The 121,896-nt window shown below is 45.6% G+C and overlaps 1 protein-coding gene across 5 annotated transcripts; it reads left to right on the top strand.

The window, feature by feature from the left end:
• Positions 1-2,389: 2,389 nt before the first annotated feature.
• Positions 2,390-116,327, top strand: IGSF11 (immunoglobulin superfamily member 11). Of its 5 annotated transcripts, none has more exons than XM_033051240.2 (8): positions 2,439-2,454; positions 60,614-60,766; positions 108,529-108,692; positions 109,874-110,081; positions 111,794-111,949; positions 112,934-113,056; positions 113,287-113,437; positions 114,115-116,327. In XM_033051240.2, exons 2-8 carry the CDS (start codon positions 60,643-60,645, stop codon positions 114,563-114,565), a joined length of 1,377 nt encoding a protein of 458 aa, XP_032907131.1. In that variant the 5' UTR covers positions 2,439-2,454; positions 60,614-60,642; the 3' UTR covers positions 114,566-116,327. The 5 variants fall into 5 exon arrangements, with proteins under 5 accessions (XP_032907134.1, XP_032907131.1, XP_042634915.1 ...); XM_042778981.1 differs by lacking the exon at positions 2,439-2,454 and adding an exon at positions 11,933-11,970; XM_033051242.2 differs by lacking the exons at positions 2,439-2,454; positions 60,614-60,766 and adding exons at positions 61,093-61,125; positions 62,053-62,095.
• Positions 116,328-121,896: the final 5,569 nt, after the last annotated feature.

The raw sequence follows: 121,896 nt of genomic DNA, 5'->3' as shown, positions 1-121,896 counted from the left end.
CACTGTGTCCTTATACTAAAAACACATTTATTTCCATTGGGTCAAGACAGCTTCCAAGTCTTGGCAGACCAGGAAGGCAGTGTGGTAGTCCTAGGGAGAATATGCAATTTTTCTTATTTTCACTTGGTTTGTCTTTGCATCTTTTCATTCTTGGAAGTGATCTGCAGGAGTAAGGGCACTGGCAGACCACTGTGCCCAACATGCTCTGTGCTCTCTGCCCTTGACTTTGGTGAAGGAGGTTATGCTTGGCAAGAAACATTCATGGGCCCTCATTGTAGGGGAATGTCTGGACATACCCATTGTATTTCTCCAGGTGGTCACTGTGTGTATGCACAAGAATGGGGGTTTCCTGGAACTTCTTCTGATCATAAAATCATCATATTCCTTTGTCCTTTTGCTTGGTGAAAAATGCAGCAAGTCAGCTGGAGGGAAAAGGAGCTGTCTGAGAGAGTCTGAGAAAACTTCAGTTCCCATATTGCCACAGAACGGCTGGGTTATGACTCTCCCTTCAATGCTTTTCTGAAGCGCTATGCTTGAGCTGCTCAAGCCTTTGCCAAGAGCAAAACCCTCTTTAATGGAGCAAAACTCTCTTTTAGCCTGCCTGCCCATGGCAGGGCTGGGATGGAAGGTGCTTTGCAAGAGCTCTTAAACTGTCAGAACTCCTGTAACATCAGGTTTCATGTTGGAGAACATGCAGCAGGCAGCAGACCAACCTGGAAGGAGACTGGAGATCCCCCAAGACGCCATGTGGTGCCTTCTTGCCTTTCTGAGCCTCTACTTGCTGAATGTAATCCCAGCCCATGTGGCAGTGAGCAATTTTGCTACCTGATAAGGGTAGGTCAACCATTGCTTCTTGTAAACAGAGTTAATAGTTCTATCTCAAACCAAGATAACTGAAAAACCTGCACTGCTGGGGAAATATTTTTACCTAGTCCGCTGAAAGAAGTTTGCTAAAACTTGATGCTGGACAAGGCAAAACTTAACCTAGGCTGGTGAGATGGTAATTAGCTTTATCACTGGCACCACCTTGCTTTTTTTCATGGTGCTTAAAGCAATTGCTGTTTTTCTACCCCTGAGATTTTTCCTTCCATCTTTGCTTTGGGTGCAGCTCTCCCTCATCCCACTTAACTGGGGTACTGCAGCCATGTAAAGGGGTCAGAGCACCTTTTGACACAACTGAGGAGGCAGAAACCTGAACAGTGCAGAGCAACAGGGTAGTATGGGCAAAGGTGTGATCCCAGGGACTGCGACTGCAAAGGAGGTAGGGAGAAGCATGACAAGGTGGATTCGCTGCCTGCAGGATGTAGAGGCTGCATAGTTGTGTGTTGGTGGGGAGGAATCTTTGGGTGGGGGAATGAAGCAATTGGACATTTGACAGAATTGTTAGAGGGTTTTTCTTGTCAAATTGCTTATTTTCACAAAGCAAAACCACCGTGATCAGACTTGGACAGGGAGCTGGATGTGCATGAGGAGTCACTCTGTGCAAGCTTTCTGCTTTGATCCTTCCCCCAGAAGATCACCCTAAATTCATAAAGGGCTCCTTTCATCCCTTTCTACTCTCTACATAGATACTTGTGTGCTGTTTTTCAACTGATTATTTTTTCTGTGCAGCATTAAGAACTGCACTAATTTAATGACTTAAGTTTGTGACACAACTTGTTGGCGATCCCTGTGTTACATAGCATTGTAGTTCCCCAACTCCAAGAAATGCCTCTCATCCTTTAGAGATACCTTGGTCGGTTTTATAGGAGAGTGGAATGCTCGTGCTTCCCAGGCTCCTAAATGGCGGAGTTAGGGTGGTTCATACCTTTGCAGTGTTTATAGTGTGTGCTGCAGCGGTGACCAGTCTCATGCAGACCATCCCAAATATTTCGCTGTGTGCTGCCGCTGTCGTCTTCAATGCAGCTGTAGGCAGGCTCTGGAAAGAAGCCCCCATGCTGCCGCGATGATCCGGAGGAGCGGTGGGGGTGCGGTCTCCAGCCCTACACTGGACTGTACCTTCTCACCCCGGCTCGTGTAGCATCCCTACGGATGCAGCGGAGCCAGGTTGGCGGAGAAGGGAAGGAGGGGGAAACACTCAATTTGTGCCGAGAGAGGAGGAGGGTGGTGGGACGTGCCGCTGCGCGCCGGGACGGTGCCGCGCGGGGGGTGACAGCCGCAGCCCGGCGGGTTGCGGGGCCGGCTCGGGGCCGCCAGGCTGCGCTCTCGGTCCGGCCACCGCGCCTGCCGCCCTGCCCGGGCGACTGGGGCTTGGGGCACGGCAGAACCTCGCCGCGAGCGGGCGGTCCCGGGACGGCGGCGGCACCACCGGCGGCGGCACCTACGGCGGTGGAGAAAGGCAGGGCTCGGCGGCCCGCTCCGCGCCCCTCGCCCGGCCCGGCATGACGCGGCGGCGCCCCGGCGGCGGCGGGAGGTGGGTGCCGGCAGCTCTGGCCGCGCTCCTGGCCCTGAGAGGTAAGTGCTGCTGCACGGGCGGAGCGGGGCGCGGCACCCGCGCACGGGACATCGCACTGGAGCTGTGGGGTCGCCGCCGCCGGTGTCACGGCGGCGCCCCGCGCGTGGGGAAGTTTTGATTGCGATCCCTCCGGTGATGCTCGGGAATGCGGCGGCGGGCGAGTGCTTTTGCAGGCAGGCGTGGGGAAGGAGCGCTGCTCTGCTCAGCTCCTTCTGTTGCCTCCAGTGCACCATCCTTCCTACTACTTTAATATATACGTTATCTATCTGTCTGTCTATCTATCTATCTATCTATCTATCTATCTATCTATCTATCTATCTATCTATCTATCTATTTAACCGTGCTGCAAAACTTGCTTTAAACTGGGCTTCACCTTAGGCTCAGTTTTCTGGGCCTAGCCCCTTGGGTAAGCTCACCTTTGTGGAATACTCCGGTCTAGCCCTCAGGCCCTGAGACAGCAGGGAACTTTCCACAGAGATGGTGACAGGCTGCTCGGAGCCCCCTGTGTCCCTCCTGGCTCCCATCCTCTCCTCTGCCTCCTCCTTCCGGGCACACGACGCACCGCTTCAGCTCTAAGATATGTGCCTGCCCCCGAGGACATGGAGACTCCACCACTTCCCACTCCCTATAGCCCTTCCAAAATAAGGTGTGTTCCCTGGTCTCTGTGCGGAGAGGAAACAAATTGCATATGACAGATGCTACATCACTTAGTGCATTGCTGGGGAGCACCAGGAGGTGCTGCATTAAGGGCAGAAGAAGAAACCAAGTGCAAGATGTTCAGACTCATCTGTTGATCAGGGGGCAATGTCTCCTTTCAAGGAATGCTACACTTTAGAGCAGCCTGCTCAGTTACGGTTTACAGAGGTCCACATGGCAATTTTCTTAAGGTCTGCCCTCTAATGCAGAGACTCGATAAGCAGTTTTACAAGAGCTCTGCTCAGTAGTGAGCAGCTCATGGCTTTGAGATGGCTGGGCCACCTTCACTGCTGGGAACCTGGGAAACCTGCTCCAAGAGGTCCCTGAGACAGTGAGAGGACAGTAAGAAATGACAGGATCTCCCATGAGAAGACCAGAGATGTCTCAGCAAGGTCTAGATGAAACCTCCTCACAGTTGGGGTCTGGGTGGTCTGCTGCTTGGGTAGCTGTGCCTAGCTGTCACCGCCCTGCAGGGCAAAGCAGGCTTTCCCCTCTACCTGGGATCTGTTTAGAAACAAATCTTGTGACGGATAAATGAACTTTTCACAAATACCTCAGCCTCAAATGCACCCTGCATTCCTGTCCTCAGAAAATGTTTGGGAATCTGAGTCTCATACATTAACTGGAAATTGCACCTGCTGGCTTCAGATGAAGTCAGAGATGAATTATGGGAAAAAAAAAGTTTACTAGTATTGAGTTGAAAGAAACAGTCTCAGATTTCATACTTCACACCATTAATTTGCTTTTTGTCCTTTTCCCAATTTGGAAAGCAAGTTCAATTATTTTCAGATACTCAATGCTAGAGGTTTTTTTTGTCTGCAGACATGGCAAAGGTGCAAATATCTATAGAGTTACTGGGCTTGCTCCAGTTAGAGGCATGTAAGTGGTGAAGTGCTTCTGTTGTAGTGATATCACTGCAAAAACATACAATAATCAGATATAAGGTTAAAATTAAAGGGTTATTTAATTATCCTTTTAAGCAGAAAGATTGGCTCAATATTTGCTTTTCTTTTTTTGGTTGAGGGCACGTGGGGACAATGACATTGGAGACAACTAAGTGTGGAAGCACACTTTTCTGTGAAATATTTATCTGCAATAGTATAATGGTTTTTCTTACATTTTCCTTTAAGACTTCATGATTACCTCAATGAAACACCTGTGTCTCAAGCTTGGCTTTTTTCATTTTGTCTTAGGAAAAGTCTTTAGAAGATGGTGGTAGATTAAAATAGCTGTGGTACACAGTTATTTCTGTGTTATGCAGCATGGCCGTATTTTCAGTGGTTTTTGAGTTTGAAAAGAAAACACTGTAAGGGATAAGGAACAGACATATACTCAGGAAAGCTGAAATTAAATTGGGAGAGTTTTTTTTTCTAAACAACATTTGCAGAAGGTTAGAAAGTGTGTTTTTGCTCTGGGATACCAAGTATAGTTAGGAAGAGTGATTTTTAATTTTTTTCCCCTTTTTGAGATTTTAGACTAGTTTAGAAGGTAGAAGAAAAATGAGGGGTCAAATGCAAAGTAATACCTAAATTAAAAGTAAGATTTAAAAGTAAAAGGATCTGAAACTCTAAGAGTGTATAATCAGGCAAAATATTTAATGCCAAAAAAATGAAAGTTTTTTGGGGGAAAAACACCTTGGAGGTAATTTCATCATTCTCATACTTTATACCCACAATAAAATAAAATTAGACTTCATAGTGATATTTAAGTCAATTATTATAGTGCCATTTTCTTATGTTATTTTGCAATTTGTAGAATAACAATGATTCTTTATTACTGGTGCTAGTTGCCCATTTTCTGGGTCTATTACATCCATGCTAATGGTCTTGGGCCAAGAGCAGCATCTATGTTTTCCTTCTAAAGCCTAATAAGCCTAATAAGTTTTTTGTGGAAATAATATTTTCCCAGGAGAAATTTAGGGAAAGATAGGAGGGAATACTCTTTAGAGTTTTGAAACCAAACCTGGGATTGCTAATCAATCCTTCTATGTTTCTAGAAATAGCATCCTGCTAATTGTAAAATGTGGTAGAAATCACACATTAGTTACAGACAGAGTGCAGAACTGACATGGTTTTTAATTGCATGGTGTTTGGATCCTGTGACACAGAATCAAAACAGGTGATATTTCAGTGTGTTATAGTCCACTGCAGATGGATCTTGCAAGGCCAGGAGGTAAGGGTGCCTGGCTGTGGTGGATTAATGCAACAGCAGGTCTACAACTCCTTTCATTACTTGGAATTGCCCTCCTGTCAGTCCGAGGTTGTCACAGCTGAAAGTCTTTTTGGCCTTGCAGCACCCTTTTCCTACTCACCTGTGCTTCCCAGCCCTGCTCCAGGTCCTTAGCCCTAGAAAGGGAGTACTGTGTCAGTCCCTTGGCCTTCTATGCTTTTGTAGTTTGTTTTTGAAACAGATTGCCATTTGTGTCAAGCTGTGTGGTTTTGTGACATGTAGATAAATCATTTTGCTCGTGACCTGACCTTGGTCCCCAGCGGTAGGCACAGATGCATTAACCACTTCTTTCTGAAATGGGCATCGTTCGTTTTTATTAGGAAACTGATTCTTTATCTCTGTTTCTTCAGTGTTGCCTAAACTGTAATTTTCTTTTTATAAGATTCCGTTCTCAAGGGATCTCAGTGTTCCTCACAAGCAGCTATATTTAGGTGATTGGTAGTAATATGGTTATACAAAGTATGGTATAAACTACTCTTTAACTTAAGAAACTTAGGAATTATATTTTTCTTGCGTTCATGCGGGAGTAGTGTTTTTCTTCTTGTACCAACAGTACAGATGGAGAAAGCAAGACTCAGAGAAACCTTATGACCCACTGAAGGTCAGTGGATGTTGGTAGTATTCTTGAGTATCTTGAAGCAAACTGTAACCACAGGAGAATGCTTAAATTTATGCAGCAGGTTAAGCAATAATGTAATGGTCCTCTTTAGGGATGTTCACTACTAAATTGTGGTGAGTCATCTATATTTAGCAGAATGCTACTACCATCGTGCTTTTTAAGTAAAGTGCTTTTAACAGAGTTTATTTCAAGGAAAAGTGCATGCACTGAAAATCTGTTCTTTGTAGTTTCCTCCTTGTGGAACATTAATGCTGCCTTCCCTTTTTTAAGTGTTCAGAGATAAATTTTGCTCCTGGTTGTTTAACAGACAGTGGTGTAACAAGGACAGTTCTCTGGTTATTACTACCTTGTGTTTGCACAGTTATTTATGAACATTACCTAATTGACAGTCTCCAAACTTACTTTGTGAGGACAGTCAGTTTGATTTATAGCATGGAAAACTGATGTGTGCAGAGATTAAATTATTTTCTTGCTGTCAAGTAGGATATTTGTCCAGCCTCTCCTTCTCTGCTTTAGAGAAGTCACAATTACCGTGCTTCTGCTCATATACCTCCCTACTTTATTCTTGCAACTGTTTAATGCCTTGTGCCCCAGGGAGATAGTACAACATTTTTAACTGTGCACAGTGAAATTTTAAGCCTATTTTTGTTGTTGTTTTCCTGTTATGTTTTCATGTCCTTGGTTTTGGAGGTCTCTTGTGTTCTGGCTTCTGTCTTTTTATTCACTGCTTGAGCTGGGCTGCTCTATTTCATCCAGATTGAGGAATTTGGCTTCATTCTAAATGGAAGTAGAAGTCAAGTGCTTTGATGGTTTTGAAAGGAAATTTTTGAGAGAAATTCCATCTTAGGACATTGGTATTTTGTCTCTTTGTGGAGTTGTATTTTTATAATATAAGGAAGTACCCTAAGGAAAAAGTATTTTGATGTGAAAAGTCAAAATTTTTCTTTGGTTAAGAAAAATGCTTAAGTTGTTTAAGTTGGGTGTTTCTGTATTTTTGACTCTTTTCCTCCCTTTTTTCTTTTGAAACACAGTTATGATTTTACAAAACATCCCATGATTGATAAGTTTTGGTTTAGTGGAAGTAACTGCAGTTACTTGCTGCTTTTTATTTTTTACAGGGCATTTAAAAAGAACAGTGACAAAACCCAGCTTGCAGAAATTGGTGATACCTGTGCACAGTCTCTGCCAACTATTTTTGCCATCTTGACACACGTATGCAAACACCATATACATATGTGTGTGGCTCTGCTCTTGTCTCTTCCTTTGCTGTAGAGCATTGTACTGAAAGAGTCAAGTTTTTATTTAAGAAATACAGCAAATATTTGTTAATATTTGTTTCCCCTTCTGGAACAGCCACTGGAGAAATCAGAACCTGAGAAGGCTGAGCTCAGTCCCTTAATGTTAGTGCATGTGCAGAACCACAGCTCTCCTCCCGGCAGCATAGCAGCACTTGTACATTTGCCTCTCTGCGTGAAGATAGTTTCAAGTGTAATTTTGTAATTGGGCTGATCAGATCACTTACTTAGGGACAGAAACTTGTGGATTTATTTTCTCATACTCTCATGAACCAACCTAGCTATGAGAAAGCCAGTGTCTGAACTCCATTTAGTTACCTCTGGGCTTTGATTTTACCAGGAATGCTGAAGCCAGGAGTGTTGTTTGTGGGGAGACAATGACACCCTGTTTGCAGTCTGTGGTGCATTTCTGCAGCAGCCTGTCTAAGCAGTCCTGGGCCAGGTCAGCCATGTCTCTTCTGCCATGGCTAAATCTGGATGCTCCAATGGGAGGTACCAAAACTTCCTCGGTGAGAAATTGGTGCCAAACATTTAGCAAAGAGGAGTCTGGTGTCATGTCTGTGCTACAGGATGGCCTAGGAGTAGGCTGGTGTACGTATTGCTCTGGACTTCAGTGCCTTCACAAGCCAGTTTTCTCTTAATTTTAGGGTATGTCTACACTTCCTTGCCATAAAATGAATTAAGTCATATGTATTCCTTATACCAATGCAGAGCGAATAAAGCATCCACCTCCCCCCACTTCCTCAGGCAAAACCCCCCCCTTGCAAAGCAGCAGACATGAAACTTCCCCCTTGCCAGGGCCCAGGTTCAGCTGGGCTAACCCAGCCCCTGATGCAGTGTCCTCAGTTGGTGTCCAGCAGGGTGGGTGTGCAATGGCCCTGGACACCAGGGCCCAAGTGAAGGGGCTGTGGGTGGGCTGCAGGCTCAGCTCTCCCTGTGCTCAGAGGGAGCAAGTGGATTGGCACACCCTCTTTGCAGGCCCACTGGGGAGATTACTTCTTAAACCCCACTAATTAGAATTTGGCTAATGCCTGGAAGCATGAGGGTATAGTGATGTTATGCTTTTTCCATTCTATTTTTTTGAGTTTTTTTGTTCTACCTGACATATCTGTGGATGTTCCCAGTATCCTTATAAATGCATGGGCCTCTGTGATTTCTGCTGAGCTCTTAACTATAACATGGGCTAATCATTCCTGATAGTTAATTATTGGCTGTGTTTAGAAGAAACAGAAAAAGTAAAAACAGAAAGGAAAATGGCAATATTTTCTTTATGTCTGGTCATGTTTCCTGCTCTTCAGTTATGCTGAACAACCTTTTTTATTTTCTCTTGAAACAAACAAACAAACACAAAAAGCCCATAAACAAACAAAACCCACAGAGAAGTACCTGTTTCGCTTCTTCCTTCCCATTTGATATTTTCTTTCTATTTAACTCATTTCCAAGTTAAATTGTCCCAATTTTTAGAGTGCTTGACCAGTGTCTTTGACTGGTGAATGATGAAACCTTTCTCTGCCTTTTGCACTTTCAAATGTGCCATACAGAAGTAACCAGAGCAATTCCAGCTGAGGGTGCACTTTCAGTGTTCATGGTAGTATTAGAATACTTTCAGCATCCTTTTTTAATTTCTGCTTTTAGATACCCTGACAGCTTGCTTGCTTCTTTGACCACCATTGTATGTTGAACAGATGTTTTCATTGAGCCGTTCACAGTGATACCAAGATATTTTTCTCAAGCGATTACATTTGAATTAGAGCCCCGTGGTATATGAGTAGTTCAGATTATTCTCTCAAGTTCTTATTGCTGTTTGGTAATGTTGAATTTCATCCTGCTTTATACTGTCCACTTGCTCAGCTTTGTCAGATCCCTTGGAAGTCTGTCTCAATCTTCTTTTGTCTCAGCCAGCCCAAATCACTTTGCCAGCTTCCTGTCTCTCCTCCAGATATTAAGGAATAGATTAAACCACCCCAGAACTGGTTAGAAACCTGGGGGTAATCCCTTGTAATCAGGGCCAGAGGGAAAACGGGGGAGAGGGGCTCCCATGCCTCTGAGCCTGGGCACTTAAGAGTGGGGCAGCAGCTCTGGACTCAGCCTGACCTCAGCTGGCCTGAACCCCACTGGGGGCAAGGCAAGGGGGGAGTTCCCATGCCAGGTGAACAGGGGACAGGACCGGCACTGAGCTGGCATCCTGCCCAGAACAGTTTAGCAGGTGCACTTTGAAGTGACAGAAAATTAATTACTTAGTCATGTCCTTTTTCTTCCAAGATTAGAGTGGATTACAGGGCCACAAGTTCCCCAGAGCAGAGATCAAACTGGTTTGTCTCCTATTGTGTGCTTTTATGGGCTTAGTGGACTGGACTGGTTTAACCAAGCTGTGCTGCCACTTCCAGGTTAGCCTGTAACCTCTCTTATGAAGAGCACTAACTTCAAGAACTAACTGACCTAGCAAGAGTTTGCTTGTCTTTGCTAGTTATAGCTGCTTCAGAAATTTCTTTTTTCAACTGCTCTGCACTTCTGGACTTGTCCCTTAAGTGTACTGAAATGTTTGGATTTTGACTTTTGCAGTTGGTCTTCAACTTTGCTCTCAGTTCTAGCTACCATTTTATGAAGCAACTGTTTAGACTGAATCACTTCTTATTCCTTTTGTTTGGTCATACAATGTGCTCTTTTGCTTCTCAGCTGTTACTGTTTAGGGCACCGAGTACTTTTTCAGTGATGGTGCTGAAACTGCTTAAACACACCACCATACAGTGTAACAGCTTTAGCTCTTCTGCTTTTGGATTTAGCAAATTTTGTTTTGACTGTTTCTGCTTTTTGTTGTTTGCTTTTTGTTTTGTTTGTTTATTTGTTTTTTCTAACATTTAAGAGGCAAATTTCTCACAGGGATGTTAACTTTGATTATGTAGCGGTCATTATTACTTTGTATCTTTGTATCAATTGTGGGGTTTTCTCTTCTAAGTGCGCTGGGCCAGGTTGTTCCAAGTCCTACCTATGCTCTTTTAGATGCTGCAAAATTGTAACCTGCTGTGATTCTTAGCTAATTCCTGCCCATGTTGCTGAAGTCAGTATTTTTTTTCTGTTTTCTTTGACTTTGTTCCTTTGCTCGCACTCCACACCATGCAGTAGATATTTCTTACCTGATCAGGAGGCCATTGGGAAATATAGATTGCTTTAGTGAGATTTGTTTTTTAGTGAACTTTTCTCCCGCTTCAGCCTTGGCTATCTAGGTGAGATTTGTGTATCACCCATCTTGCAATTTGATTTCTCTGCCTCTTTAACCACACTGGATTTCAGGCAGTGCATGAGTCTGTGATGAATTCTGCAGCTGTGGGCATAGACTGCAAGTTGGACACTGTTGGTTGCTGTGACTGTATAAAGAGATTGTTGCATCATGTTGTGGGGGCTGGTTCACTGCATCAAACCTGAAGTGCTTCTTGGAGTTTTTTGCTCCAGCTCCACACCACCTGCTCTACACCTACTCCTCTGTAGTCTACCAGCATTAGCTGCACTCTGAAATGTTTGGTTTAGAGGTGATATCTCAGCAAATACAGCTATGCTTCTTGGTTAAATGGTCCCTGGGAGCTCCTACAAGGCATGCATCACTCACTTTTCTGCCTCTCCCTGCCTGTATCAGTGAAGGAGGCCTGGAGTTCCCATGACCCTTTGGGAAGGAGAGAGGGATGGATGGAAGATGGATGTTTTAGTAAAGCAGAAGGTGATAGAGGGCTTCTGTAGGGCTTCTGTAGGGCACTGTTGAGCTTGTGTGATTTCTGGGCTGCTTCCATAACTAACTGTGTGGTTGATCTTCACTGTTTGATTGCGTTTGCTGTCTGAACATCTCCATGGGTTGTGGAGCTGCTCATGCACAGATCTGCTTAGCTTTCTGGCTGTGTGAGCTAGTGACTCAGAGAGGCTGGGAGAACCTTGGCTATTTGGCAGAGGAACAGAATGGCCTCAGTCTGTCTGCAGAATCGTCATGTCCTTGGCTGTTCAAATGGCAACCCTTCCTTTAGCCCCTGAAACAGCTGGTGCACCCTGAGCCCTCATGATGGGACTCATCTGCAATCAGTACCTCCCTCTTCTGTGCTGGAAATGCCTCGGACAGAGAGAGCAGGCTCGTGTTTCTCAGCTGCATGGAGTTGTAGCAAGGCTGTGCTTTGCTTGTTATTTGGGGAATGCTCTGTGCTAGCTCTACAGTGGCTTTTTGGCATAGTTTCTTCTGTTCTTGCTGCTCCCATATTCCCACTGGCTGTTTTTCCCATTTTTTTTTTTTTTTTTTTTTTTTTCAAGCCTGCTGCCACATTGCCAGCAGTTGTCTGTTTATGCACAGAATAGGTAAAGCGCAGGCAGGCTTTTCCCACCCTCTTGGTCCCATCCTCCAGCCCTCCTGTACTACGTGCCTTGTCCTCCACAGCTACACCCTCGCTGGGAGCTCCAGCCCTGAGCCAGAGTGCTCACAGCGAGGAGACCGCTGCAGGGGAAGGGGGGCAGTTGAGGCATCCCACCGCCATCGGCTTGTATATCGTCCTAATTGCGAATAACCCTTCCGGCGTCAGCAGTTTGGGGGAATAATTGACAGGAGGTGCCGGCGAGGTGCTGAGTCAGTCAGAGCGAGGTGTGCTTGCCAAGTCACTGCAGCAGGAGTCGGATCGCCTCGTGTGGAGGGAAGCCAATGGACGGTGGGTTTCCTAGCTGCCTTTTGAGCCTCTTTCTTTCCTTTCTCTGAGACTGCAATTCAGCAGCAGTGAAGCAGTGATGGTGTGCATTTAAGGGAAAAATCAGGAATCCGGGGAGCTTTTTTTTTTTTTTTTTTTCCTGTGAGCACTAGGATTAGGGGATGTTGTCTCTATTCCCACCTGCTGTCACTGGGTTTCTGTGATGTCATTTCTGTGCTCCAAGCAAGCAGGAGTAGCAAACACATCTTGGGGGGAGTAGTGTCGAGAGAGAGGCCCTAGTGATGAATCGATGTCTCCTGGGAGAGGAAAAGCAGCATGTGACATCCTCAGCTGGTCAAGGGGGATAGCTATGCAAGTCAAAAAGGTTGCAAAATAAAATGACTGAAAAGATGTTCTGTCTTGTTCTTCCTGAGGGTTGTTTCTGCTGCAGTGTCCTACCATTTATTTAGGGGTTTGAAATTATTTGTTTGACATGCAGGAAGATGAGTACTTGTCCTATGTACATCTAGCATCTGATGGACCTCAAGGTCAGGCTCTTGAGAGCTTTGTCGTTTGTTCCTGACCTTCTTGAATATGGCTAACATCAGTGTTTATACCACAGCTGAATCTGTCCAGAGGTCTGGATTCTTTCCTTTTCCTTACTTCAGGGTGACTTCAGTTGTCTTTGTCCTTCCCCCTGGTAGCACAGTGTACCTTTTTCCTACTTTGGACAGAAGTTGGTATTTGTTTCACAGTGATCTAAATATATGTGTCTGCTGTGTGCCGCCTTTATAGGGAGAGCCTTCTATTTTTGCTTTTGGTAACCACTTTGTGGAAAGAGATGAGGAGCATGAAGAGAGAGGCCCATGTATTTTTCAGAACCTTTCATATCTAGGCTGTGCTCTGCCCACCCACTTTTTTAATGCTAATTCTTGTATAATCTTTCTCTTCACTGACTCAGGTAACAGCCATGGCCATGTTATCTAGATCACCACACAGCTGATTGGGAAAACTGAGGCCCAGAGTTGGGAAGTGCCTTTGCTATGGTCATGCAGGATTCCCATGGCAAACCTGGGGTTAGAGCGTGCATCTCCTGACTGTCAGCCCATGCCTCCTCCACTGGACAATGCTGCCTGTCCACTGATTTAATCAGTGGCCTGCTGAATACTTTTCATCCTGAGTTTTTGTGGCAGTGGCTTATGAGTGGTTATCAATTCTGAGTCTTTGGAGAAAATATGCAGTGATTAAATCAAATGTGATTCTTCCCTCATCCTTGTCTTGACCACCTTCATGATGAATCTTATGCATGGGACCCACAAAGGGGTGACTCCTGGTGAGGTGACTGTGTGTGCAAGGTATCCATTCTCTTTGCCTCCAGTTTGCTGCCTGTTCACATGCTGGATGCAGTCTGTGACACTGGTGGCAGTCTTAAACAATCTGTGCCTTGAGGACACTTTGGAGGAAAACTTTCCCCCCTGGGTTCTGCTGCAAGATCAGCCAGGACTGATCAGGATCAGATCAGGGTTGGTGTGGGAGGCTCAGGATGGTCTGCTACATGACTGGTCTGCCTTCAAGTTGTGCTTCTGTGTGAGTTTTGCACTGCATGGTGGAGTGCTAGGCAGGGTGCTCCTATAGAGAAGAGTGAGTCTGGTCCTCAGGCATTATGAAATATTTTCTTCATTGCTTAATGGAACCTTGGTCTCCATCTGCCTAATGTAGCCCTTTGTCCTTTTCCACTCTTTACCCATGGTGTGGCTTCACCCTGAAAATAGAAAAAAAAATAGTTCATTGCCTGTTGCAATCAGGATTTTATAAGATACCTATGAGAATTAAGTACACAATTCTGTCAGGTTCCTTTAAAACAACCTAGCTGATGTGAATTTTTGTTGGCAATAAATAAGAGTGGAAGCAGTCCTGTCAGCAGAGCCACAGCTATTCTCCCTGTGTTTGATGCAGAAACTGTTGCGGTAAAGCTTATTTAGCTTTGAGGTCTGTATGTCAGGACCTGGGACCAGAGTCTTCAAGAGAAGTGATGTGAGTGGACCCCATGCTCTTGCCTCCTCTGGGGGTCTCTTCAAGCACCCAGAAGTTCTGGAAATACCAATGTGTAGTTACACTGTGTGTAGGGCCTCTGTGCTATGCTGGGCTGGACAAATGCACCTGGCATCTACTGGGCCAAGGACTGAGCCTGGTATGAGTCAGTCCAGGATGATGAAACTCTGCCAAACCAACTCTTCTTTCCTTTCCAAGGGGTGAAAATGTGCATGAATTATGAATAGTAGATTATGAATTTAATTGTAACTCGCTGCAATAGAATTTGATTTGAAGATAATTGAGAGATTCTTCTGACAACTGCAAGAATAATTTTTTATTATTTTTCTTCATAACCAAAGAATGATAATTTGTAACAGTTTTCCACAAATGGGGAAATTCAGTGACAATCATTGTATTTCTAATTAAAAGTAAACAGTTATGATATCAAATAATAAAACAACCGCTGAAGACCAAACAAGTAGTGGAATATAGCTGTCACTTAGAACAAATCAGGACACAAACAAGAAGAAATAGCTACCTTCATCCTTGGTTATGAGTGAGAAACCTTTCTGGGATTTTTCTTTCATGGCTAAAATTAATTTCATAGTGTATTTTAGGTTTCTTTTTGGAATTTATTCCTCTAGCCATATAACCAGGGCACAGCTGGCAGCTTCTCTTGCAGCTGCAGGAGGGGAAAAGTGATTCAGGTGGGGATGCTTTTGACATTGTGATCTAGTGCAGAGCCGGTGGGTCCCAGAAGGCCACTGTTGTCTCCTGTCAGTGACCTGCTTCCAGTTTCCCCTCACCCCTTTCTCCTTTATGCAAATGCTCACTGTGTGGCTTGATGGACGCAAAGGAATGTCCTCCTCTCATTGTGAATGTGAAATGGGCCCAAGTTGTGGAAATCTCATTAAATTAACAAACTGTGTAAGGCTTCTATTCCTTTTGGCTTTGGTTACAGTACAGCTTGGATTATTCCCTCAGATTTGAAGGGTTATTCAGCCTTGGAGCTCAAAATCAACATACAGGCTAAGGTCAGACTAGGTCTCCTTAGCTTAGCTTTAAAAACAAAAATGTATTACACTCAAACTCCATTAAAACCAAAAGACTGTCTTAATGTGTGTGTGTGTGTGTGTGTATATATATATATAATATATATAACAATGCACATATAACTGTACAGTCAAAATAAAGCAGCACTGGGATGTATCCTGTATCATTTATGGCATGAATCCCGTATCTTTTATGGCATGAATTTTGTAGTCTAAGTAGTAGTAAGATTAGAGATAGGTGAATAATTTATAGCAAATAATTTATTTAATGAATTCCTCTTCCATCTCTATTTGAAAATTGTTTGTGAACATCCTGTGATTTCTTTGCATTTTACTTATTTGAAATTACTTACTGAATAGCTTCTACAAATAATATTGACACGCCACATGCACATAAGAAGGTTTGTTGTTTTTTTTAAACTGTTTCCTAAGAGGGGGAGTGGCATTTCAACTCCAGGTTTTGTTGCTCAGCAATGATACAAAGTGAAAGTTCATGCCATAGTATTTCACTATCCTGATAGCTCAAAGTAACTGCTGGAATTAAGCAGTTTCTGAAGGATATCACGAAAGGTAGCTATTAAGTTTCAATAATTTTTCAGATTGTTGTGGATAGGCAAGTTCGAAACTCACTTTTGCCAGTGAGTGCTAAAATTGCTCAAAATGTGTTACTTCCTGGTACATTTACATCACTAAATTAGAATAGCTGAATAATATAATTCTAATAAATTAGAATAGCCTGACTTCAGGCATATTCCTGAGTAGATGCATAAGTTGTAGAGTGGCAAATTATGAACTTCAGCCAATGTTTAAGTGGTTTTCTGAATTGGGGACCAAAATAGAGAACAAAGCAAATTTATCTGTCATGAAAGTGAACATACAAAAGAATTTTGTTTCCTCATCTGCAATTACAGGGCACTACATCTTTCAGATGTGGAGTGTGGGGGAGTAATGATATAAATGTTTAATTAAGTTGCAGTTTTTCATCAAATACAAGGCAGTTTATCTGAAGTTTCTTATACATGCCTGTCCTGGTTTGGAGGACAGGTGTCTGCTAAGAAAGGTAGAAGACTTTCTTTGAAATGGAGAATGTAAACCCTCTCCCTCCGAATTATTATAATTTTGAAATTAAGGGGCTCTCAGGCAAAGATATGGGAATTAGGAATAACAGGTTTTTATTAGGAAAATTAAAATAAAAATACAGTATTCAAAGAACAAACCCAAAATGCTGACAGAGTCAGAATACAACCTGACACCCCGTCAGTCAGGATGTTGGTAGCAGTCTGATTAAATGGTGGCTGCAGTCCCTTTGGAGTGATAGATGTGGTTTAATTGATGCAGTGGTCCTGTAGAAGGGTGCAGTTTTCCTCCAAAGGTCCAGTGACGATGTGGAAAGACCCAGTTTTCATCTGGAATGCAGCGGAAAAGGCTGCCTTTGTGTTCAAAATCTCAGTTTTTATCTAGGTACGAAAGGCTTGGCAGAAGATGGGAGGCTGCCTTCTTAAAGCTGACTTTTATAGAAGTCTAACATGTGTCTTGTCTTGTGCCTTTCTGTGTTGTTCTGTCTTCAGTCTTATAAACATAGATTAATTTATAGTATTAATAAAAATATAATACAATAACAACAACAATAATAAACATAATTATTTACTATTTTACACTCCCATGGAAAAGGCCCTTGTTATGCCAAGTCGTTCTGCTGTGACTCCAATGGGTTGGTGCACAGTTGCAGACCTAAATGGCTGTGGCCATAGATCACGCTCTCTGTGTCTCTCTCACAGTTAGTCAGGACAAGTCAAAACAGGCAAAAGGAAAGAAAATAGACAAATTTCTGCATCCATAGCAGCTGGAGTGAAAGCCAAACAGATGGGCTCTTCCACCCTGATTATCCTAACCTTCTAAATATAGAAATATAGGCTTTTCCCCCCTCCTTCTTTTATTTTTTTTTTTTTTAATAAATTTAAATTACCCGAGGGGGTGGTGTTAGCTCACGCTAGGGCAGTGCTAATGAGTGCAAATAGAAGCCGTCTGCTGACAGTCAGATTGTGGCTTCTGCTTGTGACTATCCCCCCCACCCTGCCCACACACATTTTTTCCGTTGGAAGTGTGGGGAATGATGGGGCTGAAGCTGTACTCTCTGTAGGGTGGGGAAATACGAATGTGTTCATGAAAAGGCTTTTATTTCAAATTCTGTTGGTACTTATGCAAATACACAGAGTAAATAAGCACCAAAGAGTATGGTTAAGAACTACAGTAATTTCACGAATACGAGCCGCACCATTTTGACTAAGATTTGGCTCCCAAACTGGAAACGCGGCTAATATTCAGGAGCGGCTAATATGTGAATAATTTTCTGACATTTACAACCTCAGAAGTGCCAGGCAGAGTGCCGAGCCGAGCTGAGCAGCTGCAAAGCCAGCATTTCGCGATTGTTACAAATTGCTACTCTGTTGCACCACGGGTGGAGCCTGGCTGCCTGCAGGCAGCACAGGGGGCGGGGAGAGAGGCGGGAGAGCTCCCTCCTTCCCTCCTCTGCCGCAGCCCGGAGGAGAGACGGGGGGGTCCTGCGCCGCCTTTGCTGCGGCTCGGGGAGGAGGCGGGGTGCTCCATCCCCGCCCGCCGCAGCAGGAGCAGGCAGGTTCCATCCTGGCCCGCCGCGGCAGGAGCGGGGAAACTCCGTCCCCGCCCGCCGCCATGGGTGCGGGAAAGCTCCGTCCCCGCCCGCCGCCGCTGCTGTAGGAGCGGGGGAAGCTCCATCCCTGCCTGCCACCACGGGGCAGCGCCGGGCCGGGGTGACCGAGCCCAGTGGCAGCGGCGGCCAGCCCCGAGTGGCGGTGCCGAGCGGCCCCGCCGAGTGGCAGCGCCGGGCTGGGCCACCTGGCCCCGTCAGCAGCCGCGAGTGGCCTGAGCCTGCACAGCCTTAGCTCAGCCAGTAAACCCCGCCCTCCCGTGGTTCTGTTACTAATTGGCAACTTTGTTGCACGCGGGTCCTCGCTGCGAACGACAGAGCGGCTTATACTCCGGTGCGGCTTATTTATGGACAAAAACCGAAATGTTTGCCAACACCCAGAGATGCGGCTTATACTCAGTGCGGCTTGTATTCGTGAATTTACTGTACACATTCTTGCCTCCTCCTGCAGATGGTTTGCTGAATAGATGGAGTCGCAGTACTTCGAGTCACTGGAGGATTTCACAGCTATTTTGATTATCATTGCACAAGAATACTGAGAGATATGGGCTAGAAAGGTGAAGAGTCTGCTTTTTATCATGTACCAACTTGTGTTTTTTTGCAGCATGCAGAGAGATTGGGGGAATGTCTTCTGGCAGTGGGCTGGTTGTGCCTGAACAACCTCATCCTTTTTGTTCTGCAGTAGTTGACATTAGCAAAGGAGCAGCAGGGCGGTGCTTTATGTGATTTTTTGGGACTTCTTTTGCTGTACTGAGGACTTGGATAGGAAAATTCAGATTTTTTTTTTTTTCCGGTGGGGAAACACCACCTCACCAATGCCGTGTTTTCCATTCATCTTTCAGATTACTTTGCTCTTTCTTACCCCAGGGTCTGCATTTTGCTCCTGTTATCAGTTTCCTGACCAGTCTTGGAGAGCAGGTGACAGGAGGAATTGCTGCCTGCACAACATAGCAGAGGAATGTGAGGCTGATCCCTACCCTGTTCTACACTTGCACGGTGGGGAGTGCACCCACCTGGGTCTTGCTTTCCCCACCTCTGGGAAGGGAATGAATGACAAGGTCTTGTTTCTGGATGTTTCAAGATGCTGTCAGGGAAAAACATTGTATTGGTGCTGTATTACTGTTATCACTGTAACCATGAACCAAGACATATAATGAGGATAAAGGTTAGGAGCAAAACTGCCCTGACTAGGGGCCCAGCCAAGCCGAATTGTATGTACAAGGGTGTGTTGTGCTCTGTGGATGTATCTGTGCTACCATCAGTGCAGATATACAAATGGACCATGTGTAAGACTTCAGAGACTCTGTGAAGAGGTTCTTTATGTTATGGGCTACTCTCCATGTAAGGCTAGCACGTAGTTTATTAAAGCTCCCAGGACTCATTTTGCTCGTGTGCTCAGGCTCTCCTGCAAAAACTCAAGTAGTTGCAACCTTAACCCCAGGTGCCAGAGTGCCATACATACAGCTGGGTTCTGTAGGATCTTCATCTTCCTTGGAGGTCTCCCCCATCCAGGAGAGATCAACAGCTTTTGGAGGAGCTGGCTGGGGAAAGCACAGAGTTTGCACAATTGAAAAAGGCCTCTAAGAGTAAACTCATTCTGCAGCTGGCAGGATGAAAGGACTGCAGGAGATCCTGCCTTGGGGCAGAAGGATGAAGCTGGTGATTTCCTGAGGTTCCAGTGCAGGGAATTGTTACCCCATGTCTTTTCAGGGTAGAGTGCTTCTGTTGTTACTCTGAGGTCTTGCAGAGTGGCTTATCTGGACTGTGAAGCACACAGATGTTGTAGATACTGGGTAGTGAGATGAAAGCAAATAAATACACCTGGAAGCTTCCCTGTAAAGAGTTTGTTTTTAACATGATGGGGGCCATTCCACTGATAATAAGCTGGGGCTGTGCTCAATATTTGCACTGTGTCCCCTAGAGCCTGGGTCAGAAAAGTGCTTTGCAGCCTGGGTGCAGTGGCAGACCTATGCTAGCTTCCACGCATTAGCTTACTACTCGGAGTAAGCTCTCACAGATACTGCATATAAGGGATCACAGTGAGAGGCACCTAATTGGTTTTGCAGGAGAGGAACTTTGGCACTGTTTCTTCACTCTGATTCACGAGTGGCTGTATCAAACCTGGCTGGCACAGCATAGGGTCACTCGAGCATCTCCATGCTGAGCACTTTCGTCCTCTTGACCAGCAGCAGCTCAGGGATGCAGGCACACCCGTGCTGGCTCTGCACACTGCCTGCTTGGCAGAGCTGTCTCACTTGGGCTTCCACCCACTGCAGCCTGGTTCTGTCCTTCACAGTGGCTGTGCCCCGTTCATGCTGCTGGAGCCAGGGCCCTTTGGGCTGTGCTAACCCTGACAGAGCCTCCACTGTACTTCGGCACCCAGGGCATGGCTAATCCACAGCCACCTTGGATTGTCTATAGGACATGCAAAAAAAAAATAATACAAACAGTATTTTTAGGATTTGAAAAATAATGGTACTGCAATCAGAGGCTTGTTTTGATGTTTGCGTTTGAGGATGCCTGGTTATTTTTAGTTATGCTTTTCACCTTTTCTTGCCTCAGTTTCACTCTTGATAAATGTTGTTACAAGTTCCTCTGGTTACAGTTATTGTCCCCGACTAGTTGTGATTTTTATGATTGTTACTCTGTCTATGCTTTGAGTCACTTTACTATCTCACCAGCATGGAAAAAGATTGCCTGGAACTTTCTTATCCCCTGGATTCTAGCTCAGACTGACTTTGAACGGAACATTTTACCCTCCTTTCTCCTATTTTTCAGAATAAGTTTGGGGGGGAGAATGGGTTCCTGCATACATGAAAAGGGAAGTGTTTTCTTTTGAATGCTGCCTTTCCATTATGTTGTGCAGCCAGGTCTCGAAATGCAGCAGGAGGGTGATCTGTGTGCTTTTAGTCATCTTTGAGACAATCTACATGAATTACAGGAATTTCACGACCATAAGGCGCACCGGACTATAAGGCGCACCTCCCGGGAGTCGGCAAATTTCGCAACTTTGTAGATCATATAAGGCACCGGACTATAAGGTGCTCTTTTTTTTTTGCAGCGAAGATCTGCGCTGTGTGCAACAAAGTAACTAATTAGTAATGGAATCCCGCGATGATGGGGTTTACTGGTATGTGCTCAAATTGGAAACATTTTAACAGATTGGTGTAACCTTTACACGCAGCCCCAAGCGCCCTCCCCGTGCATGGGCCCTGGCACTCCCGCCTGTCCCCGGCTGGTGAGGCGGGGCTCTGGGTGGCCGCAGCTCGCAGCTGCCGCGGTTTGGGGTGGCCACGGCTCACACCTTGGGGTTGCTGTGGTTCAGGGCAGCTAGGGGCCGCCCGCGGCTCGGGGCGGCACAGTGCTGCCCACTCCCTCTCTCCCTGTGTGGCTCGTGCTGGCCGAGGGCTGGCTGCTCCCACCCCCCGTCACGGCTCGGCTCACAGCTCACACTTTTTTTTTGTAGTGAGGAGCTGCACCGCGTGCAACAAAGTAACAAATTACTGGCAGGTACTCAGTTTGCAAATATTTTTTGCAGATTGGCATAGCCTTTAAACACAGCCCCAGGTACCCGCCCTGACCCACGGGATCCGGCACTCCTGCCTGCCCCCGACACCAGCTGGCGCAGCTTGCAGCTCCTGGCTACCACCGCGCAGCTGCGGGTCCCAGCTTCCCCTGCCCGGCGGCCACAGTTGCTGTGGGCCGTGGGCCCAGACACTCCTGCCTGGCACTGGCTGGCGCAACTCGGCTTGCGGCTCAGCCGCCACGGCCACTGGCGGCTCCTTCCCCCCACGCCCGGGCTGCAGCCGGTGCTGCTGCCACCCGGCGGCTCCTCGTTCCCCCCGGGCCCGGGCCTCTGGGGGCCCTCCGGCCACTGCCCTCGGGATGGACACTGAGGATCCGCTGTGCTGGAGGCTGGAGAGGAACAAAGAGATTCCAGGCCTTCCCCTATCAGCCGCGGCCAGCCAGCCCCACCTGCCCCTATCAGCTATGGCCCCACCGGCCCTGGCACCATGTCCCCGTGGGGCCACCCTCAGCTCAGGGGCGGTGCCGGGTGGGGCCGCCCTCGGCTCGGGGGCGGCACGGGACAGGGCTGCCCTTGGCTCAGGCTGCCCTCGGCTTGGGGCAGGGCCGCCCTCATCTCGTGCCGCCCATGGCTGGGGGCCGCCCTCGGCTCAGGGCGGGGCGGGGCCACCGGCTCCCTCCCTCCCCACGTGGCTCCTGCTGACTGGGGGCTGCACAGTCCTGCCCCCCCTTGCGGCTCAGCTCACGGCTCGCCCTTCTGGGTTGGCAAATTTCACAACTTTGTACATTGTATAAGGTGCACCAGACTATATGGCGCACTTCCATGTTCGGACCAAAATTTTAGTCAAAAGGGTGCGCCTTATAGTTGTGAAATTACTGTAGACTAGAAAAAGAGCCTTTGAAAAATCAAATGTGATTGTCCATGTGCTCTGCAACACAGAATTCATTGAGGAAAAATCCTCAGAGTTTTCACTCCTTGCAGCTTCTTTGTGTGACTGGGACAAACTCAGAACTCCCCTGCAGATGCCATGTGCTGTCAGTAGGAGCAGGGAATGGGTCTGTGTGCCCTTACCTGCCTGGGAGACTTCCTTTGTCATACTTGGAGGTGGTGGAGAAGAAAGCCACCTTCCTCATGTTCAAAGAGATAGGGAACTGGTCAGGAAGGTTACCAAGGCAGGGGTGCCTGTAGACTAAGGAACATGGTGAGAATGGGAATGCACTGAAGGGTGGGGGGAAGAAGGGAGGAAATGGATCCATATGGGACTGAATGGAGAAGGACTCCCTGGGAGTGAGTCACATTTATGGGCTTCCCCCCAAGCCTTTTCTGCTTCAGGCTGCACCAGCTGTCCCAGCTTCTCCTGGGGCAGACAACAGTCACCCAGAGGGATTGAAACTGGGAACCTTTATGAGGGATCCTTTGGCCTGATGAGGCCCAGAAGAGAGAGGGTCAGGATGAGTCTGGGCCTAGCTGTGTCACATCCCAGAGGAACTAAAAAACTAGAGGAAGTGAGCACCCTGAAAACCTCCCCAGGGGCTTAGCAATTCAATATTCTGGCTGGGAATTGAAGGTATACCTCAAATAAAACCTACAGTCACACATTTATTGTAAAGCCAGTAAACCAGAGAATTAAATATAGGCTTAGTTTCTGTCTATCCTAGAGGTTGAAAGAATCAGGAAGAAACAAAAGTACGTGATTTATTTATTTGTTTATTTGTTTTAGCACATAATCAGCTATATTTTAGCAGTGCCAGTGGATATGGCATCTGTTGCTTTCCTGGCAATAACTGAGCTTAATACCCGAGTTGTGTTGATACTTGAGTGATTAGATAGTTTGTTTATAAACTACCTTGATGAAGGCTGGTACTTGCACCACAAGAGGTTGAACAGGAGGTAAATTAATATAATAACAAGGTAATAATGATTAATAATTGCTACATTAGTAACAAGAAGCAGCAATGAATTTTTAAAGCCGGGATAGGTTAAATTTCTGTGAAGAAGATTGCCACTTTCATCCTTTCCCCTCCAGGTGTATTACATTACTGAAATATCTCCTGTCCCTTCCGTCCTGGGACACTGCTTACCTTGGCAGGGGTCAAAAGATGCTTTTGGGGTAATAGTGATCTTCCCTGCTTTTGTTTTTGTTTGATACATTGGAAGCTGAGGACAAAACATTCTGTAGCAGCTGTTTTACCCAGCCTTTTGCATGGCAATGACTTGCACTATCTGAACTTGGGCCCCCAACCTACAGTAACTTAGCAGGCTTTTGCTCAGAATCCGTAATTCAGAGACAAGATAGAAGGTGTATTTGAGGGGTTGAGCGGAGAGCCACCTGTACAGCAAAAGGGAGAGGGAAGTTGCCCAGAGCACCTTCCTCCTGCCTTTCACTGTACCTGGGGCTGCAGCAGGTTGATTGGAGGTGAGAGGTGAACCTGATCAAACACAGTTCTAATAGCAGTTGATGGCATGGTATTATCCCTGCCTTCCCACTTGTACTTCTGTGTTGTGGAGAAAAGGCACTAAGGCCTGTGAAACATATGCTTAGATCACCATGCTTTGTCAGCTCCAGTGAGCTGTATCCTGCTGCTTGGTGAGGGCTGTAAATACTCTTTACTGTGCAGGGAAGCTGTGGGGTCTGGCTGTCTTTGTCTGCTTTCTCCTAAGTCTTTGTACGGGTGGGTTCAGTTGTGTAAGTGTTTGGAAGATGTCTATTTGCTGCATTGCATTCCTGGGAGCAAGGAGGAAAATTTTCAATTTAGCTTTTCTGGTTTCTTGCTGTAAGATTGTGACAAGACACAGCACCCTGTGGTCAAGGTTACTGACCACATCAAGAGCTGGTGCAGGCAGACTAACCCTCTCTCAAATGGAAAGGGATGTTTTTCCTTAAATCATTCACCAAGTGATTGTGAATAAAGAGTGAATTATTTTTAAATGGATTATTAATTGAGAGTAAATAATTATTTAAATGGTGTGTTGTGAAGCAATCGCAGATAGTAAAAGGGCTAGAATGGACACCAGGCATTGCCTGGAGATAAATGAAATGCTTTCTCCTACAAGAATCAAAGGCAGGAAGAGATCCTTCTCCTTTTCTGTCCTCTGAGCTCCAGGTGCTTTACTTGCACGGAAGTAGCTATTGAATATATGGCTGGTGTGCTTCTTAATTCCTTGGGGAAAACACAGCTGGAGAGAGTGCTCATTTCTCTGCAGAACACATTAGACTCTCCTAGTGTGGAAGTTTAGCTTTTTAACCAAAGCAAACTCCTTCCCACCTCAGCGAGCCTCAAAAAGATGTATTTCTGTTCAGTCTGTCCACGACACTTTGTACTTTATTTTAATGGTTTAGATATAGACTTTCTTACCTACTGGTGGAGTTGAAGAATGGCAGACTTCTGGGAAAATGATCTTCCCTGTGTTTGTCCAAAGTTCTATTTACAAGTATGTTCCTGTTGTCCATTAGATAGCTAAGAAACAGAGCTAATGAGAAAATGTAGTGAGCAATTACTTACTAAAGTGAAGGGACAAGGTGGGCAGGACACGCGTGTTTTATTTGTTTCTTTAATCCTTGCTTTTCACACTTCCATTTTGAATATCTACCTTGTGGATGACTAGCAAGCCCAATTAAAAACCAGAATTCAGTGTATCATTAATTTTTTTCTTGTGGCTTGTGATCTTGTCCTGTGATAATTGAACTTTGGAGTAAGTCCCAGTGAATTACTCTGAAACTCCAACACCAAAGACAAAAGCCAATACCAAGCCCCAATTTTTTGTTTTTGCTCATGCTCAAGACAGGAATATGCCAACTAAAGGTCATTTTTAGGTTTTTCCTTTTTCCAGTGCCCTGGCTGGACAAATCATGCATTGGAAAGGGATGCCATCAACACTGGGGGAGAAAATATTTCCCTTTCTGGTCAAGCCTGATCCAAGATGGAGACTGGGATGAGGAGACAGAAGTTCAGCTCAGCTGTTGGGCTCTGTAGGACAGCTACTGTCTCCCAGGCCCTTGTTGGAGTTGTTCACCCTAGAGAAGAAAAGGCTCCACGGTGGTCTTACAGCACTTTCTACTACCTGAAGGGGGCTAAGAGAACTAGGGAAGGATTTTTTACAAGGATATGTGGTGATAGGACAAAGGGTAGTGGCTTCAAACTGAAAGATGGTAGGTTGACATTAGATATTAGGTAGCAATTCTGTACTGTGAGGGTGGTGAGGCACTGGCATGGGTTGTCCAGAGAAGCTGTGGATGCCCCATCCCTGGAAGTATTTGAGGCCAGGCTGGGTGGGGCTTTGAGCAACCTCGTCTAGTGGAACATGTCCCTGTCCATGGGACTGGAACTAGATGATCTTTAATATCCCTTCTAAACCAAACCATTCTGTGATTCTACCTAGAATTAATTTTGACTGATAGCGACAATAGAGTAGCACAAGCACAGCTGTGAAAATAAAGCCACAGGTTGGCTTGTAGAATTTCCTGTAATTGAAGTAATGATGTCTCCTCTTGATTAATTTAATTCTGGTTTAATTTATTGAGGGTTTGCCTTGATTTATTCTATTGCTGAATTGCTCACTCAGATGGCTTGTGTGAAGAGCTGCTGCATTCCTTGCAGACTGGAAAGTTGTGCTATTATGTAATAATCAAACACAAGTTCTTCCTGATACTACGTGTTCCTCTCACCTTGTTCCACTCCTCCACCAGGGGAAAAATAATTGAAAAGGAATGGATCCACGGATTCTAATGCTTAAAGAAGAGCAAGACATTTATTGGAACTTGATAACCATTTTTTGCATTGAGTTATCAGCACATCTCTGCACCAGGTCTGCTACAAGACCACGGGCACAAGGCCTTATTTCTTACAGCTGGTATTCCTCCATGTGTAATGTGTCTCATTTGAATTTGGGAGGTGTTTTTGGGATCATGGGCATGTTAGATACCCAGCCTTACTGCATTTGCTTCTCATGGGGCAAGTTACCAGGTGCTCCCTTGCCTTCACAGACAAAGGGTTTTATCCCCCCTTGTTCCCCACCTTCCAGCATCCAGTTGTGCCGTGGATGTGCCGGAGAGCATCTCCCCCCTCCTCCATTCCCTTGCCCCCGTATCCTTCTCCCCATCCAAACTCTCCCAGCGATCTTCTTGCTGTTTGTGAGGAGCCAGCAACCCTCCTCCTCCTCCCGGCTGGGTGCAAGGCCCTGATTTCCATCTGAATAGCAGGCTTTCTGCGGAGACTTCCCCACCGCCCGGCGAGCGAACAAGGAGCCTACTGTTCCCGGACGACGGGATGTTCAGCCAGCCCTGACGTCTCCGCTCTCCTTAGCGCGGCTTTTCAGCCCTTTCACTGACGCCCGGGGCGCCGGGCTGGTAGGGACAGGCTCCCGGCCCTGGGCAACATGCCACTCATTTTAAGCAGTCCCAGCCTGTTCCCACTTCTGTCTTTATGGTCTAGCAGAGGCTTGTTTGAGTTGCAGCTGGTTTTCGTGTGGCAATGAGACAAAAAAGGGAAGGATAAATTGTGCTGGAGTGGTAGCAGGGGATAGGATGAGATAGGGTCCTTTGCCAAAGGCTTGAAGGATGAGCAGGCGTGTGCATGGGGGTGAGCCTGTACCCTGGCCAAGGCTTCTGTCTCCTTAATTCGTGCTGACGCCTCAGGTCAAAGCTGGCATGTGCCTTGTTCTTGAATATCCCGTCTAAAAACCACATCCTGCCATGCAGCAAGCTCCCTGGGTTGGCATTTGTTTCCAGACATGCAGGTGCATCTCCCCATTTCCAAGGTTTCAGGGTAAAGGCAGGACAGAGAAGCCTTTATCTGGCCTGCCCTGGGACTGCTGAGAGTGGGCAAAGCCTCCTGCACCATCCCACCACTTGGAGCCTTTGTCAGGGCTGTCTCCACAGTGAGCTGGTTAGATGTGGATAAGAGCTAACAGCCCTCTGCTAAATTTTGGGGGTTTTTTGAGTTTTCTCTCTAGAGGATGCTGGTGCAGGTATCATGATGGATTAGTCTCCACCCTCGACCACGGGGAAGATCCACTTCCCAGCAAGGTGTGGAATAACTTGCCTACTTCTGCTGCTTTTAGCATCCAGGAATCCTCGGTGGCATGAGAAACCCCAACTGGCAAGCCACAAAGGTGCTCCAGACACTGTGATGTCCCAGGCTGACTGTGGGTGCTGCTTTTGTGAATCAGTTTTTGGTTTTTTTGTTTTTGTTTTTTGTCACTCTGAGGGCAAAGGTAAGGGATTCCAGGTTTGTTTGTGTTCTTCTCCAGATAGTGTCACACTGATGACATTTCAATTCAGTGGAGCAGGCATAGAAGGGGGTAGCAGCAGAGCAGGTGGAGTGTGGGGACAGTGATGAGGCCAGGCAGACCTCTACCAAAGCTGGCAGGAAAAAAAGCCCACTAAAACCGGTTCCAATGTGTTAAATCGCTAGTTCACAGCAGGCATGAAGGAGAAACCTTTCTCTTCTGTGTGTATGGGTAAATTGCTCAGAACCAAAGGTAATGATTGGTCCCGGTAACTTAAAATTTTCATTTACATGCACCCCTTTTCAGCTTTCTTGATTCTTCCACTGAGTACTGTTCATTTGTTGATTGAGTGCTGAGTTCCTGCAATTCTGATTTCCGTTTTTAAGAAGACCTTTACAGCACAAAAATGATGGAGCATATGCAGGGGTCTAGAGGTCTTGCCTTCAGGCCCTCAGCTTCCATCCCATCCTGGCAGCCCGATAGGAGTGGTAGTACAGGGCTGGCACTGAATTCTGCAAGCAGTGTGGGGGTCATTCAGGTTGGTGGTGGAGGCTTGGAGCAGATCAGAGACTTTCTGTGCAGCCAGCAGAAGCACTGGAAATCCAGCATTCCCTGTTCCCTGGACTATGGAAATTTGTGTCCTGAGTGTGAAGGATGGGACCTTTATTTTGAACTTTTGTGAGGAGTTATTTGTAATATAGAAAGATGAAAATTACTGTGGAAAGTCAGTCACAACTTCTTTATTAGAAGAGCACTTCTTGCTCTTTGCTGTGAGGAAGAAAAAAGAAATAGAAAACAAATTGATTAAAAAATGTTTCCAAATTTGTGTTAGTGGCAGCACACTCTGAGGCAGCTCAGCACTTGTTGCTGTTTGAGGCTATAGGATCTGGAGTGCTCTTATGCTCAGCACTTCAGCTAACAGCCTCCATGGATATCCCTAGGGAGCACCAAGGAGCTCAGCAGGATCAGACTGTATATTAATATTACCAAATGATGAAGTGCAAGGCACCCAGAGAAAAATAAGTTTGAGTCCTACTGGAATTCTTGGACTCCTGTGACAATTTTCAGTATGGAAGCTTCAGGCAAGTTTTAATACAGCCAACAAATTGTTGAAATCTTTGTATTTCTGGGGTGTATATATCCTGCATGAGGGGACCTTCTTACCAGACAGCTTTTGAATGCTGTACTCCCTCTTACAGAGTTTACTCTGGTGCAACATCTGGAACTTGTTCAGAGTGAGCAGCTCTGATTATGCGTAAGAGGTATTATGTGACTGAGCTGGGTTTTAAATTTTTTTTTACACAGTGGAATTCGTTGGGAATTTAAGAAGAGAAAAATACAGATGCTTGTGTTACTGTAATATAAATGTCACAGATGAATAGATTTCTAAATTGTGACATTTAGGAAAAAATATCTTGTCTTTTTTTGCACTTGGAGAAGATTATAATTTCAGTGTAAATATTTCTTTGTGGTTTTGGTTTTTAAATTTATTTTTAGAAGACTGTTTTGCTGGGTACTGAGCATATAAAACCCTGAGATGATGCTGCTGTGAGAACCTTCAGCGTTTAATTTCCAGATTAGGAGTCTTTAGCTGTGAGACTGTGATGATAGTTCAGCTCAACTTGTTGCATTTTAGTTTTATGAATGAATCTACACAAGGTTATAACCTGAGTGACTTGAGTGACTCTCAGTTAAGTAAAACGAAATGCAGAATTTACTCCCCAAAGAAAATCCAACAGTTTCTCTAAATATATACTCCTCTAAATTTTGCTATAAATACAGTCCTTGAAAGGGCTCAGTGTTTTCTCTTGATAGTTGCATTCTGAATTCTTAGAACTTTGAATTTAAATTTCCTCTGCTGGGAAGGGAGTATATCTTCACTCTCACCTCTGCACAATTCATCAGGACCCATTCTCTAAGAAAAGAAACCCTTCCCAAGATGAACAGACTCTTCAACTGCATGGTGATACTGGGAACTATTTGTTGTCCCTCTTTTACTCTATCGCATGACCTGCAGTGACTACCATTGAGAGAAGGTGGTGAAGGGAGAACAAGCAGCCTGTTGGGGTTTCATGATTTTGGTAACAGTGTGCTACTTCTTTCAGATCCAGGTATGTTTGGATAGCCAGGGAAGGAGAGGTGGCCTCCCACTGGCACAACAGTTATATTTCTCCAGCACACCCAGAACCCTGGGAGTAGATGCTGCAGGCATCTCCCAGCCCACTCTGCCTGCCATGCTGGAGGGGGAACTGGGAAGCTCCAGTGGACTGGCACTTTTAAGTACACATCAGTGAAGTCGATTTTTCTAGCAGGGGCCATTTTCTTCCTGTCTCTCTTGCAGGAAGGATGCTGTGGCACCAGCCACTTCTACATCTCAGCAAGTCTGTGCAAATAGCATGCAACAAGTCACAGAGAAAATGCCTCCTTTCTCCAGGATTTTAATTAGAATATGAGTTACATTAGCAGAGAGGGCATACTTACCATGTCATACAGTGGGCATCACTCAAGCTGAATGTGAAAGGGCAGGAGCCGCAGGGTGTGCAGCAAAGGCTGAATAAAGCGCAACACTTATAGTGGTGGACCTCCATTAAGCAAGGCCACTGGCTGCAGCACCAGAATGGTGCTATCCAGAGATACGTGTGAGTGCTCTGGCAGTGAATCCTTGCAAAGTGGAATGTGGTGTGGGCAGTGTGTAGGCTGCTGTGTGTACTTGTGTGATGGTCCTGCTGTCCTGCGAGGTTAGGCTGTGTTTTAGCAGTATGTGAGGAAACGTGGTATTGGAAAGGTTGCTTTGATCCTCTGAGTGGGCTTCACTCTGAGCCTGTGCTGGAAGACTGCTAAACATTGTGTCATCTGTCCTTGAATGAGCAAGGCAATGGGGATACTGCTGGGCAGGAAGGGGATACATTGGCTGAGCTGTGTTTCAGGAGGTATTTTCCTGCTCTTCCCTTTGCCATTCCTCCCAGGGAATCAAAATTGGATGTCAAAATAGGAAATGGATCCTCCCCAAAAAATTGCCATCCTCAAAACCAGTAGCAATTGGAAGGAAATGTGCATAAACTTACAGTGTGCAGCAAAGTGCCTGATCTGGTTTATTCTGTGCCTGAAGGCTGGCAAGCAGCTGTGAGTGAAATCATAGACAAGTGCACACATGTGTTTGCACACGCAAACACAGAGCTCTGCATTTGCCAGTAAAATTGCAATAATGTGCACTCTGCATATGAAAGATCATGTCTGTGCTAAAGGTCTATCATCCAGGGGGAGTTGTGCTGTCAAGGACTACAAAGGAGAGGATCATTCATATATACATTTCTGGAAAACTTGAAAGATTGCAGAAGCAGAACTAACTGTGCTATTTAGGCTTCTTTTTTACATTTTTATTTATTAAGATGCTCTAGATGCAGAGCAGCTCTTCTCATTATTTATAACTGTCTCTGCCACCTCAAAATGAAACTGCAGGCACTTTGATAAATGTGGTGAAAGCTTGTCTGGTGTCTCTGCCACTTCTCTAAAGCGTCTCCTGTGTCCTCTGCTGAATTGCTGTTTCATCAGTTTGGACAGCAGCGTTCCTGAGCAAATTGCAGTAAAAGTCTAGTTGCATCATCCCATGCTAATGGAAATGGAGCAGGAGGGAGTGAGCATATGCTATGATCATCCTGTAAGTGCTAGGCAGAGCAGGGACAGGAGGAAGAAGACAGCCCTGCTGAACCCCACTCCCCTCTCCATCCTGGTGGGTTTGGTGGGAGAAAGGCTCCTGTTCAGGGTTGCTGTGAGTGTGCTTTTCTTTTGCCTTGTGCTGGCAGCTAGGACGTCATTCGTGTTTGAATTGCCTGTGCCAGAGGGCAAAAATTAAGTTGTTCCTGCCTCAGCCCCTCCTTCTTATCATCTCAATGGCCATGGTATCAGGACAGTCAACCGATGGGCTGTACTGGGGCTATACTGATAGCTGAGTGCAGAGAGCTTTAAAAAAGCTTGAAGAATGCAAATCCCCAGAGATGAGAGAAGCCTAAAATGTTGACATTGAAAAAATCTAGTGACCAAAACAAAGGGAGAAAGTTTGTTTGAAGCAACCAACCAACAAAAAACCCAAAGAACAGCAACAAAGAAGAAGCCTCTCAAAACCTTGACTTCTCCTTTGAGCAAAGGAATGTGCTCTTAGATCATCTTGCTAAGCAAGCCTGTCAAGATGATGAGGCAGAGGAAAGCTTGTCCTACAAGGGGAGATAAGAAGAGCTTGGACTGCTTATCCTGATGAAAATGGTAGGGGGAGTATGAGAATGTTCTGTAAATATGTTAGCAGGTATACAGTGTGAAAATGGAAGAGTTTTTAAGGCCAAGGGAAGGTGTTTGCAACAGTACAGGTTCCTATAAATCAGTTATGGTAATCTAGTCTAGGAATTAAACCACAGTTTCATACTGTTAGCTGGAGGAAGTTTGGAGAGCAGCTTCCATGCAGAACAACAGGAGCAAAACTCCTAGACAGGCTTTAGGATGAGTTTTGATCTGTGTGCAAAGAGGATTGTATTAAGAGGGCCAGACTCTGTGTGCCAGTAGATTCTGTTCTATTCTGCTTCCTGTGTTTATAGTCCCACATTAACTATTCAGGCATTTTGTATGAGATGTGCATAAATAAAAATCGTAGATTAAACTGAGTGGTTTGCAACTTCAAATTCATTTGTTGGGGGTGTGTGGTTTTTGGTCTTGTTTTTGTCATTTGGTTTTACTTTTTCTTTCTTTCTTTCTTTTTTTTTTTTTTTTTCCCCATGGCTCCTTTCAGAGTGTCCTTTTGACCCGAATATGCCACAGCAGCATTTCACCCAGTGCCCAGGTTTCCCCTTCATCATCCTCAAGCCGTTTCACTTTTGTGCAAGCACAACTCAGCACTTTTAGGGGCTGAAAGCTATTTACCAGCTGAGAGTACAAGAGTACAAAACTATTTTCAGCTCCGTGACCCACCTTGGCCAATTGGATTGTGTATGGTAATCCTATTTGGTGGAGATGGGTTCATGCGACCTGAAATTGTTTCTGCTCTTTGCCTTCACCTCTGGCTTCTGTGCCCACACAGTAACTGGGCTGGGGTGCCTGTGCTGTAAGACCTGACTGCTAGAAGGGAGAAGGGCAGTGTGAGTGCTTGGGCTGAAGCTCCCTTCCAGGAGGTTATCCCTTTTTACCCACTGGTGTCCTGTGGGGTGATGCCCTCATGCCATGGTGTGAGGTTGCTCTCCACCCCTGTGGAATCAGGCATGGATGTGTCTGGTTCTGACCTTCTTTTACAGCCCAGGCACCAGTCTTGGCTTGTGCCTTTGGTGAAGAGCACTATTTTCGATTGCTACTGCAGCACTTTCATATTTGTCTGCACTCCCACCTCCTAATGGAATGGGCAGGAAGGAATTATGTCAGATGAAGAAAAGTACATCAATATTCTCTTATACAATTCACTTCAAATGTGTAAAGTATTTCAAAGTCATGAAAAGTCTATTGCCCAAACTAGGCCAAGAACAGATATCACTATTTAGCCCAAATTTTTCAGATAGGATTTGAGGCTCTAGGGTGCAGTATACTAAACAGTGAAATTCAGAATCCTTTTAAGCCCCAGTTTTACTTTGAGGAAAGGATTGTGAAGTTGCACTGTCTACTTCACCTTTATAGCTTTGTACCTTGTTGTCACTTTTAACCCTGTTTAACAGGAGTCTCCAAAATACTGCATTTGCCAGAAGTCATCAAATCATGCAGCCAGATTAAGAAAGGAAACCCTACTGAGGGAAAGGAGGTTTACAATGTAGATTTAGGCAGAGTATTAGGCATAAGAATATCCAATCCAGCAGGCAGCAGTAATCTAGGCTTCAGTGCTGCTACTCAGGGATTCCTTGAGTATTTGGGATGGGAGTGGGTGTGTAAAGCTGAATATTTCTGAGCTTGTACAGGACTACATAACAGGTATGTTGCCGAGTTTTGTGGCTAGCAGTTACAGCTCAGCTGAGCTGAGGCACTTTCTGGCCTTGGTTACTGCAAATTTCATCCCTTTGATTGATGGACAATACCTTGCACACTGCGCTGGGCTCACATGCCTGCCTCCTCTCGCATCAAGAAGGAACAACTGTGAGCTAATCCCCTGGGCAGCCCCAATGGCAGTGAGAGATCCCGTGCCCTCTCTTGAGGGGTAAGATGAGATGCTTCCTCTGGCACAGATCCCACAGGTGCTGCTCAGCCCATATCATGGGTCAGTGCTGCTTTTGGCTTGTGCCTGTGCTCAGCAAAGCTATCTCCCTTGGCTCAAGGAATAAAATTTGGAATGGCAGAGGCATGTTCTCTGAAGGAATGGAAGGAATAGGAAGGCTGTCTGAGGATAAGGTGCCCTCTGGTATGAGACTCACAGAATATTCTGAGTTGGAAGCGATGCACAAAGATCATCAAGTCCAGCTCTTAAGTGAATGACTCATACAGGAGTTGAATCCAAAACCTTGGCATTCTGGGGTTTTTTTGTTAGCACCAGGCTCTAACCAACAGAGTAATTCAGATCTCAGAGTAATTTTCCAAGCAAAAGCATACAGTAATTTCACGAATACAAGCCGCAGCAATTTGACCAAAATTTTGGTGGAAACCCGGAAGTGCGGCTAATACTCGGGGGCGGCTAATACGTGAATAATTTTCTGACATTTACAACCCCAGACGTGCCAGCCAGGGTGCCGAGCCGAGCACCTGCCAGTAAAAGCTGGCATTTTGCAATTGTTACAAATTGTTACTCTGTTGCACCACGGGTGGAGCCTGGCTCCCTGCAGGCAGCATGGGGGGCAGGGAGAGAGGCAGGAGAGCTCTCTCCTTCCCTCCTTTGCCACAGCCTGGGGGAGAGACAGGGGGGCCCCACGCCGCCATTGCCGTGGCCCGGGGGGGGGGGGGGGGGGCTCTGCCCCCGCCCTCCGCCGCCGAGGCGGGAGCAGGGGGTGCTCCGTGCCTGGCCAGCACCACAGCGTGAGTGGGGCACGCTCTCCGTGTCCGGCCAGTGCCGTGGCGGGAGCGGGGCCGGGGTGAGCGAGCCCAGAGGCGGCGGCCAGCCCCAAGCGGCCCCACTGAGCTGGGCCACCTGGCCCCGTCAGCTGCCCCTAGTGGGCCGAGCCTGCACAGCCTTAGCTCAGCCAGTAAACCCCCCGCCATGCCGCGGTTCTGTTAGTATTTGGCAACTTTGTTGCACGTGGGTCCTCGCTGCGAACGACAGAGCGGCTTATATTCAGGTGCGGCTTATTTATGGACAAAGAACGAAATATTTGCCAACACCCAGAGATGCGGCTTATACTCAGTGCGGCTTGTATTCGTGAATTTACTGTAAATTGAGTTTGAAGTGTGTTACCAAACCCAGTGTCAACTCAGGCATGGGGCTTTTATTGTCATGGATGTGGGACCAGGCTGACCCTGACTTCCAGTGCTGTGTGTGGTGAGCCTTTGTCTGCTCTGTGATGTAGCAAAACAGTTGGCAACTGTTGTCAGAGACCAGTGTATGCAGTGCTTTGCACTGCTTTAGACAGTGCTTTTCATCATGGGCCATTGCAGATGCTGAGTTAAGCCTGGCAGCAAACCCAGGAGGTGGGCCAAGTGTGCTACAAGCTAGGGCAGGCTGGGTGAGCATGTGGAATCACCCTTTTGGAGTCACAGGATGGGCAGAGCAGGGGCAGACTTCTGGCAGTTTTCCTTTCTTTGCAGCATTCAGACTCAGCATTCATTGCATGATGGTTTGATCACTCCAACTGGCAGCTTCTCCCTCACCTACCCTCCTGGCCGGTGCATGGGAATTAAATGCTTTTCCTGCTACACAAATACCCAGCACTGCAAAGCTAGTCTGGAGTTCCTCCCTTTCTCCTCCATCCCAGTGTCCTTGTTTCTCTGTCTTTTCAGGGAAGATGTGAGTTCTCCCAGAGATATTCAGCAGCGACATGTGGTTTATTGTTGCTTCTTTTTTTCTGCCTTCTCACAAAGCAAAACCTTTTTCTTGTTTCAGTATTGGCGTGGCAAGGGCATTAGATTTGGATCCAGCATGAAGATGAGCAGCCAGCATAAAACCTGGGCGAGTTTTTTGAGTAAATAATACACCCAATTCATCTTATTGTGTAATTTGCATTAGATGTCTTGGAAACCATAGTCTAAGTTGGACAGGAAAGCCTGCACCAACAGGAGTTGAAAGGATCTTTACAGCCTGAGTGATGGCATCCCTGGAGGGATTTCCTTCTAGGCTTTCTCAGTTTACCTGGACAATAGTCAGAAGCTTAGCCTTTCTTGTACATGCTTTAATCTCATGTTTCAGACTGTTAGTCATCTGTAGGGTCAGGAGGGCATTTCTGTCTCTGATCAGCATGGCAGATCTGCAATCTGGTTGGGTTTTTCTTCCTTCTCAGTACTTTAGGGCACATTTTGCTTTTTCAAATTTCTGGGCACTTCTGCCTAAAAAGTTCCTCCTGATTGTGAAGGCAGAACAATGCAGCGCATCAGTGGAGTGCTTTATGTGCCTTCCTGTCCCTGGGCACTCTGCAGTTACAACTTTGGGTGCTGTCAGCAGCATGGGACACCAAGAGGAGGGTAAAGTTTCCCTTTGTGGGACCTTTCCACATCACAGTGCCCATTGCCAGACTACCAGCAATTTCATGGTGGTTCCAGTCCTTCCTTCCTAGTGACTGGGATGCAATTCATCCAAGGACTGGCAGGGTGCTTGCAGTCTGTGGTGAGGATCTGGCTTCTTTGGGAATTGCCACCAAGTTTTCCTTCATCCTATGCCAAGTGTGGCCTGGTTCATCAAGCTGCTCAGACCTGAGGGCTGCCATGCTCTCCCTCCCCCTCTGAATTTTGCCATTCACCTTATTGAGTTCAGAATTGCAGCAGTCAGGGTATTAAAAAAAAGGAAAACCAAAAATCTATCAATAATGTGTTTAGAAACAAGCCTCCAGGGTGTTTAATTAAACCCAGTGTGATGGGAGGCACCCAAAAGGCAATGTGTGGTGTGTGTGTATGTGTGCGCACAGATAGCTGGCCGTGGGGGAACGGCGCACGTGTGCATGTGTGGGTGAGGGAGGGAATAAAAGATCTGATTAAATGGATCCTTTCTATCCGTGTGCCAAATATAGTGTTCTCAAATGAGTAACCCACGAGAAAACAACAATCCCCTCATGAACTATGCGGAGAGACTCGTGACAGGAAAAGGTCAACAGTCTGGCTTTGCAGGGCCAGCACAGCTGTAGGCTGGGGTGGCTGAGAGTTTTGGTGGGAAAGAGACATACCAGCCAACCCTCTCCTGGGGACAGGCACTGGATTTTCTTGGAATCAAGCTAGAAGGCTGATAACTCTCGCCTAGTTTAAAAGAGACAAAAGGTAGACAGGGAAAGGGATGTGTGGATTTATCTTTTACCTAGGCTTTTGTTGCTGACAGGAAGTGAAAAGAGGAATAGAAACAAAGCTATGTGTTTTAACCCGTTTTGTCCCTGGTATCCATAAAATCTGTATGTCTTTACTTCGTGAGCTAATTACCACGTGAATATCATAAGGAACTGATTTCATTTTCTTCAGTTACTTTGGAATAGACAAAGGAACCTGGGTGTACTGGAGGAAGTAATTCTGACCTACTAGATCTGCCTTTTTAAATCTGTTTCATTGAATCATCTACACAATTTGTTAATTTTTAAAATTTCAGCTTGTGTTCTTTATTTGTCAAAAATATTTAGCTTCTTTCCTTTCACAGTCAAGCCCTGCAGAATCCCTCCTCATTTGCCTACCTCTGCTGCCCCAGAAAAGAGAGGCAGGGGACCTTGGCACCTGGTAGCTTTCCGTGGTGAGCAGGTGGGAGTCCTCAAGGACAGTTGCTATTTTCTGGGGAGCTGAGGATGTAAATGGGGCATGTGCCCCCAGAGCTCAGTGCTTGGCCACAGTGGGTTCTGCAGCGAGCAGCTTTCCTGCTGCCAGTGGTACAGCATGTGGGTGCCACAGCGTTATGCAAAGCCAGCAGCTTTCTCCTGTGCCTGATGCCCACTTTAAAACAAGGGGGAGCAGAAAAAGGGTTTTGTTTTCCAGCTGAAATAGCTTCAACAAGTCACGGGCACAGTCCCTATAGATGCAGCTGTTGTGTGCAGGTCTGGGATGACTGGCTCTGTTGTGCTTGTCCCCAAGTGGCCATGAGGCCCACAGGGGCTCCACTGAGCTGGGGGCTGGTGAAAGCCAGACGATGGAGTGGTGGGGGGAAGGACTGCCACAAAGACGATGATTTTCCATCCATTGCAAATAGCCTTGCAGCTGAGAGGTTTGCTGAGTGTGAGGCGTAGCTGCAGCTGCTGCTGAGCTTCTCAGCCATAGGAGAGAAGCAAGCTGTCACGCTAGCTGAAACAAGAGGAATATTGCATCAAGGTGTTACCTAATGATGGTGACTTTGTAGTCTATGAAGTCTGCAGTCCTGTGTCTTCTCTGAAATTCAGATTGGTGAAAAGAATTAGGGTGGAAGGGCCCATCTAGTCCACCCGCAGGCAGAGCAGTGCAGCCTGCAACTTTGCATTAAGGACTGCACTTCTGCTGTCAGGTTTGGCAACTGTACAACCTTTCTCTGGCTTCCCAGTGAGCTCTAAACTGCTCACAATGTGTGTGGAGCCATTGTATGTGTTGAGTCGTAAGGGAGGGCGGCCTCTGTCGAGGTCTTGGTTCAAGCCGCTTCTCCATGATGCCATTTCTGTGCCACAGCAGGTAGTGCAGGTTCTTATCAGCTCTAATTAATGCTCCTGGCAGTGAGGACAAGCGGCCCACAGAAGTGTGAATGTCGTTTAAGGAGACTAAGAAGCCAAAAGGGAAAAAAAAAAATAAAGCCTTCCAATCTGATCCGTTACTCCCAGGCCAAGAGATCAGCAAAATGATCAAGCAAGTAAGAGAAACAACTTCTGGCTATTAGATTTTGCATCCCTATCCAGGCCCAGTGCTGGGGGTAACTATTGAATGGTTGTAGCAAACTGAACATCAATCTTGTAACAAGCTTGGATAACATCCTCTGGTGAATTAACAAGAAGTGCTTTTCAGCTGTGTGTTGACAGGAATAAGTCTCAGTTCTGGTGGGCCTGACCCTCTCCTAAGTCTGAATTTAATTCCCTCCCATCTGCTGTCTGCATTTCCCGACAATCCTCACCCAAGCAGGGCACAACGTGTGTTTTGCGGGGAGTGGGGACATGCCGGGCTCTCCATGTTTCCCAGTCAGAGAATTTCTGCCGTGTGGGGATATCCAGGGTCTGCTGCAGTCTTTGTGCCCCCGAGTGAGCAACCAACTGCTACCTCAGCTGAAACGGCCTGGGAGCCTCCACTAAGGTCACTCTGCTGGTAGAACGAAACTGTCCAAGCTTGTCTGGAGCAGGTGACAAAGGCGGTCTCATTCCCACTGTTGCTGGGAATAATGGGGATAATTATCTCATTATTCCTGCAGCCTCCACAGCTCCCAGAGAAAGAGTAGCTGGAGTGCAACAATACCTCTGCTGTAAATAACGCCCTCAGCACATTCCACCAAAGCAGAAGACGGAGGTATAAAGCACAGTCTGCTCTCAGACCATGCTCAGATTCAGCAATGCGACTTTGGTCCACTGAGCTTTAAGTTTTGGGTTGTTGTTTTTGTTTTGATTTGATTTTTTTGAAAGTGGGGCAGGGAGCTCTGTGTGGGCTTTCTAATGTTTTATTCATTAAATCAAGGGCACGGGTGCATGTTCAGTTTGCAGTAGTTGGAGCTGTGCAAGAAGCCTGTGTCACCCTTGTCCCGGATGTGACTGGCATCTTCACTCAGTGGGAAGGAAGAGGGACTCGTGTCCTGGCTATACTAGCACAAATCTGGGGAGTGCCACTTATTCCTCCTGGATCCGTGAAAATGAATTTTCATCTTTCAGCCTCAAAAATGTCCCTGAGATCCTTGTTTGGAGGGAGGCAAGACTAGGGGGTAGGAACAAAAGAGGTTTTGCCAAGGTTCATGCAGCCTGCAGAGATCTAAGAGCAGAACTAGATGCCATGACTCAGGTTTATTTGCCTTGTTTAGAAGGTGCCCCATAAAAAGAAATATATGCTGCCATTAGGAGCAGAGTTTTGTCACACTTCTGCATGTTTCACTGATCCATTGCTGGTTTGTGGAGGTTACTGCGGTGCTGCTGATGCCTGTGTTATTATCTGTGGGTGTCTGAAATCTCCTGGAATACATTTGGTTCTTCCTCTACTTGTTACTCACACAAGAAATATCAGGAAGCTGTCTCCCAGGTTTTCCTGGAGTGTTCCTGGAAGTCAGAAAAAGTGTGTAGTGACGTTTCTTCATTCTTGTCTGAAAATTGCATTGGCATTCAGGAAAAGAGCTATTTTCATAGCATTTGTCACGCAACTGGTTTAATTAAATGTTAACATAAAGCAGAAGGCGAGATTTCAATGATTCTTTCAATTTCCTTATTCAAGCTTCTATTCTGTTGGTTGTGATGTGACTATTTTATTAGATCACTGGAGATGTCTTTGGCAAAAATTAAGAAGCTGAGATCTAATATTTCTAATGCATCTTAAAAAAACCTGAAAGAGCAGGTGTAAAAAAACCCCATCCATACGTTAATTTCCACTTAGGCCTCAGACTATTGCAAACCCGCAAAAACAAAAATCCAAAGACCTAATCATCCTTCTCCTGCAGCCCTACTGGGAACAAGGCTGGTGCTGGCTGGCACATGAGCTTTCTCTGTGCCACCACTGTCCCTGAGCTGGGCTGAGAGCAGGGGCAGAGTGAAGTGGGTGTGGGTGCTCCTGAAGGAGAGGAGAGCCAGGGCAGCCCCCATCACTTTGCCCCAGGCCCTGATGTTGAATTTCTACAAAATTTGAGTGCCTCCTTTTCCTGCAGATAAAACTGGGGAGGGTGATTTTTTGTTTGTGGTGAAAGAAGGCAGTGTGTGAATTGGTGGGGGTTATGCTTTGTGCCTCTGCAAAGTGCTGGATGGATGTAAAATGTCTTTATTCCCTCTCTGGTCCCAAACCAAAAGCCCTGTGAGGTTGTGCAGAGGAGGGATCCCTTTTCCTTGCAGGCCATCTGCAATCCTTCCTGTCAGCAGCCTCTGCTGCTCCCACACTAAGGCAGCAACTCACTGGTTTGTTGGGGCTGGTTGTCTCTGGGCAAGTGGCAGCTTACACAGAGGGTGGAACCTTCTGAAATCCTGCACCTAACCTCAGCAAGTACAGGCTGTAGCCAAGCAATAAGACTTCTCCATCTTTGCTACACCATTTGTCTTCAACTTTCTGTAGTCTTTCTGCTGCTGGATTAGAAATTATCACTATGTGCTGGGCTGAATCCAAAGCAAGGCTCCCCCTTCATTCAGGGGAGGAAAACCTCGCTGAAATGTGGTGCATCTTCCCTCCTTCTCAGGGCCCTACAGGGTCCTACCTGCCCACCTTGGAGCACCCTGGAATGGTAGAACTGATTTTATGCGTGGTGTTTTGATGTCTTCCCATGCCATGCGAAGGGGTAGAGGGGATAGCACTTGTGACTTAGCAAGACAGACAAGTGCTGGGAGAGGAACAAAGCTGCTTATTTCTCCTTTAGACTGGCCTTTGCTAAATACTATGCTCAATGCTAGTGCACACGTGGAAGAAGCTCTGAGTCCTGCACTTGCTCATTATCAGTCTGGCTTCCTGGAATCAAAGGAGAAATTGATATTTCCTGTGTTTTTTGTGTTTTTACAAGCCCAAATATTTTGAGGAATGAGACAAAATGTTTCCTTCCCATGTACTGTTTCTAATATCCATGTTACCAGTGTTGCATTGTCAGATGTTTCCTTGCTACTTAACACATTTTCCCTCTTCCTCAGCACCAATGACATCCTTTCCACAGAGGAGACAAAATGAGGTGGTAAGCTCAGTACAGAGCAATTGGTGCATGATGTTGCTGGTGCCACGCAGATGCTGGATCAGGCTTAGTGCCTTTGCGCCACAAATGCATGCAGGACTCTGGAACACAATAAGGCTTCTTTCCTGCTCTCACCCCACTGGTACTGCCAGCTCTAGCAGAGCGACTGCTGCTAGCTTTTCTTTGAGGTTTCCCGGTTGTATCTTGTATCTGGAAGAGCATTTAGGGAACTTGTGGCTTAAGCACCTGTCAGTGACACTGAGGGTATGACATCTGCCTACCACAGAAGTTCTGCCATGCCAAGGGACTCAGCATATGTCCAGGGTCCCTCAGGCTGGAGAAGTCAGTGCGCTGGCTGGGGTGGTAGGCAAGGAGCCAGTGAGCCATTTCAGTTGGAGGACCCAGGGAGATGCCTGGTTCCTCATGCCAGTCATGAGCCAGGAATGTGTTTTATTAATGTTGAAATTTGAACCAGAGGAGGAACAGCTTAGTTGGTTATGCAGTACCAGAAGGAATAGGGAGCCATTAAAATGTATCTGGGTGAGCAAAGCTGGGTGCATGGGTATACACAGAGGCAGCACATCTCAGCAGTGAGAACGGATCCTTCAGTAGCACTTATTTTTCTGGCAGAAGTTGCATTTTTGTTGCTGCTCTGTGAGGTGCAGTGCAGAAAGGATGACTGCCTGGAGGGTGCTGCTGGGAGGTGGAGCTATGTGGAGTTTCCTCAGGGAAGCAGGAGTTCTTTTTGTGAACCATCCCTCTGTGTGTGCGCCTGTGTTAATGGTGCTGAGTTGCCACTCAGTGTTGTATGTCCCTGCCTCCCAAAAGAACCTTCACTATGGAAAGGGAACAGAGAGTGGGAAAAGAAAGAAGGGATTTACAGGCTCACAGGGAGGTGATGTGGACAATGACTACATGAGATACTGCAGGCTGAAGCTCTCTTGACTTTTAATCTGAGCCCATGGATGAAAGCCAGCTCTGGTCTGAAAGCCACGAAATTGCTTCAGTGCAGCACTGGGTATAGGCTCATACCCCTTTCATTTCAGTACGCCAAGCACAGCTATGCAGCTTCATACTGGCTGAATTCAAAGCAGGGTTCCTCCTTCAAGTGTTTCTGCCTGCAATACTCCAGGTAAATGTATCTGTGGCTTTACAGGTGCCACCTTCTCTTATATCCCCCGCTTTTCCCAAAGTGCAGCCCACCTGGAGCCCACCAAGTGCATATTTAAGGGAAGGCTACTCAAGCTGTTGCCTAAATGAGTAAAATGCCTCTAATGTGCACCAGCTGGTCCCATCACCTTCAGATGTAATTGTTTAATGTACACATTGTTCATTAGCTTAGCAACTTGATGACTGTGCTGTGGTTCACACAGGAATCCTGAATATTGCAATGACCATTACAGCATTATAGCATGACCATTAATGTTGAACTCCAGTTGGGCTGAAGATCCCAGTTTTTGTTTCCCTGTGAGGCTGAATGTTCCCACACTGTGGACACCTTTGCTGTCTGAGCAGATGGCCTGCAGTGTGTCAGAATTTGGGAAGTCACTTACTACAGTGGTTGGAGGATTAAGTTCAGAAGGGGTGGGTTTGCCCTGACAAATGATTGCCAAAATTGCTGATTTGGAGAGTCCTTTCTATACACTGCAGTTATTTGCACATAAACCTATAATCTATTCTCCTCCTGGGATTTGCCGTTTATACGGAGGAGATGAAATAACAATTATTCTGCAATTTCAGTGGAAGCCAGGGAGCTTTTAAACAGGCAGAGCAGCTACTGCCATCCCTGTCTCTCTGCTGAAGAAATGGACTGACTGCTAAGAGAGATATGAGATGTCACAGTTCCTTTTCATCCAAGGGACGAAAAACACTGTACAGGTATTTAGGCTTTAAAAAATCCCCTGCAAGGTGTAGGAGGAATTTTTTTACAGATGGAGAAACTGAGACAAAATGCTTTGCTGCTGTTTGATCCATTCATTACTGAAATAATTGAGGTCAGAAGTTGGGACGCCTATTCATAGCACTGACCACAAGGTCCTCCCTCCCTGTCACCTTGGGAGGGGCATAGCCCATGCAGCAGTGCTCCTGGGAGGGCTTTCAGTGTCTGCTTTAGTCTGGAGACTATTTTGCGGATGTGTCTCCTCCATTCTTGCAATGACATTTTGTCTGACCTGTATTTCTTACAGGTATTTTGTTTCCCCACCCCATTTCTGGTATGTCAGGACCCATCCTTATGCGCTTGTCATTCCCTATCCCTCCCTGTTTTCAATCTCTGCCAGTGCACCGCTTACTTGAATCATTAATACTCTCACCTTGGGTAGGCTTTTTGTTTTCCTGCTTGTGGTTCTGTGCTCCCTTGTTCTGTATCACTCTGCCAGCTAGGGTGCAAATGAAACCTAATGTGGGGGAAGGGGGAAGGGAGCAGGCTGGGAATGCCCATCCTCTCAGGGACATGTCTGGTCCTGCATGTTGTGAATGAGAGATGCTACTCTGTCCTCCCTTCTCTACAGTGAGCTGACCATCTGCTTACCTTTAAGGACTAGAGATTAGCCCAGGGGTTAAGTTATCAACATAATTAACCTAGATTTCTCCTCTACAGGCTGAGGCATTTTTTTACTTATCTGCTGCTCAGGGGATGTTGTGAAATTCAGATGGCTCTCGAGGAACAATAGGAACTGGAACAAGTGAAAGAGAAGACTTTCAAAGTTTGAAATTACAGTAATTTCACGATTATAAGCTGTGCGGTTTTGACTAAAGTTTTGATCCCAACCCAGAAGTGCGGCTTACGCTCAGGAGCAGCCAATATATGGATGAGGTTCAGAAATTTGCCAACCTGGAAGTGCGACCCCGCAGCAGCCCCGAGCCAAACTGGAGCCCACTTGACCCCGACAGTGGGGCAGCGGGGCCGATCCGAGCCACATGGCCCCAGTGGGGGAAAAGTGGGGCTGATCCGAGCCTGCATGGCCCTGGCGGGGGGGCAGCAGGGCCGATCTGAGCCTGCACAGCCCCAGTGGCGAGCCAGTAAACCCCGCAATCCTGCAATTCTGTTACTAATTGGCAACTTTGTGGAAGTTGCTCAAGCATCCTCACTGTGAATGAAAGTGCGGCTTATAATCCAGTGCGGCTTATATAAGGACGAAGAACAAAATTTTGCTGACACCCAGAAGTGCGTCTTATAATCATGTGCGGCTTATAATCATGAAATTAATGAAGCTCCCAAGGCACAGAGATGAGAGAAGATGAAGCTTGTGCAGGGTCACACATGTTCTCAGCTCTGAGAGCGGTGTTGAAGAGAAGTCTAACATATTATTAATACTGCCTGTTCCTTACATGGAGGGCTTTTCAGGACTGTGTCTCAAACCAGGCAAAACTCATTACCTCTGTTTTCGGAAATTTGTTCCTGGAACATATGCAGAAAGTGAACAAATTGAAAATATTACATTCTTGTGTTTCTGTCCAGATGATTTTTGTCATCTACCTGTAGGACACTTCCCAGCCTTTGCTCTGTACCAGTGGTTCAGTGACTTGCTATCATTCCATGCTGTAGTCATGTATCACCAGAAACTCTTTTCATTATAGCTTAGGATACTAGAGCTAATGTGACTGTACAGCCACATGTGGGTGGCTTTTATGCTACATTTTCCTTGACAGTAAAAGACTGCAGCTGCCACTTTGGAGTATCTCTAGCTGCCTTTCCTGCCCTAGATTTAGGCTGTGTTTTTGGATAGTGCTATCAGACTTGTGCTCAGCCTGTCTTCCTTTGCAGGACCCTAAGTTTCAAAGGGCACCAAGTCCCTACATACACCTGCTGGGATTCTTCTGCCTGTGGTCACGGTGTTCAGGCCATGTGTCTTTGCACTTGGATTCAGCTTGCTGTGGGTGGAGATCCCTTGCAGAGGCTGTGAGTATGGGAGCACTGTCTGACCCATCCCGTGCCAGAGGACATGTCACTTGAACGATCATTCTGATTACTGTCCTGGAAGTTTTTAATCCCTTGGTTAAATAAAACCAACAAATGATAGTGTTGCAGCTGGAGGACATGCCGGCCAGAAGCAATGAGGTGTGCTAATGGACAAACACCCACATCCTGCCAGAAACACCTTATCTTCCTAATGGTGAAATTAGCATGCAGCTTTGGTCAGATCCCACCCATACCTTGGTGCCCAACCCCATCAGCACCGAGGCAGGCAAGTTAGAAGGAGTTCAAAGAATAACAAAAATGATTAGGGTGCTGTAGGGGAGCTGAGGTATGAAGAAAGATTAAAGCAACTAAGTGTGTTTTTCCTGTAATTTGAGGGATGTGAACTTGAGGTAGAGGAGCTGATCAGAAGTGTAGCTAGAGGTATATAAGTAGGAGTGATGTGATACAGCCCAAGGAAAGAAATGTAGGTAGAATATCAAGTGAACTCCTAATTATATTTTTTTGGTCTGGCTCATGAGTGACAATGGTAAGGATACAATTTTTTCAGGATACTTTTATACAGAGAGAAAAATGCTGGAGGAGGGACCCTCCAGTAGTAAATTATCCTGTACAGCAAGGGCTGGACTGCCTGAATCCATACATGCTTTGTCCCCATCTCCACATCTTTTTTCTTTTACAAAATATACATATATATATATATATATATGTGAGAAAATAAACAGCAAAAAGCTTGTGATTTTCAGTGGAGATGTTGCAAATGTTACATTTTCCAGTAACACTTTACCCCACACTGTCACTGTAAAATCTGTCTGCTGTCAAACTCCGGTGGGGTATCAGTCCTCATGCCTCTTTGATAAGGCCTGGGAAGGATTTGGCAGACATTAGCAGCACCCAATGCCCCCAGACCACACTTAGTGCAGATGTCCTTGGTGAAATGAGGTGAGTCCTGATGGGGAAGCCTTGCTGGTAGAGTTGTTTGGAGATAGAAAAGCCCCAGATCATGCCTGTATTGATTTTGTATGTACTGCTTGGTGTGCACTGGCAAATCAGTCTGCTCATCACGCTTTGGGCTTGCGCTCTGCTTTTCTGTTAAGGCTTAAAATTGGCATACCCATCTTTTTGGGTGGCAGAGACCAGTCACAGTGTAGGGAGGTTCTTCCTTATCTTGGGCATGAAGGATTTGAGTTTCCTTATGAGGGGTCTGCAAACCCTGTCTATGCTCTTGGAAGCATTCAGAGGACCTGTAGTTGGAGCACAATAACAGACATCTAATGTGTTAGTCCCTTGTTGTCCTATGATTGTGCCCATGCAGAAGAGGCTGGATCATTCTCCTGACAGACAGGTGAAACCTTTACTCAAGCGCTTCTAGTGATGGCTGTGCTACAGTTTTCTTACTGGCTGAAATGATACCCCACCACCCTTCCCAGTAAGCCTCCCTATACACTGGGGCATACATTGTACTAGGGATTGCTTCCTGTATATTGAATCATAGAATCACACAATATGCTGGGCTGGAAGGGACCCATCACAGTCATTGAGTCCAACTTCTGTGCCTGAACAGGACACCCCAAGAGTCATGCCCTGTGCCTGAGAGCATTGTCCAAATGCTTCTTGAACTCTGCCAGGCTTGATGCTGTGCCCACTTCCCTGGGGACCCTGTTCCAGTACCCAAGCACCCTCTGGGGGAAATATCTCTTTCTTCATATCCTAACTAAAGCTGCCCTGACTCAGCTTCATGCTGTTTCCTTGAGCCCTGTCACTGGTCACTAGAGTTAAGGGTATGTACCTTCCCCTCTGCTTCCTCTCCTGAGGATTCTAAAGACCACCATGAGGCCTCCTCTTGTCCAGGCTGAACAGACTAAGTGACCTCCTAAGCCACTCCTCACGAGGCTTCCCCTCCAGACCCCTCACCATCCTTATGGCCCTCCTTTGGATACTGTCTAACAGCCTAATGTCTTTCTTATACTGCAGTGTCCAAAACTGCCCCTAGCACTTCAGGTGAGGCTGCCCCAGTGGAGAGCAGAATGAGACAATCCCCTCTCTTGCCCAGCTGTGATACTGTGCCTGATGCCCCCCAGGGCACCGTTGCCCTCCTGATTGCCAGGACACAGCTCATTCAGATTTAACTTTCCATCAGCCAGGACCTCCAGGTCTCTTTCCACAGTGCTTCCCTCCAGCCACTCATTCCCCAGTCTGTACACAGAACCAGGGCTGCTGCATCCCAGGTGCAGACTCTGTCACTTGCCCTTTTTAAACTTCATATGGCTGATCCATATGCTTACACATTCACCATCTCCACCTGCCCCCACTTCCCTTCCCTGCCCTGCCTCTGCAGCTGCCTGAATGCTTTCCATTGTTCGCAGAGATATTTTTGTTGGCGGGAAACGTTGCCTAGAATAGGTTCCCATAGCAAGCATCTCACCTCAATGATCTCCAAAATAATGTGCTTAGCAAGTTTGCAGATGCCCATGTTATCTGTAGTGTACACAAATTCCTCACCTTGTACCTGATCTGTTCTCCTGTTCCTGCCTGCCTTTCTCTCCAAACCTACAGGATATCCCCATAATTGCATTCCTGTTTTTCACACCAACTGCCCAAGGGCTGTGACACCAGGTACTAGCATGGCAAACACTGACATAGTGCCTGTGCTCTACAATGGTTCTTGACCGGGGTGGCTTCTCCCCATCTTCATCATCCTGACATGGAGTGACTTGGCTTGAATGCCCCTGCAGTCACCTGCCTTGCCATAAATTTGAGACCTTTACAGCTGAAATTTTGCCTCTAACATCTCTTTTTAGCTTGCCTGGCATAATTCTCTGTTCTGTGACTGCTTGCAGACAACATTGCAGATTTTATTTCCAAAGCAGGCAGCATTGTAATTAAGAGGTCCCAAAATGGACTCGAATTTTCAACAGCAAAGCATAATAAAATGAGCGCCTAACAAGACTGAAGGGAGAGCAGTCAAGCTGTTTCAGCATCCACATAGACACTTTACTTGACAGAATAATAGCCAGTTTCTTTCAGCTGTAAAGTCCACCTTCTCTGTTAGGGTCTGACAGCTGCTCTCACCTCAGGAACAACCAACAGAGGGGTGCATCCTTGTCTTTCCAGGGAGATAACAGCATCAGCTAAGAGGTAGAAGCTTTCAACCTGGAAAATATCCAAACACCTCTAGAAATGAAAATCCTTCCACAGGTAGGCAGTGATGATAAAATCAGATAATGCAACCAATGGCAACTGTAGGACTGGTCCATCGCCTCCTCCCCACAGGTAGGCAACTCTGAACAGCTGTGGTCTACCATGGCATGAAGAAAATCAGGATCTGTAGCATTATGTTGACAGAGACAACCAAATTTTGACACCTGGTGTCTTGAGAAACTGAACACATCTTTCTCTCAAGCAGACTTGCATCAGCTATTTCACAGCCAATACATACTTGCTACACACAAAATGTTTCTGACTTGCAGCTAGGCTAGTGTGTTGGGAGGCTCCATCTCTGTGTTATGGCCCACTTATATGGTGCAGCCTGGTCCTAATTTGCTCCAGGAGATACAATTAAGCCAGTGGTCCTGGCTCCAGCAATCCTTAGTGAACCTCTCAGTCAACTGGCCTGGATAAAATTTGGCTGGGTCTTGGGTTTGGGTCTTGCCTTCCTTGTCTGACAAGGTCCAGCAAAAAGCTGCTTGATTGTCTTCATGTCATTATGATCCTGTGTTTGTAAGGGAAGGCAGGTGATAGCCTAAAGAGCAAAGCATCCTGGAGCCCTGAAGAAGCTTGAACTTCTTGCTCAGGCAAATTAAAGACTCTTCCCAGAAGGCATTCCAAACCCACAAGGCCTTGTGGGACAGTGTGGGTACAAAACACGAGTAACCTTTCCCCTCTGTGTCCAATCCCTTGACAACTTTGGGAGCCACTGGCTGTCTTCTTTGGTGAGGCTGGTCAGGGTGACCACACAGTGCTGAGGACATGTCTGCCAGCAGGGAGCAACCCTGGACTGACTGCACCAGGGAACAAACCTGTGCACAGAGACAGTTCTTTTCGACTCCTCCCTGCTAGGAGATGAGGCAACTCCTTTCCTGGGTCCTTCTTGCAGGGAATGGATTAGTGGCTGGTGTCATCCTGGAGGGACCTGGCAGCACTGGCAGGGGTGTGGGGCCAGGATGGAGAGCTGTGTTGTAGTACAGTGCACTTGTGCAACCGGTAGTCAGTCTCCTGGCATCTCCAGAGTGCTTGACAGCTGGGAAACACAATGTTGGCATGCTTATATGAAAGGAAGTGACAGCAAGGAAATGGAGGCCTCTGGAAGCATACCAGGGAGTGAAGCCTCATCGTAATATACCTCTAGGGCAGATCAGAATTACTTTAATGCAGTGATTCATTATTTTTTTTCTCTGCTTTTCTCTCAGTGAGGAGATGCTACAGATCTTGACTGGTATTGACTGGTATGTAAAATATGGTGCACACTTCAAGGAGATGCTGGCCAAGTAAAATGTGAGTCCTGCTCAGAAGAGTTTGAATGTGAGCTTTCAGGATAGCAGAGCCTTGGATTTCTGGAATCAGAGTAGTTTAGACTTTGCTTTATTTTGCAAAAGGAATCCAAATACTTCGGGGCTTTTGCTAGTCAGCCACAAAGTCCAGGAAGAATTTTTCCCTAGCATCTCCTTTTATGTAAGTTTATATTTGATACTGGAGGGGTCTGTGTCTTATATTTCCTCAAGGATCAGACTGACTTTGGTGTAACAAGGTAGGATGAAGCTCTCTTTTAGTAGAACCTGTATGCCATGGGGATGTGATAGACTATGTGGTGACCATCTCTCTCTTCCTTTTTACCATAGTGACAGAAAAACAGCACCTGGTATTTATTCTCACTTTCTCCTGGGAGGGAAGAGATGGGATTAATATCACAGTGGACATGCATGTTGGTGCCACAACCATCATTAGGAACCTTTTGAGTCCAGTGGGCATCCCTGACTGGTGGTCATGTCATGACTGGGGACCAACATTTGCCCACAGTAGAGCTATAATAGTCAAACAGCTTATTTCTCCTCTGCATTGTGATCTAAACAAATCTTGTACAGCAGAAGATGGTTATGATCATTTATCATTTGATGAGCTTCAGCTTTGTGTCTGGCACATACTAATGGAGAAAATGTTGTCATCTAAACCCAAGCAGCTTTCAGCTGGAGTTAAATCATAGCACTGCTGAAGAGCTGCAGGTTTGAGAAAGAAAATACTAACAGGTAGGCAGATTATTAAAATACAATGCAGAAAATACCTGGAGGGTAAATATAATCAGCTTTGAGATGACTGTGAAATCTGAAGAATGTTTTGACAGCAGAGAAGACTAGTATACATATGCCTTTACAGTGAGGACCCCTGGTTACACGGCTGGAGAGCTGATATCTCTATTTCAGCAACTAGTGTTCCATCACAGAGGAGGGCTACTTGCACCTGATAACTCACAGCCAGCCTGGATACATCTTATTTTGCTGTGCTTTGCAGCAGGCTTCCTGCAGCACCTCAGAAACCAGAAAAATCTTTCTTCAAAACAGTGTGCTTTGAGAGGCATTGCAGAGGCTGGCTGAAACCAGCCCTGGGCTGCATGGCTTGCCCTGGGTTCCTGTGAACCACCATGTGTCTGTGAGCACAAGCAACACCAGTCCTGCCCACCCCTAATTCCAGAGGAGCAGTCTCACAGCTTCTTTGGATATGGGTGACTGCTCTTTCTGCTCAGATGTGCTTTCTTCTCCGCCTTGTGCATGGGCTTGTCTCACCCTGGCAGCCTCTTGCCCTGTGTATCATGCAAACTTTTCACTGTTGGTCCTGCATGCACTTCATGTTTGTTCTGCCATACCTTTACTTCACTGGCTGTCTGGGGAAGACTCATTCATGCCAATAAAGCTGATAAGTTGCCAAAGAGGGTGAGATAAAGTTTTAGCAATGGGCACAACAGTAAATTTGCTGACCTGGCACAGGGAGGGGAAAAGGAAAGGCTTGTGAATTACAGTGCTGAAGCATTGCTGAGGAGAGCATGGCTTTATGCTGGAAGTGGTTCAGTTACTTGGCTGAAGATAGAGTCCAGCTGCTGTACACCTGAGGAGGTAGTCAGTGCACAAGTTTGACAGTCAGGGCTGCTCAAGGAGTGGGCCTGTGTGCTGTAAGCTGTATTGAGAGCATGCTGCAACATGCTGTCCCCCATTGATGATTTGCCACTGCTTCCCCTGTACTGGTATTTTTAATCACACCCCAGAACTGACTCTTTAGTGAGCAGCACAATGGCTAGGGCTGATGTGAAGGCAGCATGACAAGGGGTGAGCAAGGCTGGGATGTCAGCAAGACATGATCCAGTTTGCTTTGAGTCCTGTTCATACTAAATCCTAGTTCTAGCTCTGTCACTGACCTGGGCAAAGACAGATTACCTCTCCATGCGGTGGCAGAGAGGGGCAAACTGCTGTTGTGGTCAGTATTGCTCACTGTATCCCTAGATGCTTTCTAGTAGTCTGGAAAAATCTGGTACCTGCCTTGTTTTGCAAAGCTAAAGCTGTCTCTGGAGTGCACCAGCCATGCTGTGGTCCCCTGTCCCACAGGGCTGGAGGAAGATGAAAACCAAGTGCTCATCTCCCAACACTGCTGCTTTCTCTTCTGCTCTTCATCCCAGGCACCAGCTTGGAGAAAAGTAATAGGTAAGGTCTATGGCATTGAATGAAGTAGCTCCAGTTCTTCCCAGTTTTCTGAGAAATTCCAGAGAAAAATACAGAGGGTGATCAAACTTGCTACCCATAGGGGGTTTGGAGGCTCAGAGGCTCAGCAGTGGGTGTTAGTTCCAAGAGAGAGGCAACCTGTTGAACAAAATCTCCAGAGATTTCAAGTTTTATGAGTCAAGAAGGAGGAGCATCTCTTTCAAAAGGTATATTATCTCTGAAAGTAGAAAACAATTATTACTGTATCAGTGTGATAGTTGCCTATCATGTTTACGAGTCTTTGTTGCCAAAGGAAAAATATCTAAACACATTTTGAATACAAGTTGTCTCCTTAGGAACCACCTTATTTCTAATATATAACTGATTACTTGGCCAGACAAAGGTTATTGCAAGAAATACAGTAATTTCACGATTACAAGCTGCACCTGATTATAAGATGCACTTCCAGGTGCTGGCAACGTTTTGTTCTTCGTCCATATATAAACCGCACTGGATTATAAACCGCAGTTTTGTTTGCAGTGAGGATGCTTGCATAACTTTCACAAAGTTGCCAATTAGTAACAGAATTGCAGGATTGCGGGGTTTACTGGCTCACTGCTGGGGCCATGTGGGCTTGGATCGGCCTTGCCTTTCCCCCGCCGGGGACGTTTGAGAAAATGCAAAAAAACCTTGCAGCCTAGTCAAGTCTAGTACTTACACAGTTCTCATTGTTAATGGTCCTCATATCAAGTATGTGTTGTAAAGCTGCCTCCTTAGCAAAATTTAGGAGACTGGATATATATAGTAATAGGACATATGACCAGGCATGCAACAAAATGCACACAAACCTCTAAATTTCTCACCAGCTTTTGAAGAGAAAATCCTGCCTGGTAGAGAGTTCAAATGCATTTTTTGCTTATTGGCATTTGTCAAAAACTCTTTGGCTTCCAATACATCTGAACAGAATCTTCCCTGAGCTTGGTTTCTGCTTTTGCTGTGCCTCTCCTGTAAATGAATGTAAGTTTCTGAGCAAGTATGGGCTTCCTGTTCCTACATCTAGTCAGACCTGTGGAGGGATTAACATAGGGAGCATATAATCACCCAAGTTTGTATTTAGCCTTGACACTGGCTCATCACTCTTAATATGATTTAAAAACAGGACCACAGGATCTCCAATGACTAGAAGTGATCTGGTTCTCAGCTTTATCTCTGCTCTGAAGCCAAGGTCTCCAACAGCATGGCTTTTCTGTGGGAAGCCTGGGCTTGGTAGAGAAAACAACATGCTAATAACTCATCTTGGGCAGCATTTTTTTTCCCATGGAGCTCTCCTTGCTTTGCTATAGGCTTTTGCCTTTTTGGGCTCAGTGAGTGTGGGAGCAGTGGGAACCTGGCTCTGTGAAGGCTATTAATGAAGGGTGGTTACAAGTTTCTTGTGTTTACAGGGATGATGGTTTTTGACATCAGTCTTTTACTGAATCTCTCTTTGGGGATGACTGAAAGGAGACCTGATGTCAGAGAAGAGTGGATTGAGTGTGGGTTGGAGCAAAGCAGCTCTCTGAACTTGAAGTTGGTGTCACCATTGTTGCTGTTGTTAAGAGCTCTGGGGTAGAGCAAGGGATGATTTCAGTCACAGCATCTTTGTGTATCTCAGTGAGACGTCCATTCAAAGAGACATGGTTCTCTAGTGTGCTCTGACCTCTGTGGGCCCAGCTGAAGGAGGTGGAGAAGTGTAGCGCAGGGCTGCTCTAGATGGTGTAAGCACTTTTGATTCCAAGTGATGGTTGCTCAAACGTAGCTGGTACAAAGGGCTACCTGGCAGCAGACTCCCCATGAAAAATGCTCATTGGCCACCACCAACTCAGGTATTCCCTGGGCTGCTGTGGAAGGAAGTTGACTGAAGTCAGGTATGCAGTCCATGGGGACCTGCCCTCAGCCTCAGCAGGTGCCCCAGGCCACCTGGTAAGACAAAGGCACAGCTGCTCTGAAAGGGTCACCACCTTCTAATGCTGCCGCTGCTCACTGGCTGCACACTGGGAACACAGAGGAAGAGGAGCTAACAGTTTCCATTGACAAAGCTGTCTTAATACCTGTGTAGATCTACAGGCAGAGTTGCCTGAGGAAAAATGAAAAATTAATGGGGACATTTTCACCCTGGCTGGCTCACATGCCATTTTAATCCTGCTGCCAACATGATAGGCATTTCTGCCTGAGAAGAAGTGTTGAGTGAAAACCAAATTGTTTGACAAGGAGCAAAAGCAGCTACTGATGGGCCTGGGGCAATAAATCAGTTTGTAAACACTCTGCTTTGAGGAAGGTCTGTACACAAATTTTGTTTGTATTGTGACTTGGGCCAAGGTCTAAATACCTCTGGAAGTGTGCACTTCAATAGAAGCCACTTTGTGCTGCAAAAGGGGAGAAATGGGCTGGTAGTTCAGAATAGGTGAAGAAACCTGTTTTATTCCAGACTTGGTCTATGTGCAAAATAGCACCTGTGCAACGGAAGGTATAATTCGTTAAAGTGTGCAAATCTTTTGTCTTTTCCTCTAGTTGAAGGAACCTCAATGTTTAGCTGGTAGGTAGCAGGCACAGTGACAGCTAATGCCAAGGGACGTTTCATAAACACAATAGCTGCTGGATTTCAGAGAGAAATGTTGAACAATGTGCTGAGGTCCAAATGTGGGATGAAATAGAGAATTAATTACTTCTGGGAAACAGGGGAAGTGGAATCTATGGGTGCAGGAAAGCTGGAATAAGAATTATTAAATGAATCAAGGTTTGCCCAGGCCATGTAGTTTGGGTTTCAACATCATGTCCCACAGATCTCTACCTGGGACCTGTGGGGTGAGGAACCAGTGAGTGCACCCCAGGGGTCAGGATGAGAAGGGACACGCTGCTCTCCATATAGTCCTCCAGCAGTCACTGCATTATCACAACCCATTCTTTGTAAGCCAGGCAAAATGACTTGTCGTTTTTCCAGAGAGATCAAGCCTGAAATGTAAAAATAGTCTGATTTGGACTGGAGCTTAAACCTAAAGTGATTACATGACTTCTATTAAAGCAAAAAGCAAACAAGCAAACCCTATTTTCCTCTAGTGATTATGTAATTCACAAATCAGATGAATGGGCAGTCTTCAAAGCCATGGCCAGAGGAAAACACCTGTACAACTTGAGCCCAGTGGCCATGTGCTGCAGAAACTGGTGCTCTGATGGAGAATGACCCTTGGAAGCACTGTTCTTGCCCTGCACATACCTTGCTGTTCCTTCTCTTCAAGGGCATGTGTGCCTCTTCGCAGCTATATTTGGTGGTGTCATAACCTCTTCTTCAGTGTGGTATTTCTTACTGCACTGCTGTCTTTCTGCTACAGGGTATGGAGCTGCTCTCAGGCATTTGGGATTTTAGAGATCTTCAAGCCAACTGGTTTTGCCATTGTCTGTCAGCAGCATGGGCAGCAGGGATGCTGTGTGTGTGGTACTGAGAGAAGTAAGAACAGCGAAAGAGGTTACAGTTACAGACCCTGCCTACACACAGTGCATGCTGTACACACAGTGCACGCTTCTGAAGAGTTTCACAGACACGTGATCTGAATGACAGACTGGGATTTCTCTGCAAAGAACTTCAGTAAAAACTTGTGTAAATAAGTACCTACTGGGGTCCTGCTGTGGAGATTTCCCATAGTACAAGGAAGTTTACTTAAGTGAGGGTTACATACTCTAAATGATGATGTTCTTGAATCATCAGATCATCAGCAGCTGAGACATATTTGTGTATTGTGACTTGTGCTCTGTGTGATTTCTCAGATGCCTTTGTCCTCACTGTGGGTCATCAGTCAGTCTCTCAGCTGGAAGTTGCTGCTGAGTATGCTACACGGTTTTATAAATGCTGAGCATGAAGGATATGGTCTTTCATCTTTTTGATACATAGCTTGAAGCCTTTAATTTTTTTCCTGGCCTGGAATCCTTCAGGAAACCTGGCTTGCATATAGCCATCACAGAGTGGCAGATCTGAGTGCATATCTCTGAACTCAAAGCCCTCCTGGCTGGGTGTCCCGCAGGTCTCTGGCCCCTTCACCTGGTAAAGTGGGGGCAGAGGGAGTGAATGATTTTCTATCAGCTTCCTGCTACCCTGGAAGTAAAGTGTTAATGTGGGGAACAGCACTGCAAAAATGTATTCATTAAAGATGGATGTGGGAAAGATAGGTTTTTAGGGGATAAGCGATATGCAGAGAGTGTGTAGGTAAGGCAGGGAGTTGCCATATCAGTAGAGTTATGGGCAGGACCTGGAGGATGCCTTGCCCACACTGCTGAATGTGTAGGGTTATCTGCAGGAGTGGGATCAGCACTTTGGCTTTAACCCAGGTTGATAAGAAGGACTAGGCTCACATGCCAGGTCCAAAATGTGTGTGAGAGTTGGGACAACACACATGGAAGAGCTAAGGATTACTCTGAAGTGAAGGTATTTGTCTGGGAGGCAGGTAAGGGGCTCTGAGCTCCCCTAAACAGCAGGGTTACTGAGTCAGAGGCACTGAGAAATAAAAAGCTGAACAGTCCAACATGCTGCTCTTTGCCCTGTGCTGCTGTACTTTTATAGGGTTTCTTTCTTGCACTTCAGCCTCTTGGATTCATATCCTCAGACTGTTTGCTTTGCTCAAATGCTATCAGTATTCTCCTAACTCCTAAGAAAGAGGATGGATTGTTTCCTGTTCAGGGACAGTTCACAGTCAGAACTAAGTAGAAAAAGAGGCACCTTTATGTGAGAGCGATGGGATCCTACTCCCAGCAAAACGGCCCCTCCTTCACACTGTGTGGGAAGGCCTGACTGCCAGCCCCGCTTTCTTGCATGTCACAGGATAGAAATAGGAGAGAAAGGCAAACCTCAGAGACAGAGCAGGGTGTTTGAGGGTGTGGTAGGGGGCTCCAGTTTGCAGCAGATTTTCTGCAATGAGTTGCAAAAGGCATCTGCAATGTTTGCTGTCAGAGGGACAAAAAACCCCATTAGTACAAAGAGGTGTGACCCAACCTCCAAAATGTAACTGCTGGTGGAGTTAGCTTCTTGATTACTATCAATAATATCCAGCAAATATGTGAATGCTCCAGGTCTTAACTGTCTCTAACGTGTTGCTGAAGTGTGAAGAGCCTTGTTGTCTCATGCTCTGCTGCTACAACATCCTGACAGCTCTTTTGCTTCAGAGACCTCTTGTAAAGACATTGATAGTTACAATGGGATGGGGGTGGGATATAGGAAGGAGCCAAATTAAAGCATATTTTATGTAAAAGCTTATGTTAACACAGATACCTTGACCCTGAGTCTGTAATTTTTCTTGCATTCAATTTGCTCAAGACTTGCATTTAGGTGTCACAGCTTCTGCCCATGTCAGCCTGCTCTCATGGCCCTCAACTGCTGCAGAGAACACTGTTTCTTCCTCATCCAGTTTGGCACCTCTGAGCCATAACACTGGTGATGCTTTGAAGCTGTCTGGGGAGGGAAGCTGCCTGTGGAGAGTGTCTGGTAAAATTTAGACATAATCCTGCTTCCTGTAATCCTATCCATTAAAAACACTGTGTTTCTCCAAAGGAAGGCAGTGCCAGCAAACCATGGTGCTCAGTCTAGGCACTAAAATTTCTTGCTCTTGAGGTATTTAAAGAACCCTGCATTATTGATCATGATATCCACTGGTACCAGATCCTCTACATAACTTTATTCCTTCAGCAATCCGCACTCATTGCACTTATTGCCACATTACAAAAGTTGGTTGACTTTTTCCTGAAGAGCTCTACCTAAATGTGTACCCTCTCCTACCAAAGGATGCATCTCATTCTCTGTGCCTGAGATGCATTGCACAAGTGACCCCTTGGTTATGCTCTTCCAGGTTATAGGCAGGCTTTCTCCTTCTCTTCCCTTGTATTTCTTGACTGCTCTGTTATATATGTGAAAGTGCCTTCTGTTATGCTAGACCGGCACTGGGTAGTGGAGCTGATCAATTGCTCTGCTGCATCTGGTTCATCACACACAAATTATATCTAGAGTTACCTCCTCAGAGTTTTATAGCTTTTTTCTCTTTTTCCTCTTCATGGTCTCATCAGGTTTTTCTGCATCTGTTGTCTGTCCCAAGGTAATGCAGAGCAGCTGCATCAAAGGCGCTGCAACCACAGGTGAGCTCTATCTCTCCCAGGGCAGATGTAATGCCAGATTCTTTTCTGAATCATGATGGGTGTTATGCTATAGAACTCTCCAAGAAAGGTGAGGAACCAAAATCCAGATTAGTCTGAACGCCCTTAAGACTCCCAGATGGAGGGCTCCAGACAACCAAACTGACCCTTTTACCATCCCTCCCCAGTGTGTTGAATGTAATTGGTCTTATCACCTCTGTAGTTCTGCTGCCTTGCACACTATTCTGCCATCCTGCCTGTGCTCTGTGCCTTGTTCATCATGGTGCTGTGCCACGCTGCAAGAGCTGCCCAGCTAGGTTAGGTCTCTGACCTGTTCTTTGTACTCTGCTCTAGAAATGCCCCATCTGCTCAGGCTGAGGAAAGGTTTATCTTTTTTTCCTAGTATATCATTGGTCTCATAAAAGACTTAAGTGACTCTGTTCAGTGGTGCAGAAACATGGGCTCTGTGTTTTCTGTATGGTGACTCTTGCTTCTTTCTAGTTTTATCTGAGTGTCATTCTTTCCCTGTGTCCCTCTGGTCTCCCAGTTTGTCCCACTCCAAGCCATGCACTATCGGGGACTCTTACACTTGCTTCTGCCTTTCTCCCACCACTTCCCTCCATGCATCTCCTTGTGCTTACATAGAGACACACTGTCCTCTTGGTCATGTGTCTTCACCCAGTGAAGGGTGCTCAAGAACAGTGACTTCTTTTTCAGCAATACCTGCCCAAGCAGCCTGGCCATCTCCCAGGCTTCATCATGTTCATCTGCCATCCCAGGGCTGCCCTCACCTCCTTTGTCCTCCAGGAGCCTGGAACAACTCTTTCATCCCAACAGTGCCCCCCTGGAGTGCGGTGCACATACCCAGCCACTGCACTGTGCTGTGCACACACCCAGCCCAGTCCTTTTGGACCTGGCAGAGCTTGTACACTCAGTTTCATTTTACCCGTGATGTGGCACCAGTCCTGCCCTTTGTGAGCTCTGTTCCAGGAGTAATCCTGGTTTGCTGGCCTGGAGCCCCTATGGCAGGCCCAGGTTGCCCACCTCACAAACACATCGTGCTGCGTGTGAGCAGTGCCTGCTAGTGCTGCTAAAGGGCTCCTGGCATACTTGGCCTGACTTGCCTGTAGCAGTTCAGTCCATACTTGCTGTGTGTTTTGAAATCGTTCAGGAAAGGCAGAATGTAATCTGTTCAGTTTGACAGTGAGACTTCTCGACCCTTCCTTCTTCTCAGAGCAGGGGTGATCTCCATGTATTTTTATCTCCACTTTGATGTCAAATTCCATGTCTTTATTTGGCTTTCCATCTCCTTCCCTCTACCAGGATGCCTCTGGCTGTACCTGGTTATATCCAGCCCTTTGGCATCCATGCAGGGATTCTTGTGAGACTGGTGACCACCCGCTTGTTCTCCACCTGTTACGAAGATTTGGGGATAGGGTGAGGGTGAGGCCTTGGGTAACAGTTGCATCTGGTGGATAGAGTTAATCCCTGGAGCCTTGAGCATCTCCTGTTTTACTGGCCTGCCTGGTTTCCGGCCTCCAGCCCATGCTCTACTGGGGTAAGGTTACTGAAGATGGAGGGGGGTGGAAGTCATGGTGGGAGTGTGTCTATTTTGAGGAGCCGGATTTGGTTACCACTCCAGACACATGGCATACCAGAGATGCTGGGGTATCGCTGGGGTATCGCTGGCAGGGAGATATGTGGTGCTGTGGCGGGGGGGCAGGAGCTACGCCATGGGAGCAGAAGAGCATGGCCAAGGACCTGCCAGGCTGCAGGACCCATTTTTCTTTACCCAGATGATTGCAGAGATAAAATGAAGACCAGGAAGCGGTGGCACTGAAAGAGTGTATAGTAGTTAATCTATTAACCTTAAATTATTCCTGCTCCTGAATTCCCACTGCTGTGCTTCCTTGGCAGCAAATAAGAGGATACGGATCTGTTTTTTGCACAAATAGCCATGGTGAAATGACTCATCTGAGGATGTGGGGGGTTTGTGGCACGGGGATGACCAAAACCTGGGTCACAGATGGCCTGCTAGATCTGTAACTTATCTGCTAGATGGTAATGTATGTTGCAGAGATTGCTCGTAGATACAGTATTTTGAATATCTACAGATAATGATAAAGCATCATTCCCATGCAAAGTGCTGTTCAACACACTTTATAAGTCGCTCAGGTACAGAAGCTCCGTTTAGAGACAGGGTGCTTCATGACCTTAGGAACAAGGCACAAAGCAGGGATATGATGAGTTAATGTACTCAGCTTGGGCTTGCTCTGATTTCTCTGTGCTTGCTGGTGACATATGGGTGAATGAGGACAGTGCTGCATGTATGTGTTTAATATCACTGTGTTTATGTGTTTAATGTCACTGTGCAGTATGTGGGCATGCCTAGAAGGAGCTTTCTTATATTGATTTGCATCTGTACCAAACTAATGCCTGGTACTTACCCCTCTTTTATAAACCTAGAAAGAAAATGGTATTTCCACCTGCTGATACACAAAAAAAGCTCATTTGGGAAACTTGTCTGCCTGCAGGTTCTTGTCCTACATCCCACACTCCTGCAATGTTATCTTCTTCTGCTGACCAGGATCAAGCACTACAGCACTTGCAGAGAGTGCACACATCTTCAGGCACTTCATGCCCTGCCAAAGAGTTCCACGTGACCACCCCCACCCCTGCCCAAACTGGTAACACTGAGTTTCTTCCTACATCTCTTTTGACCCTTAGAAATATCCTTTACTTTCTGTTCTCCTTCCTGTTTACTTGACCACTTACTGCTCTGGCAAGTGCTTGGCTTTGGGATCTGTATGTGGTGATTGACTGCCTGGCAGAAGAAAACCAGGCAGTTATCTGTTGATATGTTACAACACTTTGTCACAACACAAATTCACCAATCTCCTCATTGTCACAAATCTTACAGGAAACAAACCTTGGAGATGTCTACTGCTTTTGTTAAATTTTCTGACCAGCAAGTTTGAAAACTATGTGGGTGACAAAACACTGATGTACACCCACACAAACTCTTCTTATGATCTCAAGAAATTACGTAAGTGTTGTATATATAGACAGTAATCATAGCTCTTTGTCTTAAAAGCAAGACCACATCTCTAATTTGACTACCAATCAAGTTTTGTCATTTTTCTTTCTGAATTACATGTGCAGAGTCTCTTGGTCTTTTCTGAACTTCTCTGTGGTGGATATTTGGTGGGTAGTTGTGCTTAGACCAGTGTTTTGGTCTCACTGCTGCTGTGGTCCTCTGGCTTGGTGACCTCAGGTGTCACATCTTTACCTAGCTAGGGTTCCAATGGGCCAGCCCCCATCCTGTAGCCCATACCCTGTATATGGATGCTCCGAAGCCTATGGTAAAATATCTGTGCCTGTTTGTCTTTGTTCCCTGCCTGGTACAGCACGTGTAATTCCCATTTGAGAGGAATGTAGGAGAGTCGTATGGGAAAGCATAGCACTGTTTAATGAATAAAAAGGTATTTACAAAACAATGGGGTTTGTTGTGGCTACATGCAGACATTACACCAGACAATGATGCCAGTGTTCCCAAGAATCACAAGCAGACAGACAATTCACAGGCATAGTCAGCTGTTTAATTTATTCACTAACATTAATTTTTACGGGCAAGTAGCCTTGAAAATAGTATTTAGGAAATAAAATCCATAGTCTTTTTTAAGAATTTCAGAACTATTGTGGAAGGGAAGTTGTTTCACACTTTTCATTATGTGATGCTTTGATAAACCAAAAAGGAGTCATACTTTCTCAGTCTGTGCATTTTTTATATACTGTCACAGTAACGAGAACTAGTGCTACTGTTTTGCAGCTGTTACTTATTGTGCTGTTTCAAGATATAGGTTCAGGTCTTACTGCTTCTTTGCCTGCAGTCTATCAGAGTTTCTTATTTTTTCCTCCAGATTTTTACCTATGATATTATGTGATTCCCTCACAATGCTTTTTTTCCCTTCAGGATGCTACTCTGGTGTTCTCTCCTGTTCTCTCAAACTTCTGTGGTAGGTTTTAAAGCTTTCCTACTTTAGCCTCTCATTCATGTTTTACATTTTTGTGTTCTTTTCCCCCAATAGTCCATCAGTTCTTCATCCAAACACATTTTATTACAGCTTCAGTCACAGTTCAGCCTCTAGATACCTCCCTTTAAAGTTTATTCTATTTGCAATGGGTTTCCTTTTCAGTCCTGATAGAGCTCCTTCCTTGTCCTCGTTTTTTTTTCCCAGGTCTGTGCTCTAGTGTTTGACACTAACCTCTTATACCCTATTTTAGCTTAAGACCTCTTGGAATCATGTTTTACTCTTAATGCCCAAATGTACTAAATGTAGCAAAGACAATGGTTCCACAGGGTCTCTAAGTGCTACAGTAATACAAATACATATTTTAAATTAATCACCTCGCTAGGGCACATTCCTGATATCCTAACCTAGCAATTTCCTTGCTCTTAGTGCGTGAGCTTTTCAACTGATGTGATAGAGAAGTGTATTGTAGCCCCTTAGCAACCAGTACTGGCTTTTTGAAAGCAAAAATATTTGTTTTGTCTGTAATTTTGTTTTCTGGAACCTTAACAATTGCATGCTCAGGAAATCAACGCAGTGTTTGCAGGGTTGCAGAATGAAGATGCTGTGCTGGTTTATGGGCTTGCTTGCACACTCATGTGCATGCATGCTAACCTGTTTGCTCTCCTTGGTTATAGATGGGACAGTGTATTTTCTCGTCCTTTTTTTTTGTACCTGATTTTTGAGAATGTTGCTGAACTCCACTTACAGGCAGTGGGAACTTCGGTGCTCAAAAATCTGGAAAAATCTGTTCCTCTGTTGCAGAGGCAGGCTGCCTCCAATGCATCCCCAGCTGTGAAAAGTTCCAACTGCCCTTTATTCAACAGCCAGAGCTTCCTGCTTTGTCCCTGGCAAACTCTGCAATGCAGCTTTGAGTGATCAATGCAAAAGATTTTGGCATAAGAAAACCAAAAGTGTGGGTACAGCACAAACCAAATTGAATTGCAAAATAAAAGAGCATAGGCAATTCTCCTGACTGCATTATTCAGCTTCACATTTATTTAATTGAACCCAAGCATTTTCTAATTAAAATGCAGCCCTGCAGGACTGCCCGCTTGCCGCTTGCCGCCTTAAGGCGGGATGCGGCAGGCAGGGCTCGGGGGAGCCTGTCCCTGGGGATGGAGGTGGCCTTGTCCTGCGGCGACGACGCTGTGGGGCAGCCGGGAGACACTATGCCCGAGGGGGTGCTCGTGACCCGGCCCCGGGGAGGGACACACACACACACACACATCCCGCTTCCAAGGCAGCGCACTGCCCTCTAATGCTGCTCCCTGGTAGTGGAGGAGGAAAGCCCTCCGCAGGCTGAAAGAAGCCCCGCGAGCGTGCTGCCGAGGCTTCGCGAGAAAAGGGAATTTTTTCGGTCCCGCGGGGAAGGAGGAGAATCAAGGCATAGTTTGGAGGGCCAAGGTCAGCAGAGATGTCAGACTGTCAATCCTTAGGCGAGCCTGGTGCTGCAGCCTTACAGAGGAGCTGCTGCGGTGGCTTCTGTACTTGCTTTTCTTTCTGCAAGTAAACTTCTCCCAAAATTTGATGTAAAAGAGCTCCAGGTCAGAAATGTTGCCCCAGGGCTTTATTTATAGCTGTGACCTGTCTCAGGTAAGGCCATGGTTTGAGCTTCTGCAGAGGCAAGGCTGCCTTTTGTCAGTGCTACCCTTTTTGCTTCAGAGAGGCATGTCCAAACTGCGCACTGCAGTAATGTCAGAGACGTCCAAAATTACCTTATCTTGCAGATCTTGTGGGGGCGATTTCCATCCCTTGAGCCTATGTCTTAACAGAGGAGCAGGATTTGCTCCTTCTGCTTCCTAGAAGTGACTGCCTGGAGGTGGGTTTGCCTTGGCTTTCTTTGCCAGGATGCCATTGGGTAGGGGCTCTGGTGGTCCTGGCTGTGGGCTCACCTTTGGGAGTCAAAGTTGGCCACAGGGAAGTCAAAGCAGCAGGAAGCAAAGCAGCTGGCATTTTAGATGCTGGCCTGTGGCATCCATGCTGCAGCTCAGCAGAGGCTTCATGAAGCCATGGCGCTGTAAAGGAAGGGCTGGAGGAAGGCCTGCAGAGGTGGGGAGCATGGGGTGACCTCCCTCTGTCACAGGAAGGAGAGTGGTATGGGGCAGAAAGCTTCTGCCAATAATGGAGTTCACTGTTTTCCTGACCTGAGGGCAACTGGGTACAAAGCTTGGCTGGGAATGGCTCATCATAAGACTGTCATCAGTTGATTTAAATCGATAACAATTACAAGGTTATTAATTAAAACAATGTGACTTCTGTGAATAATGATTGTAACCCTTTATTTTCCAGTCAGTCACATTGCATGTATTTAGTATGAATTAGAGCTCTCTACATGCACTGACTGGTAAAGGCTTTGCTCCATTAAACATGTGTTTTAAATGTCATAATAACATCTTTTTAAGTGTTAGAATTGATGTTTTTTTCTTCAGGATTGTGTTTTTCCAGCCTTGAGGAATCTTCTTTGACTCAAGACTCCCTGTTCATGCATCTTCTGCTGTCTGAGAAAACACAAAAGTTCCCTCAAACACAGCACAACATGAAAGAGTGAATGTTCAATCTGGCATGGAAACCCTCCTGATGTCATCTCTTGTTTCTAAGGAAGTTTTCTGGCATTCCACTAAGTGTTCCCATGCTTTGATGTCTGGAAAAGAGATACTAGAGTAGTCACCATCTTTTGTTGCCACTGAGATAAGAGCTTGCTGCTCATATTATTGCATGTGAGTAGTGCTCTGTGGTCAACTTCCTGATTGTCTGGCTGCCATGTCCTGGAGGATGGAGTCAGAAGTCACATGAGGACTGGAGTGTTCACTCAAGCAAGCCTGCACCTCTGAGAGTTTCCAGGGTGGCCTGGTGGACCCTTTTCTGTGTTCACAGAGGGGCACAGCCTCCAGGGGAATAGAGGGAGGCAGTTAGAGAGCTACCTGTACACCATTGCACCTTGTGAAGCAGCTGGTGCTGCCTTATTTCTGTTCTGCACCTGAGGCTCAAGAGGAAAGAGCTGCCTGGATTTGGTTTGTGGTTCATCAGCCAAACTTAAAGACAGTTCCAAAATGAGCATAGCCCTGCCTGTAAACCCTCCTTCTCCCTACATGTCTAAGGCAAACTCTAAGCCTTACAGTGCCATTCAGCTGTGTCAGGAAAATGCTGTCCCCACCCTTGCTGACACAGATCTTGATGGATTTGGGGGCATGAATCCTTCTCAGGGATGCACGTAGCCCTGGCTCCATCACTGCTGGGCAGGACAGATGTGAGTCCACGTGCATCAGTGACGCAGGCAAACTGGATTTGGCCAGCTGCTGGGGCTTTGAATGTTCATTTTGGGGGAGGGAGGGAGGGAGGGAGGGAGGGAAGGAGAGAGGGAGGGAGGTCAGAAAAGGGGAAAACCTGTCCTCCACCTGCTTCTGGTACTGAGGTGCCTGGGGAGAGAGCAGGGGCTGTGAGCAGAGGAGGAGCCAGGGCAAGACTGCTGCTTTGCCAGGAGATCCTTTCCTTGTTTGATGGCAGAAACATAATATCTCAGGCCCAATGCACAGGAGCCAGATGGATCTGTGTGTTCTTTTCCTGCATCCGATAGATTTGTGTGCGTCTCTGTGTGTTGCTTTGTTTTTCCACCCTGTGTTTTTTAGTAATAATCCCCTCCAAGGTTACAGAGATATCATTTGTCAGGCAAGCCGACAGAGCTCTTTCTTACTATGGGATTACATAAGAGAGCGCAGGCTTTAATATCATTTTAGGACGTATTAGCATTGTGGATTATTTCCATAGGGACTGAGCACAGCTTTCACTCAGGGTTTGCTTATCCTTCTTTCCCCCCAATATCTTACTTTTTAAAAATTATATCCATCAGTGGAAAAACAAGCAGGAAACATCCTATGAAACCTGGTCCATGATCAATGTTGTATGTGGAGGGCTGACACAAGTGCCAAGATTGCACTGCAAGACTGCTCTCAGAAGGAGGGATTTCAAGGAAATGATGCAGAGCAGCAAGAATGCAGACATTCCTTTATTCCTGCTTGTCCATGTGCCTTCATGTGAGGCTAGGGAGGGCTGCTGCCACTGCCTTGTTTGTTCTTTGCCTGTGGAATCATGTCTCAATTGAACAGTGTGTAAAATGCGGAGGTTAATTATGCTGGGGTATCCTGTTGGCCATGGTAGTACATGAGATTGTGATTTATTCAGAGCATCTTTTCTGTGACAAAAGCTGGCCCTGGAACAGCTGTCTCATACGGGCTGTACATCTTTTGAGCTGCCAGTAGAGTAGGAAAATAGTATGGAGCATTGTTGTAAATAAATGAAACTGCACATTCCTCCCTTGGAAAAGCATTTTGCCATACTTTTAAGTTCTGCATTTGTGCTGTGTACTGTAACCACACTGTGGTGGGATCTCTTCCACAGATGGACTAGCAGGGGATATTTTAGTTCTTTCCACTGTTCCTCAAAACTTAAGGAGAACAGAGAAGTTCTTCTTGAGCAAGTCTAAGAAATCACTGAACCATAAAATTTGGAAACTGTTTTCCCCTTCTTGGATGCTCCTCTGCTACAGCACAAAGTGTTGGCATATCTCAGGGGCTGGCAGACATGGTAATGGGAAATTTTTGGCCTTCATATCTGCTTGAGGTGTCTGTTACAAGAAGGGGTTTGTCATGAACCTTAAACGCATTGTGCAAAGCTGATAGACACAAGTGCCAAGGCAGATGCCAGCTCACTTGTCAGTGACCAGATTCCATGTCTGGAAAGGAATCTTTTACTTTACTTCTTCCTGGTCTTTTCAGGGATCATATGTCATCTAATTAGTGTTTCTTGTACTGATGCTACTCATATATAACCAGTAACATGAAAGTTGTACTAGACCTGAGAAATTCCCATATATTGCAGTGTTTGCACTGCAATCATACGTCACAACTGTCCCTAAGGACCAGTCTTACAAGACAGCAATCGCATAGCTAACTTGTGTCCAAGGAAGTGACTGCTACCCTGTTTCTTGAATGCTTCTGTTCAGACCCATGCTCCAGTGTGTGTGTGTGTGCATGCCTCTTCCTTGCCAGTGAAATCAATGGGATCGGGTAGCAAATATACTCCAGTGGCAGAACAGGACTCTTCAGAAGAGGTACTTGCTACAGGAAAAGCAAGAACTAAATAAAAAGGATCAGTCATTCTTGAGTGAATACTGAAGAAAAGCAGGGAATTTGAGGTTGTTGGAGATGTATGGGAAGGTATTGTTTGGTTCTGTGATGGCTGCAGTAGAAACTCACATGAGTTCCTGGACAGCCACATACTAGACAGTTATAGGAAACTAGGCTGCAGATATTCTGCTCAAGAAACTTTTGTTTCCTTTTGGAATAATAAGTTTAACCAGAGCGCTGAGGAAGTAGCTGTCCTACTGTGACCCTGGCAATTGCGTTGTTTGAGTGCTTTATCACCACAGTGCATCCTTACCTGGGATGTCACTCTGAAAACCATGAGCTCTACCTGTAGGCTGATTGCACTGGAGTTTTGGCTTCTCTTCTGTAATTTTAAAATATTAGTTTTATTTCTTGCCCGTGAATAAATATTCTATTTGCTGCTGTATAGAAATGTGTCCAAGAGAGGAAAAAGAAATTAAGTGAAATTCTCATTTTTGTGACTTGCTTAGACTTACCAACTTTGTCTTATCTCATGGGCTAGTCTCATGTTTTCTTCTCAACCAAAGGGCCTAAAGACCCTTTAAAGCCCTCAAGAGATACAAGTTTCTAGCTAATGACTTGTGACTGTGTAAGTAACAGGATGCTATGCTCACACAAAGTAGAAGAGGTTTGGATCTTTAAAGATTTTTAGTTGGACTCCTCATCCAGTCATAGTACACTCATTGGCCAACAGAAAATGCCCTATGGTCTTTACTTTCTACAGAAGAGACCGACTGTCATGTTTAAAAGACTGAGTCAGTCCTTAGAGAAGTGCATTTACAGAAATGCTTTGTAATCTAAGATGTCTTATCCTAGCCAAAGTGGGGTACTACAGCAGACCCCAGCAAGGCAAATTTGTCTGTGGGAACTAGCCTAAGGAAAAGCTGTTTTGGCTGGAATAAAATCCCTGTGTTCTACTCTGGGCTGGTATGGCTTCACCTTGAATATTGTGTGCATTTTTGAGCACCACAATATAAGAAGAATATTATTGTCTAGAAAGTGTCCAAAGGAGGGCAATGAAAATGGAGAAGGGCCTTGAGGGGAAGCTATGTGAGGAGCAGGGGAGGTCACTTGTTCTGTTCAGCCTGGACAAGAGGAGACTGAAGAGAGACATCACTGCAGTCACAATTTCTTTGTGAGGGGAAGAGGAGGGGCAGGTTCTCTTCTCTGTGGTGAACAATGACAGGACCCAAGGGAATGGCCTGAAGTTGTGTCAGGGGAGGTTTACGCTGGATATCAGGAAAAGGTTCTTCCCCCAGAAGGTGTTTGAGTACAGTAACAAGCTCCCCAGGGAAGTTACCACAGCACCGAACCTGGCAGAGTTTAAGAAGTGTTGGTGGTTGGAGACCTTACCCAGAGATCTGACTCCCTCAACTGAAAACAAAAAAAAGAGGAAGTTTTCTTAGGTGAAAATGGCTACAATTCATAAAAAATTTGTCCTAGGATGTTCCTATCAGACTGTGGAAATCACTAGGAAATCTCTTAAGTATCAGATACTAGACACACTGCTCTGCAGGGCTTAGGAAAAGCACTTTTCTTCATGGCAGCAACATCCATATACTGCAACACCTTGGTGCAATTCTTGAAGAGTTTTGGTATTTGTGGATGGACTGCAAGGGTTCATGACTTAGACTGATGACTGAAGGAGCAAACCTGCAGGTCTGTGCAAGCAATGGGGTTGGCTGCATTCCTCATGCAAACAACATGTGCTCTTCCAGGAGCCTCGGGGAAGGACGCACATCTGAACTGGGCTGTCAGTGGAAATGATTAGTATCTGTTTATCACAGCTACTGTGGAAACAGTGTAGCAGATAAATAAAATGGAGAAGAACTTTTTTCTACCACAGTTCCAGGAGTTTCTTCACCTCATACTTGCTCATTCATGTGGCATAGATCAATTTTCCTTGGTGGTAGGCTGGATTGCAGGCAGGAGAACTGCAGAGAGATGAGCAGCCGTCATTTCTGTGTCTTGTGGTCCTCAGATGGTCCTCCTTCTTTCAGCGAAGTTCTGGCTGCAGATTCTCCAGTGTCTGCAGCTGCTGAAGATGGAGGAGACAGCCATCTCAAACCTTACTACCCTGTGTCTTGCCTAACACATCTGCCAACTTTAGTGGAGTGGAAACCTGTGAAAATGTCCGTCAATGATGAAGCGTGATCACTTGGGGTAGTCCCATTAACCTCTATCAGAGCCTATCCTGCCCAGGAGCCCTGTGCACACAAACTACTGCCTTGAGAGCCGTGGCTGTGACTTAATTCTTGCTTCTCCTTGTTTTTGTTTGATAACTCCCTCACCAAATTAAGTGTGCATGAAGAATTGGGGTATGTTAGATGGGCTGCACTGAAGGCTGTTTCCTGTGTGGAAATAGCAGAGTAAAGCTGATGTGTCCTAGCTGCAAGCAGCCTTGCACGGCATGTGAACAGAATTACTATTTTTCATAAGTCATCAGACTGCCTGCATAGGGCTCTAAAAAGACTATGGTAACAGCCCAATTTCTCATTTTCTGCTCACATGGTTTTAGGAGATTAAAAAAGAAAGAATTATTTGAGGGGCGCCTGGTCATGCAACAGTCCTGTGGGTATGTGGGTGTGACCCCTGTGTGGCTCATTATATACTCTCAAAATTTAGAGAAGTTAATCAAAATGAAATTCTTTATCGACTTATTTTGTGTGGTCCTGCCTTCAATTCTAGAATGGGAGACCTCTCAGGGACCATAGCAACCACTGTGGAGCAGTTTTGCTTATCTGCTCTGAAGACTGGGGATTGTGACATTAAACTCCTTGTACCTGCATTGTATTGAACCCCTAGAGTTCTGTAAAATTGTCTTTGTTAGACACCTGTCCTTATTTAGTGTTTTATTTGAGCATTGTACGCATGATGCATTTGTACTCACCACACCCCTAAGAATTGCTTCATTGCTTCCTGCTTCACTCTGTAAAATAAAGATAATTCATCTCTAGGTGTATTATAGGTATTTGGTAGTCCAAATTTCAGTCATCGTGGGCTTGCCTCCATGTTGAGATCTTCTGAACTGGGCCTGATTTGATGTTTTGGGAAGGCAGTGTGACTACTCTTCCAAGTGACTTTCAGAAGCATATATAATACTTGTGGGACAGAAAGGAGGAACCTGAAGATGAACCTTCAATCTGAGAAAAGCACCCTAATTTCAGAGTTATCTTCTATTTCCAGGTACACTGACACCAACATTTCAATTTGTGGAACACATTTAGTCTTGCAACAAGAAGAAAAACACCCTTTGACTAATAAATTGAGCACATTTAACAGAGAGCAACACTGGAGCAGTCATTATTAAAAATTGTTTGCATAACAATAGCCTTTCTTCCACACATCTCACAAAGCTGGGCAAACATGAACTAATTCAACCTTGAAGGACCCACATGGGAGGACGAAAAGTATCATTATCCACATGAACAGTTTCTTTGCATGATTTTGTTAATTACAGTATAGTACTTAGGTGTTGTTATATGTGCTGTGTAAGAAGGTAAATAACATTTTACAGAGAGAGCCAAAGGCATTTCTCACCCAATCAGACTCTTTCCAACACTCACATTGTATTGTCTCCAGCAATGGGCAGAATTATTCTGGCAGAAGGTGAAGGAAATGGGCAACATAAGCATAGCTATAAATAGGTGAAATGCCTTGCTTAGCCCCACAGGAGTTGGTCTTTCAAAGAGGTAACTCAAGATAGTAACTCAAGTTACACCTTGCACCCTACCAGAACAGATTCCACCTTCCTCTGTCACTTGGAGGGATCTCATTCCTGATCCTAGCAAGGCATCGTAATGCAACCCTCCCAAAAAGACTGTGCTGTTCAATTAACGCTGCCTTAAGAAAAAATCAGGTTGGTCCAATGATGTGTTGGAGCACCTTCTGCTTTATGATGCTTTGAGCATTAGGGAAGCAACTACTGCCTCAAAGCTCAAGGGAAGTGATTCTGAAATACTTCCAGCTACCTGGGAGCCTGTGGGTATTCCTCCTTCCTGGCATCTGAGACTTCCAACAAGGCCTTTGCTGTTCTTTTTTCCTGCTAAACTCATGGAAAATAGCTGGCTCTAGGTTTTCCTGAGGACAACCCAGCAACTGTGCGTGGCCGTGTCTGAAATAAATATAGTTTTGTAGGAGAGTTCATTTCCCTGAATTAATGCAACCTGACACAGTGCACAGGAGCATGTGCCATCTGGTCAGATCTGCTTTGATTTTCTGAACAAGGGGGAGGGTAACTGATACTTTTATGAACTGTGCTTGCTGCCCAGGCGAAAACAGTAATCCCCTAGGTACTGAAAATGAGAGATGCTAATCTGAAATTAAAATGGGTAAATGCTCACAGGCCCGATAAGGTTGTGAAGATCAAAACTTTGTTCTCTAAGGAAATGAACATTTTCATCTTGAGAAGCCCTAAGCACAGCCACATAGTCCACCAATTTAATAGGAAGTGGTGGGGTAGCAAGCTGCTCTTGCATAGTGCAGGTTATTCCCTGCACATATAGGGTGTAATGTAATTTTTCTTTCTCATCCCATAACGTTTTTATGTTCTCTGCAGAGATTTCACTCTTCTATTACCTGTCCATGCCTCCTGCTCCACCCTGGGCCTGTATTGCCATTGGCTTCTGATGCTGCTGTATAAATTTGGCTTGAATATGTCTCTCTCATTCCTCCTCAGCTAGAGAGCAGACATCTAATTCTACTTACTCACGCCTGCAGTCCTGTCGAGCATGCAATGAAATGGTCAGGTTCTGTGAATTCTCCCCGGGTGGGAGTCAGAGATAGTCCAGCAGTATGTCACAGTGCAAACTGGGATCTGGAGGAGATGCTTATCTCTTTCCTTGTGCTGCCATAGCAGCAAAAGTTGCGAGTTCATGAGTGATGGGTGAGGATTCTGGGCAAGCTGCTGGAAAGTTCAAGGCAACCCCATGTACCCTATGGTAGTGGCTAAGAAGTCACGACTGGCTGTGACTTTGGTACAGAATGGGCTCTTAAAGCCAACCATGCTGGACTTAATTTAGCAGATAATGGTTGATTAACCCAGAGGCATGTGTAAAGCAGGAACAGGAAGTGTTTGCCTTGTTTTCTTAACAAGATTGTGCCCTGGCTGTGTGCTTTTCAGACTTCCAGACATTGCCCTGCTGCACAAAATAATGGTGAAGGTTCTGAAGCATCTCTGCAGTTCAGGAGAGGCTGGCCTACAGTGCCACCGAGAGAAAAGAGGACAGCAGGGAGGTGGCAAAAAGCTGCTTTCATATGCAGCAAAGCACTGAGGGAATCTGTCAAGGTGAGGAGTGAGATGCAGGTAATAACTGCTTTACATCCCTCAGGTTTGTAGTGCCTGCACTGCTCAAAGATAAAACCTGTCATCCTTTCACATATGCTTGGGATGAAACAGAGTCGTGGGCTAAGAGAAACCAGCAAAATCAGGGTGCAGAAACAGCAGATGTGATCGTTGCATTTTTTTCTGGGTGTATTTGCACACATTCATGGCCAAAGCCTCTGTCATCCTGGAAATCATGTCAGCAAAATACAGCCTCCCACCTAAAGGGGTATGTTGTCTGCTGCTATTAGGTTTTCCCTTGCAACTGTGTGTTCAGCCCCTCAGTGAGCAGTGGGTACAGACCACACAAAGCCAGCTTACACTGCTTGATGTTGGGGCCAGCACTAGTTCATGTGGATGTGAAGGCTGCAGAAAGGACAAAAATTGGAGGCATGTTTTCTGTGTGGTTAGTTCAAGGAGAATATTGCAGCTCTTTTGGCCAAGAAAGATGTGTGGGGAGGATATTTTCCTGTGGTAGCTTGGTTGTCCTTTTTCCCTGATGAAAAGCAGAAGCAGTAACTTGATGTATTCTGTCTGTTCTAAGATGCAGTAAAACTTGCCTGGCTTTTTATGGGGAACTGCATAGCAATGTTTGGGTTAAAAGGCTATAAGAGAGGGTGAAGGTTTATCTGGCCTGCAAAACCAGTTAAAGGGTCAAGACTGAGGTTTAATTCATGAGAGAGATTCTGGCTCAGATATTTCCATTGGTTTTGGGAGTGCTGTGCTCTGATAATCTATGCAAGGGGCATGTTTCTATTAAGATACTATATTTGTTTCTCTCCTGTCCCCCTCCATCTTTTCTCCTGGAAAGAAGAAATATGTCCAAAATCAGGGAACTTAACTCTCCTCTTTCACTTTTTTTCTTTAAATCCCAACCTTGGTTTTGTTTTTGGACCAGAATGCCCAATACAATCATGTAAAGGTCTTTTATTTATTTTTGACTGGGAGCTGACCAGATGCCCCAGTCTGTGAAATAATCACCATCTGTTGATTGTAATTGCAAAGCAAAAACCAAAAGCCTGTTTTTTTTCAATGATGTATTCAAAGAACTGCAGCTTGAATTTTCTGAACAAAAACAAAAGCTTCTGCTTTGGGTTAGATTTTTTTTTTAATACCTCCCCACATGCTGAATGTCTATGAATAGCTTTGCTACTCATTCCCTCCTCATGAGAAGCAATTTGGTTTTGAGATTTCTGGGTTTTTGCATGGCTGTCTGAGAAGGTGGCATCATTGCTGTGCCCTGCTGCATTGTGGCTCTCATCTTCAGCTTGGCACTTTGGTGGGGACCATGCTTGTCTGAGGTCCCATACACTGAGTTTCTTCTCTCCCTTTTTTTGTCTCTCTGACATCCTGCCACTCTCACATCAGTCAAAGCTGTATCTGGGGAAGAAGGACAACGCTGAATACTGCAGGTGCAGTGAAAATCAATAATTCATTTAATCATGAATTAATAAATGATGCTACTGCTTGGGGAGAAGGGAATGAAAAGAACATTAATAAAGTGGTTTCCAGATCAATTCCACAACTCTGAGAAACTGAAGGAAGGCTCCAGAGGGCCTGAACTTGGTAATTCTCAAGATCTGTAGGAGTCCCTCAATACCATCATTGCTGTTGCTTGGGTTTAATTCAGTGATACAGCTGCTGTCTCTCCCTCTCCTGTGGAATTTGGAGGCTGCAGAACTTTGGTATGTGCAGGATGCAGAGGAAAATGCCTCTGGGAGGGGCAAGTGAGCCTTATAGAAATTTTTCTGCCTGCTGGATGAAAGCATTGCTGTTCCTCAAGTGCTTCTGCCAGGCGTTGAGAGGAAGGCAGGTCTTCACTCCTAGACCCCTGAGAGCTGAACTTGCTTCGTTGGGGCCATGGGGTGCAAATGAGTATTGCTCCCACCAGATGACCTGGGAACATTCAAAGCTGTGCTGCATCTTGGCCTGCCCAAAATGAATGGTGGTGAATACATATGTGCATCCCATCTGCTTGACACTGCAGCATATGAAGACAGGGTAAGCCAGGATTTAGCCATCAGAAAATGAGGAATAAATTTAATAAGGATGTTTAGTGTATTAACCTCCAGAAGACACCTCTCAGACAAGCAATGCCTGTTTGTTCCAGTAAGTGAGCAAAGACTTCCCAAAGCACTCCATTCTGTACTTATGGGCATGATGGGTGGCCAAATTTGTCACAAGCTGCCACCAAGCTACACATTTCTCTCCAGTGTGCTCTATCTTTCCCTGTGCCTGCAGTAGTGCAGACCTTTCCCAGCAGCCCAGCTGAAGGCCCTCGGGGCTGCTAAGCACTATTACAGTAATTTCACGACCATAAGGCGCACCGAACTATAAGGCGCACCTTTTTTTTTGCCGCGAAGATCCATGCCGTGCGCAACAAAGTAAGGAATTAGTAACGGAAACCCGCGATCGTAGAGTTTACTGGCAGGGGCTCAATTTGGAAACATTTTTCACAGATCGGTGTGGGCTTTCAAAGGCAGCCGCAGGCGCCCTCCCCGTGCAGTGGGCCCTGGCACTCCCGCCCACCCCCGGTGGTGGCTGGCGCGGCTTGGTGCAGCCGCGGGGCCACCTCCCCCTTGCGGCTCCATGCTGCCGCGGTGCTGTTCCCCCTCATGGCTCCGCGAAGCTGCCGTGCTGTTCCCTTGCTTGGCTCGGCACTCCTGCCATGCCGCTGTCCCTCACTGGGCTCGGTGCCACCACCATGCCGCCTGTCCCTCGCTCGGCTCGGCGCTCCTGCCAGGCCACCCGTCCCTTGCTCAGCTCAGCGGCGCCGCCGCCATGCTGCCCGTCCCTCGCTCGGCTTGGCGCTCCTGCCGTGCCTCCCGTCTCGGCAGTGCGGCTGCCCTACTGCCTGTCCCTCGCTTGGCTCAGCAGCGGCGCCGCCATGCCGCCCGTCCCTCACTCGGATCGGCTCTACTGCCGTGCTGTTCCGCCTCGCAGCTCCGTTGTGGCACCATGCTGTTCCCCCTCGCGGCTTTGCGGAGTGGCCCTGCCGCCCGTCCCTTGCTCGGCTTGGTGGTGCACCCGCCCTGCGGCCCATCCCTCACTCGGCTTGGCGGCACCACTGCCCTGCCTCCCATCCCTTGCTCGGCTCGGCAGCCCAGCTGCCCTGCCCTCGCTCGGCTCGGCGCACCGCAGCCCCGCCGCCCCCAGCACTGCAGCCCTGTCGGCCCCTATCGGGCTGTGGCTCCACTGCCCCCAGCACCGCAGCCCCGCTGGCCGATGCTGACCGCAGCCCTGCTGGCTGCGCCTGCCCTTATCAGCTGTGGCACCGCTGCCCCCAGCACTGTGGCCCCGCCGGCCCCTATCGGACTGTGGCCCCTCGGCTCAGGCCGCCGCACACAACAAAATAACAAAGTAGTAATGCCTCCCTGCCCATGCTGCTCCCGGTGCCCGGGGCCACCCGGGGCCACCCCCTGCCTCCCTGCCCGTGTTGCTCCCAGTGCCTGGGGCCGCCCAGGGCTGTCCCCTGCCTTCCTGCCCGTGCTGTTCCCGGTGCCTGGGGCTGCCCCCTGCCTTCCTGCCCGTGCTGCTCCCTGTGCCTGGGGCTGCCTGCGGCTGCCCCCACATCGCTACTCGGCGCTCCCGTGGCGCCGCCCCCCCTCGCGGCTCTCACTTCCCGGGTGGCAAATGTCACAACTTTGTAGATCATATAAGGCGCACCGGACTATAAGGCGCACTTCCGGGTTTGGGGAAAAATTTTAGTCAAAAGGGTGTGCCTTATAGTCGTGAAATTACTGTACTCTTGTTTTCTCCTTCATTGGCTCTTAAGTACTGTCTGACAAGGGGGTTTGATTTGCCTTTTTGAAATTATGTACAACTCCAAGGATGCTTCTCATGCATTAGCAGCTCTGTGGGTGTACCTGCAGTTTGAGCTGACTTAAATTTCTATGAGAGATGAAAATATTTATTTTTTGTCATTATCCAGGAGAAGAGGTCAAATCTATTTATGAGCATGTTAGTGCATAGAGAAATTCAGTTACTGTGCCCCCTTTCCCAGCCCTTCTTATGGTCAGCAGGCATCTGGAAACATGAACTTCCTAGGGACAGGAGGTTGATACTATGTATTTGTATGTCACTGTATTAGTAATGGTAATGAATAGTGGAATTAGAGCTTTAGTAACCCTTTTATGTAACCACGCATGTTGCTAATGGGCATTAGAATAGCCAGGGCTGCTCAAACACCCAGCGAGGTTGTTTTGCCTCAGTAGCAGTTTGAATTTTGCCCAGTGCTTGTGTATTGGGTAAAGCGTCTGCTTTTCCTAGAAGGAAGGAACAAATTGATCAACTGAGGGTGCTGCTGTAGCTTGGGAACTGGGATTTTAGATAGTGCAAAGACAGGGAAAGGATCTCCAAAATGCTCCCTCTGGATACAGTAATGTCCATTTTCTGTACTCCTTCTTTCCTTTTTGTTATTTCTGATTTAAGCTGATTGAGAAGTAAAACAAGGCCAACCTATCTCCTTGTATAAGGTCTACTTTATTTCTTCCTGGTTTAGTCTCATAACTCCTAGTTATTACCTCCTCTCACTCTGCAGTGTTTACATGCATCAATCTTACATGTTTGATGCAATCTTACATGTCTTACATGCATGAATCTTACAGTTTACTACCTTAGGGTTGTTCCTTAATAAACTACACATTTGACCCTGCTTAGTCTTGTGTGTATATTCTTCTGCGTCTGTTTATCAATCATCTCTGATTTTTTTTCTAGCTTGCTGTTCATCTATTGGTGATGAGGGAAAAATGATGGAATTAACCAAACTGAATCCTTGGACTTGTTGTATTGAAATGGTGTGGACACTCTCCCCTCCCTTCTTCCCTTTGCTGTGCTGAGATGCATCTCTGCTTCCTACTTAAAATTGCAGGAGCCTGATTTGCTAAAGTAGCACATCAAATTTTTATTTGCTTTTTTCCCGTAACCTCAAGTTTCAGGGAATGAAACAATTTATGTGCTTTCTCCCTTCTGTTGCATATACATCTTGTAGATTACTGCTCTCCAAAGACATTAACTATTTTCTTTTTTCTGTGTTGATGGGTTCAGTTTGTGGCTTTGATAAGTCCAGATGCAATCATCCTCTGTCCCACTCATGCTAATCTCTGCTTTAACTTTCAGACCGTTGACCTCACATGTTCAATTTTAAGGAGCTGTGTGTTCATCTAGGCCCTTTTTCTTTGTCTTCCATTATATTTGCAATTTCTCTGTAGGGTGGCAGCTGCAAATTTCATGGACAGTTAGTGTTGTTTACCTGTGACACTGCTTTAATAAGGCCACTGTGGATGAAAACCCCTTGGCATGTCATTTGTCATTTCCAAGTCCAAAAAACATATTTTGTTTTGGTACCACTGGCCAGTTTTTTGATCCATGGGCTTTTGGTTCCACCAAGTTAATGTCAAATCCTTCAAATTCCTAAAACTTCAAATTCTCTTCACTACCTTTCCTCTGTGTGCTAATCGTGTATATGTATTAAAAAGTAGAAGATTTAAACTTGTATATTTCATGTGATTTTATTCTTTAGACTCTTAATGATCCTACATTTGTTTCATTATTTCATTAAGGCTAGACATTGTCTTAGAATTAAATATTTCCAGCTTTATTACTTATTGAAAATCTCTATTATGTTTGCTTGTTGGCTGTTTTTGTGAAACCTCCCTAGCTCAACGTAAATGGTCAGATTATTTGTCACTGGTATAATATGTTTGTCAATGCCTCACCATAACAAATTATTCTCCTGATCCTTCATACATTTATGAAGGTGCTTATGTGTATAGACTGCCTATTGTTCAGCCCTGTATTAGTTGTGTTCATGTGAAAATGCTTTTAAGAAATGTCTCTGTCTTTTCTGGTTTAAGTTCTGGGGTGTTGCTTTATTTCATTTATGGAAATATAATTCTTCAAATTATTTTTACTTCTTTTTTTAAACTTGCTTCCCCCCGCCTCTTTTCTGTCCAAAATTTCTCTCTTTATTCTTATGGCTAGAGAGAGATTAAAAAAAGCTGCTCAGCCATTTCTGAACTATTCATTTCATCCTTATCCTCACTTATTAATGAACCCACCTTCTTTCCTGTGCTGCTTTTCCTCCTGATGAATTTGTAAATCCGTTCTTATTCTCCTCAATGCCTTAGGCAACATAAATTCATTTGCTTTTCTTTCTTCCTCTTGCCCTTATCTCTTCCCTGCATCTTTAAGTGGCACTGTACATTCTTGTTTAGTCACAGCCCCCACTTCCATTTGCAGCACAGGAATTTTTGGTGATTTTCTTAATGAAAAGCCATCGATAAGAAAACACCATGCTGTACATTACTATAAGATCTGAAATGTTTCATTTCAAAGTTGTGTGTTGTGGAGCTTTCTCAGGGTCAATTTATGTTGCAGTCACTGCATAGCAAAGCCAGTATTTTGTTTTAATCATTTCTTTGCTAAAATTAAAAGTGCTCACCGTGGCTTGAAGAGGACAAGCTGAGCAAATGGGAATTCCTCTGCTTTCTGAGGGGTTTCATGCACTGTGCTGTGTTGACTGCTCATTACAAGGGCTGCTCTCCTTCCCTGCAAGGACATATAGAAAATGGCTCCCTTTTGACGGGGAGTCCTTCTAACCCAAAGTGGGTGATGGAGGTCTGTGAGTGTTTCAGCCAGTTGCTGCTCAGGAGAAGGCAGAGAGCTAAGAAGAAACCTTGGCTGAGTGGCTGTAAAACGTGAGAAGATGCAGGATGTCTTTCCATCCTTCCAAGCTCCACTTCAAGACAGATTGGCAATAGTGCTGTGCTTAAAAACAGGCGTGGTAGTGTCTGAGCTCCATCAGCATGTTGGGTGATGGCAAAACTGCCTTGGGCAGCAAGGCTGGAGAATGTCTGGTGAAGGAGTTCCTGCACAAAATCTGGGAGCAAATAAACCTGGAGGCTAAATTTTGCAGCTCATTAGAGAAGATCTATTCAGCCAAGGCTGATATTGTGACCTGTAAAACAGGGAGAGTGATACAGGTTTACAGGGCTTCTCTTTTACAGACCATTTCCTAAGTGTGAAATGCTCAAAAAAACTGGAAAGAAATGGAAATGTTTCTTTCTTTGAGGGAGTCAGAGTGAAGATTTTTGTGGGGCAGGGTAGGAAGAAGCGGGTTGTATTTAGTGGTTCCCACCACATCTTTTTGGGGTGCTCTGACCCATCTTTCTCTCACACTCTCCCTGTGTGAATGCCAGGGAGAGCAGCTATGTACAAGCAGAATATAATGAGATCATGAGTTCTCATGTGACTCTGGACCAGAAGCCATTCTGCCTTTAACTTCCCAAATAATGGCATCCTTAACACGCTTCCTGGAGATGGACAAGTCAGGAGTCACGCAGAGCCCCAAGGAGGTGAAAAAAAAAAGAAAAAGCACAAAACAGGCTTAAAAGCAGAGTTTACCCCCATAGATCCATACTTTTCCCATAGAACCATACTTTCCCCCTTCTTCTGTGACCCACAGTGTCAGGCTAAATGAGGGCAGGGATCCTGCCAGAGTTTTGGTCAGTGTGTTGGCCATTTTCTCAGAGGAAATGTCTTTTTTTTTTTTTTTTTCCCCACATGAGGAAGAGAGAAGCTTAGAGAAGAGACCTGGCACAGAGCAGTTGGGATTTGGTTAATCTGCTTAGAAATACATTAATCGGAGGATCAGATGCTGTCAACAATACTCTTCCCCCTCATTCTCTTCCCCTTTTCAGTACCTTCCTCATCGCTGCTCCCACTGGATCCTATTCCTCACCCTCCTCCCTGCAACTCTCATCTCCCCTGCTGTGAATGCTAGGGAGTAATAAAGGACAAGGAGATTAAAGCAAAATTAACAAAATGTAAATCCTAGACCTAAATGAAAATTAAAAATAGATATTCAGTTGTTTATTTATTTCCCTAAAAGTAGCCTTGTACCTGAGCCAAAATAAATGCAGTCAGGATTTCCCTGGGAAGTTCTGGAGAAAACAGCCAGGTTTCAAAAGATGAGCAACTAGTGGCAATTTTGTCCGTGTGCTTTTCCCTTCGATTCCATCCATATGATATTATCATGGCATTATGATAGTGGCGGAAGAAAGGACTACTCCAAAGTGCCAATCCTCACTTCCTTCAGCGGGACCTGCAGGTACTCAGCCTCTGGCTGTCATCTCTTGTCTAAAGATGGACATCCATAATTGTCAGTCACAATTTTGGGGGTGTTGTGATTAAAACTAGAGCCAGGCAGTTCCGTTTCTCTTTGGACAGTTGGGATACTACACACAAGGACATTACCTGTACAGGGAGAGGAGCTCTGAAAGAAATTGTCATTGTTAGTGGTACATTGCTCAACATCTTTTTGTTTTTTTGCCTGACCTTTGGTGAATTGGAAAGGAGGCTCATAGGTGGCATTCCATGACTACAAGAAACCAAAGCTGAAGCCAAATTTCTTGCTCTCTGAGGTCTTTCATTGTAGAATTACTGTTATCAGAGGAGTTTTTCTTCTACGTGCACTGTTTTCTTCTAACATTTTTGTTTTATGAATTTTTCAAGAAAAGCACAAGAACAAAAGGCATTGCAGTGAACCAACTGGGAGATAAAAAAAGACAGTAGCTAGCAGTGCTATCTACTCCTAGTATTTATTTTGCATGCATAGACATCTCTACTCTGGTTTTGATTTCAGATGTGCAGTACTCTATGTCATTCTCTGTATGAAGGCATAATCATAGGCAATGCAGGATATGTGGTGTGACTTGCTTGTTCCAAGGAAAACATTTCAATTCAGGGATCTCCTGACCTCTGAGCCATTATTTTAACAGCATTACAGTGGCATTAATTTTGGAGATTTTTGAAATCCCACGTTAATCCACATTCCACTGAAGCCAGTACACAGACATCCATTGTCATAAGCTGAGGTTGGTTCAGGTCATTACTCTTCAAATTGTTCTAGGGGAAAGGATGAGAATAAAGGGAAGGACGCAGTGGTTATCAGAGCTCAGCTTCTTTTTGTGTTCTCAGGGGTGAAGTAAAGGTTGTCGCAGAAAGAAACCGAGGTAATAAGTGCTTTTACAGGATAATTGGGGCAGTACTTTCCCCAAACAGGAACAGAATGTTTTGGCCACAGAGGTCTCAGTGCATTACCTGTTCAACAGGAAGATGTGCCCTTGTGCCTGTTCCCCTTCTCAGTTCTCTCATGATAGGACACTGCACTGAAGAAAAGGTGATGCTTCGGCCCTTGCTCTCTTCACTGTGCTTTAGAGGGAGATCCAAAGGAAACAGTGCCCTTCTACTGTTTATACAAATAAACAAGGAGGTGCACTCAGCTATTTGAGGATGTGTGAATCCCATTAAAGTTGATGTGCCCCATGTCTGCTTGGCCTGCTTCCTGTATTCCTCCAGCCAATGTGACCCACTTGCCACTTAAGTGTGGCTGCCAGAGTGCATGGTGGTGTCTACTGGCTGTGTCTTGCAGGTCCTTTGCAGGCCCCTTTTCCCCAATGCATTTGTAGTGCTGATATCACGACCTATACTATAATGTGAGCCCTTGGTGCTCTGGGACATCTTCAAAAGGTCTGGGCTTGAGCGTTACAACCAAAAAGTGGTCATAAGACTTCCCTGAAGACTATGTTCAAACTTGGCAGTAAAGGAGAAATATTGAATTAGCATGGACACAAATATCTATGTCTTGAATTCCTGCCAGCAAGAGGGAGATAAGGATCCAAAACAAACCTGTCAGAGAAGTGTACCTTGGACAGCAACCCCATACACATGATGCTCTATTGCTTCTGGTTGGGAGCTGGGGCTTTGATAGCTGCTGGTTGAGATTATCGTGCTGAACCAGTGCATGTGGGGATTTTGTCTGGGCAAAGGAGACTGTGATAGCATTGCTGCTTCTATTTTGTTCAATATGAGTAAGAGTCAGAGGGACTGCCATATATCTTACTGAGAGCTGCCATCAGGAAATGTCCTTTCCAGTGCGGCATTCTTGCTGTTTTTAACATGCTATTTGGATTAAACCTAGAACAGACACCGTGCTGTGTCTGCTGAGGACACTTACTTGTGCATTTGAAGCTAGCTTATATCTTAAAAATATACCAGTGGGGAGCTGGTACATGTTTTTTCTTGGCAGATACTTTCTTAGGCATGCTTTTTCTCTGTCTGAGAAAGCTGTGTCATGTCATCTACTGCTTTTTCCATCCTCTTAATAGCAGTGGCTTTGCTGGGTCTTGCCTCAAGCCCATGATTGGGCTTCTGGTTGGAATTTGGGTTGCAGCAGGTATTCAAGGAAAAAGCCTTTCAATGCACATCTTTTCCCATGTACCTTGTTGTGAGTGTCGTGGAGGAGGTGTGAAAGTAGATTGCCTCCTACCAGTCTCTTCCTCTTCCAAGAGTGTTGCCATTGAATTCCTTGCTCATAACCAAGACCTGACTTGACAGAGTTCACAGTCTGATGTGCTTCTTCTCAGGCTCTGTGTTGTATGTTGGTGTGGATGGGTTGAAAAGGGAGTTTGGAAGCACTGGGGTGGTTGTCCCTTCCAGTATGGCTACATAAAACACATGCACTATTGCTGAACAAGCTGTAGGTCCCTGGAGAAAGTGGACTTTCTACACATCTTTTTTTATTTCTGTGACCTCTTTCACATGTCCTGGAGACTGTCACTAGAGTTGAAGTACGCAGAAGCTTCTGATCTTGGGACACCTTTTTAGGCCAGTGATTCATTGACTGTGGTCTTGGACACAGGTGAGCACTTATGCAGGCAAACTCTAATAAATAGGAGAAACTCAGGGATTTCATTCAGCCACTTTCCAAAAATAAGACTGGACTGTGGGCCGGAAGTTCAGGCACCACTATTCTGATCTGCATGCTGCTTAGCAAAGTTGCAGGCTAAATCTCAGTCAGTCCTATGCCCTGCATTTAAGACTGCCTGAGATGGAGTTTTCACAGCCTCTATGGAGCAGTTTGTTACAGACCTTTGCTGTTGTCACAGCAAGTGATAGATAGCGACAGCTAGTCAGAGATCTCACTGCAAATTTTGTTGCTAATAAAGATGATCGGTGGGGAAAAGAGAACTATTTTTTTCATGCAAATTAAAAGCATACTATATTTATCTTTTAGCATTTTTCTATCTATTTTTCTTCGGTTTCTTTTCTGTCTCTTTGATGTATCTCCCTATCTCTATCTCATTTCCTACCTTCCTTCTTCTACGATTATCACTTTCTTCTTTCACAGGGAGCAGAAAGAAGCATCTGCTGTGCTTTTAGAGTTCCCACATAATCCTGCCCAATCTCTCATTATTATAATACTCCTTCCCCTCTGGTATGTTTGTACCTAGTACAGATGAGTATGGCAGAGCACTGCAGAGGGTTCTGTGGTTTTGGGATGCTCCCCAGGCAGCACCTCCAGCCCCATCTCCTTCCTCACTCAATCCAAACAGCTTGTGCTCAGATGCTAATGTTACCACTCATTTCTTCCAGTGTGGTGACGCCTGGAGCTTTCAAATATGTTAATTAATTAGGCCTCCTGGGATGTATTCCTGGATGACCACTGTGTGTGCGCATGTGGAGCTGGCGGACGGGAGGAGAGGGCATGCCTGACTGGAGCATACGCTGTGCATCCTGCTGGTTTGCAGGCTTGCTTTAACAGTTGGTCATTCCTTAAAGCTTCATCCCCCTGCAGAAGGGAGAGAGCCTAGGATGCCTTGGAGGGGCAAAGAGATGCAATCTAGTTTGACAGGATTTACACCACAAATTAGGTACTGAATGTTCATGTTTGACACTCCAGTTCCATGGAGCTTTTGGGTAGCCCTTCACAGAGAAATCTGTCAGAAACCCAAGCATCCAGAAAACAGGGGGAAAACCACTCTGCCATCTCCTGTTTTTCACTTCTCAGAAGATGCAAAACACCAAACTGGGGCTGCATAGCTTTGTCAGCTCTAGTGTGCTGGGGAGGAATGTACTGTCATGGCAGGGAGCTTGCACACTGCACTTCCACTACTCACCAGCCCACACTGACATGACTAGTGTTTCATTTTAGATATAATGGGGATGTGTTGGCAGCACCACCATTCTTCTTGATCAGTTAAAAGGAAAAGTATGATCCAAACTAATTTAATTATGTTAAGCCAGGGATGTTCTTGCCAAAAAACTAATAGAAGCCTGGTTTCATTCCACAGATTTCCCATTTCTGAAGGTAGCTGTATTTTCTTCATCTGTCCTCTGTGGTTAGGAATTATTGCTGTATGTGCTGTCTGGAGCAATGCTGTCTTCCAGCCAAGCAGAAGTTTTCTACTCCATTGTTGTATTGCTTCCTAGAGCCTGGAAAACACTTTAGCTTTTTGTGACTTAGGTACAGAAATACATATCAGTAGGTTGTGCTACAATGAAAGCTTGGCAAGCAGATCTAAATACCTGTTCCTTTGATGGGAATCATCCCTGGATGGGCAAGAGCCTTGTGCCAGTCTCAGTACAAAACAACCTCCCACAATAGCATCTTGTCATTAGAGCTGAATTCCTTCCCTGTGGCCTGTGTCTACCATCAACATACAGAGCATTCTGGTGGCAGCATCAAATGACAACTCTTTCTGGGCTTCTGTGGTTCTAGGATTTATCCAGTGTCTTTCTTAAACTCTTGGTTCCTCCTGCTCAGACACTGCTCTTGTCCTTCTGTATTGTTCTTTAACCATTCTGCATGCTGGTTAGAGATAAGCAAATTATCTGTGCAGATATGGGGCTCTTGCAGAAGCCCCTGGTGGGCAGCCTCTGCATGTATCTCTGTGGGGTGTGTGTTTTAAGCTATGCTGATTTACCTCCATAAGTAGCCATCAAGTGCACACTGTTGTATTTATTCCTCTCTGCCCTTCAACAAATGCTTTCCCCAGGGTCATATTCTAGCTTGCAACCTGTCTCTTTGAGTATTTGTTGCTTTCTACCTACATCTATGCCTCAGGGTGTGGTTTTGCTTCTTCCATGGGTCCCTCTGTTTTTTCTCCTGCTTTCCCTCAAGACCCCATGCCCAAGCAGCATAAAGCACTCATGGGGTAAGGGGACACTGCCCCAATTCACAGCCAGAGAAAAGGAGTCAGGCAGTCAGATGTACTACTGGGACAGCTGCTGAGGTGGATGGAGACGTCAGAGGCTGTCCCTACTCCCCTTCCCCTGCCAAAGGTTACCTTCAGTTCAGGTGGACAGCATGGCTGCCTGCATTCTTGGTCTTCAGCCTGATCCTTTCAGTGTGACCTAAGGTAGAAAATAAACTGCTCTTACCTATTAACCAGGATCTTTTTGCAAAAACTGTGTTAGAGAGAGAGTTAGCAGTTCCACTGGCAGGTCTGATTGGAAGGCAGAGGGATGAGGAGTAAGAGGGATACTTACCTGCACCTTTGAGAGCCACAGGAGCAGGTATGGTCTCACCATGAGTGGCTATCTCTCTTCTCCCAGCAGGTAAAAACTGCAGAACCCAGGTTTCAAATCCAAATACACATTTTTCAGTGGCAGACCAGACTTTGATGAAGTAAGTTTTAGCTTTCTGACTTCAGGCTGATTTACCTAAACTGGTTTTCATGGAGTCTGAGAAGCAGCCTGCAACACTTGAAAGGCCTGTGCACAAGAGGCTGGAAATCCCTCCTCCACCAGGCAAAATCATCTTCCTGTTTATGTGAGTGCAGCAGCTTCTCCCTTTTGTTGTCATTTTTGAACTGGAGAGAGCTGGTGTGAGCACTTTCAGAAGTCAAGGAAAGCAGGTCGGATGAATACTGTTGAAGCAAATTCAGACTTATTATTCAAACAGATGTTCATGAATATATTTTGCCATACTTGCAGAGTTTTAATTGTAATCTGACTTGATGGGCCCATGAATTTAAAAGTAGAAGACTGAATATGTGGAAGGAGAGATGACTTGGAAGACGAACTACCAAGCCAGAGAGTGAGGGTTCATGTCTGGCTCTGCACAAGCATAGGTACATCACCTGGGCTTATTGCTCCTTGCCTCCCTTGGGTCCCGGTGGTGCTCAGATCCTGCTGGGAGAACATGTTGGCATCCTGAGCAGGACTATTTGTGTGCTGAATTTTGTGTTAATTCATAATTGTTGTTTTTTTTGCTTTCTACTCTTGGCAAAGTATAGTGGAGATTTGCCACTTTTTTATCTTTCTGCCTATCACTCTTCTGTCCCAAGTCAAGGACCCTGCTCCTTAACTCTTCTGGGAAGCTATCAAAACCTTTCTTGGTGACACTTCTGTGAAACCAGATCTCTGTGAACTTTTGGAGATAGAATGACTTCACTGCCTGGTGTACAAGAGAAGAATCTGGGAAAGAAGCCAAAGCATGATTCTACTATGGTGATTATTATTGTTTCCATTAGCAACTATGGTAGAAAAATATATGATAAATAAGGGAGAAACAAGTGCGATTTGTAGGGTTTTAAACCCTTCTGTGCATTTTTTCTTTTAAATTTTATTTACTTTTCTCCCTGAATATAAGCACTGATTTAAAGCTAGGAATGGATTTTTACCCAGAGCGTAGTGATATTTGGGGTGCCTGCATGTGGGGCAGTGTAGCCTATCAATTCTCACACAGTAGCTATCACACAGCAGGTAGCAGTCTTGACTGCATATGAGATGTCCTCTCCTCTGGCAGCATCTGGAGGGTCAAGTTGTGCTGGCTACCCCTGTAGCTCCCTCGCCCAGGAGGTGCGTGGGCAACACTCCCCTCAGCTGGCACTATGGCATGGATCCAGCTGGCTGAAGGTGAAGGCAGCCTCCTGAGGATGGTCTCAGGTGGAGGATTTGGAGAGAAACGAGCCTTAGAGTGCAGAAAAGAGCGTAGGAGAGAGGCTATTTTTTGATGGTAACTGCTAGAGTAACTGTGCTGAGGCAGCTGTTAAAAACAGTGATGCTTAAAGAAAAAGTTTTACTCCTTATGCTAAACGATGTGGTAGCACAGACTCTAGAGATGGAAATCTCCTGCTCAGCCTCCTGCAGAGCTGTAAGGCAGCAGCTGGTAAGAGAGCCATGGCTCCAAAAATGCTTATGAAAACTGGAACACCTCTACACATGCTGCCTGGTCTTTTGGTTCCCCCTCTGGGCAAACAGAAAGGAGAACAAAAAAGTAAGTAAAATTGAGGGCTCAGCCTTTCCCAGCTCTTGGGAACCACAAGTAGTTTTCTCTGAGTTTTAGGGATACCTGGGGAGAGCAGTGAGTACCTGCTTTTGGCTTCAAGAGAAAAGAAACAGTTTGGGGAGACTTCTTTATGCAGAGTAGCACCGATCTGAGCTTTTAATAATGCAGTGGACTTGTAAGTGTTCCAACGGGTGAGATTTTTAAATTAATTTTTAATCTATGGTTTAACATTAAAGATTAACATGTGTTTCAAATTTCAGAAAGGATATTTATCCCGAAAGGGAAATACTTTCTTCAGTGGCTTCTAATTGTTTTGTTCTATTTTCCTTTATTTTTTCCCGCTCCCTGATGGGTGCATAAAAACAAACAAACAAACAAACAAACAAACAAACAAACAAACAAACAATCACCAAACAAAAAAACCAACCCCAAACAAAAAAACAGAAAACCCCAACAACCAGCAAACAAAAAAAAACCCCAAAACAAAAGAAAGGGAAAACCCAACACAATGGCTGTGCTTGGGGAGTTTTCAACTGGTTATTAAACCAGTGTCCTATCGAGCTCTTTCATATTAATGCTGCTCTGTGTGCTCTTAGACTTGGCAGGAGAAACAACGTCTGCGTGAAAAACTGATCCAGCTGTGCAGGAAAAAATGTTAGTTCAGAGCAGTTGTGTACTTTGCTGCTTGGGCATGAGCAACTGCTTACTTCTGTTACAGAGGGAAAAATCTACAAAATGTTTTGCTGAGACTTTTACTCTAAAAGACAAGGGAAGCTTGTAGCAGTTTTATGTTTTCAAAAATTAGCAGCTTTTGTAAAAGAGAATTCAGGACATCATGGGAAGGGAAGAAGAGAGAGTAAATATAAAATCAGAGGGTACTATGAGGCTTGGTTATCCGTTGTTAACTCTCAGATCTTGGTGTTAAAGAGGGAGGTACATTGTCAGGTACAGCAACAGCGGCATCTGCATTCGCAATCTCCTTTCTGCATTTCAAGCATGTCATGATTGTACTCTGTGTTTTTTGAAAATCTGTTCAAGAAGTTTGAGGCATTTGATAAGCATTTGATAGTTCCTTGAGGGTGCCTGCTTTGTGCCTCCGAGACTGGAGTGCTTTGGACCAGGGCTGCTTGCAAAACATGTTTGCTCTTAGAATCATGTTGGCCTCTAATAGAGCTAAACACAGTGAACCTTCTTGGCTATTCTTTTTTTCTTTTTTCTCATTGATAAGGCATGTGTGTGTTAATTTGAACTCAATACTAATTCCTGCTACAGTGCTGGAGAGAGGTATTAATAAGCAGAGCAAGGCCCGTGAATCAGGTTCTAAAGTTTTGTTCCTGTATCACCACTGACCTGCTTCATGGCATTTGGGTGAGTTATATCTTCGCTCCATCTTGGTTTTTCTCACTGCAAAATGGTGTCTGCATTCCTTACTAACATATTTTAGAGCTATCAGTGCAACTTTCTGCATTTGAGTTTTTCAGCATGATTTGCTGTACACAATTTGAGTTCTGGAGGACTGGCACTGGCTGGAGGGCAAAGTGCATAGCATTTGGGAAAAATCAGGCTCAGTGATCTTTGCTTGGATGCTTAGAGCTGCAGATGCTTCAGCTCTGGGTACTCGATGAGCAGGGAGAGCCTCTCAGCTCTAGGATATATTTCACTTTGCACCCTGTGCTGGCACATGCCAAAAGGACACATAGCAGATGGACAGCAGATTTGTATTAATCTGACTGTGTACATTTCATCTGTTGGTCCTGGTTCCAACACACAATGTGGAAATGATTAGCCCAAACAACTGGAGTGTTGGAAACTGATTTATAGTCAACAAAAATTGTACCATTTGGGTTTTGCTGTAATCAGGTTAGAAAGATTGCACTTCCAGAGTGCAGGGAGCTTGGAGTGACTCCTGGGAAAGGACTGCAAAGTGTGGGTCCCCTTGAGCCACAGGGGGACCAAACTTCACATGGAAACATCTACAGCTCCAGAATTCTGGGTGTTCCCATGAGAAAACTTTGATGGAGTTGTTTGTAGCTAAAGCAAATAATAAACCGGACATTTATTCCAGGGAAGTCCTAATGTACCTCTCTGTGATGGAAGGACCAAAAATCAGGGTAAATTTCCACTGGGAAAAGAGACTATTCACATGATGTTGAAAGGCCAGAGCATATTAAGCATGCATGTCTGTATTCACTGCACTGGTACTGAATAAAAATTATGCAGTCAGAATTTATGTAATATCTAAATATATGACAAAGATTCAAATGGTTTGATGGTGTCCCGGTTTAAAGGGACAATATTGCCAGGAAAAGGAAATTCAGGAACTCTCAGGCACAAAAAAGGTATAGGTTGGGAATAACAGTTCTTTACTGATATATTTATAAGACAAACAAAAACAGCATCAGCTATATGAAAGAAAAAAAACAGTGACAGAACAGAACAGAACTCAGTCCCAGTCCCTTTTTTCAGTCACCTATGACTCTCCTCCTCCACACAGTCCGATGGAGCAGGGCAGGTGGCCTCTCAGTCGCGGCTGCTGCAGGAGCAGGGGAGCGAGGTGGCGGCATCGCCCCAGGTGGAAGAAAGAGTGAGGAAAGAACTCTGCTCACCGTGGGCGTCCCAGTTCCCACTTGTTCAGAGGAAGCAGGAAAGCTTTAGCAGTCTGAATCCAAAAAGCCTGATCCCAACCACGGAGAAAGCAACCTCTCTTCTCCAGTTCGGCCGGCGAGCTCCCAGTGTCCTCCTACCCGCCGAAGGACAAAAGCAGGACTCCACCTTTCCCTAATGGAGTCATCGGGCTGGTTCGGCCATTCCTTTGTCTTCAGCTCTTAACGGCTAATAGGGGAGCCATCCCGGCTAGCTTAACATAATAATGGGAAAAATTTCTAAACCTCGCCAGCCCACAACAGATGGACTGAAAAAAGGTGTTTTTACCTTTTTGAACTGAAGCGTGCCAATATTGCCATAATTAAATGGAGAAATCAAAGCAATTTGTTTCGTCTTCACATTGAAGTATCATCAATGTTGATGTTCTTACAACCTATTTTGATTTTAATGAAAACTCTTCTTTTCCCAGTGGAAAATTGTCCTTTTACCATCTCTCTTAGACAGCTCAACTCATAAACTGTAACATTCAATTACTGGCATGACATTCGCCAGAGCAAGACAAATTTGGATTTTCCTTTCTTTCCAACTTAAATGAAAAAGAACCTGCCTTTTTTTGTTTCCATTATGTTTGCTTGTTTTTAAAAATTTTAATAATTTTAAATCCAAAATGTTTTGGGATTAATGAAGTTTAAGATATAGAAGTCTAATATATTTGAGTATGCCCGTGTAACTAGTTTTAATCTGACTGATTTGAGAGACTTTAATCAGTCTTGTTTGGAGACAGGGATATTTCACTGTGATTTTCCACATTCTTAAGCCTTAAAGGCTCTCTCTCCTATGAACAAGCTACAGGAATTTTTTTAAACCCCAGTTTGGCAAGATAATTAAACTCGTACCAAATTTTTAAACATACATTTTAAATATATTTCCACTGACTTACCTGCCTTTAGTGGAATTTCTAGGAGATATCAAATGCACCCAGGCATCTGTGTCTGGCTGAGCAGCCCTGGCTCCAGGTGGGCTCCTGCTGGCTATACAGGTGGCAGCTTTGGTGAAGCAGGACTCAGTCAGGTCACAGAGCAGAAAAGCTTTAAGGGAGCTCAAAGGCGTGGTAAACAACAAACATTGGCCGAGTATCCTTCCACTTGCAAAGTTTGTTCAGTCCACAGGATGAGAGTGTTTCATACACAAGACACAAAATGGGTGTGGAAAGCAAATAACCAACTTGTTGGCATTGTCTCACCAAAACATATGGTTTGCTGGACCAAATCCTTTAAGAAGTTGATATTCATCCTAATGACAGTCTCTTCTGACCTCAAGAAAAATTGTATCAGTCTATTAATGAAAATTTTCTTCTCAGAAAGGGCTTGGGATGTTGGTTCCTTGGGGGTTGCTTTTATTTAATATATTTAAATATTTTAAATTATATGATCCAAATTTTTAAAATATTTAATATTTTTTTTGTGTTATGTTTGTCACCCCTTTGTTAAGGAGAGTGCCCATCATAATCCCCCATAGGCCAACATAAGCAACCACGGGGTGATGATGGTGATGGAATATCCCAGTAACAGGGGAAGACAGGTGAGGTGGCCCCAAAAAATATTTGGAGGAGCTCTCCTGCATTTGGCTTGGAGAAGTGAAGCCATTTCTTGGAAGTTATTTCCTATCTCCAAATCTCACTGCCATGGACCCCTGAACTTCCCAAACCCACATCCCAGTTTCCATTCCACTACCACAACCCCACAGTCGTCTTCCTAATACTCTCCTTCCTGGACCTGTCCTCAGCCCCACTCCAACCTGAGCTAGGTCTGGCCCAGCTTAAACTCCTCTTGCAGGGAACTTACTTGAGGACTCCCAGATGAGGTTAATGGTGTCTGAAGGGAGGCAGATAAGATGCAGCATCTAGCGAGTCCCTGGATCTTCACCCAGACTGTGTCTAATAGGGCAAGCCCTACACTTTTTTTTATTTATCACCCTCTGCTTTCCTCTTTTTTGAGGAATATGGACATAGCTCTTGATGCTTGGGGTACAAGCAGTTGGTTGAACCATAGGTTGGGATATTTGCAGTGGAATTTGACAGTTGTCTGGTAGGTGCACTCCATGCTGCTGCCTTTCCCCACCACACGAGTTTTATGTTCCAGCCTGCCCACCATTCATCCTGCCTTCCCCTGTGCCAACTCCCCTCACTGGACTTCAGTTTTATTCCTTATGGACTCTTTCCTTCCCACTCAATATACCACTGAATATATTTAAATCTTGAGTTGTTTTCCCTTATTAAGAGGTTTATCATTATTGCAATATTTTTGTACTTTTTTTTTCTTTTTTTTTTTTTTTTAGCCAGAAGAGAAGGAATAAATTTATTCTTTAGACCATAAATCATTTACAAAGTTGCTGGGATGTTAATGTATTTTTTATGTCTCAGCAAACAGAAAGTAGAAGTGAGTGTCTTAGCAAAGCTTTGCAGACCTGCTTTAATTTCATCTTCCTAACCCTGACTCTCTGTTCCCCACTCCTGGGAGAAAGTATATTTCTCTTCTAGCGGCACCGGTGGATACCTTCTGCCCAAGGAGACAACTTTGCTGTGTCAGCAATGTCATGTGCTGTGGCCAGCACTTGGCACTGATTCACAGTGTTACACATCTCTGCTGACTGGGCTGTGCAGGGAGAATACTAGCAAAGAAACAGGAACGGGGCAGTGGGAACTCGAGCCTAGTTTTGCTTTTAGATCCTGGGAATGTTGTAACCCAATACCCTACTGTTTTAAGAATGGTATGTCCCTTTAACCCTGTAACCCCTGCAAGACCAATGGACTGACCCCTGCGATGGGATTGGCCAGAAGCCAAGGCTGACCCCTCCCCTTTCCTGACCCATAGAAAAACCTGTGCCCGGGTTTGAAACTTCCTCTTTATCCTCATCTCCCGCTGTAACCACATGGAAGCCTAAGAATAAAACAGAATATCAACCCTGGGATAAGAGCCTCTAATATCTCTTCTGTTCTACATGAAACAGCATCCCAGGCCAGCTCTGCAGGATATTTGAGGTACAGGGCCAGGCCCCCAGAGTGCTGTTTCGATTGGCGCCCGGTCCGTGGTGCTTTTTAAATTAAAACCCACGTGAGAGGCTGTGACCCTTGAAGGGTTAGGAAGCCGACAGGAAGTCAACTGCCCTGTGGGCGAAACTTGCTTACTAGCAGGTTTAGCTTACTGGGGGGGAATCTACAACTCATCCAGCCCAAGGGTGAGCAGATTTCGGAACAGATTACAAAGTACAGTTTTTCGGCTCCTTGGTACTTCGTACAGATTGGTAAGTATAAATTTTCCTCCGTGGGGAGGGGGATTTTGAGGTGCTTTCTCTGTAACATCGAGGTGCCGGGGGTTGGGCTGCACAGCGTCAGCCCTGGGGGTTTTGGAGCTGTATGCAGCCAGAGACGCTGGTGGGGGTAGCAAGGCCACCTTGAAACAGTTTCTGCCGTGTGTACAGTATCACGCCAGACAGCTGATTTCAAAGAGAGGCGCCGTTTTTGCTGCAGCCAGACAGTCTCTGTGGAGGAGGTGCCAGTTTTGCTGGCAGCTAGCAGCCTTCTCTTACTGTGTTTTAACTGTGCATTGTAGTGAGATATTAGAGTAACTTGCTGTGGAAATATGGGCTCCCAGCACTCTAATTTGAAAAAGAGCGTGGCTTTACAAATTAGAGAACTTTTTAAGATTGCAAATGTGAATATTACTAACAGAAAACTAGAACGCTTTGCTAAGTGGCTGTCTGTAGAAAGATCTGATCTTAAATTGGCAGATATGAATTCAGTTTTATTTTGGAATGAAATTGGAGATTTATTAACTTTAAAAGTCGAAAATGGGGATAAAAAAGCCTTAATGTTCATCCCAATATTTTTGCAAATTAGAAAACTGTTAGTTCAAACAGAAAATAACAGCCAGCCACAGCAAACTGCTTCAGAGTCAACCAGTTCTTGTATCTGTCCCTCTGCATGTAATATTCCCTCTTCACTTAAGAAATCTGACTCCTCTGTCTCTCTAACTCAGGCTATCAGCCACGTGTCTCCTGCTGAAAGCAGACCCCAAAATGGCTCCAGCCACATGGCATTCAACTCTTCTTCTTCCCATAATACTCCTTCTCCCCTGCTAACACCCTCAAACCCCTCCCCAAACCCATCCTGGCCCCTGGGTATTCAGGGCAATTCTCACTCTATTCAGGTTTGGCCATCCCCTCCCCTAAGCTATCAGGCTAGCACAGAGGGGGGTGGGGGTGGGTGTGGGAGAACTGGTTCTACAGCTTTTACACAACCTCCCTCTGAGATAAGGCCCTCGGCACCGCCCATCGCTCAGGACACTGTCTCTGTGGAGGCACATTATCAACAGATAACACAACCCAGAGCAGAGGGAGGAATAGAGCCCATCCCTAAAACCCTCGATCTGGAAACTCAGATTCCGTCTGTGGCTCCTGTCATTTATATGGATAGGAGAAATGGCAGGAGAACATATCAGCCACTGACATACCAAGATAAAAAGGAAATTTGTAAGGTTCAAAGAGAATTTGGTAGACACAGTGAAATGTTTAAAGGATTTTTAAGAGCAACATTTAGTTCTAATGAGATGGTACCCAATGATATTAAGGATTTATTCAGATGTTTACTTTCAGCTTCGGAATTCGAATTGTGGGAAAGCATTTGGAAATGATCTTTAAGAGTACTTTTGCAGGAACTACAACAAAGCCCAGAAAGTGCAAAAGATGAGGATAATAATGATATTACACAGGAACACCTAATAGGAGAGGGACAATTTGAAAACCCTGATAAACAGGCACGTTTATTAACTAAATTTGTTTTGGATAAGCTCTCTCTAGCAGCAGAAAAAGCTTTCCATCAATTACCTACTGCTGAAGTTACAGGTAGTTATGTTAATATTAAACAGTTTCCTTCAGAAAGTTTCTTGCAGTTTCTGGATCACCTCCGTGCACAGGTGGAGAGACAAGTCTCGGACCCAAAGGTGCAGGCAGAGCTATTAAAGGAGATGGCTCAGAAAAACACTAATGAATCATGTCGCAGGGTCATACTTAGTCTTCCCCTTGACCCACCACCTAGCTTAGCACAGATGATAGAAACCTGCACCAGAAAAGCAGAACTGTTCAGTGCACCAGAGAGAAATCCAGGACCAGCACAATCAAGGTCTGCAGCAGCTATGACACCAGGACCAAGGAAGCAACCGGTACCACCACAACAGCTGCAGCATATCACCTGCTTCCAGTGCAAGAAACCAGGACACTATGCAAGGGACTGCCCACACAACCAGAAGCAGAAGAAGACCAACAAACAAAAAAACTAGGTGTACAGCGCGTACCCGCCATAAATATAATCACGCGCGAAGATATAAATACTGTGGGTTCCACACGGGAAAAAACGTCTCTCTTTAAAAATAAGGGGGAGGACGGGACAAATGGTGTGGGGGTTAATGATAGCATTAATGTTAAATATTCAATTAGCAAGGGTTGGACGCCTTTTGGTCGTCTAAATCTTAAGACCACTAAAGGTGTTTATTTTATGTCAACAGAGTGGACAGCGATTACAGTGGACCTGTCTAGCAATTCACTGGACCTGACATTGTTGCATTTGGAATTGCGCTGTGAGTATTTAGTCATGGGGGACACAGCACACACACCCTTGGAGATGGAATTACTTCCATTATCCAAGAAGGAAAATGTCTCAGGTTTCGTTCTCTTAGCACGCTGCTCACAACCACCTTATTACCTGAACGAGGGGCAAATCCTCACCCACGCCATCCCTGTTCCAAAGGAAATCACAGCAGAAGGAAAATCACCTGAAGTCTATTGGGCAGAGGTGGTGGGTGAGGAAAAACCCTCTGTGGCATGCAATCTGACCCATGGTTCAGACCATCTCCATGTGGAGGGGGTGCTGGACACAGGGGCAGATGTGACGATCATACCCCAAAGGATGTGGCCGTCACAATGGGAATTGCAACCCGTGGCAGGCAAAATCCAAGGTATAGGAGGAATCAAATTGGCTAAAATATCAAAAAGCATCGTGCAAATTGAGGGGCCAGATGGAAAAATAGCTAGTGTCCGTCCGTTTGTTACAGACTATAAGTGCCCCCTGTGGGGAAGAGATACCATGTCTCAGTGGGGAATGAAAATGGTAATCCCCAAAAGTTCTCAGGATTTTTAAAGGCGGCCACTGAGGAGCGCCCTGCCCACAAATTGACATGGTTAGATGATTCTCCAATCTGGACAACTCAGTGGTCGATGAGTAAAGAAAAACTTAAGGCGCTGGAGGAGCTTGTAGCAGAGCAATTGGCAAAAGGACACATAGAAGAAACTACAAGCCCTTGGAATTCTCCGGTATTTGTAATTAAGAAACCAGGGAAGGACAAATGGATATTGTTACATGATCTCCGGGAAATAAACAAAATTATAGTAGACATGGGATCACTTCAACCAGGGATGCCCTCTCCAACGATGCTCCCTCAAAATTGGAAATTGGCAGTTTTAGATATTAAGGACTGTTTCTTTCAAATCCCTTTACACCCAGCAGATGCTCCACGGTTTGCCTTCTCTGTTCCTACCATCAACAGAGAAGCCCCAATGAAGCGCTACCACTGGAAAGTGCTCCCTCAAGGGATGAAGTGTAGTCCTTTCATATGCCAGTGGTATGTGGCCTCATTGCTGTCCCCAGTGCGTGCTCAGAGAAAGGAAGCTATCATCCTACATTATGTAGATGACTTGCTTGTGTGTGCCCCCGATGACTCTATACTCCAACACACGCTTGACCTAGTGGTTAAGGTTTTAACCTCTGCTGGATTTCAATTGCAGGAGGATAAAGTCCAAAGGATGCCACCTTGGAAGTACCTGGGCCTGGAAATCACTGCAAGGACCATTGTTCCTCAGAAATTGGACATTAATTGTAATCCAAAGACCTTAGCAGATCTCCATTCCTTGTGTGGGTCTTTGAATTGGGTTAGGCCCTGGCTAGGCCTCACTAATGAGGACCTAGAGCCCCTTTTCAATTTATTGAAGGGGGAGAGAGAGCTGATTTCTCCCAGGGAACTGACCCCAGAGGCAAAAACTGCAATCGAAAAGGTACAGAAAGCTCTAGCAGAGAGGCAGGCTCATCGCTACAAGCCTGAATTGCCTTTCAAATTCATAATTCTGGAAAAACTACCACACTTACACGGTTTGATATTCCAGTGGACCGAGGGGCAGAGAGATTCGCTCTTAATCATAGAGTGGGTCTTCCTCTCCCACCAAAGATCCAAAACCATCACAAAACCACAAGAACTCATAGCTCAGCTGATTCGTAAGGCAAGGATGAGACTGTATGAGCTGGCAGGTTGTGACTTTACTTGTATTCACCAGTCAAACTCTCTGAGGAGGGAAGGAACTCTCCTGAGAGGCTGACAAAGGAGATGTTCGAGCACTTGCTTCAGAGCAATGCCAGTCTCCAGTTGTCTCTGGACAGCTACAGTGGACAAATATCAGTCCATGCCCCGTCTCACAAGCTGTTCAATGAGGAATTCCACCTCATTCCTCGTAAGAAGAGGAGTCGGAGACCACTCAAAGCTCTCACAGTGTTCACAGACGCTTCTGGGGCTTCCCACAAGTCGGTGATGACTTGGAGAAATCCTCAGACTCAGCATTGGGAAGCTGATGTTGAGTTTGTGGAGGGTTCGCCTCAGGTAGCTGAACTGGCTGCAGTGGTAAGAGCTTTTGAGAAGTTCTCAGAGCCAATCAACTTGGTAACAGACTCAGCTTATGTAGCGGGAGTAGTGTCCAGGGCGGAGCAGGCAGTGCTCAAAGAGGTTGACAATGAGCAGCTTTTTAGGTTGCTGTCAAAACTAATCTATCTAATTTCTCATAGAGAACATCAGTTCTATGTGATGCATGTGAGGTCACACACCGATTTGCCAGGTGAGATCACAGAAGGGAATCATCAGGCAGACTCCCTTGCCACCCCAGCTGAACAAGCACGCCTCCCAGACATCTTCCAACAGGCAAAGCTGAGCCACCAGCAATACCATCAGAATGTGCCAGGTCTGATCCGTCAGTTCAAGCTAACACGGAGTCAGGCTCGAGCCATTGTGGCCACCTGTCCCAGCTGCCAGCTCCAGGCCATGCCATCACTAGGTGCAGGGGTTAACCCCCAAGGCCTTGGCAGCTGTGAGGTGTGGCAGACAGACATCACACACATTCCCAGTTTTGGTCGCCTCAAATATGTTCATGTAAGCATTGACACATATTCCAGTGCGGTTTATGCCTCTGCCCACGCAGGAGAAAGAGCTGTGCATGCCAAACAACACCTAGTGCAAGCTTTTTCAGTATTGGGGATCCCTAAGGAAATCAAAACACATAATGGCCCAGCGTATGTGTCCAAGGCGTTCCTGGAATTTGTCCAGCAGTGGGGAGTGGAACATAAGACCGGCATCTCCCACTCCCCCACAGGCCAAGCTGTGATTGAGCGTGCACATCAGACGCTCAAGCATGTTCTGGCTAGACAGAGCAATTCAACTGTGTGGATGTCTCCACAGCAGAAGCTGTGTAAAGCCCTGTTCACTATCAATTTCTTGAACTGTTCATTTGAAAACATGAATCCTCCTGTGGTTCGTCATTTTAACAGTGACAAACAGTTCAAGCTGTCTGAGCATCCACCAGTTTTGATTAGGGAGCCAGAAACCTGGGAAACCAAAGGTCCCTATGAGCTTGTTACCTGGGGACGTGGTTATGCGTGCGTATCCACTCCCTCAGGCCCTCGGTGGATTCCCCAGAAATGGGTGAAGCCTTTTGTCCCCAGACAGCCAGCTCCAGCTGAAGAGGAAGAGAAGCAAGTCGCAGTTGCTTCGAAAAGAAGACGCCGCCGGAGAGGAGAGAGAACTGACACAGAAGACAACCTTCCGGCAGACTCAGAGACTTTTAACATGTTTTAAAATGTTTGTTTTCCTTTCAACAACCTAATACCCTTCTCTCTTCTTTTAAACAAAAAAAGGGTGAGATGTTGTAACCCAATACCCTACTGTTTTAAGAATGGTATGTCCCTTTAACCCTGTAACCCCTGCAAGACCAATGGACTGACCCCTGCGATGGGATTGGCCAGAAGCGAAGGCTGACCCCTCCCCTTTCCTGACCCATAGAAAAACCTGTGCCCGGGTTTGAAACTTCCTCTTTATCCTCATCTCCCGCTGTGACCACATGGAAGCCTAAGAATAAAACAGAATATCAACCCTGCGATAAGAGCCTCTAATATCTCTTCTGTTCTACATGAAACAGCATCCCAGGCCAGCTCTGCAGGATATTTGAGGTACAGGGCCAGGCCCCCAGAGTGCTGTTTCATGGGAAGAGCTCTATTTAGATGCCCACTCTGGGGTAAGCATGATACATGCAGCTCTCAACTCATCTGATACAGCCTTAACCTGTACTTTCCATGCATGGGCTTAGGTGTTGTTAAAGATACACACAGGGATGTTTGAGGGTGCTTTCAGAGACAAGGGCTGGCCATGGCGGAGCTTCCCAAATATTAAGAGCTGACTTCAGAGAGGTTCAGGAAAATTAAGCCAATGTGTATCTTCACTGCTCTCAGGTAGGTCTGTCCCTTTTTCCTCTTTCAGGATACTAATCTTTGTGTAAAAGTTGAATTTTCATTTCTGGTGCACTGTGACAAGCAGTAAGATAATTAAGAGGAGAGATATGGGAGGTTTATGCTGGCATCCCAACTAGATGAATGAGTAAGTCTGCAGCTAAGAGTTGCTGCTGCAGTATTTTTGAAAACTCAAGCTGAGCTTCTCACCTTAAATGTACTTACACGAACATTTGATATGCTTTCATTCCCTAGTCACTTCAGCTAAACTAACTGGCTGTGGTCATTTAAAGTGTTCCCATCTCTAGACATTCATTACTGTAGGATGAAGCCTCTACTATAACTGTGAGCAGAACAGGATAGTGTGTCTGCAATACAGCTTTCCCCTCTCACAGCAAAGAAGTAAGAATGTCCCCACACATTTCTCAGCAGGTTATGCTGCTTAATGCCTGGTTGTAAGGTAGAGGCACTTCTTCTTTTCTCCTTTCGCTGGCTTTAAGGCAATAACCTTGTTTTGAGGAACAAGGCAAACAGCAGAAAATGACAACATCTAAAGTTACTGCAGCAGGATTTGCCAGAGCTGATCTGTCACAGAAGTACTGGTGAAGGAAAAGGAACTGTGTTTGCCAGTCTTAGTATTGTAAAAGACAAAGAATAGGGAAATAACTTTCTGTGCCCAGTTAAACTTTTGCTTTCCTCCTTATCTCTGCCTACTGTTTGGAAAATAGTGATTCAGGCATCTCTGAAGGACTTGAGGAGAGAAGGAAATGACTGGCATCATGTTGCAAGGACACACCATTTTACTTGTACCTTGGATATCCTGCCTTGTGTGGCCTTCAGCTGCCTTCTGTAGACAGATCGCCTGCTCTTGATATGCCCACCTGAGTCCCGGGGTATGAGTCGTTGATGACTGATTCTAAGCATAGCCAGAAATCGACAAAACTGACACCAAATGGCGTCACAGTGTAGGCTGAATTAGCTTTACCTAGGCTGAAGCAGCCTTACCCACCTCTCCACTCTCAATTCAGGAGAGAAATGAGTGAGCTCTTTCGTTCCTGTTCACCCTGAGTCCCCTATGGCCTTCTCATCTGCTACAGCAAAAAAAAAAACCCCAACCTCTGAACTGCAGCTACTCCTTAAGCCCTCTGCAAATGCTGTGAATTCAAGGACTGCCATCTCAGATTGCAGCAGTTTCTGTTTCCAGCCAGTGCCACATGCATCAGAGGGAAGTGTTAAACTTCCCGTAAGTATTTAATAGTGAAACACTATACCATGGAAAAAGTATTAATGCTTGCCCAGAGGACAGCCATTCATTAGTTTTGTCCTAGCTAGTGTCATTGTAGACACTATTTTGTTCCTATCAATGTTCCTTTGCATTTTTATAATCTTGCTGTAATACAAAGCAGTTGTTTTTCTGTCTCTGACTTGTGCACATACTGCATTCAAGGCAGCAGAGATAGATACAAGGCATCCATCCCAGCTTACTGGAGCTGCAAAGGTGACAGCTCTCCTGGCAGCTTCAGCAAGGCTTTATAGAAGCATATAAGGGAACCCTACTGGGATCGCAGTATGAGTCCAGAACTGGGAAGGACCATTTATTTGAGTCATCGGCCCCATGATACTGCATCTGTAAACCAGATTTGGGTTCTTGTTCCTAATTACCACAAATCAACAAGCTGCCCTAATACTATATTCTTCTCACTGTTCAAAAACTTTTTTTGCATTTCAAATCTGTGGCTAATTAAACAGAAGCATTAAGGTCTGTTAGATAAGGACAGTTCAGGTGCTAGGGTAGCTTAAGATCATGTGAACTCTGCTACTCGGACAGCACAACCCTTCGATTTCCCTAGCAGGTTTGAGTGATCAGCAGTTCAGCAAATCAAACTCTTGAGGTCTAAACCTGTGAACATGAGGATAACACACTAATGGAGACCCTCTGAAGATACATGAAGCTGTCTGACTTGCTCAGCAGGATCCAGAGATTCTGTGCCAGAAATGGGAAAGGAATCAAATTCCTCAGTATGTCATGAGAACCCCTTTACTACCCCTTCAGGAGTGAATCCAGCTCCTCTGACAAGGACGTGGAGGGGAACTCACACTACTCTGGATGTATGTGCAGCTGAAAGCTTTTCTGCACTTTTTTTTTGTTGTAAAGTCCATTTTTCATACTGTCTATGGCTGCAGTTTGGGGCGGTCAGCACAGGGAGATATGCTCCATATAATCCCAATCAGTCAGTTTGAAATTCTCCTCCCAACCAGCCTGCAGAGAAAGACCTATTTCCAAGAGAGAAGATAGCAGGGGTGGTAGTGACTGATGCTCACCAGTCAGGATCTGAGGCCAGAGTGGAGTGGGAATTTTCCCATTAGTCTTCTGTCTACCTCAGATGAGTTTATAAATGGTAAGGAAGAAGGGTCAGTGTGATGAGCAGAGTTTCAGAGGTAGCCAGTGTCCCTCACATCTAGTCTAGTTCTTGGCAAGAAACTCAGAAGGGCTCAACTTCAAGACACTGATACTGTGTTTTCTCCCTGGATTAGTGTCTACCAGCCTACATATCCTAAAGGTTGGGCAGGAATTCTGAGATTACTCTTACTAGACTAAAATGGATATTTTCACTTGGGAGGTACGACTGGATACCACAAGCTATGTCTGATGGTTTCTCCAGGGATAAAGGTACCTATCAACCTGCTTTTAAAAGGAATAATAGGACTAGAAACACCTCACAGGAGAAGTTAGTGTCAGTATAGTTTTAATACCTGTGTTACAGAGACCTTGCTCGAAACCATGCTAGATGGGATTATTTTCCTGCTGTTTGTTCCAGTCTGTCTTGCAGGACCAGCAAAGATATGAAGGAAGGTGTTGGAAATTATTTTGCCTTATACACTGTTCCATTGTCCCCCACAGGTCACTATCCCATTGCTAGACCTGTCAGCCACTTGTATAATATGTGCCCTTAAACTGGGGCACAGAAGCGATTCCTGCTACGAATGTCTGGAGCAAAATTTGTCTTCTTGCTGTGAGCTGGCAGGAACTGTTTGCTGGAGCCCTTCATTTCTCATTCCATTACTCCTGCTATTGTTGGTCCAAGGAGGTTTCTACAAAGCACCTTTCCCAGGAACATTTGTGCTAGGGCACCTTGGACTCAGGATGCAGTCCACTATGACAGCGTGAATCTGTCCCAAATGCCTGCTCTGCAGAATGACTTTAGAGCCTGGAAGTTTTTCCGTGGTGGAATTTCCTTAGTGAACTGGAAGTAGTTTGCTAGGCATAAATTCTGATCTGTCCTCCATTGCAGTGTTTGGTTATGTTGGCTCTCCAAGCAGGGTGGAGTCTATTGCAAGCTGCCTTCAGACACCAGGCTGTGTGAATACTGTGTTTGGTTAGATAGACTCTGAACTAGCTAGTGTACCACATCCAGAATGAAGCAGGGTAGAGAATCCCTGGTGAGAATAGGCAAGATGAGTATTCAAGCTGTTGTTGAGCAGCCAGTTTGGATGCTGCCACATCATGCTGGATAACTTCTGTGTTTTCTCTGTTTGAAACTGCAAGCCAGTCTCCTTCAGGGGCTTTTGAACATCTGCTGCAGAGGCAGGTCCTATGGTAGATGTACTCCCTGCATCTGTTCCCCTCTCCTCCTGCTGTGAGTCACTCCTTCCTGGGTGGTAGGTTTTGCTGCTACTCAGTGTGTTGGGTTGGCGGTTTACCTCAGCTCATTGGGGGTGGGACGCATTTCTCTTCTTTAGCACGGGGGTAGCTTTGGTCCCAGACTCAGAGGTGTGAGGCAGGCAAAAGGCACAGCAACTTGTATTTTCCTTTCATCTCAGGAAAAAGACTGCTCTGCAGTTTCTCCCTCGATTGCCTGTGGTAGCCAGAGGGAAAACTGTGTTTCTACCCTGTTTTTGAAACTTCTGTGTAACCTTATCTTTACCTCTCTAACAAGGGACCCAAAATGTCATACTGACAAAAGTATCTTCCCCAGCATGTGGCAACAGGATTGCTAATTGTGCTGGGACTGGTGGGAAAAATTCCAACCATTCCCTGGGTTTCAGATGAAAGCTGAATCAACTTGAAGCTTTATTCTCATTTTCCCTACAGTGACACACATTCTGACACATTTTCCCTTGAGGTTTGGAGATGCAGAATGCACAAAGCTGAGGGTTTCTTTCGTCCCTTTCACAACTTCTTCCCTCCTTCCTCCGCTGGTCATTTTCTTCCCTGGCTTGCCAGCACTACAGAATGAATCTGTACTCTGGTCTCTACCTTTGTGTATCAGGAGTTTGCTTCTAGCAAGTGCCAAAACTGCTCATTCTGCTGGTGATCTCTGGCAAAAAGGTGTGGCAGCGAGTGGGAACTGAGAACATTTTTTTACCACCTTAGAATGAGTCAAAGTGCTAAGATTTGCCCATGTATTTCAGCTTCGCTATATCTGTTACGTTCTGAAGGCTCTGTGATGCTTCCAAGACCTCTAGGGCAGCTAGAAAATGTGGCAGCACCTGACTCCTCCTTACACCTACCAGGGAGGTTGGGTTGTAGGACTGGGTCCTATGTGCTTCTGACATGATGTATAAACTACCTACATAGACTCCTTCATGGAGGAAGCTCCATAGACTCCCAAGGAGGGAGCTGAGGTGCCACTTGGAAAAGCAGCAGCAGTGAGCCATCAAAAATGAAATCAGTTCTGTTGCCAGAATAATTACTTGATCCTGAATGTGAAGAAATTCTGAAAGAGTCTCTGCAGCCAAAACATTCTTCTGCTGACTGGTTCACTAATAGGGGACAGAAAAATTGAACATCCATTCTAATTAGTGAGGGGACTTTGCTGCCTCGGGATCAAAAGAGAACACTGTTGAACCAAGATAAGATCAAAGTGTTCAATGTACAGGAAGGGCCCATTCCTCTTTCTGCTGAAAGAGGAATGGTGTACCCTGGTGTACCCTGCTCATCCTCTGGGCATCCTGCTTACAGGGTTGCTTAATCACTAAGAAAGAAATTACTGAGAAAGGAGGAGACTGAGAGGGTATAATGGCCACTGTAATCCAATTCTGAGAGATGATTTGGTGGTGATCGATTCTTTGTCTCTCTGAAGTCATTAAACTTCTGAATGCTCAGAAAATACCTGGATTGTATACCTTTGCTGAAGGAGACTTCTTACAACATCCTTTGCTTGATTTTTTTGACCTCATATATGTAATTTGACTTAGTAGGCTGTATGTGTGTGTATATATCTATAGTTGCATTTATATATACTCAAAGGAATTCAAGTCCTCATTCCTTAGGCTGTATTGAAAAATCTTTATCCCAATAGATACGCTAAATTTGAAATCTCGCTTTCCCTCTCTCCTCTGCCTCCCTCCTCTTGCATTAATATAAACCCACATTTTTTGCAATGCCTAATTTTGAAAGGTTTAAACATGAATCATTTGGTTGTGTTTTTCTAGTAGGTGTCTCCCTGGGCATACAGATTTTTAAGTATGTGCAACTTTGTGTGCTGCCATCTGTGTTTTGGGCATGAGTGTTGGTGTGGAAGAATGCAATCACAAAAATACTTGTGGACAAGTGCATGTGTAAATGTGTTATATTTTCTGTTAGTCTTGAGATGGTGCAGCTTCTGAGGAGGGCTTGGTCTTTGCTCTTGCGGCTGTCTCACTGGGAAAGGAGTCATGTTATAGTACTGCCCGTCCAGTGCTGTGCTAACACACCACCCGACCCTGTTAATGCTGCTGGAAGAGGACTTCGCCTACTTTTTCTCTTACCTTGTTTAAGCTTCCTTGTCCAAAACAGCTGTGTGTGTTTTCTCCAGCTGTAACCCTGCAGGTGCCACTCAGCTTAACAAAATGAGTCTTTCAGTGTACACCAAATGGGCCAAAGAGCAGCTGGTATGCCCTGGGTTGCATGAAGTAAAGGCAAGCCTGAGGAGCTGACTTGCCTGGTGGTTTAACAAGTCAGAGATAGGATGTTGTGGGCATGCTCATCTGGTAAACCAGGTTCAAAGCACCTCCCCTTGACCAGAAAAAATTAATGTAGACCTAAGCCTTCCTTAGTGCTTCCCTGCTCCATGGCATTCAAATTACAAGGGATGCTGTGGTGCCTTGAAAAGAAAAGCAGATAATGTGGGCTGTGGGGTGTTGCGGCGTAAGAGTGGGGTACTGGCAGGGAAAAGAGAATATGTGTTTTCTTTCATTTTTAAACTTGTTCATGAGTACAATGGGAAGTTCTCTAATGTATCAAAAAATATTTTTTATAGTGAATAAATTATGCATGTTTTATTTTAGTGTTTTTATTATTCTTCAGGATGTTTACAATCGACTAATAATAAATATTAGGAGTAGGAAGAGGGTGATTAGGCATGAAAATCTCATCATGTTGATGACTGAATGATTGATGTAACTAATCCCGCAAAGCAAATTGCAAAGTCTAACTTTTCCAGTAAATTGGGACACTCACACTTAAGTATTAGTTTTTCTGAACTACAAGAATTTGAATGTGTGGGTTTTTCATGGAATGGAAAGTGGAAGGAATAAGGAATGAGGCTGAAACACATTTTGTTTTTCCAAATTGGATGACTAGTTCCTTTTCCTCTCATGGAGATGATCTCATTAAATTTACGCTGAACATAACAGAAGAACTTTCCACACCATGTTGGAGAGAGAAGTCAATCCGATAGATGTTCACATCATTGTGTCTCCCTGCACACTGGTTAGCACATGGTTGATGCTAGACTGGATGTGCAATCATGGCAAGATAGCCTTCAAATTTCAGCCTGCAGAAAAGACAATACCTTGTCAGGGTCACATTCAGCAAGAGAGATCTTCAAAGTTGATCTTGGTCACTTCTGGGCCTTGGGGTACTGCCACTGCCTGGACAGCCATAAGAAAATGAGGGGTCCAAATCCATTCCCAGCCTGTTGCCCACAGAAACAGCTGGAAGGTAGATGTCTTGTGATAAAGGTGATGCCTATTACTGGCTCTTCAAATTATTTATTTCTGCTTACTCCTGACAGAGTTACATAGGAGATGGATGGATTAAGCTTTCACCAGCTGTTTCTCATCTTAATTCTCTGAGATGTTAGCACTGGAGATTAACTGTTTCCCTAGGATTTTCTAGAAGGTTCCATATTTTTAAATATGTCCCAAGACAATGAGGAGAATCAGACTCAGGGTGCTTTTTTCCCCACAAAGTGAGAAACATGTAAACTTCACTTGAAGAGATTAAAGTGAAATTTTGTCTGACTCTGTTCTGAAGCATTTCTATGCCTCCCTGAACTACTTATGGTATTAGAGATAGGACATGTGGAGGAGGGAATGAAAGTTCAGAGGAGGTGGCTGAGTATTTGAAAAGTCCTGGAATACCGCAACTCTGGAGCAGCCAGTTCAAACACCAGAACACATGGAAGGCTATTCAGGTGATTAAAACTTTGGATATGTAGCATCTGAAGCTCAGCATCTCCAGGCTCTGGTGTTGCATTTCTACATTAGGCAGTCTGGGAAGGATCTCAGCAGACAAGCATGTGGGAGACACTCACCTTTTCCTCAGACATTGGCCTGTTCAATTTCTTGGTACTGCAGATAAAAAACTATTCTAATGAAGCATGTCATCTTCAGCAAAACTCTGTCTCTTGGCAGAAAACAGAAACTTTGTAGACAGCCCCCTCCTGGATACAGCAAGAGAATAGGGTGGTCTGCAGACAGCACCTGGATGTTAGCAGGTGCCTTGGAGCGTAAAATTCCTTGCCTTCTTCTCCAGTATCCTCTCTCATGCTTTGAACAAAAAAAATGGTGAGCTGTCATATAGAGACATAGCTTTTTGTAGTCAGTATTTCGATTTTGTGGAGAAAACTGTTTTAAAGCATTTTAGTGCAAAGTGGTGGTGGAGATCCCTTGGTTAGTTTCATTCAACAAGACTTTAGTGGTAGGAACAGAGATATTTCCCTGTGTGACTTGCAGTCTTAAAATGCCAGCCTTGAGCTGCTGTACCAGATAGCTGGGGCTTTTCAGACTTTCATTTTTGTCCAGTCTGTGTGGAATACAAAGAAGTAAATGGTGGAAATTTTGGAAAATAAACAAGATTTTATGAGATCCTCCATTAACAATAGTAATTTTTCATCAACTAAATAGAAATGGCTGGACTGGAAAATATTTAGACACATAACCCTTTAAATTCAAAATATTGTTAAAATACTTCTGGTCTTGCTGGATTCTATGAGGCATAGAAGTGGCAGTAGAACCGTGTTTCTAGGTTAATACTGCAGTTTCTGTTTCCCTGATGTTGGGTGTCCTTAAGAGTGATGGATCTAAAAACATATCTCATTCTCTTAGATACAACTTGGCATTTTGTATGGCTCCTTGTCTGTTGCCAAAAAAATCCCAGCTGCTCTCAGAGGCTCTGAAACTAGAGTGCCCTCACTTAAAAAGACCACATATCTACATTCATTCTGTAAAAAAGGTCTGCATGAGAGCAGAGTGATCTGTGTGGAAGGAATATAATTCCTTTTAGCCTGATGTAAGGTGGTGTAGGAGTGGGATACTCTGTTTTGAACTTCAAGGGTATGGGGCAACCTGCAGCACTTTGAACTTTATATCCTTCTCCTGAAATGATTGAACTGTGTGTCCTCCTCTTTCCAGGTCTGGTGTGTCCTCTGGAGGTCTCAGTCAGTTCAGGAAGTATCCAGGTTGCCCGAGGCCAAACAGCAGTGTTGCCCTGCACCTTCACCACTAACGCTGCCCTCACTAACCTTAATGTCATCTGGATGGTCATTCCTCTTTCTAACGCCAATCAGCCTCAACAGGTAGGTCTTTTCTCATTGGAGCACGTATTTCCTTGGGGCTTTCCTGTTTCCCAGTCTGTTCTGGATGTAGGACCTCTACAATGCTTACTGTCTGGTTGTACCAGAACTTCATTGTCCCTTCACTGCTGAGCATGCCGTCTGGATATTGCATGAGTCCATTTTCTTCAATGTTTTGTTAACAGATGTCCATTGTGTCCTTGGTGGATGTGCAGCTGGGGCAAGTGTATGTGATACTATGTTTCTCCCAGGGCTTCTAGTGGTTTGTGTGTTCAAAAGAGCACAGGAGATGTAATCCAAGTTTTCGTACACTGGATGTGGAATTTGGAGGGCCTGGGAGTACCTACATCTTTAAACCTTTGAAATCTACATAAAATATCCTCTAACACAACTTCTCATAGGCTCATCACCCCTTTTACTTCCCTCCTTATTTTTCCGCTGCTTGTAGCTTTTGCAATTCCATTCTTACAAATACTAGCAAATAAGAGTATATAAAGGTGGGGACAAAATTCATAACCTGAGATATGCTGGCCTGTTTTTTGTCCACATGCTCTGACAACAGAAGAATGTAATTTCTCTGAAATACATCCCTCTTGGCTCACACTGCCCTCATCACATTTTGTATTCATTGCGAGAACCTGCACTGAAGAATCCTTGCTTCTCAGGGACTTGGTCTGAGTACAGTCTGACTGGCGGAGTCTGTGCAAGTTCAAAGGTTGCACTGTCATTCAGCTCATCCCAAAGGTCTTCAGTAAGCAGTGTCAAATCATGGCAGGGTCTTACTGAGACTTACAGAGAATCAAAATGATACTTTCCACTGGGCAGATGCTTTTCATCGAAGTATTCACTGACCTGCAGAGAGCATCTGCTTCTGTACATTGATCTTGTCCAGATGGGAAATGACCATCATATGAAGGAGGCTTACATTGTCAATCCAGCTATGCCAGGTGATTTGGGTATCTTCCTGGTCTGTTACATTTATGAACAATTTTATTGCGTAAAATGGGCTACAGGATGTGTTCCTCTTTTGGAAAAAACACCTGAACTAGGATGTTGACATTTGGTTATTCAATGATCCTTTAGTAACTGGTCCTTTCGGCTTTGGAAGTCCATGTTTTGCTTGCTATTCTTTTTCCTTGGTCATCTCCCCCAGAGTGTTGTTTGAGCCTTTCTTTCTTTTCCAGGTTATTCTCTACCAAGGAGGTCAGATCTTTGGAGGTGCACCCCAGTTCTATGGGCGAGTGGGGTTTGCTGTGACAATGCCAACCACCAGTGCCTCCATCTTCATCAACAACACTCAGCTATCAGATACTGGCACATACCAGTGTTTGGTCAACAATCTTCCCGACCGAGGTGTCAGGAATATTGGAGTCATTGGACTTACTGTCTTGGGTGTGTTTATTGGTATTATGGGGGAGACAGGGGGAACAGGGACAAGAAGACCTCTGTGAATGATAGTGCATCATGAGCAAATAAGGTACTGTGGGCCTTTGAGCCCACAGACATACCATGATGAGGAATGGGCTGCCTTGTGGGTACTGTGGAGGTTTGTAGGGCACACAGACTTCATATGCAGGCAGTATGCAATGAAGTTTCAAAATATGGTCGAGAGAAAGTTTTTGTGGTCGCATTGGAGTTGCAAAGAAGCAGGAATAAAATACAAGGGCATCTTGGAGGGCTGAACAGAGTGTAAAGGGTTTGGTGCATAGCAACAGGAGGAGAGAATTACAGTAATTTCACAACTATAAGGCGCACCCTTTTGACTAAAATTTTCCCCGGAACCCGGAAGTGCGCCTTATAGTCCGGTGCACCTTATCTGATGGACAAAATTCAAAAAATTTGCCTACCTGGAAGTGAGAGCTGCGAGCCACGGGGGGAGCCGGCAGGGCCATGGCTGCCAGGTGGAGGCGGGGCGGAGCAGCGGCGGGCACGCCCCAGCCCTGTGGAGGCGGAGCCGCCCCTCCAGACGCACGCCCCAGCCCTGTGGAGGCAGAGCCGCCCCTCCAGAGGCACGCCCTGGCCCCGTGGAGGCGGAGCCGCCCCTCCAGACGCACGCCCCGGCCCTGTGGAGGCGGAGCCGCCCGTACACAGGCACCCCCCAGCCCCATGCAGGCGGCACGGCCCCTCTAGAGGCACCCCCCGGCCCCGTGGAGGCAGCACGGCCCCTACACAGGCATCCTCCGGCCCCGTGGAGGCGGCACGGCCCCTACACAGGCATCCTCCGGCCCCGTGGAGGCGGAGCTGCCCCTCCAGAGGCACGCTCTGGCTCCATGGAGGCAGAGCTGCCCCTCCAGAGGCACCCCCTGGCCCCGTGCAGGCGGCACGGCCCCTACAGAGGCACGCCCAGACCCCGTGCAGGTGGCACGGAGGGGCGGCGGCCATATCCCGGCCCCACCAGATACAAGCGGGCCTAGGGGCCCACGGCACCACCCCTGCCGGGTACAGGCGGGCCCCGGGGCCAATGGCTGCCGGCTTGAGGCGGAGCCTCGACCAGCAACCGCGCGGAGGGAGCTGGGGGCGGAGCCTTGCTGCAAAAAAAAAGTGCACCCTATAGTCCGGTGCGCCTTATCTGATCTACAAAGTTGCGAATTTTGCCGACTCCCGGGGGGTGCGCCTTATAGTCCAGTGCGCCTTATGGTCGTGAAATTACTGTACTTTATATCTTTGCTTCCTTTCCATTAAAGCAGTTAGTTCTGGATGCTCCCATTGATCCTAAATACTCCAAAGTGCATGCCATTATAGGATATGAAAGTAAAACCCAGTCACAGTAAATTTTGTGTGCAGCTCTGTTAAATTTCACCTTCCTTGCTGTCTCAAAGACAGCAATATTCATATTTCTCTCAAGAGAGGGATCTAAGAGAACTGTGTCCTGTGAAAGTCAGCAATAGTCTATAACCCTGCTGGGCTGGTGGGTCAGGAATCTTTGTGTGAATTGTTGCCCCTCAAACCATAATGAGTTCTAGTCTGCTGCTTGTTCTTGTCCCGTTGACAAGCTCCTGCCACTGTCCTTGCCTTCCTCAACAGCACATGTCCAGAGTGAGCCTGCACTCCACTGTTGGGTTACATTTCCTGATTTGCTATCACCTTCCCCTCTTCTCTTGCAGTTCCTCCTTCTGCCCCGCTTTGCAGAATCCAGGGATCCCTGGACGTGGGCAGCGATATCACACTGACTTGCAGCTCAGAAGAAGGTATCCCCCGGCCAACATACCTCTGGGAGAAACTGGACAATGTTCCCAGGTTGCCCCCAACTGCCACACAAGGTGCTCATTGTGTTGATTATCTTCTTATTTCCCAGGTGGCAGCCTGGGCTGTCCTTTGTCTGAGCTGCCAGAGGTGGCATGGCTCATTGAGCTACTGTCACCATTTGTGTGGTCCCTTTATTGGAACGAAGATTCCTAAGCCCACTGTGGACTGGGTAACATCCAGAGGCCACTTAAATTTTCATGGTTTTTTTGGTACAGAAGCATGTTCCCCATTGAAAAAAAGGATTGGGTTGAATGGAAGAAAGAGTGGTTGCTAGATGTTGTCATATGGTTGGGAATTTCAGCTGCCAACTCACCTGCATTTTTTAACAAAATGTAAATCTTATAGAATAGAAACTGCAAAAAGAGAAGCAGAATAATCCCAGGGAAATACAGCTAGTTTCTCACACTGATGCCACAATTCTCCAGTAAATTACTGCCGAGCTGCTTTTCAGATATATGGAGAAGCAGACTTCTGGCGTTTCCCAGCCTCAAGTCCCATCCATAAGTTTTCCTAGCCTAGATGTCTTGATCAAATACTGATAGCTGTACTTTTGCCTTTAATCTTGCTCTGTTTTAAGAATATGCCAGTTTTCAGTTTCATATAGTTCAGGAATGAGGAATATTGGAAGAGAAGTTATGGGAGAGTAAGGGTTCTGCAGAGCAAGATTGAATTCAACAAGTAGATCTGTTTATAGGCAATTTTGCATCTCTTTCTCCCCTGTTCTTGCACAACACTGAGACTCCCAAACTTTCATTTGCAGATATTCCTCTAAGATATTCCTCTAAGAGGAGAAAGAAAACTCTAGTGTAAGCTCCTTAAGGCCTAATCTTGTCTTTGTGTGTGTATGTGCATGCACAATGCTTCCATCTCAAGGTTATTTCCTAATTTATTTCTCTCTTAACAGTCTCAACCCAAAATTCTTTATTTGCTGGCTTTTCCTGTTCATGGTTTTCCTCAAGTGGGGGAGGGACTTAAAGCCTTCTTTTCTCTCTGACTAGACCAAGTCCAGGGCACTGTCACTCTCCGAAATATCAGCACCGTGTCCTCAGGTCTTTACCAATGTGTGGCTTCAAATGCCATTGGAACCAGCACTTGCCTTCTGGACCTGCAAGTCATTGCACGTAAGTATTTTTCCAGGGGAAGCTTGGCCTCCTTCTTCTGTCCTGTGACAATAAGTGTCTAACCATCTTTGCTGCGAACCACTACCTGCCTCTCTAACAGAAGATAATTATGCCATAGAATGGGAACATTACCTTTCTCCCTTCTGAAGCCATGGTAGCTTCATGTGTTTACAGATGGCCACAGCCCATCCCTGATTTCTTCTCCATGCTCTGTTCAATTGTTTCCACAGCCCACCCACGGAGTATTGGCCTGATTGCAGGAGCAGTGGCCACAGGTGCAGTTGTGCTCGTTGTTTGCATTGTGTTGGTGGCTGTCGCACTATTCTACTGGAAAAACAAACACAAAGAAGAAGAGGAGGAGGAAATTCCCAATGAGATAAGGTAAAGGTCAGGGAAAACTGGTGGTGGGGACTGCCAAGAAAAAGCTGTGGTTGACAGGAGTGGAATTGGAAATCTCATTTTTGTGAATCTTGGGTGTGTTCCCTGGGATCAGGGGAAGATGTCCATATACATTCAGAAAATGGAGGGAGAAAATGAAGAATGTTAATAGATTTTGTTTTCAGTATTGCTTTTAATGAGAGGTTTGGCTTCACAGAATCACAGAATGGTTTGGGTTGGAAGGGACTTTAAAGATCATCTAATTCCAACATGAGGAAGCTAATTCCAGCAAGAGGGATCAGACTTCATATTAGCTCTGTAGGAGAGTGATGTGGTGGGAATTCTGACCCATAATGCCAGACATTGATAGCTGAAAAGCTCTGGAGATACAGCTGTGTTATTCTCTGGTCACAGATGTTTTGGTCACAGCTATCACCATCTGGCATGTCCTGACTTTCTTTGTAGACACGTTTGCCTCAGTAGCAAATTTGGCACATGGAGCATAGAGGTAGGGATGCAGAGAGGGATGAGTAAACAGGCCAAGCATCAATGCTGATACACATTGGTGCTGTCCTTCTCCTTAAATTGATGGTGTTGACCCCAGCATGGCGATTGGAGGTGGGGGTGTTGGACAAATGGGCCAGTGTCCTCCCTATGCCCTCACACCTTCTCCTTCTCAGGGAGGATGACCTGCCACCCAAATGCTCCTCTGCCACAAAGACATTCCATGCTGATGCATCCTCATCAGAGAACGACACCCTCACCTCCTCCAACACCTACAATAGCCGCTTCTGGAATGACCCCAAAGCTAACCACGTCACAGACTCCTTCACCCGCTTCAGCAACAGCAATGATGCTCACCAGCCTCCCTTCTCCCGCTCAGGGAGCACGAGTGCCCGACCCGTCTATGCCAATGGCAGCCACCCATCCCCGGCTCCCCCTAAGACACTGGTGGTGACGGCCAGCACGGCACCGTCGCCTCAGGAGGTGATCCGGAGCAATGGTTCAGTCAGCAGGAAACCACGGCTGCCGCACACCCGTTCCTATGCAATCAGCCAGGCCACGCTGGAGCGGATCGGGGCTGTCCCCGTCATGGTGCCCGCCCAGAGCCGGGCTGGCTCCCTGGTGTAGTACCTTGCTGGTGGCTGAGCTGAGCAAGGGGCCTATCATCCCAGGTGGGGTGAAGAGACTCTACTCCTTCCTGAAAGGCAGTGAGGTAGCAGGGTTCACACACTTACCTCCACCTGCCCTCCCCTCTAGAGGCTGCTTCCAACTGGTGGGACAGCCCTGTCCAAGTCACTTTCCCTCCAGCTGCTGGAGCTCCTCGTCCCAATGGACACCACAGATGTGCCAAGGCCAGAGGAGTAGAGAGGTCGGGACATGCTCCTGGGCTGCTGGGCCCCAGGTGGGACATGTACTCAGGCCTGATCTTGGGGGGAACTTTTGCTTTTATTTCCTGTTTATTTTGCTGGGGACTAATTCCATCCATTTGGGCCTTTCAGGGAGGTATGGGATATATACATATATATTTTTTTTTCTGTTGTTGTTGCTGTTTTTTTTTCCAAGAGGATGATGACCTGTGTAGGGGCAGGGAAGGCAGAGCAGCCCCAACTTCCCATGGCCCTGGGTCTGTTGGATTATGGAGTACTGAGCACATGGGCCAGGTGTGGGCAGGCATGGGACAGGCTAGAGGGGTGAGAAGAAGGCACAGCCACCAGCCCAGGCAGGGCAGTTGTTGGGTAAAGGTGCAGGCTGGGTAACATTTGTCTTTATTTCTGCAGTTCTTCCCCCCACCTCAGCACACACAGACACACACAGGGACACACACAGACACACGCAGATCCTCACACTGGATGTTTCTCCTGCACTAGGTTGGAGTGCCACCAGAGTCCTATTTATAGGATGCAGCCATCTGAGCATCTTTCCCTCAGACACTTGGTGCAGAGCGAGGCTGTGCTGCTGTTGCTGCTGCTGCTGTAGGGCTTGGATCTTTTTCTTTTGTTTTCTTGTGGGGTTGCTGGGGTAATTCAGAAGGCAAAGGGGAGCAGTGTCATGTGGTGGAGCACCAGGCAGGTTCATGATGTATCTGTTTATCAGGCTATGCAGGGCTAGGCACCGTGGCAGGGCACATGTTGTGCTTGGAGCCCTCACAAATAGGCATCAGAGATTTCATTCTTGCTCTCCCACATGCTCAGACATCTTGGCATGATTTATTCCCTCCTTTAGAAAGCAGAGGCTTACTGTAAGCCAACTCACTATCTCTATGCCTCCGCAATTCCCCCTACATCTATGGTTGGGTACTGGTGGCATCTGTCAGTGGCGATGCCCTCTCCTTGCAGCCTGGTAGGTGGTTTTGGCTGACGCCTCCACTTTTTTCTATTGCAACTAAATAGCCTTAATCAAAGCCAGGAGTTGAAACCTCTGAAGGAACCTGATGGCATTTGGAGGGTTGGACTGAGGGCTGGGATTTCCCTTCCTAGAGAGCACTTGTTCAAAGTGGCCATGCCTAGATAACACCAAACCTTGCATAGGCAAAGGCAGTGATTTCCTCAAAAAGCATCAGAGCCCTTCCAGGTCTGCTCTTGGAAAAGCAATGTGGAGAGTTGCAGGTGGCTTTCCATAGTACTCACTTTGAAGAAAGAGTCTGTTTAAACCTACAGACTTTTTCTCATCCCCACTTTCCTTGTCTTGGCACGGCTTTACTTTCCCTAGCACTGGCCTTGTGCCGGGTCTTCTACCTAAACAGTACAAATGCAAGCACAGATTCTGAGGAAGAGGAGGGAGAGGTGAGGGCAGGGTTCCCACGTGGACGCACTGGCTTTTTGGGAGACTGGGAGTTCCCAAGCAGACTAGGCTTGAAGCTTGGCTGAGATTTTGTGCCTTCTTTCCTTAAGATTAAAAAAAAAATTATTAAAAAAACCACAACAAAAACGAAAACAAAACCAACAACAACAAAAAATACCCTAATAAAAAAAAAAAACCAAAACAAACAAACAAAAAAAACCACCAAGAAAAATGAAAATAAAAAGGAGATAAAAAACCCAATTTCTCTTCTTTACCCCTCTGCAGCACTGCATTCAGAATATATGCAAACCCCCCTGGTGGTGCATGCAGGCAGGCAGTTGCTCTATGTGTGTACACATTGCAGTAGAGCAGTCCTGTTTCCTGCCTGTCCACTCACTTCGCTGCAGGGTGATAGGACTGATGGGGGAAGAGCGGCTTGAGAAACCCTAATGTGGTAAGAAAAAAACCCAAAACAATCAAAGAAAAGCCCAGACATATTCTCCCTGCTTTTGTAGCAACACCTGTGTGACATTTACAGGAACACTGCCTTCAGCAGGCTCCCTCCTTTACTGGGAAAGCTCCTCTGGTTTCTACCCTCCATAAGACTGTTTGCTCCTCTTTCTTTGTTCTTTCTAATTGTATGAAATTCAATAAAATTTTATTCATATAAATGCCTGGTCCTTGTTTTTTCTTCCTCCTACCTAATTCTGCATGACTTTGGCCATTAATATTTATTTTTGATGTGACTGGCAGTACGCAGTGACCATGCAATCAAGGGCTGAATGTTATTAGGCCAGCCTACTTGGTAGTGAGCTGTGGTAATAGAGCCTCGTTTTTCTCATTCATAATAGTCTGACACATTGCCCTTGAATGTACAATTTCCCAGGCTTGCAAGGTCACTAGTTCTCTAGACAAAGGTGAGTTTTATTTTCTGTCTTTTGGCAGGGGAGGCCCTATGCTGCTTTGAGTGATGTGGGAAAGTGTTTCTTTATTGCTCATTCTTTCTTTCTTTCTTGCTCATGTATTGGTTTTCCAATCAAAAACACGTCTTGTTTATCCCAGATTTAAAATCTAAGGCAGTCACTGACTTTCTTGAGCATTTGAATGTTTGATGGGAGAAACTGTTAGGAATTTAATAGAAGTGCTGAGCCCTATAGACAGAGCATGTGAAGTTTCAGTGTCTAAGCATTCACACTCTCAGGGTATAAGAGGACTATAAAGCATACACTTCTTAGTCCATGTTGACAGCTGCTACCAGAAGGTTATTATTAGTTAGGGCAACTTGATATTTTGCCAGGGATTTTGCATTTTTCTCTCCATGTTTCATTTTCCCTATTTCTTCTCTAAAATCCCACAGATATTCTGAGAGTGATTATTAAAACCAAAACCCTACAGTTCAATAGCAGTAGTAATTCAGCCCTGCTCCACACGCATTATATTCTCATTCCTGGATATTTTTCAAAGCCTACTTCCAAATGCTTTTGTAAATGTGTTTTCAGCTATAGACCTCACCTTAAACAAGGCAACTGCATTGCCATTTTCAGGAACTTGTCATAAGAATGTTAATGTTTCCATTTATCAGGTTTTGATCGTGCAATCTTAATGTGACCTTTAATAGCACCTTTACATTTTATCCCCATGATAGCCCTTTCAGTATTCTGCTATACTATCCATCCCTTGCCTCTGGTTTGCTCCTTGTATCATCCTTTTGCGTATCTTGTTGATCCAGAGCAGAATTTCCTAGGATGCAGAATGGTTTATGATGTTTGCGCAGCACCTAAAATGCTGGAGTTTAAACCTCCAAATTGTGCTTAGTGAGGTATTGCTACAATACAAATAACTAAAAAAAATTCTACCAGTTATATAACTTTGTAGTGCTCCAAAATTTTAATTCATCACTAGAAAACAAATAGAGGTTCAAGATATTGCAGCAGTAAGTGAAAGTCACCAATGACATGGTTAAGTTTGCTGACAGCCTTCAGTCCCAGATGTGCCAAAGGGATTGTCCACCACATGCCATGGATGTTACATTAAATGTTGTTATCTATGTCTATGTCACCTTCTACCAAAGAGTATCCAAGGGGAACTTGTTCTAAAACAAGGATTAACTTGGAGTGCTGAGACAGAAATAACCATGAGAGGATGCTTCACACTTTAGAAGTGGATATCTTTTTAGAAGTTGGTGTAGATGACAGCTCAGTTAAAAATATTTGGGAAAACTGGTCTGTAGTCAGCCAGAAGGTTTTTTTTAACTTACGCAGCTTTTGGACTCATATATGCTTGTTCATCTGAACTAAAAAAAGATTAAAATTACTCAGATGCATGCACTTCAACACACTCTTGCCGGAACACAGATGATTTTCCAGCAGAAACCACTCTAACAGATGGTATCCTGTCCGAAACTGCCTGGTTTTCCCATGAGGATGGGGGATGCTCATGGCATCAGTCTTCCTTACACCATGGTTTAGGCCGTCATTAAGAGGACATCAAATTAGGGTAGCCTCAGATGACACCCAGGAGGTAACTGGGTGATCGATGGTACTGGACAGAGGAAGTCAAACAAATACATTTTATATTGGAGGAATGTTCATGATAATCATGGTTTCATCAAGTACATTGTTAAGCTTTTGCAAGTTACTGAATTTTTCTTGGAAGCATCATTTGGCATCCCAACCTCATTCACTTCAGGCATAGAAATGTTTTTCTGTGTTTGCACTTTAACTTGGATCTTTCCAGCCATGGCACCACTGGTATTTGAGCAAGTGGATGAGCCTATGCCTGTGTCTGACAGCACCAGGTGAACCTAAAATGGTTCAGCAGATTCTCTTATGATGGTCTTGAACATTTCTATCACCTGGAAAACTGAGGAAGTACATGCCTTTCACAAGTTCACTTCTGAGCAAACCCGAGCTCTCATGTTAACCCATGGCCTCTGTTTAACAGAGGCCTGGAACAGAGCTGTTGTCGTATTTGTCAATGATTGAGTTGCCTTTCTTTCTGTGCTTTTCCAAGTTCTGATGGCTGTCGTGCCACAGGTAATTTTCCTGATGGCAGAAAAACAGTTCATCCACTGTGCCCTTGTTACAGGTCTACTCTTGCCATGAGAAAAGCAAGATGTGCTGGTAAAGATCAGGAATGTGGATGTTGAGAGAGGGAATGCAGTGTCACTGAGCTCACTGAGGCATGCCTCTTCTTGACGGGGGAGTAGGTGGACATCAAGGACAAAGCAAGCCTTGAAAGCAGGGAAAGTGAAAGGCCATGTGTCTTTTTCTTCACATTGCTTTCTTCTATGTCTGCCTGTCGGCACTGCACGTGCCTAGAGGATGTTACTGAGATTTACCAGGTCTGTGACCTCCTAAGCAAGAGAGGGCATGTGCAAGGCATTTCCTGAGCTTTGGCACTAGCTCAGAGAAAGGTTTTCTTAGGTCACTTCTGCAGTCATGGAGAGAGAGGGGGAGATAATATGTGGCAAGAGATTTGGACATGTGAATGCTATTTTTTAGGGAGGAGAGTCTTGATAGTCTCAGGACTTCCCGACTGTAGGGCTCTGGCATATTTTCTTTGATGTGTTTCCATGGACAACAACCTCTCAAAAAGCACTTTTCGTTTCTCTGTAGTAGAGAGCACTGCTGATGTGCTGGAATGGGGCAGTGGGCATGGCAAAGGATCAGACTCCTCTCTAAGCCTTCTAATGACATTTTCTGTTTGTTGTTTGTTCCCAATTTCCTCCTTCCTCCTACTTCCTCTGTAACACGTTTGAATGAGAAAATGGGGAGGAAGGAAATTTAATCAACCCATGAAAAAACAAACAAAAAAATCCCAACCCACAAAACAAATAGAAGTAAAGGAGAGAGATGAAGACGCAGCTTGCGTGGTTGGGTGGCAAGTCATTCTTTTGCAGTGGATGTAGCCTTGGTCAAGTCCTGGATTTGGAAATGCTAAATCATGCTTAGGAGGAGATGATGACTTGCTTTTGTTTGATATGCTTTAATGGGAAAAGAGATGTGGTGCATGCTTGAAGAGAAACATTGGCTAAGGGACTGGACACAGCAAAATCCAGAAACTTTGTAGTTTCTTGCTTGTATTTAAACCCACTGTGTTTGGTAGAGCCTACTTTTCTGGATACTATCAATATCTGCAGAATTTCTCTCAGGTAGTTATTTTTTCTTGAATGATCACAAGACTATTTGGTAAGCAATCACCAGATTGTTTTCTATGTGGACATTTCAGACAGAGAAAAGGTGTGTGATCAAGGTTGCAGCAGCACTCTTTAAGTTCTGGCAGTTTCTAAGGTTGCATAGTAGCCTAGAGACTGTTTTAATGTTTGGCATCACTGGTACAGCCTTTCCATCTGGAATTCTCTCCCCTCTTCTTAAATTGAGGTTTCTAGGACATTTGCCCCTGTGCTCCACATGAAGGACCAAACATAGTAGCGGCTAGAATTAGCTCCACAGAAAATCCAGTGTGACTTTAGACACTCAAAATTACAATTATTAGGGATAGAAACTATTAAAGAAATGTGCCATAGACAGAAAGTGGTTCTTTCTTTTAGCTGTGGTTTTCTGCTGGGAATAAAACGTACAAAATCAAAGACTAACTTGGTGACACAAACAACATTAATAGGTACATAGGCACATAGCTCTCTCTAGGGGGCTCTTAATCAATTGGCGCAGACTGCAGTCTGCTCCTGCTCTATGCGAACACAGTCTCCAGAGTTTGGTTTGCTCATCTTCCTTGTGTGGGAATGCATCCTCCACTTGCTCATCCACGCTCAGGGACACTGAATGAGGTTGAAAGCACGACAGTAAAGGGTGAGAACGCTCCATGCTTTTGCTCAGCGCAGTCATCCAGAGCACACATCCCCTTTGTTTTCCAGGATTAGCAGCTGCATAGCTCCCAAATCTCCGTGGCTTTCGCCGCTCCTCCCGTCTTTCCACCGGTGGCCTTTCACTGGCCAGGGAAAGTTGGTTACTTCTGGGAAAGCAGGCGGGGGGCTTTGCAGCTACGTCTGCAGAGTGACTGCACATTGTAATTTGCTTACTGCCTGGGGATTTGGGTTACAAAGTTCTCCTCTTTTGGTGGTTCTACGCTGACATCCTCTGGAGGGATGTAAAACTACAGTGGCTCCCAGTCACCTCTCAGTTGCTTGCACTTGGCTGCACCTCCTTGCGAGCTCCTGGGCTGGCTGTTCCCCCTTGTTATCCTGCAAGGAATAAAGTGCTCTGCCCCTTGAGTATGAACACCACTTCCTTTTTTTTCTCCTTTTTTCCTTCTTTTTACAATTGTCACTCAAGGTTATGCTCTCAGTGCTGTGGTATCTGCTATGCTGTGGTGAAGAGGTTTGGGTACCTTGTGTCCCAGGAGCAAACGGTCTTCACCACAGCCTGCCTTTAACTTCCCAGCTCCTGCTCTTGTTTTGGTGGTCTGTGATTCAAAGGCATGGGGAATGGGCTGGTACTTGAGCAGTGCCAGGGAACAGATGGGACACAGTGTAAAAAGCTGCTGCCCCCATATTTAACTATATACACCAGTGCAACTGACTTCTTATGGGCTTGCAGTTGACTTAAATTGGTTTTGCTGCCCTACTGAGGCTGAGAGGAGCTGTCTGGCTGACTTTTCTAGATCCTCCACACCAGAACAATGCTTTAGAGCTTAGGAAAGCACCCAGTGGAAGAACC

The sequence above is a fragment of the Catharus ustulatus genome, chromosome 2, assembly GCF_009819885.2.
Source record: "Catharus ustulatus isolate bCatUst1 chromosome 2, bCatUst1.pri.v2, whole genome shotgun sequence".
Classification (NCBI taxonomy): domain Eukaryota; kingdom Metazoa; phylum Chordata; class Aves; order Passeriformes; family Turdidae; genus Catharus; species Catharus ustulatus.
The sequence above is the reverse complement of the archived record's forward strand: the minus strand, read 5'-3'. Positions and strand labels throughout refer to the sequence as shown.

What these genes read in the sequence shown, in the direction of transcription:
- IGSF11 (XM_042778981.1), top strand. An exon ending in CCCCACCCCTGCCCAAACTG is followed by an intron (nt 60,767 to 108,528) that starts GTAACACTGAGT and finishes TCCTCTTTCCAG; the next exon opens with GTCTGGTGTGTCCTCTGGAG. An exon ending in GCCCCCAACTGCCACACAAG is followed by an intron (nt 111,950 to 112,933) that starts GTGCTCATTGTG and finishes CTCTCTGACTAG; the next exon opens with ACCAAGTCCAGGGCACTGTC.